Source organism: Xenia sp. Carnegie-2017, unplaced genomic scaffold (genome assembly GCF_021976095.1).
Source record: "Xenia sp. Carnegie-2017 unplaced genomic scaffold, XeniaSp_v1 HiC_scaffold_4, whole genome shotgun sequence".
In the NCBI taxonomy this organism is placed as follows: domain Eukaryota; kingdom Metazoa; phylum Cnidaria; class Anthozoa; order Malacalcyonacea; family Xeniidae; genus Xenia; species Xenia sp. Carnegie-2017.
The window spans coordinates 5,584,137-5,728,315 of record NW_025813504.1 but is presented as its reverse complement, the minus strand read 5'-3'; the positions used below and the strand labels follow the sequence as shown (position 1 = coordinate 5,728,315).

Genomic DNA, 144,179 nt, shown 5'->3' with positions numbered 1-144,179 from the left:
TAACATGACATTACCAAAATGTTTACAAAAAATGTCGCTAAAATTTGAAATTGTAAAATGTCCGATAATTATTCTACGAGTATATTTTAAATCTTGTGGTAGAAACCATTTCTATGAGGCAAGGTCTCGAAGTCCATAGTACAAAAACAAAATAACAATATTTGTATCGTAATAAATATGCTTCATTATCAATTACTACGTTACGACATCATTTATTATAAACAAGCTTTAAAAAGTTTGTAATGTGCAGCAAATGGACAAAAAAGCAATTACAAAAAAAAAAATTGTGATTTGTAAGAGCCATAATTTAAAATACAAAGTCCATTTAATTTTTAATCATTATAGAATTATTCCGCCGAAAACGTTCCTAACTAGCAACGTTTGTATGTTTGATTACAAACTTTTTCGTTGGCTTCCACAGCTATTGCGTTAGATGTTCCTTTAGTTGGTCGCAAGTATTCCATTCCAAGACTTTTGTACAGGACCGCCTACATTGTGATGAAAAGGAATGATTTCATTGTAGAAATTGATAAATAAAAAAAAACTTGAAATAGAATGCGAACAGTAAGATCGTCAAACATAAATGTTTGAAGGACATAAATGACGATCATTTAAATAGATGAAAAGGTCATACGAAAATCATTTTAATTATTGAAATTGATAACTGAAAAATATCTGAAACTTGAATTTTTTGCTGAATCATGCATGGTGACTTTAAAATGTTTAAAAACCTTTTATAAATATTTAATTCAGTAGAAGATGGAATTACAATATAAATACGGTATCATAAATACTTACATTTAGACTTAGTTTTGTCTCGTGGAATTTTTATCATCAATAGAAAAAAACAAGGAATGTTATTCTACTTTTGTGAACTTCCCCCTAAAGGCTAAAGTTGAGTTTTTGTTATGTGCTTTTATTTCATAAAAGATGAACCCCGCAATTCGCTTTTTCCTAACACATCTGAGTGCTGTCTTTTTACGAAGCTTCATTATATCCGGTTAGGTATCAATTTGCTGATTGCAGCATATTTACCAGACATCATTTGGCGACGACAATCTAGCAGCTCAGTTGTCATTTAATAATCGAATGAAAGCTATGTACCAACATCTATATGTATAATGTGATCAACTCAATGTATGGTAAGTCAATTGTATTTGTTTATCAAAGTTTATGTATTACTTATTCGACGCTAAATTCTTTAACTGAAGGAATGCGGATTTTGAGAGCAAGGCGACCTCATTGTGTCACACGACAGTCTGATATTTGAAGAGTCTGACATTTAACCAGCAATAATTGTATAAGTTAAAAATGTTGTCAATAGCTCGTGCATGTTACCACAAAATTTGTGTGATTTTATTTTGACAACGATCTCAGTTAATGCCGACTTACTGCGTGTCATTAAATCTATATAATGTGGCATGATCGTTTATTCATATACAAGTGTCTCGTTTGGCTTTCACACGAATGTACATTAATAAACATACACCGTAAACTAATAAATGCCTTATCGGTAAATTAGTTATATAATTTATATATATATATTGATAGAGTGGTATGCTTCAACATGGAAAACGGGCATTTCTATAGAACAGCACAGCTATTAATGATGTATTTTGATTTGATCTGGTTTGCCCCTGTGTAAGCACTAGTTTTTCCGTTCAAACATATTTACTATAACATCTGTTGCCTAACTAATCATGACATAAAAGCCATTTAATTGAATAAGGAACAACAAACGACCACGTAGTTGATTTTTGTATTTGCTCTGTTATATGAAGAGAGCGTTTACATATGATATCAGATATGTGTGAAGCTAGAAGTTAATTAGTAAAACGGATTTCCTTTTCGACATGAAGCATAAAAACAATCATTTAAGTACTCATTTACATTTTTGCTTCCAAAGCTCTTTTCCTTTTATTTTTATTTGATTTTCTTATTTCAGACACTCTCTTGGAAACTTCATAGCAAGCAAAATTCCATTGAAGCTTCATTATAAAACACCACGTGTAAGTGCATGCTGACTCATCATTGCCTAAAGGGCAATGCTCAATTAATTAGTTTATAAAGTAATTTGTATTTACACTCGCAGATACGTGTCAGCGCTTAAAAATCAAATAAATCAAGATAGTTACATGAAGATGTGTAAAATTTTCAATCTGCAACAAAAAGTTTGCGAATTCAAACGAATGCAGATACGCGCATTTGGATTTAGTCATTATTGATAAGACGATAATTGAAAGTGTCGATGATGTACTTAAGACACATGTTGACTTTAGCATAAAGTATCTTTATGGAATATTACATGCAAAAAACACATCATTTATTCAAGTGGAATCTATTTCTAAATTACTCTTCATAGTTTTGTAGTACATGAAGTCGAAACATTTTTTGATACATGCATTAAAGCAACAAGGTACGAGCGCCAACAAGTGGGGCTTGGCAAATAGCAGTACGTAAGATGAAGTAGATTAACGATTACTATTTAAATATTATTATACGCGCCAAACGTACATGAATAATTTACACATTCGTTTTGTAAGAACGAAATGCGATTCTAATAATAAGAGTAATTATTTGCTATTTCTGAGTATGAATATAGTTGCCCAATATAAAACTTTTAACATGGCCATGGATAAACAATTTTATTAATAATAACGTTTCGTCTTTAACTTTAGACGTCATCAGATTCAGATTGGAATATATACATATGGGAAGTTAGAAAGCATATATATGCTAATTATAGAATACTTACAGAGTGTTAAGTTACAATATATAGTGATAACAGTGATGTGTGATTTTGTGTTAAGGGAGGTTTAAGTTTGGAGATTAGGAGGCTTTCGTTGATGGATAGTTCGCATGCATCAGGAGAGGAGGATATAAGTTCATGTTAAGAGTTTTATGTTTGGCAATTATATTCGTACTTAGATTCGCTTTCCGCCTGGCAAACCGTTGTCACAATTATTCGCTATACTTTGCAAATATTCTGTATTTAGTATTAACTAAAGTCAACATACTAACAGGGACTTTTTTAAAATTGTGTTAAAGTTCAAGGTAGCATTGCAGCTTTGTAGTTATTTTCTAGATTCAAAATTATTTTTTTTATTTTATAGCTAGATATTGTTGAAAATGGCTGGAGAAACATGCTTCACAAAGAATCAACTGCATTTTTTCCGTATTTGTCACCTCGCAACAAACATTTTACCTGCTCAACTTCGCATTATCTTTGTTGACCTGTGGAACAAATATTTCTCAAGCCAAAACGGGACTTGGTCAAATACTTCAATGAATGGAGCTATATTTTTCTCAAAAGAATCTGAACTAAACAAAAAACGAAACAGGAACATGTTGAATGAAATGAAACATGGGGACATAGAAAAATGGGACTGTACTATGCTGTTTTATGGTATTCTTTACTCTTCTTCCATTGGTCAGAACTTGTGTCCCTCCATTCGTGGCTACGTCAATCATTTGCGGGATTTTCGCAACAAATCTTTTGCTCACGTTAGTAAAGGTGAACTGACAGCATGCGACTTCCAAGCTGCTTTTAACCAACTGCTTCAAGCTCTTGTAAGCTTGCAATGTGATGTTTCTGCAGTGAAGGAAGTTCGAAATTTGAATTCTTTTTCAACGGAGGAAATTTACGAATTGAGATCAAAGTTAATGATGGAGAAAGAAGCCCAAGCTAAAATCGATTTACGAATTTCGGATCTGGAGTCACGAGTTGTCGTTCTGGAAAATTGTTGCTGTAAGTTTTCGAATGATGACGATGATGTATACTCAAATCTAATTGTTGACGAACACACTGCTCAGAACAGCAATGTCCGCTTCAAGATTTTACCAGATAAACCAAAGCATAGAGTAGTCAAGCGCAAGCAAGTCGATGATACTGTAAACAGTTTGCATGAACTAAGAACATTGCATGATGGAAAAATAACAGGTGCGTTTATTGTTGGTCATCCTCTGTCTGGTAAAACAGAATGTGCTGCAAGTATTGCAAATATCCTTGTGAATAAAGGACTTGAAAATGTTGCCATAATGAATGCTGAAACAGATGAATGTTTCTTGCACTCACTGAAAGAATTAACTAAAAAACTAAATTGTCGCACAGCCAGTTTTCCATCGCTTGAAAAAGCAACGGTTCGATCGCAAATTGAGCTTCTTTCAATGCTAATTAAAGAGAAACTCCTTGGTTTGTCTTCAACGTGGCTGATCATCTTGGATGGTGTTTCAATGGAGACAAAAGATCTGTTAGACTATCTTCCTCGTCCAGGAGAGCAAGGTAAGGTCTACTACCAAATACTTGAGCATATTTTTACAATTCGAAAAAGAAGTAGAATTTCGAGCTGCCTTTGTGTAATGCCTCCGAGGTTGAGACGGTTCTTGAACTAAAAAAAACGAAACGTAAAATCGTCAAAAAGATTCCCGATAAAGTACACTGCATGACTAGGTCGAATAACCCTTTCTTTTTGTGTTTGTTTTTTTATCAGTTTTCCGTCTTGTTACCAGTTTTTCGGTTTTTTAATACTTGGCTGGATGAAAGTTGACAAACGATTTCTAACGCAGAATTAGATACTTTGCCCTTATGTGCACTGAGCGGGTAGAATGATTAAATCACTAAATTGTCAATATTCTTATTTCACAGGATCTGGCCAGATACTGGTAACAACATACGACCATTTTATTGTGCCCAAATGTCCTTACACTGTTTCAGTTACAATGGATCAACTGACCATTGACGAAACAAATATCCTCATGAATTCACTTGTGGGCGAAACGGTGACAGAATTGGCCGAGGTTATCGGGGAAATATTAGATTTCAATGTGGCTTTTATGGTGTCTGCCGTTAAAAAAGCGAACCAGATATCAAGAAGGCAGAATTCAACGTTAGTTGATGCTCTACATCAAATGATAAAAAATGTGAAAGAGTGTCATAAAGAAGAAGATTGGGCTTATTTTATTGCAGCCTTAGACGAAGTCGCGCAAGCAAGAATTAAAACTGTTTTGAAGACCTTCATTGCACGAAGTGGTCTTATCAAAGAGTTTCTTCAAATATGCACCCTTGCCAGAGGAAAAATCGTTTCCCTTTCTGCAGTGTCAAATTTTCTTACAAGTTCTTTAAACTTTGAAAAAAGCGATGTGGAGTGTGCAATTAAAAACATCTCCTTCGTTCAAATTTTGGATGGAAGAAACATACGCATTAATCGGGTTTTTTATCAGCTATTACTTGATTTGTTTACTCCTGAACTCGGCGATGAAAAAATGGTTTTCCGTTTGATGAAACTTTGTCGGTTTTTTACTGCTAACTTGTGTGATCCCGAAGTTGCTAACATGTTTAAGGAAATGTCCTTCAATATTATGAAATACGTTTCTTTTCTTGATGTATCAAAGTCTGAAGAACTTAAAATATTATATTACGATCTAGGGAAAGCATTTTTGTGTGTTTCAATGGACTATGCCTCGGCTCTGCGATACCTGACAGCGGCGATGTCGATATTTGAGAAATCAAATACAACAGAACATCCAGGATATGCTCGACTTTTGAACATTTTAGGAAATGTGTTACGGCTCACAGGCAAATTGGAAGCAGCCAAAAAATATTTGAGAATGTCGTTAAAGCTTTTACAAAACAATTCTGGTGGAGACGCAAGTGAAGATTTTGCAAATTGCGTAAGCAGTCTTGGCTTGGTATTTTTAGCTCAAGGTGAGGAAATTTTAGAATGAGAGTTTTCGCCAAGCAATTTTCAATTGTAATTGCAACTATGCTAAATGTGTTATGTAAAAAAATGAACAGCAATAATGTACTGGAATTTACATTACGTGACCAAAATTGCAGGCTAGATACTCCACAGTACTGCTCAGAAGTAACTTTGCACTGCGTTCGCGTTCTATTTCCGTCCCATTTGCATTTTGAATGCGGCCGGAACGCGTTCCAAAAATATAAGGAGACGCGTTCTGAACTCGTTCCCGACCATTCAAATAAACTCGGTATGTCATCGGAAATTTCCGAAATTGAACACTTGTATAGCGAGTATAAATGACACATGTTAACGCCGAAATGGTAAAAATCCGTGTTTATTGATCAGTTTTGTAGACAAAAGCTCATCAGCATATTATTAGTTCTAGACATACAATTATTAACAAGCTAATGGAAAATATGCCTAAATTACCGATATAGCTAACGAAGTTCTATGTGAAATGTATTTAGTCGTGTTATGTATCGTCATAATAATTGGTCTTTTGATCGATCCTACCATAAAATTCGTATTATTGCTGCCACAACTGCTTATTTTTGCTTTGCGGAGGCCAATGTCCGTATTCTTAAAACACACTTTCACTGAGAGCGACGAAAAAAATTCCGCTCCTACTAATCCAAGAAAAAGTATTTCTCTCATCGATGACAAAATTATTGCGAATCGATGGAGATAAAATAACGTCTTAAAATAATTTTGAAGCCTCACTAAGTGAATGTAAGCGTGAGTAAGCTGTTACAATTCGGTCATAACAGTTTGAATTATTTCGAAAACAAAGTCAAAAGCATATTCATTATTCAACAAACAATCTGTTGCATATCATTAGCCGTTATCACAGCAAAAAAAACTCAAATTCAAATTCAAGTAACCGTTCTACGGCGTTTTCGGTGATCATTAAGGGAGGTTTTCAAATATGCTCTTCAGAGTGATAACTTTTGAAAACGCTGGTTTTGTGTTTACGTGTGGACGGGCGAAAACGGAGGTTTTTGAAAACGATGACGTCAATAATTGAGTCCAGTCTCATGATTGAAAGGAATAAAAACATCAAGCGCAAAACTTACAACCTTTTTCTTAAGCGTCAAAACTCATTTTAGATGTAATTTTCAAATCATTTGTTTTAATTTTAAAGGTTTTGTGAATTTACTAAGTCAAAGCATAGAGAAATTGCTCAAATAAGTTAATTATTGTGTAAGTATTTAATCATTTTCATTTGCCAAAACGATTTAAAGCTTCGCTGACTCCCAGTTACCCGGGCTCATGTAATCATTTTTTCTGATGTATCTTAGCTGACAACAATTGTCACTGAGAACCGACTTGTAAAATTATCGGATGAATGGGCTTTAGACTGTTAAAATCCCAATAAAAAAGTCTATAAGCTAGCAAGATCTAAAAATAGAAATTACACTGATAAGACAGGAACAATACTTATTTCTAAAATCAATTCAAAGGCCTATTCAATTAACACTCGTGACAGATCATTAGCGTCATCATTAAAAAGCTATCATTTAGGTTTGAAATATTTTTTGGTTTACGACCACCACGCGGAGCATCGCTGATGCTTCCAGTCTTTGAGTAACGCGCAAAGAAACGACATATTGATATTGTAGAAATGTTTATACCCTCTTCCTGGAGCAATTGTTTCATTTCGGTCTGCCTTACGTTCCGTGATTGCAAAGCAATCAACCTTTCTCTCGCATATATTCCGAAAGTTTTCCCATTATAAGTAAAGCACGTGCGGTAAAAAGTGTAAACAATATGAGTTATGACGTTTGTTCTAACTATGAATAGTAATGACCAAGGGCTGCGCAATACTATCCAATGATTACCGATCAATAATCGGATGCGGCCAAGAACGCGTTTCGATGTGCGTTCCATCTAAAGCCGAACGCAATTGGAACGCAAATTGAAAGCAACTGGAACGCATTTTGGAAAAATCCGGATGCGTTCCGAACGCGTTTTCGGTAAACTTACTTCTCAGCAGTACTGTAGAAGCAGTCCCATTTGTATTAAAGTGCCCCTTTCGGCAAAAATTTTTAATAGCGATATTAAATTTAAGTGTGATTTTTAACGAATCAGTGAAAAAAGTTTTTAAGTTTGTCAAATCATTCCATTTTTATTGCTATTTAAAGTTAGCAGAAATGTTCCTTTTAATGGACATTGTCCGTCGTTCGAAAAGTCTTGAGCGGCTTAACTTTTGTGACGTCATGCAAGGGATTCCTCAATACAAGATATATATACCAACTACCTTGGATGACGTCAGAATTTGGCTAGATCCAGATTTCATGCCACGACACGACAGACAAGCTCCATAACAAGAAGAAAATTTGACCAAATTGAACCAATTTTTCCATCAATACGTTTGATATTACACCAAGTTTTGCTATCTCTAATAAAAGTTTTTGCTGATAGGGGCACTTTGAAAACGAGCTTCATTAAATTCCTTTTGCTTAGTTGGTACAACAAGATGGTCGGCATGACGTTATTCTTTATTTATTAAAATTCCATAAAAGTATACTTGGTACATAGATATTCATAATTTGTTTGACAAGCAATTTCTAATTTGGAGGGAATGGGAATAAATGTTGTTGATTGTTTGAAATTTTCTTTATTTTTATGAATCAGGATTCTCGTCTCATGAGAGATCGAATTATAACAATCGATTTGAGATCATACTTTCATGAATCATCCATTTAAGCGTTCGTTGTGAAAGACTTAAAGCATAAAAGACATGCATGTGCTATACTAAGATCTACTGCATTTAACGTTAGGAAACATGAAACAAGCAAGAGAATTTCATCACCGCGCTTTGTATATTCGTGAGCAGCTCCATGGCAACGAACATGTTACAACTGCAGCGAGCCTGAATAACATTGGTGGTGTTTATCATGAGTGTGGTGATCTAGCAAAGGCAAAAAGTTACTACTGGAAAGCTTTGGAAATTAAAGGTCGTAATTACGGCTGGGATTCTCCACACATGGCGAACAGCTTCAACAACATTGCTGAAATATCGCACGAACAAGGAGAATTTCGTGACGCAATTTTAATTCACCAACGAGCGTTGAAGATACGACAACGTCTTCACGGTGATGATCATCCTGATGTCTCCGACAGCATGAATAATATAGGTGTAGTATATCGAAAACTTGGAGAGTTGACGACAGCTAAAAAGTACCACATGAAAGCTCTTGATATACGGAAAAAGGTGTATGGTGAAAAACATTTGGAGGTAGCTTCCTCGTTATGCAGTCTTGGTGAAATCAGCTATAATGAAGGTAGGCAGTCATAGTTCTCTTTATCTTTGTAAGATTCAGCAGCAATTCTCGTGTTATTAAAACTTTCAGATCCTTGCATGTTTTTCTGTGACCAAAAAAATTAATTCATTAAACTTTTCCAAACCATGCAACCCTGGAACGAATGCTGAAGTTATGTTACAAATACCTTACATATACAGTTCCTTCAAACAAAACCTCTTGTGTTGTCGGTCTTTTTATTGTGGGTATGTTACTGTAAAATTCCGTGTGTGGGTTTCATGTGTGCAAAATCCACTCCTGATTGTAGGTACATCAAAATCACACCCTAAATATGGGCAGAATTTATAAGAGATATGGCGTCTAACCCTTATCGAACTCAAATTGTTAGCTGTTATAAGTTCGTCAAAATAAACTGCCACTGAATCTTGTTCAGCGAATTATCACGATGCGTATGGGGTAATATATTTTTAAATTTTGAAGTAATTATAAGTTCAATTTATCGAGCTTGTTGTCTACGACCAAATTACAGATGCTTTCATCAAGTATAAAAATGTTGAAAGGCCTTATTATTATGCTGAATAAACTGAATTCACTGGTATTTTCGTTATTCGGTCAAAGTCGGTTAATGAAAATGTATCTACCATAAGTATTTTAAATGCTTATTTACACTTATTGTCTATCTATTTGGCTTTGCTTTAAAGTGGTACTATGACGAAAACTGAACGTTAAAAAATCATCGATTTTAGCATTCAATAGTTTAAACACATATCAATTATTGCTTTCGTAAAATTTAAGCAAAAATAATAGTATAACGAGGGAGTTATGAACATTTGAAATGTCTAATTTTCATGTCCGCCATTAAAATCGGCCATTTTGAATATTTGCAATCAGCAAAGGTCTGTGACGTCATAGTCTTAACACAGCAAGAAGCGCACATTGGAAAGTATACAAAGTAATACATAAATAGAGCAAAAAAATGTCAAATTCATCGAGATCTAGCTCGCTTTCTGAGTCCTCGATCGAGACAAACGCATTGATTTCTTCATCGGAATTCATGACGGCAAATTCGGACGAATCCAATTCGGAAATTTTGCCATTTGCCGATAATATTGAACCGCTTGCTTCGCCCGATGAAATTGCTGAGTACGAAGCTGCAGTCGCAGAAGAACGGCAGGTTGAGGACATGCTGCAAGATCGTTTTGATGCCCGTGTTGATGTTACTTCATGGTAAGATGTCATTCTTAGTGTGTTACTTTGATCTGAATCGTCTGCCGTTAGCTATGATAACTTTATGGAAACATACAATTTGGCCAATATTAAAGGTGTGAATGTGGCCATTGTTCGTTGGATCTTGTTGTCAACCCTCAAGAGTGCCGATGCTGCATGGAATTAGAGCAATGCCGTGGTAAAATGTATCAGTTCGAAGTCGATGAAAGGAAATGCATTTTGGATCACCCTGGTTTTAACGAAGTTTGCCTGAACGAATTTGTTCTTCAAGCAGCTTCGTTAGGTTTAAAGACCAAAGGTCATCGCAGTTATGCGACCGTTTTTCGAGATGGTCAAAAGACCAGAGAGGAGTAAGCCTTTTTCTTTGTGAAAATTCTAAAAATAATATTTTGTGCGCCTGCATCTATGATTACTTTTTGAAATTTATAGGTTCTTTCGAGCAGTATCGTACAGACAACTCGTGCGTCTTGTATGGGACTTTACAGGCAGCTCCAGACATTTGCCACTGCCTTGTTGTTGTTACAACAAAATACGGACGACATTTCCGAACAATAAGTGTCTTCCTTACAAAGGATTCGAAGAGGATGAGGACATATAGCAATGTAAAAAGGTGATGGAAAAAGCTATCATAGGTGGTATATTTACAAAATTTACAAATATACATTTATATTATTGACAACTGCCCTTCTTGTGACCTTTCATAGGCTGCACATTTCTTGCACAATGGATTTCTTTTTTTAGCTGTATGCTCTTGACCTGTACCAAGCAAATCTTGTAATTCTTCATCTGTGCATGTGGGGGGACAGTCAGTGTTAAGTTTACGTTTTCGAGAACGAAACAAGGTAATTGCATCAACTTTTGCTTGCTTTTCAGAAAGCATCATGTGCATTGGCTCTGGAGTGTGTCTCCTCAATTCATTTTCAACTTCTTCAAGCTTTTTCCTTGGAGTCTTCAGCAAAGTGTCATAAATTTCTTCAACATATGCTTCAACAAAATTGGTAAATAATCCATTAGTGTGTTGTAAATACAACACATGCATTTAATTTCTCATGCTCATCAATTAAACTCACAGAAGTTGCTTCACCTTAACATTTCGTACAGTTCCTTCTCCCTCCTTATACTTTGTATATGTGAACCGAAGACGAGTTTCGCCATCAAGTGTAGTCTTGCTAGCCCTCCGCAAATTAAAGTTGAAATGTAATGCTGCTAAGATGGACCTACAATGAAAATTATTAGTTAACTTTATTTCATTATCACATATTCTTTGTCTTGAATTTTATCAAACTGTGAATAAGAGAAATGAATCATTTTTGGTGCGAAATGATTAACAACTGAATGGTATCCCTCCAAACAGCTGGTCTGGGCAACAGAAGATGCTTGTTTGATAGCTTTAACAAGTTGTAACTTGTGCTAACCTGACGCCGCTCTCTTGACGTTGTTGGTGTTGGCGATTTCTTCCAAATAGTAGGTACGGCACCAGGTTTGAGCCGTCTAGTCATACCACCCAAATGGAAAAAACGCTCAAAACAATCATCCGAGAAGTGATTCGAACAAATCATAAATCGAGTTTCGCGCGAACTCGGATTAAAGTTTGCGCGCTTCGTCTCAACAAATTTAACCCAAATTCTTCTCAAAGACTCGTCGTTTGGGCTTTTATGTAATGAAATGCCTGTACTTCTATCAGACGTATTACTGCAATCTTGCACGACACAGCGTGTTGAAGGCATGTTAAAAAATTGAGTTATACAACCTTTTATATCTCTATTTGTATATAGTGTTTTATTGTAAACAGCCACGAGTTAAGACTATGACGTCACAAGCACCTTCCTTCTTGAAAATTCAAATATGGCGCATTTTAATGGCGGCTCTTAAAGTACAAGTTTTATCGCTACGTAACTCGAGCAGCATTAAATACATTGCGCTAAAATTTCGCCAGAAGAGATTTTTTTACATACACTATTAAACTATGAAAAAAAAACGGGAGGCAAAATTTTCGTCATAGTACCACTTTAATAAAGCTCTGAATGATACATGTCAACAGAAATTAATTAATATTACATAATATTACAAAGCATACACATACACAACATAAAATGATTGGAATTTGGTATTTCAGAACAACACAAAATGTTTGCAACTTGTTTGGTTTAGCAGGCACTATTTTTAAGTGTGGTGAGTGGTGTGGCAGTGTGGCTGCAGGCTGAGAAAATTGTATCAGGGTTATTTTATATCTCAGAGGTTAAGCAAGACAAGACAGTTGCTGAGATCAAACCTTTCGATAACACTCTATGCACTGCCTTTACTATTGTATTTCTTATACACAAATACTTCAATCAATTTTGTAAACCCCCACAAATATTAATTCTGTGACTACTAGCAGAAGTTCAAATCATCAAGATAAAACAAATAGCAATTAATGAATTAAATGTTTCAAAAAATATAAATATATTTTCAAACCGTGTACACATCAATAAGTTTAACACATTTGTGATTGTATACAACCTGATTCAACAATGCATAAAATTTGACGTAAAAGTGTATCTTTCAATGTTTTTAATAATGAATGTTACATTAAACAAAATCTCATTATAACAAAATCTACTCATGAAAATGTTAAATACAATGGGATTTGATATGTGACAAAATTTCCTCATAATAAAAAGGACAATGTTTTCAAACATTTGTTGTTCAGGCTACGCAGATGTACGCAATGCGTACCTATTTTTGAATTTTTGAATCAGTTTAAAACAATGAGGTGTTTGCTAAGCTTCTTTATTAAGTTTTTTATAAGACAAAAATCTATGTATTGCATTTTAATTCTCATTAAAAGCGTGTCATATAACAATGTTATTTATACATATATGTTGCTGCAATATACTTATATATTTATAAAAAAATGATAATATCTTGCAATTATTCACAACACTGTGTTTGAGCACTTTTTTACCTTGAGTACTTTCTATTCAAATTTATATGTTTATATAAATAAATCAACAATATTAAAAACTCCATTGAAGCATATATATTTGCTTACCTTTCATATATAGAATTAAGTGTTTAAAGATTGGTAATCCAAGCATTACATTGTTTAAAAAAAGGTTTCTCCGGATTTTATAAATAATTTTATAAATTCTCCGGATTTTATAAATAATTTTTGAGTCAACAGCTAGCTGTTGACTCAATATTCTGCTAAAACACAAGCCGTTTATACTTTCCACTTGAGAGTTTAATAATTCATCAAGTTTTTCTACATACACTTAATTTTGTTAAAATAAAAAAAATTTCCGGATTTTATAAATAATTTTATTGAGTTTTTGACTCGTTGCTTCCAGCCTTCATCAGAATGAGGAAGTTATCTATTTACAGTTGCTTTTAGCTTGTAGACGCTTAGAGCGTCTAATTGGATTAGCGGGTGAATTAATGTGATTGGATGGGGTGAAATGCGCTGCCATGGGTTTTGGTGTATTGTGCATGTGATTGGTGTTGATATTATTAGAGAACGAAGCAACGAGTCGAAAGCTCAATAAAATTATTTATAAAATCCGGAAATTTTTTTTATTTTAACAAAATTAAGTGTATGTAGAAAAACTTGATGAATTATTAAACTCTCAAATGGAAAGTATAAACGGCTTGTGTTTTAGCAGAATATTGAGTCAACAGCTAGCTCACTTTGTTTTTGGTAAAACTAGAAGCCATATGTAGTGATGTAAGACTAACTTCTAACCTTTTAAAAACAAATCAAAAATAACCCTAAAATATCCTCTTACGTATTTGTGTTCCAGGAGATCTGGCAGCAGCGGAAGAATTTCATATCGAAGCTTTATCTATCCGAGATCATCACTCTGTTACGTCATGGCATCCTGACGTCATCAAAAGTCTGCACAATCTTATGTTGGTATACACTGCTGATGAAAAATTTTCATTAGCAACAGCATATGCTTATGAGATGTTTAAGCTCTGTGAGAAAGTTCACGGATGTCGAGATAGGAAGACAGTCGAGGCTTACCGAAAGCTGACAAACCTATCGCAGCGTTCATGTCAAGGGCGTAGTCATTATTTGTATTCTACAGTTTACGAAAAGATTGAAAGATTGTCTTGTCTATAGAGCCTCAGACATCAACAAATAATAACAGATTAAAGAAAATGCTTTGATCTAACTGTTCAGTTTAGTAATATTCCTTTTGTTGAGTTTATTTGTAAAATTAGTAAAAAAATAATAAATAATTGCTTAAGAGTTGTTTTGATAGATGGCAAGTAAGAAAAGATGCTTATTGTATTATGAGAGTTCAGCCTTGCTCAATAAATCGGAATACTCATTTAAAAAGATCTCTCTTTTATTCTAGTTGTCCCGCCTAAATGAGTTGACACTTTTTGTGAGAGCATGCACACGTGGCTTACCTTGATTCAGTCCGTCCATGTAATCGCTTCAAAAATAAGACCGAGGGTATCTGAAATCCTTGATATGGGTTCCAAGTAGCATCTATTTTTCATTTGTTGCAAGCGGGAATGGCATAATCAAACGTGCAAAGATATCAGCAAGGGTTTACAATATGATTTTCAAAACTATACTCTTTATTTGTACAATTTTGAAAGAAAAGATGCGTGTAACATGTTCTAAAGTCATTTTAAATGTTTTTGACCTTTTACTGCCCCGAATGTGTGTTCTACCTTATTTTGAAATCAGTTTGTTCTTTACGTTGTTATTTTCAAATAAATCAGTAAACTTTTTAGTAGCTCTACAGCATGGAAAGACAAGTAAACAATTAAATCAATTAATTCGTCTTAACAGACACTAAGTACCTTAACGATATTGTTAACGTCCCAAAACCCTGTAATATTTCGTCTTTATGCTGCATAATCATCAAAAAAGCAAGATAAATATCAACTTTGGAAGTTTATTAAACTTTGGAAGTTTACTGATTCAATTTACGTCGTTTAGTCTTTTTATGCCGTTTTCTTTGCCACCGAAATTCGCTTAGAAAAACAATTCCCCTGCCATCGGTCGGGCACTAACTTTAATTTGCATGCCGCTATACATTTTCATACCCTAAATTAGAATTTACTTGTTGTCACGCGTATAAGCCTGCAGTTTATTAGCATTTCGCCATCAAACATCAACAATTTTTGCTGTTATGAAACATGATTGCCACCATTGTTCCCGTGGTTACTTCATTTAATTTACGGTGATATTACTAGTTCCAGTTCCCTATGTGTCTTATTTTTGCTCGGACGTCAACAACTTATGCATATTTGGTAACTTTTATTCAATGTTTTTTGTAGAAAATACGACAAATTACAGTTAAAAATATAAAATATCATACACTTCACAAAATTTTTTTTGATAAATATAATACTTTGCATTTAAAATTCATGAATGTCGTCTAAATTCCCACAAGTGCTTTCGATGTTCTAATCTTTATTGAACTCTCTTCATCGCCTTTATCTGATGTATTTTCGTAGTTAACACAAAAACATAAATCCGTGCAGACTAGGTTAGCTTTTCTACATGAATATCACATTCTTGTACCCCCCATCTTACGTTGGCAGTCCACGCCCAGTCAAGAATGAGCTGAAGCTGGAAGACGATACGTCATCCATACGATCTCAATACCTCTGCTTGAAAGCTGACACTCGTTACAAATTGGGAAAGGAAGAGTTATTTTGGGTAAAAAAGACAGTGTCTAAGAACACTGTCACATGTTGGTGGCAATAGTTCATTTGAACATTTTCCTCCCTAAAACAGTGTGTATCGGCATTCATCTATATTGTCACCATATAATAGGCAAGTGAATATGTTTAGAACATATTAATAGTTGTTTGTGCGAGGGCAGAATCATACACCATTGCGGATGACAAGGCGACACAGTGTCCAAAAGCCGTACAAAATGCTATTGAATCATGCTTGAACAACCAGAAATTTGTCTAACAGCTGTTGTTAAGGCTATAGATTTGGGCGCTTGGATTTTCCCTTTACTGCTAACGTTGATCAGATCTTGACATAATGAAAAAACATTAATCGCGAGCTTTTGACCAACTTTAACATATTCTGACAAATCCGGGTCTCCTGAAAACCAGCATCCACGCCTAAAATTGCACAGAGTTGGCATAACAATTTTCCTTACTCTCATCATTTATGTCTCAAAATTTACACTCAAATTGCACAGAGTTGGCATAACAATTTTCCTTACTCTCATCATTTATGTCAGAAGCAAGGGGAGGCCAGTTTTAGTACCAGGAGTTGGTACTAGTACGTAGATCGCCCCGTAATGTTAGCGCCTTCTTAAATACTTCTTTCATTAAAGGTCTTCATCTTATTGCAGCTGCCTTTTCAAACATCATGTTTGAAAAATTCAGTTTCCGTGTCCATATCATTTTGCAAAGTTTCTGTTTCTTGATTTAAATATTTTTGTTCCACCGTTCCTTGACAAAGAGTTTCAACGTGCACAATTTCGCTTTTGTTCCATTCTTTTCAAATAAAGAAAACAGTTTGAAGGAATCTCTCCCGCAATCTCTCTTTCAAACAAAAATTTCTATGATTGGACGCATTTGTAAGTTTAATTTCTGCGACTGTTTTAACAAACTCAGCTTTTATTCTCTTCATAAAAAGTTTTCTCTGTTTATAAGCAGTCTTTTCTTAACGACTCTTTCGCAAAAAACTTTAACGGATTCTTCGTGTTTGGATGAGTATCTATCTTAGTTTTCAGAACCACCAGCTTTCTTCTGTTACATTGCTGCGTCTAAAAAAGCTAGTGTATCGTTCGTAACACCGTTTATGATTCCTAACCTCTAAAGCTACAAAATATCTATCAGGCGATTGATTATATTTTGGCACGACATTGTTATAGTGATAATTTAACAGTTATCAGTTGACGATATTATCATAGAAGCGAGAAAATATCAATGATAAAATAAACTCGTTACATATTGTTTAATGCAAAATCACAAAGGAAAAACTTACTGTAGCTATTTGGTTTATCTGTTTTTGTGTATTAGGAAAAAGAAAAAGATTTTTTGTTGTCCGTGTGACTTTTTAATACAAAGATGAAAAGAAATCTTGCAAATATTCCTAACAGTGGCGTCGCCAGCTCCATAAAGTGAGGGGATTTTATTCATATAATGGTATGCTGGTACATTTGCCGGTATTTGCTGGTATATTTTTTTACAAAGGAGAGCTGGTGTAATATGTTTTTCAAAACAGCCTTACAAAATGAACTGTCTTTCTCAAGCTGTTAAAATTTTATGTAATTTTTTTATTTCCTTTGCCTATACGCTTGTAAAAGTTTGTAAATGATTTTTTGAGTTAAAATCACAAAAGAAAAGAGATTTCTTCTGGAGAAATTAAAACCATTGACCTTCACATATACTCATGCACTGCTTAATAGTCCAATTTACTAATTGATTTGGCTACAGGATAATGCAAGGCTACCTAAGAAAACTTTTAATTTCAAACATAAGCTGGTACTAAAGTATTTAGTTTACAAATAACGCAGTAAAAACATAAAGGCAATTTTTGTAAAAATGAAAAACAATTCCAATTTGCTCCTGAAGTTAATCAAACCTAGACCTTTTGCTTATAGTTGTGCACATTTTTCAAATGTATTTGTACAATAAAACAAAAAGAAACTTACAATGCTTCAGGAGGGGATCGAACCCTCGACCTTCGCATATACTCATGTACTGCTTATAAGTACGATGCACTAACCGACTGGGCTACAGGAGCGTGTATGCCCTGGCTTAAAATATCTTATTATTTGATAAAAATTAGTACTTTAGTATTTAGTTATAAAAATTACACAACTTAAAGCTTTATTCGCTATTTAGAAATGACGTTTATGTATCGACAAGACATTACGAAGTAACAACCTTTTTAAAAACCTTACAACATCTAAATAGTTGACTGGTTCCCATAAACTTTTAAAAAGAGATAAGCAATAAAAATATTAAGTCCATCAAGACAGCAAGTCCAGCAAGTTAAACTTAAACTTATATTAAAGCAGTAAATTTGATTATAAGAAGTTGATATATTTATTTACGATCATAAATGCTACTACACGCGCGAGAAAATACTCTAGTCGATTTATACTTAATGTAAATTGCAACTGGGATATTAGGATGAAGCGAGGTTTTTTAAGTGTTACAAGCTTTTCTTTGCTATGATACATGCTTATAGTTACTGAAAAAATAAGTATTATTTAACAAACCTAGGCATGTAATTTATGGAGAAAACATTTAGTCAGCAATTGTCCAATGCCATTATGCCATTAATTTTTGGTTGTATTAAGTGCACCTGTTATACATTGTTTACAAAGTACATCATGCAGCAGATGTATACGTCCTTTTACAATACAATCAAGAAACAATTAAAATATGATAGTTGATTTCTATTACAATTTTTCGAAAAAAGAAAAGATTGCATTTCCATAAACACATTACCCTAAAAGAATTCAATTACTGCGCTTGAAAAAGCACCAAAAGAAATAACAGGCCCTGTTGCAAAGTGTTTGCTCGGTACCTAATGACATCATGATTTCAAACATCTGTGGCATCATTATCAATTTATTATAGCATGGAAAAAGTTCTCTAATATAAGACGCAGACAGTACGAGAAAAAACTTTTACCTATTTTCAAAGGCTTTCAAAACTTTGAGCAGCTTGGTCCACATGCTGGCGTACAGAAGACTTTTAAAACTTGGACTTTTTGGCATTTTCGTATTTTTGTGATAAAACTTAGTTCCAAATGCACAAAGCAAAAAATGAATGTTTTAAAAATCTCGCACTGATTTGCACGTATACAAAATTACATGAAATTTTGATAGCTTGGGAAAGACAATCAATTTTTGTAAGCAAGGTCTGTTTTGAATGAAATATTACAGCAGCTCTCTCACTGGTAAAAAATGTATTGGTAAACATTTAACTGCCAATTAAAATTAGTATAAGTGCTATTGCGTCTTGTTATAGAGGTTCAATTTTTTCATATATATGTCTTGTAGACTATACGTAGTTATAAACAATTAGCTCATAACGGAAGCCATGTTTGTCTTCTTAATTTGCATACGTATCTCATATTTACTTACTAATGTGTATTATAGTGGTATATCAAAAATATCAGGTCAAGTTTAAAAGTTGAGAAGATATAATAGTAACCCGTCCTTAATCATGTCACTCATTGACCATTCTACATTTATAGTTCAAATAGTAGCTGCACACATAAGACGAACGAGCACCAAAAAAATCCAAACTGCTTTAGACAGCATAATTAATAAAAAATGTTAGTTGCTATTAAAAACTCATAAAAATCTGATGGAGAGATCTTACAATTTCTCGATTGCAGTCATGGTTTGTTCTATTTTGTTTTCATCATTGCATGGTCCGTTCTGTTTTTTGTTACAGAGTTTTAGATGATTAAAGCATGTTTTATTTTACAGAAATTGCAGTACATTCAATATAATTGACTGATAGGGCAGTAAATGTATTAAAGGTGAACAATTTATGAGAATTAACAGAAACATTTGACGCTATAATTATGACTTGTGAACAAGAAAAAGTAATTCCACGTTAGGAAAAATAAAGAGAAAGATATTTAATTTCTTGACGTTAAATTAGAGCGAGATTGGTGATAGCGCTACAATAAATTTTTGCAGCTTTCAAGTTTTTCAAAAATGATGTTCTTAAATTAATAAAAAATTTTCGAAAGCATTCTACTCATAACTTTTTTTATCTCGCGACGGAGAGCAGGTCTTGTCCAGAAAAAGATAATGGAATTGAGGCAAGGGTTCATTGACGAAATTGCTACACCCAACTTTGATATTGACGTAATAAAGGCAAGCTCTTCTTTTCAAACTCAATAGTTGCAATAATGATACAAACAAGAGGCAAATAACACGAGACGTATGCAACACAAGTAAGAAAACAAGTTTTTGTCAACTTTCTTTGAATCAGAATTCTCGGCTGATTTTGTTTTTGCAGAGAGATTAAGGTTATAATTTACTTGTTGCCTCTTTAGTCTTAGCCTGCCTTTTGTAGTTTGATAGATTGTTACATAGAAGTAGCCAACTGTTGCAAGTAAAAGAAATCTGTGGAATGTGTAGCCAATATAAAATATAGATGACCAAAATGGCGAGGATGCTGTTGTTGTAACATAAATAACTATATTAACCAATAGATATTTTAGAAAGATCTTTTGTGATAGTCTGTTTCGATGGATAATTGGATGCACAATACTCGTATACCTTTCAAAACTTAAAGCAACCATCATTGCGAAAGAAACTCCAGATGGAGCGGGTGCTAAACTAGTTGCATAGTATCTCAATTGACACGAAAGTACTTGAGCAGTCTCGCTGACAATAAAAAATCCATATAATGGTATGCTGATTAAACCTGTAACCAAATCACAGGAGGACTGCAGCATCACAAGATAGTAACAAAGATTTCGTTTCAAACTGTAACAGTTGTTAATAGTAAATATTGCAACTCCATTTAAACATGATGTTAGAAAGGCAAGAAAAACGTAGAAAGTGCATAAAATAATTTGACTGACGACATAAGATTGATTTTCATACTTTAGTATCACGTCTTCAGTGTCTGCCACAAGAATGCATTTTCCCACTTCACTTTCATATGATGAATTTATGTAAATTCCCACTGTTGGAACATCCATTAAAGTTGCTTCTTCACTACATGGATATCTCTTAAAATTGTTTAAATCATTTGCGCATTATAACGGAGATTTGTCTGAGTATGTATCAATTAATACTAAGAATTAGACTTTAAAATTTTAGAGATTTACATAACGATGTTGAACATCCTTATTGAAAAATGGCAGGCGATTGCGTTTATTTTTGCATGACAATGTTATAGTGATAATTTTACAGTTATTATTCGACGATATTATCATAGAAGCGAAAACATGTCAGCGATAAAATAAACTCGTTTCATACTGTTTAATGCACAAATCAAAAAATGAAAAATTTACTGTAGCTATTTCGTTTAATCTGTTTTTGTGTATTAGGAAAAAGAGAACGATTTTTTGTTGTCTGTGTGACTTTTAATAAGCAGAAAAGGAAATCTTGCAAATATTCCTAACAGTGGCGTTGCTAGCTCCATAAAGCGAGGGGATTCTATTCATATATTCATGTTTTTTTTTGCATTAAGTTCTTTGGAAATTAAATATTTCTTGGAGATTGAAATATACATATAGGAATATTGTCTCCCTCACTTATCGAGCTGGCAACACAACTAATTCTCAAGAAAGCATCACTTTCTTTATTTGGTCACAACAGTGTCCCATGTTCTCTCTGACATTATCAAAAGTGTTTGCAGGTGGACGGTGACGTTACTTTTGCCATCTAAAAAAAGAGCTAAGACGCCATCAGATATGGTGTGATTTAAGTATCGTGTGAGCTCATTAAGATAGAGTTGAGTAGACAGCAAAAATAGTGTGATTATGAAGAAAGTAAGAGACTGAAAAAAATCATCATCCTAAAATATTTGCAGAGCTTAATAAAGAAAAAAGTTTGATGAGTTTTGACAAATATATGCAATTAATTTCTTGTTAAATTATTTAAATAAGGCTATACAAATATCAAATTATAAGTTCGATCCTTGTACTAATTGGGCTTACATTTGTACGCCAAGGCCATACTAATATCAAACGATAATGTGTGTCTATATGTTGTGTCAGTTTGTTGACCTTGTTCTGAATAAGTCTTCATATCATGCTCAACCTCATCCAATAATTGTTAATTATAAATTGCAAATAATCCTTGATATCTGTAGGTATGACGTCATATGTACAAATAATAGTTTCTACAATTGTGGACAACATTAAAAGCTGGTTTTGAAAAAACTAACAACAGCTACATTTAAAACAGTTTCTAAAAACGATGCGAAAACTTTTAAACAAGAACAATGCTGACAACAACTAAAAAAGCGGCGATGCTAACTTTGAACATATTTAAAACGAGACAAAATTGAATAGTATTGCAAAAACTATAACTAGCGAAGTTTTGAAAATTTTTTTATTGATATGTTTTAATAAAATTTCAGTTAGGTAAAGGGAATAACAAAACGATTACTGAACTCGGCTTTCCCATGATATCAAGAATCATTCAGACCTTGGTAATGTTATTTGCCGCAAGAAACTGAGTTGTTCAATACGTGGGGTGCAGCAATTTCGTCAATGAATCGTTTACACAATTCTTTTGTCTTTTTCTGGACAAGAGTTACTCTCCGTCGCGAGATGAAAAAAATTATGAGAAAAATATTTTCGAAAAAACATTTTCAAGTAAAAACATCATTTTTGTAAAACTTGAAAGTTGTAGAAGAGAAGTAGTTATAGCACTATTACTTAGTGCACACTAATATAACGTCAACATAGTAAGAGTTTTTCGCTTTATTTATCCTACCGTGGAATTTCTTTTTTCCAGTACACAAGTCCTTATTATAACTTCAAATATTTTAATTGTTTCTCATGGATCAATCGCCTTTTACACATTTACTTCACTATCAGTCAAATAAATTGAAAGTGCTGCAACTTGAGTTCAATAAAATTTAGTCATCTAAGATACTCTTATACTAAATCTCATGAAAATCACTTTCTATATAGGTTGCTAACAAAAATTTAGCTATTTAAGTGAGAATTCAGCACTAAAAAACACGAAACAGGCCGGACCATAGAAAAAAATTGACTGAAATCAAAAAAATTGTAAGAAATCTATATCAGATTTTAATTAATTTTAAATAACAACTAAAATTTTGTATTAATTATGTTTAAACTATAAATGTAGAATGAAGGGTCAATGGGTGACATGATTGAGGACGGATTAATACTATATCTTCTCAACTCTTAAAATTGACTTAACAGTTTTGATATACAATTAAAATCCACGTTTATAAATATGATATACGTATGCAACTTAAAAAGACAAAAATTGCTTCCGTTATGAATTTATACCAACGCAAAGTCGACAGGATGTAAATAAAAAAGTTGACCCTCTAAAACAAGACGTAATCGCACTTTACTAATTTTAATTGCAGTTAAATGTTTGCAGACCTGTTGTAATATGTTTTTCAAAACAGCCCCTGCTTACAAAAATGAACTGTCTTTCTCAAGCTGTCTACATTTTATGTAATTTCGTTATTTCCTTTGCTTATACGCTGGCAATAGTTTTTAATGTATGTTTTGAGTTGAAATTACAAAGTAAAAAATATTTCTTCTTGAGGGACTCAAACCATCGACCTTCAAATATAATCATGCACTGCTTATTAGTTCGATTCACTACTTGATTTGGCTACAGGATCATGCAAGGCTACGTAAGAAAGCTTTTAACTTTAAACATAAGCCGGTACCAAAGTATTTAACACAATAAAAACATAAAGGCAATGCTTAAAATATGGTGCAAAATCCAACAGGGCATCGAATCCTCGAACCTTGCATATACTCATGCGTTGCTTAAAGTCTCATCCACTAGAAGACTGGGTGACAAGATCATGCATGTCTAATACCTAAACAATTTGTTTGTAAAAATGAATAACAATTCCAATTTGCTCCTAAAGTTAATCAAACCTTGACCTTTGCTTATAGTTGTGCACATTTTTCAAATGATTTTGTACAGTAAAAAAATTGAACTTAAATGTTCTAGGAGGGGATCGAACCCTCGACCCTCGCATATACTCATGTACTGCTTATAAGTACGATGCACTAACCGATTGGGCTACAGGAGCAGGATGCCAACCTCAAACTATCATACCTTATAAACAAAAATTAATTCTTATGTATTTAAATAAGAAATTACACAACTTAGTTTAATTTGCTATTTAAAAATAATGTTTATGTATCGACATGGCATTACGAAGTAAAACTTTTTAAAACCCTTACAACATCTAAATAGTTGACTTGTTCCCAAAAACTTTTAGAAAGAGACAAGCAATAAAAATAATAAGTCCAGCAAGATAAAATTAAAATTATATTAAAGCAGTAAATTTGATTATGAGAAGTTGATATACTTATTTACGATCACAAATGCGACTACACGCGCGAGAAAATACTCTAGTCGATTTATATATTTATTGTAAATTGCAACTGGTATATTAGGGTGTAGCGAGGTTTGCAAAGTGTTACAAGCTTTTCTTTGCAAGGATACATGCTTATAGTTACCGAAAGTATAAGTATTATTCAACAAACCTAGGCATGTAAAATATGGAGAATACATTTAGTCAGCAATTGTCCAATGCCAATATGCCATTAGTTTTTGGTTTTATTAAGTGCACCTATTAATCATTGTTTACAACGTAGATCATGTAGCAGATGTACTCGTCCTTTGACAATACGATCAGATAACAATTAAGATATGAATAGTTGATTTCCAATGTAATTTTTTGAAAAGAATGAAAGATTTGCATTTCCATAAACACAGTATCCTAAAAGTATTCAATTACTGTGCTTGAAAAAGCTCCGGGAGAAATTATGGGACCTATGGCAAAGTGTTGGCTCGCTCTCTAGTGATATCATAATTTTAAACATTAATTATGAGCCCTGTGGCAAAGTGTTGGCTCGCTACCTGGTGACATCACGGTTTCAAACATCTACAACATCATTAAAATTTATTATAGCATGGAAAAAGTGATCTAATCTAAGACACACACAGTGCGAGAAAAAACTTTTACCTAATTGCAAATGTTTTCAAAACTTTGAGCAGTTTGGTGCACATGCTGGCCCACAGGAGAGTCTTAAACTTGGACTTTTTGGCATTTTCGCATTTTTGTGATAATACTTAGTTCGAAATGCACAAAGCAAAAAATTATTTTGTTTTGAAAATCTCGCACTCGTTTACACGTATACGAAATTACATGAAATTTTCATAGCTTGAGAAGACAGTCCATATTTGTAAGCAAGGGCTGTTTTGAAGCACATATTACAGCGGCTCTCTCACAGGTAAAAAACGTATCAGCAAACATTCAACTGCCAATTAAAATTAGTATAAGTGAGATTGCGCCTTGTTATAGAGGGTCAATTTTTTTTTCTATAAACATCGTGTTGACTGTACGAAAGAATGCAAAAATTTCTTTCTCTGCTAACAACCGCGTCACATGTTCTCTCTGACATTATCAAAAGTTTTTGCAGATGGATGGTGACGTTACTTTTGCCATCTAAAAAAAGTGCTAAGACGCCATCAGATATGGTGTGATTTAAGTATCGTGTGAGCTCATTAGGACAGAATTGAGTAGACAGAAAAAATAGTGTGATTATGAAAAAGATAAGAGACTGAAAAAATCATCCTAAAATATTTGCAGAGCTTAATAAAGAAAAAAGTTTGATGATTTTTGACAAATATATGCAATTAATTTCTAGTTAAATTATTTAAATAAGGCTATACAAATATCAAATTATAAGTTCGATTCTTGTACTAATTGGGCTTGCATTTGTACGATAAGGCCATACTAATATCAAACGATAATGTGTGTCTATATGTTGTGTCAGTTTATTGACCTTGTTCTGAATAAGTCTTCATATCATGCTCAACCTCATCCAATAATTGATAAGTATTATTCACGATGTAGGTGATGTCACTTTTGATTGGTCAAGTACCTGCAAATAATTCTCGATATCTGTAGGTATGACGTCATATGTACAAATAATATTTTCTACAATTGTGGATGCCATTAAAAGCAGGTTTTGAAAAAAAACTAACAACAGCTACATTTGCAACAGTTTCTAAAAACAATGCTGAAACTTTTTAAAAAAAACAATGCTGAAAACAACCAAAAAACGGCGATTTTAACTGTGAACGTATTTACAACGAGACAAAATTGAATGGTATTGCAAAAACTATAACTAGCGAAGGTTTAAAAAAATTTTCACATTGATATGTTTTAATAAAATTTCAGTTAGGTAAAGGGAATAACATAACGATTACTGAACTCGGCTTTCCCATGATATCAAGAATCATTCAGACCTTGGTAATGTTATCTTCCGAAGGAAACTTAGGTGTTCCATTTGTCTTGTGGGGTGTAGCAGTTTTGTCAATGGACCGTTTACACAATTCCCTCATATTTTCGTGGACAAGACCTCCTCTCCGTCACGAGATTAAAAAATTTATGAGAAGAATATTTTCGAAAAAGAAATTTAAGTAAAGAACATCATTTTTGTAAAACTTTAAAGTTGTAGAAGTAGTTATAGCGCTATCATCTAGTGCACATGAACTTAGCGTCAACATAGCAAGTGTAATTCGCTTTATTTATCCTACCGTGGAATTTCTTTTTTTCCAAGACACAAGTCCTTATTGTAACGTCAAATAATTTAGTTGCTTCTTATGAATCAATTGCCTTTTACACAATTACTTCCCTATCAGTCAAATAAATTAAAAATTCTGAAAGTTGTGTTCAATAAAACATGGTTTAGTCATCCAAAATGCTCTAGTATAAAATCTCATAAAAATCACTTTCTATGTGGGTTGCTAACAAAAACGTAGCTATCTAAGTGAGAAATCTGCACTAGAAAACACAAAACAGGCCGGACCATTCCATAATGCCTACAAAATAGAACAAATCTTGACTGAAATCAAAAAATTGTGAGATATCTCTATCAGATTTTAATTGATTTTAAATAACAACTAAAATTTTGTATTAATTATGTTTAAAATATAAATATAGAATGAATGGTCAATGGGTAACATGATTGAGGACGGATTAATACTTTATGTCCTCAACTCTTAAATTTGACCTAATATTTTTGATATACAATTAAAATACACGTTTATAAATATGATATACGTATGCAACAAATGAAAAGAAACATGGCTTCCCATATGAGCTACTAATTTATAGCTACGTACAGTCGATAGGATGTATATAAAAAAGTTGACCCTTTAAAACAAGACGCAATCGCACTTTATTAATTTTAATTGACAGTTAAATGTTTGCTGGTACATTTTTACTAGGAAGAGAGCTGCTCTAATATGTTTTTTAAAACAGCCCTTGCTTACAAAAATGAACTGTCTTTCCTAAGCTGTCAACACAGTAAAAACATAAAGGCAATGCTTAAAATATGGTGCAAAATCCAACAGGGTATCGAATCCTCGAACTTTTCATATACTCATGTAAGTCCCACTTACCCGAAGACTTTGTGACAAGACCATGCATGTCTATTGCCGAAACAATTTGTTTGTAAAAATGAATAACAATTCCAATTTGCTCCTGAAGTTAATCAAACCTTGACCTTTGCTTACAGTTGGCACATTTTTCAACAAAAATTAAACTTATCATGCTCCAGGAGGGGATCGAACCCTCGACCTTCGCATATACTCATTTACTGCTTATAAGTACGATGCACTAACCGACTGGGCTACAGGAGCATGTATGCAAAGAATTAGTTCTCAAGTATTTAATTAAGAAATTACACAACTTAAAGTTTAATTCGCTATTTAAAAATAACGTTTGTGTATCGACAAGACATTACGAAGTAACAACCTTTTTTAAAACCTTTTATCATCTACATTGTTGACTTGTTCCCAAAAACGTTTAAAAAGAGATAAGCAATAAAAATATTATGTCCAACAAGAGAAACTTAAAATTATATTAAAGCAGTAAATTTGATTATAAGAAGTTTATATGTTTATTTACGATCATAAATGCTAATGCCCGCGCGGGAAAATACTCTCGTTGACTCATACTTAATGCAAATTGCAACTGGGATATTAGAATGAAGCGAGGTTTGCAAAGTGTTACAACCTTTTCTTTGCTATGATACATGCTTATAGTTACTGAAAAAGGAAGTATTACGTCACAAACCTAAGCATGTAATATATGGAGAGATCACTTAGTCAGCAATTGTCCAATGCCATTATGCTGTTAATTTTCGGTTTTATTAAGTGTACCTGCTGTACAAGCTGCTATATAAGTGTATCATGGTTTACAACGTACATCACGTAGCAGATGTACTCGTCTTTTGACAATATGATCAGATAACAATTAAGATATGAATAGTTGATTTCCAATATAATTTTTTGAAAAGAAGGAAAGATTTGCATTTCCATAAACACATTACACTAAAAGTCTTCAATTACTTCCCTTGAAAAAGCGCCAAGAGAAATTATGGGCAAAGTGTTGGCTTGGTACCTAGTGACATCATGATTTGAAACAACTGTGACATCATTATTTATTTATTATAGCATGGAAAAATAATGTTATATAAGACGCACACTGTAAATGAAAAAAGTTACCTATTTGCAAAGGCTTTCAAAACTTGGAGCAATTTGGTGTGCGTGCTGACCCAAAGGAGTCTTTTACAACTTGGACTTTTTGGCATTGTCGCATTTTTTGTGATAAAACTTAGTTGGAAATGCACAAAGCAAAAAATGAATGTTTTGAAAATCTTCTACTAGTTTGCACGTATATGAAATTACATGAAATTTTGATAGCTTGGGAAAGACAATCAATTTTTGTAAGCAATGTCTGTTTTGCGTGAAATATTACAGCAGCTCTCTTACTGGTAAAAAATTTATTAGGAAACATTTAACTGCCAATTAAAATTAGTATAAGTGCTATTGCGTCTTGTTATAGAGGTTTTTATATATACTTCTTGTAGACTGCACGTAGTTATAAATAATTAGCTCATAACGGAAGCCATGTTTGTCTTCTTAATTTGCATACGTATCTCATGGTATAATCGTGTATATAAAAATGTTAGGTCAAGTTTAGAAGTTGAGAAGATATAATATCATCTGGATATAGGATTTAATAGGATTTTCCTAACAACAATTTCAAACGCAGTAGCAATGTCTAAAATCAACAATAGTGCTGGCTTAAAAAGAAATGTCTGTTACTTTTTGGTAATGCTTCAATCCTGGTGCGATCTAAACACAGGTTTAGTCACCATGCCAACATACATACGTTTTATCGCTAGTTAAGTCGCTCAAGTTTCTTCATGTTAAGCACGAATTTTTGCCATGATTGTATCAAGTGTTCCTTCTAAAAGCCGCCGCCGCCATTACTGAGGGACCAACACATTGAAAGATTTATTTGAAAAAGACAAACAAAATAATGGAAAAATAATTTGTTAAGATAATGCAGAAGGTGCAAAACAACCTTTGTCGTTATAGTAAAGTGAGTCAAAAAGGCATATCAACCGTGTAACTCCCGTTTGAATGCACAGTGTTTAACTCGTAAGAAAGGCTTGTAATTTTAAATTTGACCATTTTTAAAATCGGCAATGAAAGTATTTCATTAGTCGATACTTCTTGAAAAACAATTCACGCGACTCTAAGTATTTCCATGCAATTGGGTCTTTTTCCATAGTTTTACTATGACATAGTTAAATTCCCCACCACTTTCGCCCTCCAATACATCTCTGTTGCTGGACACGTGTACTTGTATATTTTACTTCATCAGGTAGTTGTTATGCAATGTGTTGAAACAGTAATTATTAAATTCTCCGGTATAGATACTTGGAATGTGTACATCTCATATTATCTTCCAGGTCTGTTTAGCATAATAGTATGCACAAAATATATAAACAGTGTTGTTCTACATGAACTAGAAATAACATTTGCTGAGGAATTTAAGAAATTATTCTCATCTCTATAACAGTCTACCAGCTTTGAATAAATAATACTCATTAACTACACGTCTTATCTTAGTCTGTTTTAATCGACTTGCTTTCTTTGGTCATTATCAATGATACATCATGTAATGAGATAAAAATAGACATAAAAGCCAAAAAGGTCTTTATGGGGCTTTTGAATCACCATAGAATCGATCATTTAAGGAATACGATGTTTCCAATTATGGTTTCTCTTTTTTCGCTAATCATTCGGTAGAAAGTTAGTTGTTAAAGAGCTTTTTCTGCTCTTATTGCCATAAGGGAAAGATTAAATGTTCAGACAAAGTTTAGGAAAGTGAAATAGCAGAGTAATGTACTTCATTTTTTAGAGTGCAGGTCAACTGCTAGTGATTTAAAGTTTCAAAAACATAAAATCTGTAATTTACCATTTTAGTCTCTATATTTTAAATTAAAAGCAAAGGGATAGTGATAAGAGATTACGTATAGTACCTCCCATGCAGAACAATAGCCTTTGGCAATGTTTCAGATTGAGCATAGTATCAAAGTTTCCAATATAGACACTCGATATGATTATAGCACTCGCCATTGTCATCTATTTAAACGTTTACACGCCAGCTCGCCAAATTCGTAAATTTTTAACCTTGTTTGTGCATGCATTCCTTAAATACATACGTTATTGATTATAACAAGGCTATCAACGAGTAGCTAATAATAAGAGTATTTAGCTCATACATATAACAGGCATTCATACATATACATATAAATAAGTTAAATATAACTCAATATACAGTCGCTCACTTGACGAGCACTTTTATAATCTTCCAAAAAATTGTATGAGACACTGAAAATTAAGTTTTAAATTGTACTCTAATTCATCATTATAATTTTTCTCTGAAAGGCTTTCATAAATGAAACAATATTAATCTTAAAAATTTATCAATATATATGATGCTTAAATTTTACAAAAATCATCTGCGTGCCATTTATCATTCGATCTCATCGCTCTATATCATTGTTTTATATCATATATTCAATATCGATACAGTTTGCGAGATCGCCTCTGCATTGCTGTAATGAACGATTCTAAAGACGATTTTACGAAGAAAGCTTGTATTTTTTGTTGTTTAAGGTAAAATTTACTATGAATTCATCATCAAATGAGAGCGAAGTGGGAAAGTGCGTTCTATTTGGAGGATTATCTGAAGACGTGGTGCTAAAATACAAAAATCGATCTCATATATTGAGTCAAATCATTTTAAGCATTTTCTATGTTTTCCTTATGTTTCTAACAACAATTCTAAATGCAGCTACAGTATTTGCTATCAGAAATAGTCCGAGTTTGAAAAAAAATCTTTGTTACTTTTTGGTGATGCTTCAATCCTGGTGCGATTTTGCCACGGGTTTAGTCAACATGCCAGCAAACGTGCTTTTTATCGCTGCTGAACTTACTCAAGCACTTTCATGTCAAGCAGGGATGTATGGTACGCTTATATCAAGTGTCCCTTCTGGAGTGTCTTTTGAATGATGGTTGCTTTAAGTTTTGAAAGATTTACGAGCATCGTACATCCTACTTTTCATCGCAACAGACTTACGCAAAATCATTTTTGATTTATTTGTCTGTAAATATTGTAATTTTCTCTGCTACAACTTTTCATCGCCGTTTTGGCTTAAATTGTTTTACATGAGCTTTACTTTCTACCGATTACTTTCTCTAACAACAATTGGATATTTCTACGTCTGTATGTACCAGACAACAAAAAATAGGTTTTTACAAGAGAGGCAAAAAGTAGGAACAGTTGATACATTTAATGTAGGAAACGCCATTGCCAAAAACAAGATCATTCGAGATTTAACCATTCAAAAGAAACTAGCGAAAACTTGTTTTCTGACTTGTGTTGCATATGTGTGCTGTTATCTTCCTTTGGTCTTCATTATTTCGGCGAGATTTTGGTTTGAAACAAACAGCTTGCCTTTATTGCGTCAATATCAAGGGTGGGGTCTTGCTATTTCATCAATGAATCCTAGTCTCAATTCAGTTATCTTTTTCTGGACAAGACCAGTTCTTCGACGCGAGATGATAAACCTCACAAAAAAGTTTTTTTCATAAAAATTGTCTTGATTAATGAAAACTGTCGTTGTAAATTTATAGTTTAATTAATATGTTCAATAACTCCTCCTTCTTCATATTATTAACAATAGAAATATTTAGTTCTTCTTTTAAACATGATAAAATATAAAATAAAGATTTAGAAATGTGAAATTTTTCGTGAACAGCCAACATTAACGACTCAGTCATGTATAATCGGTATAGCAATAAACAAGTCTTCAAACTGATTGGAACTCCCACATTTGCTCTCGTTTAATAATTTATAAAATGAACCTGTCATTAATGAGCTGAATCTTTCACTATTTTTTCTTTACTTTATTTCAAATATTGTGAAAATCTTCCAAACTTAAGGGACTAGTCTCCAGTTTGGGGTGTTTTCTATAGTCAATTGAGCTGAAATGAATACGGAGCTTTCTATTGATTTGACCAATTTTTCTCTCGTGATATTGCTCCTTTTACAATGCGCAAAAGTGCGTATCATCGATTTTCTTGATAATTTTTATCGTTGCGTAATTTTGTTATCTATATGTTATTTATATGTAGAAGGATAATTTTAATCGTCCAAAAAGATATTTCTTTTTAATTCTTGCCAAAAAGGATTAAGTGTATCACGAATACTTAATTTGAAGGATGATGATATTTGATCAAGCAATTGTGGTTTTCTTTTGAAAAAGTAGCTACAGAAATATCGCTTTTAACATTAGTGCTTGTCTGTTTGCCGCCTCTCGAATGACGTATACATTAGCTTAAAAGCAAAGCAATTATGACAGATTTGACTTTATCGACATTGTGACAAATCTGTCTTTTTTTCTGGTTATAAAAGTGCGAAACAAAAAGTTATATATTTCTTAACAGTGAAAATGATTATTTCTCGATATTTTTACTTCGAGTGCCAAGTTTGGCGACTTATCCATTATATAAATCAGTCATCTTGTTGAACATTTAAATATGTATGTTCGTAATTCGTATTTAATCCTATGCCTAAGATTCACATGTGTTTTCTGAATCATCATTTTTTATTGCTTAGCCAATATGATTCACTAGTGAATGAAATTAAGTGTAATAGGTACATAAGGTCCTATTAATGTATTCAATAAAATTTTGCTTTTCACCTGCACATGCAGCAAAGTCGCCACCTGGATTTTCAGTCAATAGGGACAGTTAGGAAGAGTGATAATTTGGGGGGTCTCATTATCATATATGCATGTTACAATCCTTTGAAAACAATGGACTTCAAAACTTTACAGCGTATTTTAAATATATGAATACGAGTTTCTTCTTAACTCTCCCATTGTCAATGTTCCTACGCGCACTATGCCCTTTGGCTAACTCCTACACAGCTCATTTTTTAAAACATGTTATCCTTTTACGACAATAGTATTTATTTTTATTTGATCGGAATAAAATATAACTTATTAGTTTCCACTATCCATAGTTTGAAGGAAGACCAAAAATTATTTATATCTTTTCATAGAATCTTAGGAACGCAGCAATTACTAGACGTTTCAGATAATAACATTTTCCTATTGCATACATGTTTCAATCTTTTTTTTGTACGAATAAAATAATCTTTGATGTTTACACTAAAATAAATAATGATACTATTAGTTAAGAAATAAAGATGGTTACTGTGTTCGCACAAGCTTATTCAAATCTAGGAGATCTTTAGGAGTGCTCTAGAGCAAATCAGTCTGAGAGCGAATGGCAGAGAGAAGGGCTCGAGAGCAGATCAGCCTGAGACCGAAGTTTAAGGGTCGCACCTGCTCCAGAGTTCTCACTAATATCTCAGAGGTATGCATAAGCCAGTTCAAACACGGCTATAGACCAATCACTGTATGCGTTTTATTGTTATTATTTTATAATGTGAGATGATACATGGCGATGATGTATTTTTCAGGATTGAGTAAAGAGCCCAAGCATTTTGATGAGCTCATAAAGTATTTGAAATGGAAACGACCACACTTTCTCTTTTGTATTACCTCATCAAATAACAATAAAAAGTCTCTTCTCTCATTTAATGTTCAGTAATGCATTTTTAAATGAAACAATTAAATTTTCCTATTTTTTCTATTAACGGAAAATATTTCACACATTTTAATTTTATGCCATAGCAAATCTCAACACAGTTTCTCAATTGTTGTTATGCCAAAACAAAAACTTACGGTGTAATGGTGTGCAGCCTCATCGGCTCTTGTCAGTCCTTTTGTAGTGGTTATCAAAAGAGGAATCGACCAATGAATTTGGTGATGGGTGATCACATTATTGACATTATGCATTTTAGTTATAAACGTCAGGCACTTCAAGTTAACGACAATTTTTTTAAAGTAAACATGTTTTGGCATGCTTATGCCATCTTCAGTAGAAGAAATGATTATGATATCTATTTGCAGTTATGTTTATATTACTAGAAGTTGCTATCGCAAGGGGGAGTGCTGCCCCGACCCCTTGTCCGGAATGAATTACACGGTTCAGACCGTAGTCACAGACATTGAACCACATCCGTGCACAGCATTCTAGGTGGTTTCATACATACATGATTGGGTGATTAGAATGATAGACTAAGTAATCTTACATGCGTGTCTCTTTAACGTGTCTCGTTGGTAAGTTTATTTGGCCATGTTTAGAGTTTTCTTTCTATCTGAAAGCCGGTTTACACGTTCCGCTTTATCAGATGCGATTGTTTCGGTTCCGTCTTTTGATTGCTTGTTCAGACGGTCAGATAGTTTTGTTGTTATTTAGATACGTTTAGATATTTATAATCTTGAGAGCAGCCATTTGTGTTGTCCTGTAATTTATTGATATATTTGCGTACTTTTCTTCTTGTTTCCAAGTCTTTTTCAAACATATATAATTTGGCTAGTCGGCTTCCTCTGATCTTGTCGGTCAGATGAGAATAGAACAAGTTCTATTTCTATCCTCTGTTTTAGATTGACGGATCCGACTGTCGGAGACTAACTTCATTTGTGCTCGCACGATCCGTTTTTAGGATCCAACAAAATGGATCCGACAAATCGGAACGGGCCTTAATCAAACGTGACATGCCTTCTTTAGTCCAGTAGATTTATGGTTGAACCTTGAACTAATTCCCACAAAAGCTCACTCTTCAAAAATATCTTTCCTTTCATGTACAGAACAACATATTAAAAGTCCCACATGATCTGAGGCCGGCAACTTCGTAAAATAATGTTTTCTGTGAAATTATGACATGAAAACGAGGCTATAAACAAGAATTACAAAATAACACTGCTTTGACCTAACGAATATCATATTTGATTATATAAATCTGCAGCGTGGCTATTAAAAATCATGTTAAGTCTTCAACGACCGAAAAAAAGGAATCCTTTAGGTTACATAGTAATACAAGAGTGTCACTAAATTTACATATGGTTGATATAGTGTACTTTGATTTACAAAGACATTTCTGTCATTTCATACTTTTGTTAATCATCTTCAACATCAACACCACTGTTAGTGCAACCAGTACCTCTACATTGACCACATGCCATTGTGCAGTGAAGTCCATTTTTACGACAGGTACATCTTGCAGTTGAACAATTTGTGGTACAGTTGCATCAAATCATATTAAGCAAGTTTTCAGGAGCTGCTGGAAGATCAGTTGTTCTAGGTACGATAACATAACCACACATTTTCCAACCAAATGCATCAATCAACAATCCTCCGTCTTGACTCTGCCATTGCTTAACTTGAAGAAAGACTGTCAATGAATGATACTTGGCTGCACTAGATGTTGGGGGAAGACTTTTGGGCTCTACCATTCGGCCTTTAGTGCACACCTTCTCGTAGTACTTCCTGTGGCGCAAACTGTCTAGAGTCTCGCCTTTTTTTCCTCCATACATGCAGACCAAGGCATTTTCACCACTCTGGATAACCGTATTCATGCTGACGTTTGAAACTTCAAATGCTGATGCTTGTTCACGGAAATAGTTTGAATCTGTGAATTTCTTAAGAGGTGCCGATTTTCCAAGGCCAAAGGGCCGGGATGTCGTGTCACAACCAGCAATAGCATGAAGAAACAAAATTTTTTCACATAGAGATTCACCCAGCTCTGATCTCACTATTCTCATGTTCCATACTCTTTCCGTTCTACGTTTAGTTGTTTTCTTTGGTTCTGGACGAAAATAAAGACCACATCCCTCATCCACTTTGACGTAATAGCACATTAAAACAAGAAGATCTGTTTCATCTCCAACAAGAACGGTAGGAGATTTCATGGCACTTGAAACAGCTGACTTTACTATGAGAAGATCAGCGTCGCCATCGGCTTGGAGTGTAGTACAGCCATTCAAATCCAGATAATTTCGAAGAGTAGTTATAAGTCGTTTCTTATTGTGTATATTAGCAAGGAATACATCTCTTTTCATTGTTATCTTCATGTCAGCTTCGAATGACACTGTTGCCCCAACCTTTCCGGATGATCTTCGTTGTTGCGCCATGTTCTTAGTAGATGGGTTATCATAACCGTCAAAACAATACAACTTCCTGCCCCATATTTCTGTTTTACATAGTGGCAGTACTTCTGGCACAATTCTTGAAAGGTTGCTTTCTTTGGCCATGGTACGCGATGAAGAAGAGCTCCTCCATCAATGACGAATTTGGTTTCGCCGACCGGGCCGGCCTTAGCATCAGGTGACAGCATTTCCCACAATGTGTCTGCAAGATTAGACTTCTGAGGCTTTCGCAACGTTAGCGGGGAATCGAACAAGGCTGCTGGATAACTACAAAGCTCGTATTGAAATACTTCTTCTAAATCATCAACGATATTACATGCAAAGACTAACCTCTGAAACAGAAGCTGTGGATCGTCATGTACTTTTACTCCGTTTATCTTTACTGATGAGCCTGCAGCAAGAGTAATGGCCTGATCTTTACGTGTAAATGTGTAGTCGCATACTTTTGTACCAGCCATCTTTGACAATATGTTTTCTCCTTTACTTCGAGATTCATCAACATCAACGGAATCATCTGCGTTTACACCTGTCATTATATTCTTGAGAACTGATTCTTGAATAAATGGATTCTTTCCTTCTGATGCAAGCGTTTTAAGTATGAGCATGGTATCATCCATATCTCTTTTCTGTCGACTTTGGGACATATCTTTGTTTTGTTCGCTGTGTTCACAAATGAGGTCTTGCATAGCTGAGCTAAGCTGGGCACATGCTGGAGTAGACAATACCCACACGACACGTTGCCGTTCGGTCATTCCACTTCCGCGGGTCAGGCCACCTGTGGTTTTAACAGTTCTCATAAGAACTTGTTCTATAATTAAATCAGTGGACAGGCCAGCCCAGTAACGTTCACTCCTTCTGACAACATGGAAACCATCTGAAAATGACTTGTAGACTTCAGGAAACTCATATTTAAGATTCATCATAGATTGTAAATAGAGGGTAGAACTTTCTGTGTAAAGGTTGTGGCCAGATGCAGCAAAGTATGGTAACATTCTTGATAGGACTTGGAGGTGCATCTCCCAATTTCCAGTTCGTTCAGCTTTAATAAATCCACGCACAATGTCAATCATCTCTTGATATTGTAGCCAGAGAGTGGCGGTTCGACTTTTGGCTTTCAGCTCTCTTCGCCTGTTGCTAACCTTTCCCTCGATTTCTTTCAGCTTATTTGAAGCAGCCACTTCTTGAGCTGTTTTTCTTTTCTCGATCAAGTCTTCGTAAAGGTCTTGGCATTGATTCAAGAAGTTCTTGTTTTCATCAATTTGATTGTCTTAAGGCACTCCTTGGAAAGCAAAAAAAAATGGCATGTTGGTATTATTTGTTAGTAAGGGTTATTGACCCTTCTTTGGTGCTATAGTATTACCTTCCAAGCGCTGAATTTCATTGGACGTGTCTTGTGTTGAGATGATGTCATCTACGATTTCTGTGTTTGTCGCATCTATAAGATATGTCAACTTCGTATGAATCCATGCCTTATTAATCTAGCTTTGATTCAAGACGATGGTCAACATGTGGACATGGAACATACATGACTGGAATGTACAGAAATACACGCATCAAGTCTGATCCAATTTATCTAATAGAACAAGTAGACTGTTATGATGCTCCTGCATATCTATATTCCTCTTCAAAAGATCGCGATTGTTATCATCATGATTGGGGTGGAATTCGACAGGAAGGGTTGGGTGTATTGTAATAATGGTTACTACATGGCTGGGCTCTACAGATCATCTGGAAATACATTGTCCAATATTGAAAAGCTTTATGCTGTCGGCCTAAAACGCAAGTAAAGCAGTGGGGACACTGCCAGCAAAAGGACGTCGGACGATCATTTGACAGTAGAAGATGGAGTCGTTGTCCATCAAATTATTACATGACTGGCTTGTATAGAAATAAATGTAACAATTTGTTCTGCCTTGAAAACTACTACTGCTGTAAAATGGGAAAATACATTGGCCCAACGCTGGTAGTAAGATTGAAAGATAAAAACGGGAACTTAAAAAAATGCTCCATAAATCCAATGACAAATCAATGACAGCCAGAACTGAACTGAACTTTGTGAGTGAAGGGTTCTTGGTACGGGATGACGCTCTTCCTTCTGACGTAGCGATTTAGAAATATATGATGGATTTGTGTATCGTTTCCCATGCTATGTGAACGCTGTCACCTTCACGGACGTCAACTGTATCGCCTCTTTCTTTACTAGCTCGGTTTATACCATCTATCCCTTTAGATGTTAGAGCCACCCCGTTGTTCACAATTGATTCTTTACATATTGCACAGTACTGACGCAGAATTTGATCCATCCTATAATGAGTCACAAGCAAAATAGTGTTCGACAACACAAAAAAGCCTGGTTTTATTTACTGGTTTATGCGATATTTTACAGCCCTAATGTATCTATGGCTTTGAACGCGGTATTATAATGCAAACATTGTATTTGGTAATTAGGTCGCTAATTATAGCCCCCTCTTGTTAGTTTTAACTTAAATTATTGTGACCCACAATATTGACGTATTCATTCATGGTAAAATGTAATAGCAATTAAATAATACATTCATTAACTCATTGTCTTCAAGTTATCTATTTTGCTTACCTTGAGGAGAACAAACAAACGTCACATTTTGATGCCAATAATGAGCCAAAGCTTCAATTTGAAGTATTGAAAGGAAGTCACATTAAATATAATAAATATCCATCTAAACACGTGCAAAATATACGTAAACAAACGTACTTCAAACACGCGTTTGTCTAAAAAACTACCAAGTCAGCGAAAATTAGTACCCAAAACAGCAAGATCAGCATTTTGACGTAAATAAAGGACAAAATATTAATTAATTTACAAAATATCATTATCCACTTGTTTTTAATCTATAATATTTATATTTGTGCTTTACTAAGTGTTCTAAAAGAATAAAATCTAAAACATTAATTTTTGAGCCTCGTTTCCATGTCGCTCAGATTTTCAATCCAAATGCCTCAAATAAAACGTAATTTACACGATGTTGCCGTGCTAGGATTTTGTGCGACTTTCGATATGTTGTAAAGGGATATCAAATATACCAAAATCCGTTGGAATTTCTTTTGTGGAAATTTGTTCAAGCTTAGAGTGTTTTTGGTCGTAGATTGACTGGACTATTTGGAAACAAGCAAACAAAGGCACGCGTTCTGAAAGTCGACGCTTGATTTCCGGCAATAAATAGATCCCGTGCTTTACCTCTTATTTCATTTCACGTTTCAAATAATTTTAAAGATAAATTCATTACCATTTCGAACGAAAACAATTTTTTGGTAACATGTTTATATCTCCAACAAATTTGTCTTTAAATATAAAATGCTTTTTGAATAAAAGTATGATACTTAGTTTACTCAACCGATTAATCGAACGCATGTTTACAAACATAGAAACGGACAATATTATAAAACTATAGTTTTGCTTCCATTATTTCCTTTATAACATTTTCATAGAACCTTATTTGCGATAATACTGTGCGGCTGCGATAAAATGATGTATAGTTATCGCAAAGAACAAACGTTTCATCGTACTCATAACTAATATTTCATGGTTAAACTCGCACCATGCGTTTAAATTAATTTTGAGGTTTTTTTAAATCCACACCGATATTTCAAGAAATAATAAAAGCTCGAACGAAAATAAATACATGCTTACACAACATTTTTCTCACCGTGTGACCATAGAGCGCAAGATATTTTAATATCTACTGTATTACGTTGTTTATGCCTGATATCTATTCGGATTCCAGACATTTAAAATCAAATAGAAACTTACAGAAGTTCTAAGGTTCTACCTTATTGTGATTGTGGGCTTCCCCTCATTCCGTAAAAATCCCCCCCTGGAATTGTTAAAAGACAGACACAAATCGCGTGGAAGCAATTATACTGGGAGTGTATCGAATTACTATAGATGATGGAGTTATTTACAAGTTGAATATCGTGCTGATGTGATGTATTTTGTTTATTCAGGTTTGGTTTGAGTTTTTTTATGTAGAGCGCTTCCTTGAGTTTCAAAGAGAAAGAAGAGTTAGCGGTGTCTAGGATGCGAAAGCAAGAATTGTTTGTAAATGTGCGAGTTTTTGTCAGAATGTGTGTGCTCTTTGATGCGTGTGGAGAGATGGCGAGTTATCTCACAAATATAAGGCTATCTGTAAAACAAGCAATGGGGAATCGGGGAATTGTGTGGAGGAATGGGAAAACCTGGAATGAGAAAAGACGGAATCTCTAAAACCCTGAATGAGAAAAGCCGGAATCTGTAAAACTCGGAATGAGAGAAACTTTATGGTCATTTATGATAACTGAAGTATATATACAACAACTATAACTCCAAATTATGTTAGCCTTTTGATACACTCTCACTTAAATAATACAAATATAACTGTAAATATATATCATAATCATTCCTTGTTCTGAAGATGGCATAAGCATGCCGAAACATCTTCACTTTAAAAAAAATTGTCGTTAACTTGAAATGCCTTTTGAGAAATTATGATTTTAAATACCATCAAAAACTAAGTTTCTCAACGAAAAAACCAGTAAGTCTTTCATCAGGTATTTGATTTAAGATTTTAACTGTTTTTTAAGTTTCCATTTGCAAAGGATTTATTGTGATAAAGGCAAAATTTAAAGCAATTGATGAAATAAGAAAGAAGATAAGAAAATAATAAGAATTATGTATGTTGCTCATCAGTATTCGTTTCAATAATATAGTATTTTATTTGATGTCTCGACTGGTGCAGCATCTACGTCCACCAATCAGTTTTTGCACTTAAGTGGCAAGTTTACCTTGTTAGTGGCAAATGATCATTGGTTTGAATGAGCATGTCATCTTTTACCAAATCAAACCAATACAAACTACAAATGCAACCAATTAAACTCCTTTAAACAATGTTCACTCTGAAAAATTTACGCAATGGCTCCAAACTCGTAAAGGTCGACTTCATACTGTCAAAATATTAATTTCATATCAACTTTACAAAAAAAGTTTATTTCATTAAATCAATTACAAAAAGTTGCAACAAATAAGGGCTCTCGGGTATATGTAGCCCCTGCTAATTTTGACATGTAATTTTAACAAAATAGCTGAAAATTTTCACTTACTTCCCCCTCTACCCCTCGTCATCAAAATGCATTCACCATGTTGTTAGTCAAACATGTAAGTGATACATGGAGAAACTTAATTATGGGCTTACAATCTTTTTTCTGTGACAGCACAGTTGGCTAGTAATGCGTTAAAACTGTTATTACTAAATTGTTCAGCATGGGTACTTGGTATGTGTACATCTGATATTATCATCCAGGTCAGTTTATCATTCATGGTATACACAAAATGTGTGAACAAGGTGTTGTTTCCACGAACAATGGGCAGTACGTAACAATTTTCCAAGCTGTAGGTCATTTGAGATGCCTGTGAGCTGTATGTATTAAACACACCATAACTGGAAATAACATTGGTAATGGATTTCAAGAAAGCACTTTCCTCAAAATAACTGCTAACGAGCAGATTTGGATCAAGAACACTCATCAACGACATTTCTTTCAAAAATGCTTTTTTATTTACACACTGCTTTAATTGAATCGTGCTTTCTTTAGACATCGTCCAAAAGTCTTCTGGAGAGCAACGGGGATACTTCATGTAATGAGATAAAAATAGACAAAAAGCCAAGATAATCTTCTGGTGCTTTTGGATCACCGTACGATCGATTATTTAAGGGATAAAATGTTTCCAATTGCGGGTTTTCTTTATCTTTACCACTAATTAATTCGTAGAATGCCAGGTGTACAGCAGCTGTTATTGCTCCAGTTACTGTACAACCATTGGCTCTGCATGCTTCAACGATTGACTTAGTTTCTGCTTTGGAAAATGTTTTTAAATTGAGGCGCTGCTGTGATTCCGGAGATATTTCTGCAGATTGAAGATGTGAGTATCTTGTGTAATATGGATTGATCGCCTTCTTCTTAAGTACGAAAGAAATCATTTTTCCCAACAAAAAGTCTAACACTGGACGAAGTCCGAAATTAGTAACAATGAATCGAAATATAGAATGACCAGTTCTTTTTTGTGTAACAATATCGTGACCACTAGGCAATAAAGGGAAACTTGTCACTTCCTTGTCGGCATTGGTGACACCACTCGATATCTGATTTATGCAGCTCATAAACTGCTGAACGAACTTGACAGTAGATACGCCATCCAAACACGCATGTTTTACGGAGAACAATATAATGTTTGAATATTCTTGTAATGTTGCATCAAACTCTTCTTGAAGTATAACAGCTTTCCACGGTAAAGTGCATTTATGAACATTTGAAGTATGCTTGTATATTAATTCTTGCCATTCCGAAATCTTAGCATCACATTTTGAGATATCGAATAGCAAAATAGTTTCTTCTATGCTTTTGATGTCAAAGTACTTTTTGCCGTCAGCTTTGGTGCATATTGCAGCTCGTAGCATTGGCTGACGTTTAACTAACAGAACTAAAGCTTCACGAATGTGCTGAATGGAAAGGTTTTCTTTCGACTTAAGAGATACAATACAAGCCATATTTCCAACGCCATTTAATGAATGTGATAACTTATCATTCAAATCCTCCAAAAAGTCAAGCCGTCTGCTATTACCATTTCCAATTTCAATTTCTTTTGAGGTTAGGTACTTCAGGATCTTCCATGTTACAAAAAGACAGCACATTAGCAAAGAAATTTGCGTGAAACAATTGTTACATTCTGTTAGTATAGCCATTGTCTAAATAATCTTTTTCTATTTACAACGCTGCAGATGTTGAATGTCCCAAGACAGTTTGTGCTTGTGTTTGTGAAAGGTCAGATGTTTGAGTGTTATAAGATACCTCATGTATCATATCACAGGCTGGCACGGAAGTTCAGTTACTTCAGTATAGTCCAATTTCACATTTTCACCGACTGCACAATGCACGATCTGTCATCCATTACAACGCTGTTATAAATATCACGGACAATGAGTTTTTTGGGTGAATTTTTTATTTTTAGTTTAGAACTTATATTTTCAAAATGATATCATTTGTTAAATTAATGAGAAAGATTGCATGACTTCAAAATGATCGAATTATCTTCAAACATAAGTGGGTGAATTTTGTGCGGGAAAATGGATAACCACATGTATATTAATGAGTATTTTTTACTTAAAAAAGTAATTGTGCCAAACTACAGCTATTAACAGAATGAAATATTAAATAAAGGAAATAAAATTGAGCATAATGATTTTACAATACATATTAATATAATCTCAATTAAAATCCATATGCTGTAACTCATCAGTGTACCATGGGTCATTTGCTACGTATTTTATACTATACCACAGTTGAATTTGTAGAACAGTTAGTAAGCAATATTTGAGAACATAAATCAATGAAATATTGAGCATGAGCATCTGGAAGAGTTTTATCACTCACTATATTCCAGGTCAGTTTACCATTAATAGTGTACAGGAAATGTCCAAACACGGAGTTTACTCCAGGAGAAAAAGGAAAAATGTAACAGTTTTTCAACTTATAAGTCATTGAATTAGACACATGAAGATCTTCAAAACTAAACCTGCCAAAACTTGAAACAACATTGCTGCTTGATGTTAAATAAGCACTTTTTGTACAATTAGAGCGAACGAGCAAGATTGGACTAAGAGCACTCAACAAAGATATTTCTTTGACAAATTTTTGATTTTCAACAATGTCTTTTAACTGACTTGTGCTTTCTTTTGCCATCATCCAAAAGTCTTCTCGAATATTTTGTGAATACTTTAAGTAATAATTCGAAAAATAGGCAAAAAGACCTATGTATTCATATGGGGCTTTTGGCTGGCAGTATGGTCGATTATGAAAAGGGATTGCTGTTTCAAGACTGAATTTGCTATATTTATCACCTGTCAATTGGTAAAATGCCAAGTGTATGGCAGCTAATATTGCTCCAGTAACTGTACACCTATTGTCTCTGCATGCCTTTATAATTGACTTGGTCTCCTTTTCTGAAAATGTCATCGTATCTGTACGCTGTAATGAATCATATGGTATTTCATCGAGTTTAAGAGGTGGGTGCCTTTGATAATATGGATTGATTGCTTTCCTCCTTAGAGTATACGAGATCATTTGTCCTAAAATAAATTCCAAGACTGGACGAAGTCCACTATAATGAACTATTATGCGAAACAACAAATGACCAACTCTTCTTTGGGTCACAAGATCATGAGCACTAGGCCACAGATCAAAACTTGTTACGTCTTTTTCAGCATTGTTAACACCACTTGCTATTTCATTTATGTTATTCAAAAATTGTTGAACAAACTTCACAGCAGAAACGCCGCCAAAACACGAATGCTTCATGGCGAACATTATCATATTTAAATACTCTTGTGATGTCGCATCGAATTCTTCTTGTAGCTTAACGGCTTTCCAAGACAAAAGGTTTTTATGTACTGTTGCAGTGTTCTTGAATATTAGTTCTTTCCAATTAGAAATTTTAACTTTGGATGTTGTGATATTAAAGAACTGAAGAGCTTCTTCGATATTTTTGATCTCGAAATACAGTTCCCGTCATTTTTGTTGAAACAACAGCTCTTAGCATTGGCTGGCGTTTCGCCAACATTACCAACGCGTCATAAACATGTTTAATAGAAAGGCTTTGTTTAGACGAGAAAGATATAACACAACATAGATTTCCTTGGCCATCACATTCATCTGCTACTATTTCCGTAAACTTCTCCATGAAATCAAGCCTTCTGCAATTTGAGTTACTGATATCCAATTTTCTTATGGTGAATGATTTTAAAATCTTAAGTGCCAGAAAAAGGCAGGCAGTTATCAAAAATATTTCTCCGACCCAATATTGTGAATCTAATATTAAAGCCATGCTTTTGTACGGCTTTTACATTAGCGGGCAGTCAAATAGTCATAACATACTTTTTTATTCAAAAGAGCGGAGTTTGAAACGGAAGTAAAATGCGTACCAGTACGTACCATTACATGGAATTTGAACAAAGCAGCCCGATCTCTGCATGCGAAACTTGTTGTGGTATAAAGAAAATAGTTTCTATAGATTTCAAAACCGTTGCGTTTGACTGTTTGATCCGTTTTCTATTTTTCTGTTTTTATGCTAGGAATTTCTGAAGATATTGCTCAGATATGAATTTCTTAGAACAAAAACCATGGAATATATCTTGTTTGGGCAAATTATATCAGAGATTTTATGCACCACACCCAATACAATCGTAACAGAATCGCTGGAAATATATTCCTATGAAAATTTATTTAGAAAATGGTAACAAAAAAACAATTCAGCATGTCAGCCAAAACTATTATTGACGTGCAAATTTTAATAATATTGTTTTGAATCATGATGTTCAACTCATCCTTTGAGTGATACACTCTTTGTTAAACATTAGAAGATAATTAAAGTGTACAGTGTTGTTGAAGATTATTTGGTATGGTGGAAACTTAAAGCTAAGTATATGAACATATTTTTTCTATGAATTACTAATCATTTCTAATTCTGCATTGTTACCATGCAATTCAGATTGAACCCGACCTCAACGTATTTTTGATACTAGCTGGTGAATTGTTGTTTTGTATGTTGCATCTTTACCAAGATCTTTTATTTATTTTAAATTTCCCGAAAGAGACTAAAATCTGAAAAATGCTGCTTAAATGAAAGAAGAAACAAAGATCGAATACAATTCCAGAAAATTGTTGAGCTTAATAGACTCACAGATGTAAAAGTTTCTTATAATATTTGGATCAAATATTTCTTATTAACTCAGTTTTTCATAGAAAATGTGCGGGCAGTTCTGGAATCTTTCTCCCAACAGTAAATTCATATAAAATGAAATGTCCAATTTGTATGAAAATTAGAAGAAAATAAATCTAACGATACTCAGAAAACTACCACAAAATAGTTGCATTGTCTTTCACAGGCTTGTGTAAACAGAGGAGACGTTTAGAAGTATCAGAGAACAGATCAAAAGTTTTTCCAAACCAAAAGTCGAAGGCAATTTACATCTGCTTGAGAAATTACATTTGAAAATTCTCTTTAATTGATTTAATTAATTATGATCGAATTGATTTGCATAGGCTAATGAAAATTTAACTGTAAACAATCACCACATGCGTTTTGTTTCCTTTTTTGAAAATCGAAGGTAATTTTGAGTAATGTCCAGCTCTGTAGCGTTGCTACACTGCAGATTTACATTTACGGCATACGTTTTGAAAAGTCCGTGAATTGTTCATTTCTTTTGAAATTTCATGATCTCACGCTCAGTCAACACAAAAATATTTGCATATGAAGTAATTCTCCTGCTTCAGAGTATTAAAAGAATAAAAGACTGTTCAGATGAGCGATAATTGATTTTGGCATTGAATGGGGGCAAAATTTCAAACTTAAAAATTACAACTGTTTGTTAAGCGCCAGAAGTCATCCTTGTTGAAATTTTTAAATTGGCCAAACTAGTTGTTTCAATTTTAAATGTTTTATTAAATTAGTAGTTATTAAATTATAGAATACTGTGAAATTTTTCGAGAAGATTTATCTAATTATAAGTATGAAACCGTTTCCATTTGCCAAAGTCATTTAACACCTCACTGAATCCCGGTTAGCCGGGCTCATATAAACAGCCCCTAAGTAGAATGGTCTTTTTTCAATTCCTTCTGGGTTTCATAAGATTTCTTTCCTAACTTATTACAAAAATAGTATTTGTAACTAAAATTTATGAAAAAATTTAACGTCAGAATAGATAATATAAAAGGCATTTTCACAAGCGAAACGTCTTCAATTGCTGGGTCTGCTTTTGTTTCTGTACTTTAAAAAAATACCTGAACCGGACAGGTTTCAATAATTAATTAACTAAATGTCACTAGTCTAACACGACCAGGATTCTCTCTTTGTGCATATTTCACAGATTCATGAATACGTTGCACATCTGTTCTCGTAATGTTATTGCCAGCTATTCCAAGATTACGAAGTTTACAATTTTTATTAGTCAATGCCGTGCAGAGATGTTGCACACCTTCTCTACCAATTCCGTTGTATGAGATTTGTAAATTTGTAAGTTTGCATTCCTCGTTTTCCAGTGCTTGGCAGATGTAGTGCACACCAGCATCTTGAAGCATACAAGAATTAAGAGATAAAAGTTGAAGCCCACAGTTGTCGACAGTCGTGAGTGCATCTCTTAAGTATTTTGCACCATCTTCTTTTAACTCGTTACCAGAAAGATCAAGATCGGTCAATTTGCAGCTGTTCGTTTTCAGTGCTTCACAAAGAGGCACTATGTCACTCGAATTTAATTTATTTGCTTGAAGATGTAATTTCGTTAATAGATTGTTTTTTGTCTTGAGAACTTTACTGATATTTTCGATATCAACTTTTTCCAATTCATTTCTACCAAGAAATAGGTCATTGACTCGACAGTAACGATTTTGAATGGCCTCGCAGAGAGAATTGACTCCTCCGTGGCCAATTTTATTGCTTTGCAAATTTAGACTTGTGAGCCTGCAACAAGGATGTGTTAATGCATCGTAAAGGTTCTGTACTCCTTGGCATCCGAGTCTGTTGGTCCGTAGACTTAGATTAGTAAGTTTTAATTTCTCCTTAGTCATTGCATTGCACAGAGCTGTTGCACCTTCTTCTGTAATTGAGTTTATATCAAGACACAATTTAGATAAAGATCGATTCCTATCATTAAGTGTATTGCTAATGATTGCAATTCCATCATCACTTATGAAGTTTGCAGTCAAATTTAAAGTTTTCAGATTCATGCATTTATTAAGTAAATTTACTAATGCTGTGCAACCAATATCGGAAATTTCATTTCTGGTAAGATTAAGGTGTGTTAAATTTCTAACATTGATAAGAAATTGGAACAACGACATCGTGTCGACTGGAAGAATACTTAAATGCCCTAAATCACATGATAAGTTTCCTTTTCCATCGACTTTATTAGCACATTGCCTAATATTGTTGAAATCTTGCATTTCGTGGAGACACTTGATGAGAAACAAGGCAAATCTTCTTTGATGTATTTCATTTGTGTTGTTTGAGTTCATCAAAGGTTGTATCAAACGCACAAGGCTATATTTAAAAGAAAGGGAGTTGTTTTCTTAATATCTATTTTACTATTGCATATTACTTCTTAGTGGGAAATGTAAATAGAATAAGCATGAAGAAATGGCAAGAATGTAGGGCAAGAGTTCTGTTAACAAGTAGGAAAGTACTGGGGATTTTTGTTACTTTTCCTGTTATTTTGCACAAAACACTTTGTTTGTTAAGGTAAAAAAAGTTTAAGTTTAATTGCAGCCCTTGAAATGGCAAAAGGATGGTTTACTACAATTTATCATATTCTGTTCACATGCAATTCACAAAAAAATCCCAAATTTTTCTGCAGTTGGATATAACAAGGTGAAAGTTTACGAAACTTCCCCCATCCTACCCTTGGCACTCTCTCCAGTGACTGTGGGTGAAGAATTTCAGTGTTGTTTTTTTGCTAGCGTTTCCATAAGCTACCTTTCCATTGCTATTTAACAATGGATTACTCCCGTTGTCTGTTCTGTTATAGATGTAGGGGTATGAGTCAGATGACGTCATTTTTGATTAGAAAATTTGTGAAGCCAGCTGTTTTTGTTCACCCTTACTCTTGGAAAATTATAATGAGATTGGCTAGCAAAAAACAACCATGCCTTGGCTGATCAATTTTCTTGAAATTGTCTTATCCAAGACGAAGCACAGATCAATGCTTGAAAACCAAGTATTTATTTTTCTTTTTGCTTAAATACGTCATTTGCTTCAACCAGATCTTCATATAATGTTTACATCTGGCTATTCAGAGATAAATAATTCAGGTAAGTGCTCAGATACTTTCAACGTTTGGTGGTAATCTTAAAACAAGCAATTTCAGTCACGTAAATTCAGTGACCTACTGTTTCTTACTTTCAGAATATAATAAACAAGCATGTGTTCTGACACTTTACAATTTTAACGCAAAAAGGGGGAGCGATTAAGAAAATTAAAGTTTTAGTTTTAGTTCATTTTAATTATGTAGCCTGTATACCATATTGAAAATTTAAGGTAAAACAAAATTGACCCTTGCCGTTTGTTGTCTTTGAATATCAATTGGAATTATTCCCTTTAGTAGAGAACCAGGATTAAGTTCACCAGGGTCTGCATTTTCATGAACAGACCAATATGTTTTAAAAAACGACATATAAAAGTTTAAGTGCATAAACACTTAAGCTTAAGTGTAGAATGTTCTTTGTGAAATCAAGATTCATTCGGCAGAATCTAGATAGCATGAACTGCGGTTCTAAATCCAGAAACGTCAATTGTATATTGCATGATCTAGAGTGTTAGAACGTTAATAATAAGAAAACATTGTCAGGAACAGACATGGATAAAACAAACTGTTGTTTAGATCTAAAACGGTGTCTCATCCTTGTGAATGGAATTTAGACTCGACTGTATCATGTATTTTTTCTACTTAAGTAAGAAAATTATACCAAGTTGCCACAGAAGCAAGTTTTGAAAGATCAAACTGTCAGTCAAAAACATAAAAAGTGTTGTAAAATGTTCATATTCGGACTGATACTAATATCGAAGAGGTCAGCTCTATGAATTGTCAATATCAGGTTCTACGAGAGCTACAATAGTCAACATACCTTGGGCGAATGGTTTCAAAAGGCACATCTATTTCATTCTTTCTAATCTTTTCAGCAAGTAAACCAGTAGCAAACTGGAGCACCAAGTGCCACCTTGGTTTGTCCTTGTAACTTGACAAAGAGCTAATAAACAGCCTTACGTCCATTGTATTCTTTATCTCATCAACAATTTGCATGGCTGCAAGAAATTCCTGTATTGTGACATGAAGAAAACGATAATACTGCTCAGGTAGAGACACAAGTAAACCACAGCTTACGATCTTTTGAGAAAAATCACTAAATTCCAGTTGAAAGCTTGCTTCCTCTGACTCCAACTTCAATTTTGCTAATTTTTTTAAAGTCTTCATTAAATTTTCAGGCGATTGTGGTATACTGGAAGTCAGGTAGTCTCTAGAAAACATTCCTCCAAATGATCTTTTGTAATTTAGTTTATCCCATATAATAACTCGTATGGCTCGTTGATACAATTCAGTGATAGTCTTTGGAAAATACTTAGCCCGATATTGAATTGTTTCCTTCTTTCCACATTCAAGGCATTCTTTCAAAGTTGAACAAACAAGCACACAAATTGCAGGCACGTAACATAAACTTAAAAACTCTGGACTATTTTGGATTATTTCCCAAATTTGATCACTAGCAAGGTCTTGTTTGCAGAATCTTTGGATATAGCATCTAATTTCGATCTTGGAAAAACCTAAGACTTCCAAACACGTATCAAACCGTATCTTAAAAGCATAACATATGTTATCAGTTTGATGAGAATATCTCGACGTTGTTAAAATTGTAGCACCAGGAAGAAATTCGTTTTTTAGTAACTTTATGTAAATTGAAAACATTGGCATTGGATCCTCGTAGTCCTTTGTGTCGTTATCTAACTCTTCCGAACATTGAACATTATCTACTTTGATATCATCAATGCCATCAAAAATTATGAGAATTTTTTCGGGGTTTGCTAAGACAAATTTGTACAATTCGTCGAAATTTCTTCCTGGCTCTATTCCATCTCCGTGGCTTAACATTTTCTTAAATGTGGTTGCCTTATTTCTTCGGAACATTCGAAATTTGAGAAAAATTACCACTTTATTTTCTATGAATTTATCTTGCGCCCATCTGTAAAGAACAGATTTAACAAAAATAGTCTTGCCTATTCCAGGACGACCAACGACCATGATCTTGCCGCTTAAGTTAAGCAAGACTGGCTCCTCAGTTTTTTTATTTGCAGAGTTGCTGTTGTCATCAACAACAATCTCAATTTGATCTAATGGGAAAAGGTGAACTAGTGGTGACTTTAGGAAAGGTTGATCTCGATTAAGGTGTACGTTGTAAATTTCATGTCTTTGTGAGTACTTGCTTTTGATTTCATTAACCTGAAGAAACCGGAAATGCAAGTTTTCTAATGTTTGTCCATTTTGATCTAATCCCAAATTAATATTCAAAAACTGTTTGTCAACTTTGAGTGTCTTCCGTAGCTGTTTGATTATTTGACGAATCGTCAAATTTCTTTTTTCAAGCAAATATACAGAGCAGAACTCTAGATCGCTTGCAAAATCACTGCCCATCTTGTAGTAACACCGAAGTAAATATACAACTTCGATCAATGCAGCAAAACCAATAACGCAATCTGCCCAAAGGACTGAAGTCGCAAGTGTTTCAAACTTTTCTCCTAATGGATTTACACAATGAACTGTTGAATTTGATAAAACTTTTTCTTTTTTGGATTCTGCCAAATTTCCCTGATTGGTTTTGTTTTCAGCAATGTTTAGTTCAACTGGATATGAGCACTGAAACTTTATTGGAAAATTTGCGGAGTGCAGAACAAGAAGGAAGAGAAATATTGGAAAAATTCGACCAATAAGTAAATGCAGTATATAGAAAGGAAATACATACAATCGCTTTTCCTTCTTTAACGATTCTTGACCGAAGTCTTCAATGCTTCTGCTAGATTCACTTTCAAATTTTTCCACAATCGAATTTGATAAGCTTACATAAGCGACAGAGAATAAAAACATAAGTCCAAAATTCACAACGACGAATGTGGCAACAGACATTGATCGATGGTATATCTTTTCGTATTTCATATAGCAGTTTGTCGTAACAAAGTTCTTCGCATTCAAATCTGAAGCTATGGTTTTGTTAGGATTACAACGAAAGCTTTCCTTTTCGTTAAGGTTTGTAGCAAATGCTATTACGATGGCGGCAAGCACGGAAATTGATATCAACATAATACGTCCGTATGCGTTGTAGCTTTTAGGTTGCAATGGAATCACGGATTGCCAAATGTCCATTTCTGGCAAATTTTGGTTTTCTGGCAAATTTTGGTTTTCTCAGCAAATAATATTTGAATCATTGATTTAGTCTGATATATGTTATGCTAAGCACAAGCAGAATATTTTATTTGTTGCCACCAAAAATTACCATAAATTACCATCACTATAGTGGTCTCATGCAGTCCATTGAAACTTACACCCAAACATTATAAGCTTTATATGTAAACGCGAATGCCGATGCTTTCGCTTGCATTATTGATTGACGTTGCCAACTAAATTAAGCATCATGTAGCATATGTAATTATGATCTGTTCTTGTTCGTTATGTTCTGTTCTTGTTCGTTTTGTCTTCAATTTGACTCGGTAATAATAGCCTGCAGTAGCTCAGCCAGCACGACTGTTATTTCCGCTATGCAAGTACTTTGATGTTTACAGACAGTAAAAATGATCGGATATTACAAATAATTTGGGAGGCAATGTTATGAAGGCCCGTTCTGGTCAAAAATACCCAAATTATTTAAGGGTTTAGGTAAGTTTTCTTTGTACGGTGAAATTGTTTTTTTCATACAATGTTATTAGTTTTTTAAACTGCCCAATTATTTTTCATAAGGTTATTATTTTTCTGTATAAGTAATTATTTTTTGGTTCCATGATGCATTGCGCGTGTGTACTTAGTATAGTCTGATAACTGATATAGATATATAGATATAGCCATTGCTATTGCCGTGCCATTTCTTAAGTATTCTATAGGTAATATACTTTATGCACAACATGGCTCATGATAGTCGTGTCCACGAAGTAGCTCAAATCACCAGAAACGCTATTGAAGAAATAGAAAGAATTATACGGAGAACTAATACACAAAACGTAAATTTAAGTAATCCATTGCAAGTGTCAAATCAAAGAAGCAGGATTTCTGCCGGGCAAACAGTGGTGTGTAAATTACGACGTAAATTTCCTACAATAAATAGCTCATCGTCTAATACGAGGAACCATGAAAGAAATGTTTCTATTGGGTGCACTAGACGAAACACTGTCGTAAAAGATCTTATTTTTGTTGTCTCTCTTACGGAAAGAGCACCAGTTGCAAGTCACGATCGCTTGGCTTTGGAGCAAGAAGGGCGAGTAGTAGGAGGATTTAGCATTGATAGAGGATGGTCCGAAAATCTCTTTATGATAATGTCAAAGCACAAATGCCCGAAAAATGTAGAAATTTGAATTTTAAACTTGTAAAAAATGTTGGTGGGGTATTGGTAGAGCCACACTTGCAACAAATGTTAAAATGGAAGCAAAAGTTCTTTTGAGATCTGTAGCATGTACGAGTTGTGTGTACGCGTGATTTTTGAGAGACGATGACATCACCAGTGATGATGATACCGTGTTAAATAAAAATCCTTTTGTAGTATATCATGCTGAAATAGGTGAAAGTATAACATCTTCATCTAACGCAACGAGTAATTGAAGAGGCACCATGGAATCAAACAAAATAGTCCCACTGTTGATAAAAAGTATATAAGCAAAATAGTGGTAAAATTGTTGAAGAATTTGATATAAACTATAATCCAACAGATATGCTTCCAGTTGCACAAAACAAAATTTTAGCTAGACGACCTCATGAAATTACTAATGTCAATACAGAGATAAGTGTGAAACAAATTTCTTATTAGTAGGGAGAGAAAGTATTTTTGATACTGGATTAAATGAGATTCTAAGCATAGATAACTTTTGCTTGCCTTTTGAATTAAATTTTATTAGCGAGGCTGCCCAAGATTATCGTGGGCATCGAAAGGAGTTTTTTCGTTTGGCACTAATTTGTATAAAAGAAAAAATGTTTGATGGTGGACTGCGCACAGAATAAGAAGACAAATACATTCCTTGTAGTACAGTAATGGCTTTGAGTGTGTTGCAAAATGGCAAAATACCTCAGTTCATGATTGAAGATATTTTGCAAGAGATTGTAGACATAACTCCTTCACCATGCATTCGGAGTCTACAAAAAGGAATGGAAAAGGTTGGTTTGTTACAACTAATACGCAAGTTGCCTTCACTCCACTCCTTCTTCTATTTCGCCCTTCACTAGCTGCTTAGATGAATTTCAGAAGATTAATGTTTCTGCTACTCCCTAAATTTGCTGAAGAAGGTATAAATGCACTACAGCGCCAAAAAGAGGTATACAATACTTTTGTCAGATATTGTAGTGAAGTTAATGCTGGATGAAGAGAATTAGAAGAAGTTGAAACTTTGAATGTTGGCCATATATTGTTGTTTGTCTGCGCAACTGAGGAAGAACCCGTTCTTGGATTTGCAAAGTCTCCTGAAATCAATTTTCTTGAAGTTTTCAACTCCTTTTTACCAACTTCAAATACTTGTGCAAGCACCCTGAACCTACCACATGCTAGTATCACCAAGAGTTTACCATTGGATGAAGTGCTTTTTGAACTTTATGATTATGAATTTGCTAATGCATATTTGGTAATATATAAATCCCTGTACTATTTCATAAACAGTTTGCAAATTGCCCGCTATTAAATTTTACTGCCCGCAGACTGCCCGCTATTAAATTTTACTTCTAATTAGAAAACTCATTACCAGAGATCACATGATATTTGCAATTTCTAATGACGAAATTCATTGTAAAGATATTTAAAAAGTTCTTTGGCATGCTAAAACATTTGTATTTTATATTTTCTTCATGTACTGCTGCTAGTATGTTGAGTTCCATAGGTAATGTGTTCTAGTGTGTTACTTCAGTTGTTTAGCTTGGTATGATTGAGTAACTTGTCGTCGCCTTTTTACAATCAAGTAGAAGGCTACTTTAAGGTAACCATGGTAACCCCATATTAGGAAAGATGACAGATTAAGGTTAAGTAAAATTAAAGACATCAAAATATTTGAAATACATTGATTTAATTTAAATGAAGTATTATAATGAATCATAATAATCTACCATAGATCTATCATAATCTTTTTCTTGATAATCTATTTTACTTATGAGTTCTTGAATTCTCAATCATTCTTTTTGATCTTTAATCCCATGAGAATTCTTGACATGACTTGAAGTTGTTTCTTTTCAAACGAATCATCTTTTTTCATGAAGAGAAGTGGTACTATATCAATTAATCTTCTAAGAATGGCATCAATGTTGATCTCCAAAATTTAATGCGAATTGATCATGATTATCATTAGATGCAATAATAACTATTTTACTATCAAATATGACAGAACCATAATTAAATTCTACAAAACAATCTTTATTAGATATTACAGTTATTAAGACTTGTATTCCATCTGTAGGATCACGAACAAAGGATGGGTCATCAATGAATACAGCTTCTTGATTATCATACATTTCCCACCATTGTTGCATTCCGGTTAATTTAGTATTATAATCATTAACTATTTTCTCATCACCCAAGACTCTTAAACAATCCATAATTGTTTGAGTTTTTCCTACACCAGGTCGACCATATACAAAGACACATGTTGTAAGACCTTTTCTATGAGGTATAAACTGCATAAGTTGACAAATTCTTTGAAAATATTTAGGGAAATCTTTAACAATTTGACTACGTCTTTCTCCCTTCTTTATTCAATGAAGAATTTCTGATGACGTTGTTGTTTCAGCAGTTTTGTCTCTTTTTGACAGGTAGTTCATTCCCTGTAATGACATTTGGCATACCTCCTTGCTTACGAAATCATTGTCTCCATCGATTTACCGCTTCTTCAAGTGTGTCTTCACAGCTTAGATAAATTTTTTCAAAATATTTTTGATTTTTTCGATAAGAAATAGATTGTAATTTTAAACTACTAGAATACTTTATTGTTCCATGAAAATGTACAATAGGAAATTCTCCATTTGTTAATTCAGGACCACTAATTTCAGCAAATTCAACTCTATCATCATTCTTTACGGATTCGATTAAACTATCTTTCATGAATCCATATATTGTGAATGCGTACCAGACACCTCTTTCTTGTGGTTGTTGTCTTTTTCTTTTACCAACATGTCCCAAGTCTAATTCATTTTCAAATTACATTATCCTGATTGACTTGAAGTAGAGTCTACGTTTTCTTCGTTAATAGGTAAATTGTCATCGAGAGCTATTCCATTCTGTAAGAAGCGTGGATTCCTGAATGAGACTTTTACTTTGTACATGTTAAATATACCCCATCCAGACGCAGGTAATGATGGCGCAGGTATCTTCTCTATTCTTGTGATGTGACTATTTCATTTTAATGTCGTGTTTCCAACCGGTAAAACAGTTGCAACATAGTCGTCTTCTTCCTTGAATGATTGTATTGAGGTAGACGCCATCAAGGAGAAGAGGGCCCGACGGAAGCAACGCTCGGCCCCTCTTGTCTCGTACCCCTGCTGCGTTTGCGGCCGTTCGTGTGCATCACAAATTGGCTTCCATTCACACATGAGGTCCCACTCTCGCAGATAGACCTGCATGCCTACTCATCTGTCGCCCCGACAAGAGAGTCCATCATCATCATCATTGCATATAATATTTTGGTGACATCAAATGAACATTAGGTGCAGTATCAACAACAGCAGAACGACACCAGCTTCAATTTGTTGAGGATTATAACCCATTGAAGGAAACAACATAGGTGTCCATGTACAACCAGGTAAAGCTTTGGCATTTGAATGAGTATGTGATTTAGTAGGATGTCTCCAAGGACACATCAAAACATTATATAAAATAGGACGACCATTGTATGATGATCCAAATGTACTTCCATAAATCCATACTTCGTATGATGATACTACAAATTCAGCAAACATTCTCCATGCTTCTGTACGAGTAGCATTTTGAATCATTTCAGGAGTAATAACATGCTCTTGTTGAAAATGAAATTCTGTAGAATTAAGTTGAGTTTTTTTATTTGAAAATATTATCGCTTCCCATTGTAATTTTCCACCAGCATTCTGTCTCAATTGTACTCCAGATGGATCTTCTTTTTCTCTGTTATTCATAAAGGGTCTTCTTACAGTACCATCTAAACCTGAATCTGAATCACCAGAATGAATACGTTCTCTTGTTCTTTCTGTATGTGTATTTGATAGAGGTTGATGTTGTCTTCACTGTCCAAAGATTAGAGGAAACTAATGAGTCATTTGAATATTTAAACCCTACATACTCTCAATATATGAATTAGATGTATTTGAACATTTAAATGAAATGAAGCACATCAACTGAAGGTTGTGTCTGCTTAATTTTACACAACCCTAGTCTGTCATTTTTCCTAATATGGGGTTACCGTGGATACTTTAAGGTAACATTTACTTGATGGTAAAAAGGCGACGACAAGTTACTTCGACAAGCTTGTCATTCCAGTCAATTTCTTGAGGAGAAAGAAAAAGACTAAAAACCCCCTTCAGATTTTGATAAAAGAGTTGTTAACCACGTTCGTTTCTTTCTCTCGCTATGTTTCAGCGCGAAATATGCAGAAATCTGTTCAAAATATTTAAAGTACGTACATCATGGACGTAGAATGATAGATAATTTGGGGTGGCTGTAATACATATATATTCTTTATGTATAAAAATAAAAGATTCTCCGGATTGTATAAAATGATTTTCATTGATTTTTATTTTTATACATAAAATATGCCCGGATTACCAATCTTTAAACTTTCATATATTCTTATATTTTTGTTATAATCCAGAGAAAGCATTTAATTTCAAGAAATTTAACACGGAACATCATGCATATATCAAAATTTCCTTCTTCCCAGTTATCAACCGTCTTATATCCTAGGCGTGTACCCGCTGTCTAGAGCTGTGCTTTTCTATTTTTTTTTACATGAATTCAGTGTTTGTCCTGGATTTTGAAAAACTTCTGTTTATGTTGCTCTCATGTTACCATCTATGGCACTCACAAATCTGTGATCTCCTCCAAAAACAATGTGGTTTTGTCTCCAACCAGTTTTATAGTAGCTATTGTTAAAAACATTATAAATATTGTTGAACATAAATAAGAATAGGAAATGGCCAAAATTGTTTTTCCACAGTGGTGCTCTCTTGTCTTTAACTAGAGTAATTTAATCACAAGGTTAAATAGTTGTTTGTAGTTGTTGGTTATAGCGCTGTGCTATCATTCTTTTTGTTTAGTAATTTAATTCGTAAAACGTTAGTGGCGCTGAAGACTGAAGGCGTTGGTCATGTACAACTATCATTATGTTCAAAAGTTCAAAATGATAAAAAAAAGTCCTGGCTTAAACGTTCAACAATATTATCCACATTTTTTTAACAAAAATTTTGTTTTTCAAATCCAACGTTCTGTTTCTTTCTTAGAAAAAATATTTCCTCAAAATATGGCATTTTTAGCCTTTCATCCTTAAAGTGCATAGAAACTGTTCAATTGCTTTTAATAAAGGATCCTCAAAAACTGTAATGGACTTTATTTTTAACATCAATAACTGCAGGCTTAGTTTTATCCATATTGAACTTATTGTCTAATGTAAATTAGGGAGCTTTTAATCATTCGTTTCTTAACTGACAAATACGTACAATTTTTGTCAGTAATATGCATCAAAGCCCTGTTTTTGGAGAGTTGAGAAACCAAAAGTAAAAGTGGTTCACAAACTGAAAATCCTGTACGATGTCTAATCTTTATGAATAAAATTTAGACTCAACGGTATCGTGGAGTTTTCTACTTAAGTAAGAAAATTTTTTTAAGTTGCTAAAGAAGCAAGTTTCGATAGATCAAATAATATTATCAATCAAAACTGCAACATTGTTGTAAAAAATTTATATTCGAGAAGCACGTTACTTAAAGTTCAAAAACTCTAAACTTGTTTCCAGATTTGATCTGTCGCTTTTTTCTCTTGTTTAAAAAATCTTTGTATATGACATGGGATTTCGAACTTCAAAAAACCTAACAGTACCAACCACACATTAAACTTTATCTAAAAAGCATAACAGATGTTTTCAGTTCGATGAGAATATTTCGAAATTGTTAAACTTGTAGCGCCTGGAAGAAATTTGTTGTTTGGTAACTTCAATGCTGCAAACATTGAAAATTGAATCTCACCGTAATCATTCTTTGTTTCATCATCTAATTCTTCCAATCAACGAGCAGCGTTGACTTCTACATCTTCCATACCAACAATGATTCTAAGAATTTTATTTTTCATTTTGGGGGTCTGGGGAGGGAGTTGCTAAAACAAATTTGTGCAAATCGTCTAAATTTTTGCCAGACGGCATTATATCTCCAAAGCTCAACATCTTCTTATATGTGGTTTCTATATTCCTTCTCAAGATTTAAAAAATTAGAAAAAGGATGAAAAGGACCACATTATTTTCCAAGAATTTATGTTAAGCCAAAAATAACAGATTTGACATTAATAGTCTTGCTAATACTAGGACGACCAATGCAAATGATCGTTAAAATTAAAAACGGGTTGCAAGATCAAAAAGGAATGTCCACATGATGCAACTGTATGTGTTATACCGATTGCCACATATTTATTTCAAACAGCCTTGCTCTCTAGGCGAAAAAAATTATCTGGATTGGTTAATAATGCCAATTTCGCTATTCAGAAACATTATTGTAACAATAAGTTGACTAAGTTATTACGAATGCTTTTAGTGAAACACTTTAATCATGTTTTTCAATTTCTCCACATTATAAGCACAACATATAAAACAGTATCTGTAAAACTTCCATTCACTGTCCTCCTAACTGTCATGAGAAGCAAACGTCGAAGCGAATAACGGAATCGCGTGTCTTATCTAAGTAGCTCTAGCTGGAAGCCCACGCACTTAGAAAGTAAACTTGAAGAAATAAGACTTCTTTTTGATAATTTCTCCATAATAGCATCTGGCGTGAGAAAATGATTGTTCACGGACTAAGTATTTCAGAAAGCGCATGGATAAAGTTCTTGTTTCTTTAGTATGGTACGTCATAACCGTATCATATTACTTTCTTTGGGTTAACATCTTACCAATATTATTCTATTTCAGTGGTCGCTGGAATTCTCAGGAAGAAACTAATGGACAAAATAAATGGACCTTTCACCTTTTAAGCATGGTAACAAGCCCGGTAATGCGTGATTTGCTTCGACATTTGCTGCTCATGGCGGTTAGGAGGACCGTGAGTGGAACGTTTACAGATACTTTTTATATTAAAATTGAAAAACAAAATTAAGGTCTCTCAATAAAAACAATACTCGCAATAAGCTTAGTCAACTTATTATTACTATTATACATCTGGATTGGTCATATAGTGGAAGATATGTATTCTGAAGGAGAAGCAAAGTTTCTCATTTGTTGGCACTGAAATTGAAATACATGGGTGGGAAAATGAGACTAGAACCAGTTGTATAAAAACATGGAAGCCATGAAGAAATTTTTGCGTAAAAACTTATATTTTAAAATAATTTTCCTATTCACTCCTTCCTGATTTCCTAAGGCTTTTTAATGTGTTTATAAAATACAACCAGTGAAAACAAGCACAATTATAAAATCATAACGGTGTCAATTAAAAGGAATGCTTTAACGTTTTATGGAATACACATGCATATTACATTCATTAGAAGAAAATCTGCGCTAAAGAACATTTGCTATTTTTAAATGACAATTTTATTCAAAAATAACACAGAGACAGCATTCATCCAGAGGACCGTCTGGCCTGTGAATGTTTTCGAGCTTATTACAATTATCTAGAACGATTAAATTGTCGTAATGATATAAGAAAATGTTGGCTTTGTAGTTGGGCCAAACGATTGACTGCTAGTTGTATCTTGGTTAAGTTTGCTGACAATGAATTTTGAGTTAAATTTTTTTAAATATTGGCAGATGTCGTGTGTATGAGATTCTACCAGTTCTACTGAGTAAACTGACAACATCTCGAACTTTCTGAATAAGTACAAGAATAAAGGATATAATGCTGTTGTTGGTTAAGAATTTTCAAATAATTTCAGCCAAGGTCTTCACAAAAGATTGTGAACTTCTCACAACAATTCTGAACTAAATACATTATTATTCTTAGAAAATACAATCAAAGTGAATTGGTTTCTCTGACATATCATTAAACTACATGCATGAAAGCAAAGTTATTTTCATAAAAGTGTGTCAATCAGGTTCTTATAAATAGTATTGTGCATTACATTCAACATATTTGCACTGTTTGATTGTTGGGAACAAATTAAAAGGGGGTAAAAGAACACAAAATCAAAATCAACAAAAAATCTTTGAATGTAGGCGAACAAAAATCAATAAAGAAACTTCGACAAGGCTACCTATTTGCCTTTAGAATTGTTTTATTATGTTGCAAAGTTAAAAAATGTGGATATAAGTTCTTCATTCTTGATAAGAAATTAACGAAATCCTCGTTGGTAGAGACGACGTATTTAGCTACTCTTCAACCAGAAAATATAAAAAAACAACAACCAAAAAACATATATCAATTCTTGATGAATGTAGTGATGTAAGTTTAAGGCTTACCTGCACTTTGTAATGTAAATATGCTTATGACTTCAAATTTATTCAGTTCTTCAAGTTACTTTTTCTCCACTTCATCATACTTAAAACATCCTCTCCATCCATTTTGTATTGTCTGCCTTCAACTTTGTTTGCAAATTGTACATACCGATGTTAATGTTGGTTCACCTTGCATTATAACAAGTGCTGATTGTTGTCATATAAGATAAATCTAAATTAAAGTTTTGGAGCTAAAGTTTAATTTAGATTTACCTGTGTAAATTACCAAATATTTGCAACGTATTATAAAAGAGCTCTTTCGTGTTTGTTCTGATGTTTAACATAATTACTATGAAACAACATACTTAATTTACAGAAACACAAAGCTGCATTTACAAAAACTAGAATCATCAAGTCACTTATTACACATTCACCTATACATGCGTTTTTTTACAATTTTAAAAAGTACATCAGGTATGGTGTCATAATCTTACACATAAAATCTGCTTACTTGACTATAAATTCCCAGTCATTGCACAAATATAAGATGACGTGCTATGAAATATGTGGCAATTGCACGATTATCACAATATAACGAATAAGGATTTTCTCACTTATTATGAGAATGACGTACACCAGTTTACATGAATACTACAGTTTATTGCTAAAATATACTGCTTTATCTACAATAATTAGAGTAAAGCTATTCTCTTTGATCTTTGAAATGCAAAGCAAAAGTTTTATTCTTGCATTAAATATTATTTTACAATGTCCTTTCAAACATCAGAAGAAGTTTCTCTTGTAAAGTGTATCAACTGTGGGCAATGTCTATTGTCGCTATATAGACACAAAATATATAGAATAACAGTTTCAAGCGTGCAGAAAAAAGTGAAAAGTGAAAAAAAGTACACAACTTCCTTGTCTAACTTACGAATTCATGTCGAAACTAAGAATTTCAAATGGTTTTTTGTTCTCACTTTCTTTAGTTGTTGATACTTTAACAAGGAGGTGGAAAACTCTGTAGTCTTTTATGTTGAATAGGACTGATTTTCTTAATGGCAAGTAGCACTACATCGATGAAATCACTATAGCTTCTAATCCTAAGAACATGATCTTGTGGTGGTGGTGAAGCAATATTAAGAATTTCTTCAATATCACGTGGGAAATTTCCAATAACGATAACGAAGATTTCAATTCGAGCGTATTTCAATTCATATGCATTATGCAATGATAGCATTTTGTTTACATTGAATAGTCCATCAGTGACAAGCAACACCTTTTTCCATGATCCGGGACGACTTCCTGTGAAATAGAAAAGAAAAACGATCAATAATCATTCACGGTAAAACCTAATTCCTCAAAATACCATATCTTTATGTTTGCGAATTGTTTTTCAATTAATAAAATCTTTCTACATGAACATTCAAATACTAGCCAGTTTGACTAGTTCATATAATCGCTCAGATTTAACAAATAAACTTTGGGTATATTCAAAGTTAAATTGTTATTGTAAATAAACAACTATAAAATAAAAAATTATAAGAAGTACGATGATTGGTCTAAAGCTGAGTTTGCATTAGCTTGTGAAAATGGGCAAAAATCGATCTGAGCTCAATCTAATAAATCACTAAAGATAATTCGCAAAGTCAGGGTCAAGGTTATTGTTGAATGTCTCATATTTTGAGAAAATTAATGAGATGAATAAAGAAAAAAAAATTTTTAATGAGCACCAAACTAAAGATAAAATTTTTTCGTTTTTTGTTTATAAAGTTACTAAAAAATTCAATTGCAAGTTAACTGCTTATCAAATTGAATGTAAAATATGTGGTGATAAGCTACTGTGATTTGGGTTGACAAATGTCTGATACAGTGTTTCATTAGAAGTGTAGCTGATATGGCACACAAAACTGCAAGCACCAATTGATTGTAATTTTTGTTGATGAGCAATTTTTAACCTTTACTATAAATTTTTAAGGAATTATACAAAATAAGATGAGTAAGTTTTCTTGCTTTTATGTATCAACTACAAAAATAACCACATTTTTTCTATAAGTCCACTTTTACTGTCAAAAGCTGTTTGTTAAATTGTTCTATTTGATTGGTTATAAATAGTTCGGAAATAAAGCCAGGATTAACCGTATGGCTGACGGTGTGTCAGCCACAGGCACAGCGCGTTAGATTGGCCTCTCGCTTAATTAATTTATTGTCATTATAACGTTAAAGTTAATCTCTTTATTCCAAAGCCATCATCTGAGATTATACCTAATATAAATCACGGTTTTTATATGGACATGAAAAACATGTGACTTGGACGAGATTTGAACTTGCACCTTCGGAATACTAGTCCGTTTGATGGGCCCTTCGCTTAATTAATTTATTGTCATTATAACGTTAAATTTAACCGCTGTTCAGCAGTACTTACTGCCAATTTTATGGCTACTACAAATATGTGGCCTCTACTATTGGAATGCCTCTCTCCTATAGGAGCTCCTATCAGTGCGTAAACCCCATAGACTCCCAGCTGTTAAAAGTGCGAGAGCCCTACATGTGGTTGCTGCTAAAACGCAAATTTATACTGTAAACTCAAAAACGCACTGTATGCTGTGCATTGGCGTGAAAAACATACCAGCATGCAAAGAGGCTACAAAAGCTCACATCAAGCGCTATAGTAAAATTATGGATTGGCATAAATCGCTGACAAAGAAGAAAAAACCTAAAACTCGAGAGGAGGCCCATTTACTATTAACTAAAACAAACCAACTAGACGCAGGAATGTAGCTTTGCATGATATAATATTCTGGATCCCTTTGACGTAAACTGTCAAGCTCTACCATTGGCTAATAAAGATCTCAATTAAGCTGTTGCAATCTATTAATCACTCATAGATTTATAAATGGCCAAGACTGCAGCATGAAAAATTTAAAATTAGGAAAGAAGCTCAGTCAAGGCAATTAATTAATACCTCATAGAAGACAAACAAACGCGTTAAAGAGGTTGTTGCTTAATCCATTCAAAATAAGTAATGGGCGTATAGTGCAGAACCAAGTCTATAAAATCGGAAAAAAAATTTTCTTGAACGAGAGAATTGACGCTAATTTGCGAGGACGACTGGTGCACACACCAGAATTGTTGCAAACAGGTTTGAATTTTTTTTTTGAAAACTGCGTGATCTTTCAGTCAAAGAAATGATCGAGAGTAAAAGTGTCTCCAAGAGATATGCTTTACAGATCTACAATTCAATTCTCCTCGTTAATTGTGCAGTTTTAATTCTTAAAAAAAGATTTTGCAATGAAGTCATTAACTGCATTACTGCAACTTCTTTCAAAGCTTTGAATTATACATCCTCTCCTGAATATGACAACGAAAATAATCGAACATGTCGTCTATCATTAAAGACTTAATTTGTTCTTAATAAATGCGTAATCACAACTTTTACAAATACATCACAGAATGGCATCTTAGTAATTTTGTGGAAACACTGTCGCTAATGCGCATTTAATGTAAACGAGTTTTTTGAAATTAGACATGTTTCGAATTCTCACGACGCTATCTTCAGTACTAAAGATAATTACATAATTATTAATCGAGCTCGAGATCTATACAGAGAAATATTGTACCGAGGTCTTTTTTTCCGATCGAGCCTGTAAGATGAGGTTTGTAAAAAAAGACAGAGGTCCGATAGTTCTCAGTAAAGACCGAGAAAGTGAGGTTATTAAAAGGTTTATTATATGGCGTTATTTAATCTGAAACAAATCTTGCTTTCTATCTCGTCTTTGCTGTTTTGCACTGCTTGACTTTCACTTTTCTAATTTTTGTCAGTAAAAAAGAAATCGTTTTAAATTGTATCATCTGGATAGTTAAACTGTCTTCCAAGTGTTTTCTTTCGACAAACATTCGCAAATGGTTTTTTGCTTCGTTTTTTTTTTGGTTATAACGTTTGCTTTACGAAGTTTGCTTACATTTGACAGTAAAATTACGTGTTTTTGGACAGTGGTCCATAACGGGAAAATAATGGACCGGCAAAAATGTTTCTGAGCCAATCAAAGCGCATTTTTTTACAGGAAGTGACGATTGCCATATAATAAATAAAAGTAAGATAGTGAAATAACTATAACATAAATATATAAATATGAATAACTTATAACAATAACGAGGAACTAAGATAAATTAATGGAAAGCGTGTTGGCTACAAACTAAATATAGTGTTCAATCTAAAAACTTGAACATTGAGGTCAGGATTAGTTTTGTTCATGTGGAGTGCTTCTTTGATTTTAAGGGAGAACGAGGTGTCTGCAGTGTGAATGATTTTGAAGCAAGAGGGTAAATACTTAATTTTACATGAATGAGATTTATAATTGATTTCGGTAGACATTAGATTTTTGTCTGTTGTAATATGTTGTGGTGGCAAAATGAAAGATACGTTATATCCCTCAACCGTGCAATTTACATGCTGAGCATCGCGCATCGGAGCATTTTATAATTCTTGGCTACAAATGTTTAACTACTTGTGATTTTAACTTAAATACTTTTATAGCAGTCAAATAATTAATTGTATACCAGCTTGATTAGATAACAACTCAAATTGATGTTCATGCGTTCATTGATAATGACAAAGTAACTTAAGCTTTCAGTTTTATCTATTTAAACAACAAAATCTTAACTCACCTCTTCTTGGGCCATCAAATAGCTGTTTTGCTCCTTTTAAGCCTTCAGCAGTGTTTGTTGCGCGACCCTCATATGTAAATGAGTGAGATTTGTTTGCAGCTTGAGAAGTAGGAACGAAATCAAAAATAATTGTTGCGTCGTAAGAGTACTGAACACCAGCCCAGTAAATGTTGTAACTGTCAGGTAATTCAGCATTAATGAGATATTTTAAAGCGCATTTCCCCTTCTTGAATTCACGAGATCGGATGGATCCAGATGAATCCAGTAAAATGACAATGTCTTCGAAAAATTTCTGTGTCTTATTTCGCACACCATTTTTAAGATGAAGGAAATTCGTGAGTAAATGATTGGCAGAAGCTTCTTTTGAAGGAATTTTCATGAATTCTATAAAAAAGTTATTAAGATCAATGACAAAGTTGTATAATTTGCAAAAATTCGGGGTTAGATAAAAACAACTGCTCTGTTAAATTCTTAGTTAATCCAAAAATTGTCGACGTTTTTTTTCTTCTACCCCACCCTTCACCCCCCAGTAGAAAAGACTTCCCGTTTTATATTCTACAATGCAAACATTTTTGAATTTAATTATTGGAAAAACGATGGATAGAATTAAATTTTCTAAAATAATAAATAATAGTTTTGCAGAAAAATTAGCATATTAACTTAATGCACAATGTTATGAAATTTTTACAACTAGCCTTTATCTCATGCTTTGCACGCTTTTATGTTAACTCTTGCTTAATTCACTCGTGTTTGAATTAATAAAGAAAAACTAGCAGATCCTAATGTAACAGCTTTTGAAGTTTTCATAAAAAATAATCATCGAAAAAAACCAACGTTCTACTCCGTCCGTTTCCTGGCATTCTCTCCATAGCATAGTGTTGTCCAATGGCGAAGCCAGCCCAATGTTTTATTCTTATAATGTAAATTTCTCAGCAAAATTATTATTCACTTCTTTAGAAATTTAATTCCATTCATGTTGTTTTTAGTGATTGAACACAAAAATATTTGAATTGCATGCGCAGGAGTAAAAAACGGGCTGGCTTCGCTACCGGTATCGTTATCTTGAGCTGTCTATATACACAAGCTGACAAACTTACTTTCGTAAAACTTCCCGTCTCCAATCAGTTGGAGGTTCTTTCCTGTTGATGTAAAAGAGAATTCAACATATAAAAAGCAATTATTCGACGAAGTTTAGCATGATAACAGGAATTATTCAGATGGATTTTTTATTTGCTAAATGCTTTAGCTATGCTGTTAAAATAAGAAATCCTAGTCTTCCATGAAAAAAATCACTTTTAGTCTAGCAGATATTTAAGCAGACGTTACATCAATTAATGAGCAAAAACCGCCATCTTGAAAATCTAGCCGTATGCAAATTAAAGCGGAATATATTACATGACGTTAAGTGTAGAGAAACACTTATCATTTCTGTAAAAAATACATCGTAAAAAATGTAATATTATCACAAATTTTGCTTTAAAACGTGAGATTTAGCAGATGGAAAATATATTCAGCATACATAACCTATAAACCAAAACGATTGTGTGAAGGCAGTATAGCAATAGAATCATTGATAATTGTTTTTACTTGATTAAGCTACAGTACAAACGTAAATCGAGTTTTTAATCGATATTGAAATAATCTAATACGTATATCTTCGATTTCAACAAAAAAAGCTGTAATTTATCAAAAGACTGACTATATTATTGCCAAGAACCGTACATATGCTTGTTATCTTAAATAGACGCTTCATACACATGACGTAATTTAATCATGCGACCATTTGGAATTACTAAAAACTAAAAAAATGCCTTAATGTTGACAGGAAATTTTTGTTTAGCATTAACTTTTTAGTCATTTAGTATAAAAAAAATATCCATTGCCAATTTCCTTTAAGATTGTCAATAAGGGCGTTTAAGTTAAAGTAATGGCTAGTCATTGTGTTCTTGAGTTTATGTGTGCACTAGAGTTTTAATCAGTCCTATCTAAAACTTTTTTGAAGTGAAACTAATGAAGTCAGTGGTGTATTATGCAGTAGGCCAATTAAGCTGAAGCCTACAGGCCAATGCTTTTGAGAGAAGAGTACTATCTAGACATAATTAATGTTCCTTTTTGCCATTCAAAGGTAGATTAATGCTCTTCATTTAGAGCAAATATTTTGTTCAAAACTTTTCTATCTACTTTTTAAATGCACAATGCTCAGAACTCAAGAAGTAGTGGGTTTTCTCAGTTTGAGCTTTTAATTCATTCCCCATCATTTGCACTATGAGTTACAAACACAAACCGGAAATGCAATAATGCAAAGCAGCGCGAGCAACGCAAACATTTACGGTTTTCTTAAGAAAAAAGATGTCGTGTGGGAGTTAGTTGTTGTGTTTTTAGTAATGACAAGTCTTAAGAAGGAAACTAGCTGTCATGTATATATTTTCCATACTAAAGTTTATTTTTTTGGGTTGTATGTTCAAGTAATTAAAAACGACAAAGTGTACGTCATCCTCGTAGTCAGAAATAAAAAATATGTCGTCAATGTGACGTCTGAATAATAGTATGTTAGGTCTGTCATAATACTTGATCCAGCTCTTCCTAGAGTGTCTCATAAAAAGGTTGGTCAGTAAATAATTATACATGACTAATCTATACTTCCGTTTTTATAACATAACACCATATATATTACCTTGTATCTATGTAAACTATTAGAATTATAATGTTTAAGTAACCATTTTAATATAACATAGCCAAATACAACGTGCAGTGCAATAGAACAGAATAAGAATACTAATAAGATAGGATGTCAACAAGACAAAGAACCTAATATAAAACATAAGTGTTAGTGCCAAAGTCCATGATCATTTATCCAATCATGTATCATCATTATAGGTATAAAGTTCCCGTATCATATTACTCTAATAATACGTTTACATCCCAATACTCCCACTTAATGATTATACTTGAAACAGTTGAATGTTCATTGTTCTTTAATCTTGATAACGCCTAACATGTTCCTGAATTTCTGAAAAGTATCTTTACTAAGTCCTTTTGTAAATATATCCGCTAGCATATTCTCACTGGAACAATATTTAACAGAAATGATATTCTCGTGAACTTTCTCTCTCACATAGTGATATGCCACATCTATATGTTTTGTCTGAGAGTGGAATTTCGATTTTCTTGATAGCTCAATAGCCCCTTGGTTGTCTTCATAGATGATGGTAGGCTCTCGTTGTGTTATTGAGATACTATCCAGTAGTTTTCTCAACCAGACTCTTTCTTGGCATGCTGTGCTTAAAGATACATACTCGGCTTCTGTTGTTGATCTTGCAACACATCCCTGTCTTTTGCTGCACCAACTCACAGTATTCCCATTAATTTGATATATGTACCCTGTAGTAGATCGACGTGTCACTATATCTCCACCCCAATCTGCATGAATGAATGAATGAATGAAAATGAATGAAAATCTTTATTTTGACACGCTGGCCTTGTTAACTGGGGTTGATTTCCACAAGGGGCGTGCTTTTGTTCAAAAACAATTACAAAATTTACTAAGAAATAAATTATCTACAGAAGAGAAGTTTAAATATTTACAGAGTTTAGTTTATTCCATCAGTTACATGTTAAACTAAATCATAAAATGCAAGCAGCAATTTTCTTTTGAAAAAGTGACACGCTTTTGCTATTTCTGATTTCTGATGGAATTGAATTCCAAACAGAAGCCCCATCATACGCAAAGCTTTTCTTCAAGGAGTTAGTACTAGGCATAGGAACATTTAGACAACTTGTAATATTGCGTAGATTGTAATCAGTGATGTCTTTTTATAGGTAAACAATCTAGTAAGTGAGTTTGGTCCAGCATTTTTTAATAATTTAGACATCAGCTTTGCTTTAGCTTTTTTTCTAAGTATTTCAAGAGGTTCCCACTTCAATTCTTGTAATGCGTTACAATAATCGACATCAATGGCCATGCTTATGATAATATTTGCAGCTCTATTTTGAAGTTTTTGTAGTCTTTTGGACTGAGTTTCCCCCAATACACCCCAAACTTCACAGCAATATGTGAAGTAAGGATGTACCAGGGCATTATAAATAGAGATAAGTGTTTGTTTGTCTGTGTATTGCTTTAATTTTCTAAGGGCGGAGATACCGGCTGCTACTTTTTTGCAAATTTTATCAGTGTTACTCCTCCAAGATAAGTGTTGGTCAATTATTAAACCCAAACTTTCGTACTCATAAATTCTATTTATAACGTAATTGCCAATTGCAATATGCAAATTAGAAGTAAAAACATTCTTGATCATTTGTTTCGAGCCTATGATCAAATATTCAGTCTTGGTTGAATTCAAACTAAGTTTGTTATAGTTTGTTTAAGTTTGTTGCATCTGTATATCCTGACAATATTGGATCATTGCCATCTGTGGTAAAGTGTAAACCATAATCCAATGTACCTTGAATGTAGCGTAGGATCCTTTTCACTCCTCTCCAATGCTCTAGTCTTAGTTTTGCCATAAACTTTGATAAAGTTCCAACTGCAACAGCTAAATCGGGTCGACTTATCAATGTAGCATAGTTTAAGCATCCAATTGCCATTTGATATTGCTTCACATTAACTGGATTCTCACCTTCAATTAACACTTCCTACTTCTTTCCAAATTCAAGTGGTGTTGAGACTGCTTTACAATTTTGCATGTCGAATCTTTTCAGTATTCCTTGTAGATATTTCTCCTGATTAATGGTTAATGTTCGCAATCTTCGATTTAGTTTTATACTCATCCCCAGCACATAATGAATCTCACCAAGATCTTCAACATGGAATCTATTTGCAATTCCTGACTTTCTTTTTCCAACATCTCAATAGAATTGGAGAAATGGAGCATGTCGTCAACATATATTGCGATTATGAAAAAGTTAATCTTGCCATTTTTGAACTTTACGGATTTGACCTATACGCAAGGATCTGCTGAACTTTTCTTGTACCCATTTGAAAGCAAATGTTCATCGATAGAGGCATTCCAGCACCTTGCTTTAACCAATATATACTTTTATTAAGCTTGCAAACATATTCAGGATGATCTTTGTCAACAAAACCATCAGGCTGCTGTAAATAGATTTCTTTCTCTAATTCTCCTTGAAGAAATGCAGTTTTTACATCTGTTTGATGTATTTCCCAATCACACATGGTTGCCACAGCCAATAATGATCTGATGGTATTATATCTTGCCACTGGAGCAAACACATCCTCGTAATCTACTCCATATGATTCATCATAACCTTGAGCAACTAATCTTTCCTTAAATCGTTCAATTGAACCATCAGCTTTTCTTTTTACTTTGTAAATCCATTTACTCCCGATTACGTTTTTGTTTTCTGGTAAAGGTAATAAGTCCCAAGTATGATTATCTTTGAACGAATTGTATTCTGAGATCATCGCGTTCTTCCATTCATTCGCATGTTCTCCAGTCGTTGCTTCTTTTATCTTGTTGGGTTCACTGATGTCTGCAGTTAAGTCGCTGACTGTGTAACATTCTTCGTCAAATCTTTGAGGTGCTCTTCGTATCCTTTCACCTTTGAGTTGTCTAACTTCATTCATGAATCTCTGTTCGTAAGAATTTTCTCCCACTCGATTGCAATCATATACTTCTCTTGCATCAACATTACCGTTTTCATGTTCAGCATTTCGATCTTCTATTGATTGGCTGTCATCATTGCTATTTATATGAACATCATGTACATTACGATTTTCTTCATCTTCAATGAGTTTTTGCTCACGCTGTTTGTTTTCAAAGTTATAAAATTGCTGCTCTAGAAACATAACGTCACCACTTTTATAAAACTTCTTCGACATTGGATCAAACACCTTAAACCCTTTTGTCCCATCAGGATAACCCATGAAAATCGTCTTGAGAGATTTTGCATCCAACTTTTCCTTTGCTCTTTAGGAATGTGCATATATTTTATGCAGCCAAACACTTTCAGATTACTTACATCAGGTTTTATCCCAAATAGACACTGATAAGGAGTTATACCGTCCAAAGCAATTGTCGGACTTCTATTTTGAAGGTAAGTTGCTGTATTTACAGCTTCAGCCCAGAATTTATTTGGTAGACGTGAGTGCATCAACATACTTCTTGCTGATTCATTATCGTACGATTCATGCGTTCTGCAACTCCGTTTTGCTCTGGGTTTATACGGAACAGTTGTTTGATGTGTTATACCATTGTCCTTTAAAAACGACTCAAATTCTTTTGATTGATACTCACCACCGTTTTCTGTGCGTATAATCTTAACTTGCTTACCAGAGATATTCTTTGCATAGTTGAAAAACTCTTTGAATTTTTCCAAAACTTCGTTCTTGTTCTTCAAAAAGTATACTTGTACATATCTGGTGTAGTCATCGATAAAGGAGACATAATATCGAGATCCACCAATGGAATTCTCTTGTATCGGTCCACATACATCACTATGTATAATTTCAAACGGTTTCTTAGCTCGTTGTGAAACGCCTTTTGGAAAAGAGCAACGATGCTGTTTTCCCAACACACAAGCTTCACAAAACTGATTTTCACCAGTTACATTGCCTATTCCATCGACCATATCATTCTCGACGAGTTTCACTACATTGTTTATTCCAAGATGTCCCAATCTGCAATGCCATAAATTCAAATCTGAATCAAAGCTTTGGTCTTTTGCAACATTCATATAATGCTCCACAATTTTCAAAATTTACAGTTTTCCTTGTAGTTCTCCAACTGCTAACAGTTTTGAACTTCGTCGAATGTTACAAACATCGTTTTCGAAAGTAACAATAGCTCCAAGTCTTAACATCGCTCGAACAGATAATAAATTTCTATTTATGTCAGGTAAATACAATACATCCTGCAAAGAGATGTTTTTGTTTCCGTCGCCAAGAATAGCTTTTACCTTATAAGTTCCTTTGCCATACGCTAAAATAGAGCGGTTATCTCCAAGGTTTACTACACACGGTTGCTTAAATTCTACGTAATTGCATAAGCCTTCCAAATCGTAAGTCATGTGCTGCGTTGCACCGGAGTCGATAATCCAATCTGAATTCCTTGTAATGTTTGATGAATTTGAAATCAACGCATCACCATTATCGATCTCGCTATTTTCTTCGTTTTCTGCAAGCTGAGCAGACTTGCTTCCCTTATTGATTGAAGAGTTGCCACTGTTTGGAAACTGCTTCGTCTTCTTCTGCGGACAGTCTTTTGCTAGATGCCTTTTCTCGTCACAAATGAAACACTTGCCACGAAAGCCTTTCTTTCGATCAAAAATATTCTCATTCTGACCACCACGTTGTTTCCCACCTCGAAACTTGTTACGTCGCACGGAAAATGCATCCTCTTTTCTGGTCTCGGAATCTTTGGCTCTGTCTTCATCATTTAGTATCATGTTTATCACTTTCTCATAAGAAAGTTCATTCTCACCAACAGCATCCAATGCCGTTATTAATGGCTTATATTTATCTGGCAAACTAGCCAACAGGGTCATTGCCAGTTCCTTATCATCGATACTTGCCCCCATTTCTTTTAGTTGATCGTGTAATGATTTTAAGTTGTTTATATGCTCCAACATATTCCCTCCAACGTGAAATTTTGACGAATAATATTGCTGGCGAAGATGAACCTTCTGAAGTAACGATTCCCTGGCAAATCGACTTTTCAAAGCGTCCGATGCTTCCTTTGCCGTTATCGTTTCTCTCACGTGCACTTGCTGATCCGGGTTGATAGCCAAGCAAATATACTTCCATGCTTTTTTCGCGGAGGAATTGAATCTCCTTCGAACATCAGCACCGGCATCGTCGTTAGGAGCAATCGCACTACCTTGGACGAATTCAAACAAGTCCATGCTTTCCAAATATAACCGCATATTGAAAGCCCATGACCGGTAGTTCGTGCCACTCAATTTTGCGAACTTAAGAGCGCCATCCGAAAAAGACATTGTTTAAGTTTTAAATTACTTATCTTAAGTAGGACAGTTTGCGTCCTGGGCCCATAACCTATTAGAATTATAATGTTAAAGTAACCATTTTAATATAACATAACCAAATACAACGTGCAGTGCAATAGAACAGAATAAGAATACTAATAAGATAGGATGTCAACAAGACAAAGAACCTAATATAAAACATAAGTGTTAGTGCCAAAGTCCATGATCAAATATCCAATCATGTATCATCATTATAGGTATAAAGCTCCCGTATCATATTACTCTAATAATACGTTTATATCCCAATATAAACTTCTTATTCATTTCGGACAGAAGAAGTTGCTAAGTATGCCGAAATATATTTACTACTATTATATTACTAATACGAATATTTCAGTATGTATTATATGTGTAATTATAAATATAACTTTTTCATTGGCCTAATAATTAAACGTATTATATTTAAAATGTTACTTACGAATACACTGTTTACCATCTCCAGTGTAGCCAACAATACACTTGCACGTATACTTCCCAGGAGATGTGTCTGTACATTTGGCAAAAGAAGGATGACAGTCGTCTTTTTGGGAAGCACATATGAAAGAAACTACAATCAAAAGAATCACGGGAATCGTTTGAAACATACTTTAATTTGGACAATATAAATTAGGTTTCAAAATTATTATAGGTTTTGTTAGTTCTCTCAAGACTATGCTGTGAGTTTTATTCAGCATTGCATGAACATTTCAACGAATCAACTAAAAGTAACAAAATTTTTGTTGATTGCAGTGGTGTGTGAATTATTGTATTCTCGAAAACTGTAAATGTTAAAGGTAAAAATTTAAGTAGAGGAGATTTTAGCCAAAGAGAAATAATTGAAGGACATATTTTTTGATATGGACGTAAACAAGTACAGTGTATGATGCATTTACCATTAAACAGTTTGTAGATCAATTCCATGGTTATTTTATCAGTCTTCATTAAGTCTTCAAAATCTCTCAGAAAGAAAGCGCTCTCTTCATCTTTCACCATATCTTTAACTTCTTCATAATCAACAAATGGGCCGATGCCCACAGCAAAGATATTTAAATTTCTACGTTTAAAGAATGGCTGCATTGCTTCTCGGACGTATATGTATCCTCTACTTCTTGTCTGTCTTCCATCGGTAAGAACCATAAAAAATTTTGTAACGTCTGGATCATCCTCCCGATACCCAGCAGATTTCACAACTACCTTAGAGTCAGCTACAGCCAATCCAAGATCGGTCCTGGTTCGTCCTCCTATTAGTGGTCCAGGCATACTGTTCACAATATATCTAAACCATCCTGGACTCTGACTGCTGTTCAATGTTAGCTCCACCATGCCATGTTCACTAAATGTAACGATAGCCGCTTGACCAATTATTTTCCCTGAAGAATCGCGCTCACCAACCCTCAATCTTTCTCCAATAGAAATAAGAAACTGTCGCACCAACTGAAAATCAGCATAGCGAATACTACTAGATCTATCAATCATGAAGATTATATCCACTTTTGGGGCTAAAAAATAAAAAATTCTATACTTCACACTTTACTTAAGTATACATGTACAATAAATACACTTAAATGTCGTGTTGTTTTAAGCTTATGGAAAAAAATCAACAAATGCTATTATGCTAAGGCGATAAGTGTATTTAGTCAAAATTGGATTATGTCAACTTTGCGTCAGGTTGAACTAAAAACAACCTGCGTAAACAAACGATTCAGAAACTACATGCTTTCCAAAAAAATGGACGTTGCATAATTTAGGAATTCACTGAAATGACTATGCACAATAATGTTACTGCCTTTTAAAACAGTTTAATGAATTAACAGTTTTGCATTCCTTGGATTTTATTGGGTTTTTTAAATATTTAAAGCAAAACAAGTTATAAAAGTACTTTATACCACGATTTTCAACTCAAATTAATTACGCTAAAGCTTTGTAACGTTGCTCGTTGCTGTAGCTGGATTGCATTGAAAATTTTATTTCAAATTATAAATTTGCAAATTACTCGCCATAATTTGCATAGTTATATCTCAACAAACTTCGTTGGAAAAAATGTCTTCATTGTTATCTTTTAAAAGAAAAATAAATTTGACTAAAATATGCAAAATATATTTTACTGGATTTTCGTCAAAATGTTAAAAGCATTACAAAAATAACGTGAGTAATATTTATCGGTGTCTATTGCCTGTTTCAATGGGTTTTGTCTGCGAGCATTCAATCAATTAATAAGCCCTTTATAACCGAGCACGAAAGGCGAGGTTTGTACAAAAAGACAGAGGTCTGATATTTAACAGTAAAGACCGACAAAGTGAGGTCATTAAAAGCTATAAAAGGGCAGAAAATATTAGACACATCCAAAAGGAGTGAAAAATTATTAGATTCTCCCAAAATTCGTTTTATTTTAAAGGTGTCTAATAATGAAATTCCTTCGTTCGTGCGTTGTATTCTAATAATAAGGATATTCCATTTTATAGGTGTCTAATAATAAGGATATTCCATTTTATAGGTGTCTAATAATAAGGATATTCCATTTTATAGGTGTCTAATAATAAGGAAATTCCTTCGTTCGTGCATCGATTTATGTAACATATATGACGGATTAATTAATTTATCTTTTAAAACTAAATCTCATGAAAGTTTGCGCCAAAAATTTTGTTTTCCTGTTAAGTTTTTCGTCCACGGAAGCGCACTAATGTGTTTTGGGTAAAAATGCACTTCCAAAACTGATGTTTGTTTAACATTTTATTTGCTTTTTCATGTTTTACGAAGCTTGTATGCATCTTGCTAATTAATAAATATTTGCTACTTTGGAGCATTATTTCGAGAATGAAACGAGATGTGCACAAACTGTTTTAGAAAATATACTATTATTTTCAAAGTTCTGTTAAATGAAACTACAGTTCAAGTAGTAAAATTTTTAAGTCATATGCCATTTAAAGACATACGAAAACAAACAACTGGAGCAAAATACCTTCTAGTTATGATTAGCTATGGCTCCCTTCACAAAATTCATTAATCGAAAATTTCTGTATACATGATGTAAAGTTTTATTTGAAAAGTTTTGTTTGCAAAATAAAAACAAAAAGGATTTTTGATTTGTGTTGGGAGGTTCATAGTTAGTACAAGTTATGTTTTTGTTTCTTTCTACTGGCCGTGTGTTTACATTTTGTGGAAAGACAAGGTGCTGCTGACATCAAAATATCGACTAAGGTAGCCTTCATCTCATGCTTTCATCTATTTAGTTCAATGCTCTAGCCAGAAAAATCATGCAATTAAGTTGTGTACGTGATTTAAGGTTTAAAATATTAATAATATACATCAAATATTTCTCAATTCTGATTGCTTAGGAGCAGTGCAATTTATTGTAAATAATAGTGTAAAAATGTGGAACACAGAGCAAAAAAAGAAATACAGTGCAATTTCTTTTTGGAAAATGCGCTTCTGATTGGTTAGTCAAACAAAAAAATGATGTAAAAGAGCCAATCAAATTAAAACATTTCAAAAGCGGGAAAATTAAATTATTGTAAACTAGGCAATTACAACGGCTGGCGTAAGTTTTAATTAATTTTCTCAAGCAAAGCAGTTTACAGCTCACCGTTTGCAAGATGTTTCTGGATGAAAATAACAACACTGCTAAAAGTAGATACCTTGTTCTGGCTGTGTCCGCGGAAGCTATGGTATTGGAAACAGTAATATCCGACGGAATTGAAAAATACCAGCCGGTCAACTGATGGTTCAACTCGCCGGCTGAATTAATGTACGTACACTGAAGTTAAAAATTGCAGAAGTGAGAAATTTTTTCATGTATATTAATAATAAGTAATAGCATGGTTTCTCGTGCAATTTGGAAAAGATCTACTCGTGAGTTTTTCAAAGACTTCAAATTACACTCGTCCACCATCTTGTACAAATATTTCATACCTAAACATAAATTGCATTTTCCTTTGTATCCTTTCGCGCATGTGCATTCCAAAGCTCCATTCATTTTAAAGTAGTATGAATTGGGACCATATTTGGGAAAGTCAAACGTCTTTATTGCTATACAATTGAAATTAAAACATTTATTGGATAAATTTTCAGCCAGATTCTGTTATGATCTCAGAAGCACCAGGCTAATTGTGCATTTAAAATCAACGAAAAAACTTTTCATCATAAAAATGTTTCCATATATATTAAGTCATTTTCAGTATAAACATGATTTAAATATTAACAATATTAAATTCATAATAGGATACATTGAACGTCTCAATTAATAAACAGTAAAAGAATAAGGTGTACATGTGATAATTGAAAACGGATAATGATATATGATACAAGTTGAAACATGATTATTATAAGAAATTTTGATGTTTACTTTAAGTGTAGTCTCCATTACCATAAAGTAATTTATGGAAAGGGCCGTCCCTGAAACGTATATTGAGTGGAGGAGGTGGGATGCTTATTGATATATTCAAATGTGCCCCATTGATTTCTTTTGAATGTATCATTTCTTAATAGTTTAAGTGAATTCCTTCCAAAAGAATCCGTAGGGCAAAACTGAATATATAAAAAAAACACCTCCTCCTTAAATTGATGTTCTAGGAACGGTCCTTATTATGCCTTAACTGGAAATTTTTTTTGCATATTGTCCATGAGACAGAGGGAATTTTCATGAACTTTTTAAAGACTAATTTTTATGTTGATATTATTGTATTGTTGTAGTAGTTGATATACTTTAACACGAATTCGAATGTTGTTTTTACTTTTCTTGTATGACAATGTACACAGGCATTTCATTCAACTTTTACCATCAGTTGAATTTATAGGGGAAATGGTGGCACAAGAGAAAGGGTAACAATTTGTTGTTCTGAGTATAATTGATTTCTATGGATGATATTTCGTGAACTTTGTAGTCGCTTAATGTTCCACACATAATAAGCGAAGAAACTTTAAGCAAATTGTTCCAAAAACAGAAAATTTAAAACACACCAAGAGATTTTTTGCTAGCCGATCAGTTACCGACAAACAACGTTGTTCGAGTAATGCAGGTATGCTTGTTGCCACATGCTTATGCTCAAACATTTGTGTACATAACATGCATGCTCTAAGTATTCCATTTTGCCTAAATATTAGAAGTAAAGTGCTAGTCTGCATAAGGATAAAGTATGAATTTTTTTTAAAGCATACCAAGAAATCAATCAAGCTTGCTCTAGCAAAACCATATCACCACAATAAGCAGCAGAATTGTTTGTTTTATCAAACACTTCTTAATATTCAAAGAAAAACAATAATATTACAATATGCTAAGAGATCCAAAGAAGAGATAATTTAGGTTAATAGTTTCTAGTTTATCTCCCACCTGCTTCAATTCAACTCACATTATCATAAGTTTTGTCGTGATAACTGGTCAAGGACTGTTCCCTATGGAGCACTTGATAATAGTGTGGTCTGACTTGAGTTATTACTTTAATGCAAGTAAATATGTTGATAAGTCTTAATAAAAAGTAGTTGAAAAAAATATTAGTAGATCACGTACACCGAAAAGCACAAGAAATTCAACAATAAGCATTTCTGTGCAACACAATAACAGATTTTTGATTGTAAATCTTTGACTTTCTCTTATCAGCCCTGCACTGATATGAACTAGTAAATAAGCAAATAGCTGTTAAAAACAGAATTTTGCCTTTGATAAAGGGTGGATCAAGGAAGGAACTATGTGAACCTGTCTCAACAAGGATTACTGCAACAGAAAAGGAAGAATAGCTTAAAAACAAAAACTTCTCTTCGCATCACCATTGAGAAACAAAGCTTTTTTTCATTGATACATCGAGATACCTTTTAACTTGTTATAATGGGGACAAGTAGCAAGGCGTCACGTGACGTCCCTGATTTCGACTGATTGTTACAACACGCGCAACACTTCCAAACTTCCAGCCCGAGTTTGATCGCCCCTTTGCACGACAAGATATGATGATGATGATGACCTGTTATAATTTCTAAGAATGTTATTGAGTCAACAATATTTTTTCACAAAAGGGATGCCTGTTCAAGAACTTAACAGTTTTTATCCGTTTTCTGCTTTAGCCCATACGATATCTAAAAATGATCATTGAACGAGCAGCTCTTCCGTTAACTTGGTACAGTGAATTTGTGTCGTATAACCTCTAGCGCTTCGAGATGTGCTATAAATCAAGTCTAGAGATCTAATTTACTGAAGTAACATAGACTAAATAAAGTATACATTTTCCCCTTGTCTCTAAATGTTATTTTACTTAGTAGTGTTCAAGCAAAGTCGAATTGTACTTGGAATTTGTTAAGTACTGTAAGGGTAATAGTCATCATTGTATAAGTACAACAATGTTCTATGTTGATATCTTTTCGACTCCCAATTGTTTGATTGAACTAAAGATACATATTAATATGACAGGAGTCCTCTATTTCCCTAGAAAACTGATTGGACCGATTTGCTTTGTTTAGTATGTGTCAAACATTTACTAACAATTGCATAGTACACAAACTGTCCATAGAAATGAATCATATTCAGGTCGTAATAAAGGGTAAATAAAAGGCATGTTTACACAGTCATACAAGAAAAAAATGACAAAATAGCATTAGAATTCGCGTTAAGGGTTATGTAAACTACAATATTATCAAGATAAGAATTATTCACTTGAAATGTTGAGTAAATACACACTTTTGACCCTCTGCCTGCAAGAAAATTAAACTCTGTATTTAATATCGTTTATAATTGAGGAAGCCGCAGCACCTGTAGTAGGAAAAACTCGTCTTTGGTTTTTCTATACCTGCTTTTCATTGGGAACAAGAAGAGGCATAGAAGCTCTCATTACAACGCCTGTTTACATGAGATATTCTTGTTTCCCATAGAAATGATCTTGAAAAGCCACATGAGAATTTTTCCACTTTATTATAATCCAGGCTATCACCATATTTAAGAAGATTTTTACTAAATTTTTCAAAATGACTTTGTGTTGCGTCACATGCAATAAGAATTAAAGCATTTTTTAGACACGTGTAGCTTCAAAAAAGAAAAGAGTTTTGTTTTCGAATTTTTTTGCAATGTGTTGTGTTAACTAGCTCTAACATGTATCTAGCAATTTAAGTAGAATGAAGAGTAATAATTTTGCAGCTTACCTTTTGATTCTTGAATAGAATGGCTAACAAGAGCAAAACCATGATAACTTATGTTTGGAGGAACTTCAAATTTACGAATCAGTCGTAGATCAGTGATGTTACGTATACTTATTACGTCTTTTCTCTCCATCATGTAGATAAAACTTCCAAAATACTTTTGTGAGATTCTAGATGTCGTAAGGATCATGTTTTTTGCGTGGTAATCGCAAGAAAACACTTCTCCATTGGTAACTCTCCAATACAACTTCCTCTTGGTTGTGTCAAGTGATAAATCATGTGGTAGTAAATCAAGACGAATTGATGAAATCAAATGCTTATTTGAAGCTGTGCTACATATCCAAATGGAACGTTCTTTACTCTCTGCCAAGAAGAGAAACCTTAAAAAATAGATTAAAAAAACGTTTTATTTATTTGCCAATTAGTACACGTATATATATAAATTACAGACTTTATTGGAAGCCTAAGTCACTGCTCTATTGTAAGGGAAGTATCAAAATATTTTTTCAATCTCAGATTGAATTAAAGTAATATTTTTAATCAACTTAGCCTTAATTTTTTCGAACATACAAATAAACTTATTTCCTACTTTCTTTTAATGCTTAAAAGTAGAATACGAAAAATGTGTTTTGAGAGACTTTGTCGCGTTGACAACTTTAAAAATTGCTTAAAAGAGAGCTAACACCATAGTGAATGGTCAAAATAATACTGTAATATTTCTTAAAAGAAATGTTCGAAACCAGAACGCTAACCAACATTTATAAAGAGAATTTTAAAATAATTGTTTTTAAAGCTGAATGGCCCTATGCATTTCAGCAAACTACTTAGCTGTCAGGTCTCAAAGTCTCCTGAATGAGAGCTTTAAGCTCATGCAATATTTATAATGTTAAGAAAAAGTGAACGTCATCTCTAAATTGAGACATGACCCTCAAAACAGAGATGAATTAAACACGTAATCATTTTGTCGAAAAAGAACGGGATTACTCCATGACGCTTCACTGAAATAACGAGGGAAATTTTTTAGTAATGCTAAAATTATGGTCAGAATATGAATTGGCACCGTGAGTGTTACTGAAAAAATGCTCAGTCCCATTTGAGCTCATAGAATAACGTAGTCTAATAATTTTAAAGGTGAGTTTGATGCTCGCTGTGAAAATTTGATTTCATGTGACTCAGGGATTGGAAACATCTTTTAAGTAACACCCAGTGAGCCAGTTAATATTCTAAAGTATTAAAAATGTCGCTCATTATTTCAGTTACACATTATGTATATATTGAGTTTACTAATCCAATCCTTTGCCAGGATTAGTAAACTTGATTATTATATGGTAAGTGTCACTTCCGGCAAAATGTTGCGCTTTGATTGGCTCAGAAACGTTTTTGCCTGTCCATTATTTCCCCGTTATTCACCACGGCGCAAAACGTGTATTTTTACGGCCAAATGTAAACAAACTTCCTAAAAGCAAACAATAAAACGCAAAAAACAACAACAAAAAACGATTTGCAAATGTGTGTCGAAAATTCGGAAAACTATACAGACATTACAATTTGAAACAATTTTTTTTACTTAGTCAAAACTGGAAAAGTGAATGTCAACCCGTACAAAACAACAAATACGAGAAATGCAATATTATAAACCTGTTAATAACCTCGATTTCTAGGTCTTCACTGGGAAATATCAGACCGAGGTCTGTTTGTAAAAGGGTTATCAATAATGGTATTTGCTCTTTCAGTGATTTACTTAAATTTTTGATGAAAAAAAAATTAGAATGCACAAATTGCAAAAATTTTAAGAAAAAGGAGTATTGGAACTCCACTTCAAAATCAACATTGGCTCATATAAAAGATCTAACCATTTGCTGTTATTCGGTACAATATTTCTGCACAATTTAAAAAATAAAGGAAGAATAGCTTAGTGGTAGATCTAAAGTACGTCAAAATAAATTAGTGCAGTACATTTTGGCGTATATTTACATTTCTAAGCACCTTTGACGAAAATCTACTGATAAAAATATATTCTTTAGAAATAAAATGCAATAGTGTTTTTTCAATTTAATTAAAATTTGAAATTGACAAGCTATATGTTATTTTCACATACACTAGATCCGCCACTGGAATAGCTGACAAAAGTTTGAATTTTGGTGTAATTTGACGCTATATTGATGCAGAGGCAGCTCATTTAGCGGCTTCAATTTGTGACGTCATTCCGTCATTCCAATGGCAAATTCGAATGTTTTTATTAGTACATTATAAGAATTCAAAGTAAAGATAAGCAAATTATTTACAACAAAATTCCCTTTATGTGTAAATTTGCTGTTACATATCGCCTAAATCGACGGATTTCTCAAAATGCTTTGTATGAGCTACTACTATGTATTAGCAATGTGTACGACAGTCATAAACCTAAATTACTACGACACATAGCTTATACAATAATTTTGGGGAGCGAATCGTCATTTCCCAGACAAATAGCAGGCACATCATTCGTATCTCAATTCATTTTTTGGCTCTCTTTTGTTGCTTTCAAGACCAAACGATTCAAAACTGTATAGCTACTCAACTTCTTATAGCTTAAATTAATGGCCAAGAATTTCACCTTCTGGCCGGCTATCAACGATAAACCTATCAAGACGCTCACCCGAAGAGCTTCGTGAACTTTATTCTTTAAAATTGTACATATTTTGCTCATCTTCGCTTTTGATTTTTATAATGTATTAATAAAAACAATCGAACTTGCCTTTCGAATAACACATGACGTCACAAGTTATAACCGCTAAAAGAACTGCGTCTGCATCAATAAAACGTCACATCAAATAAAATGCGAACATTTGTGATCTACTTCTATTTTATTTTTAACTATTAAGCAGAAATCTTTTACTAAATAACCACAGATAGAAATATCTTTTATATGAGCCAAATTTGATTTTTGAGTGGAGATCCCCCTTCACTTTTGAATATTATAACTTTAAAACTAACAGATTCGTGTAAAGCAACCGTTCTTTTTTGAATATTTGGATGTTTTTTATTTGAATTTCAATATATTAGTTTTACACTGGAAATAGCATAATAAAAAATTGTAAATTATGCTCTGACTGCCATTGCGTATGTTTGCAGAAGGCCATCGACACTCAAAAATTTCAATTGCGTAGCTAGCATTTTTTATGTTTCAGAAAAAAAGACGAATAGGAACGTGAATGACTTAGGAATGTATATCGAGCTAAAAAACACATAAATAGCTACAGCTTATTCCCACGTGTTCAGATCCTGCATTCGGCTCATGTGTCGTGCATGTAGATGCAGGCCATCCAAACACAAAAAACAAATTAATTGAATTAATTGTTTAATATTAATTTATATTCCAGTTTTGAAAATGCTTCAAGTGCTAATGAAGTGAAATTTTTATATATCGTTTTTTTTGACACAAGCGCTTTCTCTGCATTTTAGCTACTGATCATTTTCGTCAACGGGAACGCATTGAAATTTGTGTTCAAACATGGCATTCTCACTTCAGTAGCACTTTAATAATGATGTTTTGATGACGCTCAAACAACGTAATTTTTTATCACTGAAGTCTTTGTTTTTGGAACTAAAGTAAAGAAAAAATGCTTACCCTTTTAACGGATCTGTTGTTATTTCGTAAAATTTTATACCAGGTGTAAGCTTCATAATGCTTGTCTTCTTATCGTGGAAAGTAATTTGGTGAATTAGATTGTTTGACTGTACGTAGAAAATACGACGACCAATCCAGTCAACAGCTATATCATGAGCACTGGCATTTTTGGCAAAAATCTCAAGATCAGTAAAATCAAAGCTCATTCGTTTAATGTCTTTCTGATGAATGAAGTAAATTTTATTCTCAGTCACGTCAATCTCGATGTTATCATGGTTAGAGTTTGTTGCAGAAGCCTCTTTTCTGGAGTCATCAATGACCCTAACAAGACTATCTCCCGTTAGAATATCAACAGCGTAGATTTTGTTAAGAGTTGAAAGAATCATGAACTGCTCGGGATAAGCACCTGGATAAAAATAACCATAAGAAGCAAGACTTATTTTCTTAAAATAGCACAAGGATAATCGTGAATTAATTAAACTTCCCACTAAAAACATAGCTTATGTTAATATAGGAGAACATATTAGGAAATAAGTATAATTTAGAAAAGGTCACATATGTATTATCTTAAACATTTTACAAAGCAAAATACTTTCTTAGCAACTTTGTATACACTTGCTTTAAAAGTAACGCCATACTCATTAATTGTTAACTTTAGAAAGCATTTTTGATGAATGCAACGTCATGTGTACGTTACTTAGCAGAACTACATGAACAATTACGGTAAATACCGTTAGTTCCATATTAAAATCGTGTCCATGTTTAAGAAAATTTTATTGTTTAACGATACCTACTGAAGGCCTTCCGTGAATTACGTCACGAAGTCACCTGTTTTAGTTAGGCGAGAACTATATTCACGCAAAAAATCAGATAAAGAACAATATATTAAACGTCGTATATATTGATTTCTAATAAACTAACTGGATATACATAAGGGCCTGGAACCGTTTTTAAAAAACATTGATGCTACAAGGAAATTATTTATTTAAAAAATTCCATTAAAAAATTATTTTCTCGTTTACTCCCTCCTTATTCTAATACAATAATTGTTGTTGGCAAATACAGTAAGTGTAAAAAAAGTCATTTCGTGTTCGATTGAAAGATATTCTAGATAATTTATAAATTTCACAATCATTATTAAGAAGGAAATGAAAATCTACGGTAGAGAAACTTCTGTAACATTAAATTAAAATTTAATCTAAAAATACTAGGACACGGAATTTCTTTTAAATTAGTTTAATAGTGCAGCACGTTATGTCTTCAAGTTTGTTCACACCATTGGTCCACACTCGCATTGTCGTACATTATATATAACAGCTTGACAGAACTATTTCTATCGATCACTTTGGAAAAAATATATCTAATTTTGTACGAAATTTTTTCCCAGTGCCACGTACGTCTAGTTAACTGCTAGTTAAATCTTGCATTGACACTTTGATTGATGAACAACGTTATCTTGCTTATCGATGTTAAGAAATGTTTCCTTTCCTGTAAAACTTCGGCAAATGCATACCACAATAGTTTGCCGCATGTTTTATTGATGAAATTTTAAAAGTAGTTTATATTTAGAATACAAGACTTGATATATTGGTAATCATATCAAATGGTGGATGGAAAAGTGAAAATCCGTGTGGGCAGAAAAATTTAAATTTTGCGAGCGTGCCTCCTTCCACTGACACTTTCATTCAAAACTTGCCATCCATATATGCATGGTATTACGGCATCCATGTTTTTCATCCCCCACTAGACGTGCGTTAGTAACATATTATTTAGTAATTTTGATGAGATTGTACGTCCAAGTAATTATTATACATGACAATGGTCGTATACTGAATTTCATATTGAGTAAGATGATCTTGTGTTAAGTGTTGCGTTGAAACATATAAACAGCATTTATTTTATTCCATACCTCATTTCTAGTTCAAAATGATCACCATTGTAGCAATATTTATAATACCCTGTGCAATTATTAAGAATTAAAAGATCTCTGCCAAGCTTTTTATCTGTGCATTCAAATTACTTACGTAGCTATTTTTTATTTTATTAAGCATTCTCAAGTTTTTTAAGTTGTTTTATGCATCATTTTTAGTTTTGTGTTTTGTGATGTTCTTTGTGATGTTCAAGTAGTAGCTAAAAGTCAGTATATTATCAGAATTTTTCAACTTTTTTATAGACACCTTGTCTAATCGTGTCTTCTCATTTTATAATTCTGCCAAAAGATTAGGTATGTCATTTAATTCTCATACCTCTTACTCCATTTGCACGAACATAAAGAAAAATCTGATTATACTTTGAGTTTTGCAATAGGTAGAAACAAGAAAACATTTCAAACAATACTTTAAAATGTGCTTTTGTAGCTTTATTACTGTCATGTGCTATGTCAAGCGACACATTACCTTTGTAAAAACACATTTCTATTTGCACTTGCATCATCTCTTTGTTGTATCTCTTTTTTTCATTGCAGACAGCTGTGCTAATGTCATTGCCATTTTTGTCAACGCAGTTATCTTTCCAATTTTTCACTTCATTTTTTAGTGCTTTCAATCTTTCCTTGCATACGGAAATGTGGTCATTACCAACCACCATTTGTCCGTCAAATAAGAAGAAGACAAGGACACTGAAGACCATTGACATTGATTTTCTTTCCTGTTGGATGACAATGGTTATTCATAAAATTCTATCGGATTAACAGTTTTTGATATTTTTTACAGGTCTTTTCACTCACACAAGCTCAAAGAAGACCAAGTTAGAATTTTGTTTTTTTGTTTTGTGGTCGATAAATTTTTCGTTACATTTTCGGCAATATAAATACTAAATTACAATCCAACTAGTGAAGGGAGTTTTTCAAAAAAGAAGAATTGCATATTTTTTGAAATGTGGCGTATTTTCTACACTATTTTCATAATGCTTTTTTAATATTTACTCTATTTTTAATATTAGCAATATAAACAAATGGAAAACTCAATTTTCACTATTGAAAATGCAATCAAATACCTGTTCCGTAATAAAAAAAAATTGAATTTAAGTTAAAAGAGACATGTTAGATACGTTTTTTCTGTCCATAGAAAACTACCCTTTATATATACTCGACTAAAGTGTTGTGTTTTGCCTTCGTAATCATAACCAGATAACTCATACAAATGCAAGTTTTGCAAGCCATTGGAAAAGTCATTTCGACTAAAAATTCAAGAAATAGACATTATACGTATTGTTTATCTCACACTCTGGTCACAGTACTGTGGAGCCCAAACTGTAGCTATTTTTTTAAGTATTATAATTACAAACAACAATGAATTTGAACACATATGATATGAGTCAAGATAGGATGAAAGAGGAAATTAAAATAATGTGTAAGTGATGCAGATGGCATAACACAACCTAAATATTAGAACGAAAGATATGTGCAATATTTATAGCGATTATAGCATCTACAATGACTTCCTATTTTTATCTCATTTTTGCTTTATATATACTTAAATCAAAGCAATAACGTATGAACGCATCTATAACTAAAAGATTGTTCATTTTTTATTGTTTTTATACGGATCGTTTTTCCGTTTCAAATTGTTATCAAATATTTAAAGATTTAAATATTTATAGAGGAGCAATATTCCCGCTAGTCATTGCTTGACAGAAGAACATTAAAAAAAACTTGATGAAAACAGTTTAACGATTTTTATTCTCTTAAACGAATTGACAATAATATGTAAGAAATTCTGTCCCATCAACATAATCTTAGCTCAGCGATGCACAAATGGCGTTGTAATGATCAGAAACGAATATCGACGCTCTCACTATTTATTAATATTAGGTCTTTAATTGTTATGCAATATGTATATACACTCTCGTTGCTTTAAGAAAATGTTAAAACTAAACAGCTCTAGATATTAATCAGTTGTAACCATATCATGTGCCTATAAAATAAAAATTAAGTGTATGATACATCTTGTTTTGGCAAATAATGAGCAAGAAACTTAATGGTACACAGCTCTGGTGCCCAAATTATAATATACGAATGATGTATTTTTCTTTTAAAAATAAAATCATACTTTAAAATCTTTTCTGTGTGTGAGCATTGATATATGTATAACATGGGTTGAGCATTAATATAATGAGAGCAAAACTTGAAGCTGGAAATAGACAGCAATAACTAGATGCGCTGCCATATTGAACAGTCCCAATGATAACAATAATCCGTAGTGAAGAACCACGATAACAATGAATTTAATAAACCCTAAAAAAGCTTTTACCGTGAAGATAGAAACATTCTCTAGCTACAGTATGTGTCAATTAAATCGTGTCACGCAATTTGTTAAAAACTGCTTAATTCTTACACTTAATTTAGTGATGCGTGATCGATGTAATATATAATATCAATGAGTGCAATGAATGCTCGGAATGCAATAACACAGTTCTATGATATTGTCTAGTCAATATTCTTGACTACAATTCAGCCATGTTGGTGGTCTGATACAAAAGAATATTTATCAGAGTTATTCTGGGCCCCAGCCGGCGTGGGCGAGCAACATTGTTTGTCAAATTACAAGAAAATGGTTGGAAGTCAAGAATTGTGTGCATTCTGTTTATTCAGGAGTATAAAGACGGAACATATCAGCTGATTCAACGACGTAACATATACTTCACAAAATGTTTGAAAGTTAAATTGTTAAAGAATTGTTAAAGTTAAATTTGGCAAAAAATTATGAACTGACTGAATTTTTCTATAAAACTGTGAGGAAAAAGCACATTTTGCGGGAAAGAAGAGAGTCAATTAGCTTAGTAGAGAAGCTTAAGTCAGTGGCATTATTTTAAAACTTATCTTTTGCAATTTTCTCAAAATCGCAATTCATTTAGCTACGTTTTGTTTGCTATGCTTTATAAAGATTTTTATACTGAATATCTCGTATTTATAAATGCATATTATTTTAACCACATGTAAGCTTACCCACATGTACGCACTGCACAGCCGTTTTTCTCATTGCAAATATTATGAGCATGAATTAAAATTGCATAAATAACTTAAGTTATTTTTGACGACAGTTTGTATCGGAACCATACTTATTCTAAAAGTGCATGTGAAGAGTATAAACAGACGTAAACGCAAATGAAACCTAAAAATGAATAACTTAAAAATGAATAACCTAGAAATGAATAACCTAGAAATGAATAACCTAGAAATGAATAACCTAGAAATGAATAACCTAGAAATGAATAACTTAGGAATGAATAACCTAGGAATGAATAACCTAGAAATGAATAACCTAGAAATGAATAACCTAGAAATTAATAACCTAGAAATGAATAACCTAGAAATGAATAACCTAGAAATGAATAACTTAGGAATGAATAACCTAGGAATGAATAACCTAGAAATGAATAACCTAGAAATGAATAACCTAGAAATGAATAACCTAGAAATGAATAACCTAGAAATGAATAATCTAGAAATGAATAACCTAGAAATGAATAACCTAGAAATGAATAACCTAGAAATGAATAACCTAAAAATGAAATCAGAAGATCCAGCATCAGACATGAGTTGTAAAGTTTCGTGTCGTTTAGCCATCAAATACAAATTTGCAATGCTATTTGTAATGACTTTCTACAGCAAAATGATTTACTAATCGAACTACACTTTTACTGCGAGTTATCCAAAAATAGGAAGTTTGTAATTTTGTATTTGTATTTGGTTCAAACGTAAAACGTTGTTTATTTTATGAAAGACACACTATATCAGTTGACAAGATGGTTTTTAATCTGAACCCTTTCAGATCTTACGATTTTTGGAAAGAAATAAATTCAAACAATGATAGCTTTTCTTACCATTATACGAGGCATATGTTTAAAGTCTGTTGACATGAATCTTCTCAAATTGTTTTCTCAAAGTTTAGGCTAACTCTGTGAATCACTTTACTACTTTAAGCTGAATTAATGAATGAATTAGGCTGAAAGCTGAATTATATTTAACTGAAAGTAAAAGCTGCTTTCTTATTGTCTTCTTTTCAACAATGGAATGACAGTCAAGAGGAAAAAATGTAAAAAATGCGCTTTGGGAGAGATATTTAAAAACAGTAAGTTGCTCGTGTATTGTTGTCAGTTATATTTTGTTCGTATAGGGAAAATTGTCAAAAAAATATTTCATATTTTTATTTACTAATTTTAAAATATAGCAACGTATTTAACATCAGATATTCTTTATGAACTATAAGTTCTCTTTTCAATGAATTAAGTCGAAAGAAAGTGAATTCGAAAGTAGCCTGGACAAATTGTTCTTTTTTGTGTGTAAACATCAATACGGAACATCAGGCGAGTTTCGAAAAATATTTACTCTAAAATTATTCATAAATTTCAAAATTTTCAAGTGTGCTCAAACTGCAAATGTTAATACATCCCAGATGTCATCTTCAAAACACTGCAAAAGCATAAAATTTGTGCTGAAAGCACTTTTACCATCAACGCTCAGAGGGAAAACTTAGCAACGATTGACTTCAATATCAACCTTAAATTTTTTACAGTTTCTCTAAAACAGGAGGCAAATCATATACAATAATGTTATAATCCTTGTTTTGAATCAAATTCTAGGTATAATATTTCCTAACAGTTGCATTAAAAGCTACTTGTAGCTTTTAAGTTTGAAGAAGTTACCTATTTGAAAATTTATGTAAAACTAAAGCCTGCAGTAGCAACATGAGTGCTATCAGCTGAGCTAAAAGTTACTCATTCCCGATAGCTCAGGCGATAGCTCACTGTGCGTGGAACAATTTAACCGAGTTTTAAGGCTCGTGCCACCTTAACTCGCATGTCAAGCATGTTTGAAATTTTGGCCACGCGAGGCAAAAAGCTCACCGTTTGTGCTGAATGTGAGCTGGATGCTCACTTATAACCAATTAAAGAGCCAGAAACGCGTTCGTTTAATTCATGACCAAGCATCAAAATTTAGGCTACTGCTACAAATGAATTGATGAATGAGTTCATATGTTAGTCAAATTTAAGTCATTCCCAAACTCGTTGATTTATGGCCAATCTATTCCTGTATGCTTGATGTAAGTTCACCAGACTTTAGCATACAAAATGCTAAATTTCGTAAGATGAAATCGCAAAGGAATTAAAGCAGACAAGTGAAGAAATCATTGGAATAAAATCATCTGCATGTTGACCGTTAAAACATACTTTATTCTCGACTTTATTCTCACGACATTTTGAAATTTTTGAAAACGTGTAGTTGAGCGAATAAAAACATGTTGATAATCAATATTTTGCTGTTTGTTCACGATATAAAAAGACGCATGACTATTGGTTCTTTAATTAGTTATATGTAAGAATGACGTCAAGATACTTAAATTGCCTATATTTATCTCTAGTGTTTTCAAGGATTTAAATTGAGCACTAAAAAAGTTTTCTACAAACTTTGTTCGTCACATCAAGGAGAGTGGGACGCAAGAATCAGTCTTCTACAGTTTGGTTCAAAGTTTGACACAATTTGGCAAGTACACAGGGCTTTGCACTTTTTTTTTGTAATTGCAACTGATGAGCAATTAAGCATTGTTGAGCCATTATCGTATAACAACAACATATTCATTTACATGGCATTTCAAACTTATTCTCAGTTCAGCGGATACATTTTTTAGAATGCCGAACTTTACCTCCTCTGAATGCTGTAAAGTCTAAAGCTATAAAAGTTCATTGTGTGTTATTTAAAATGATATGTACGCAAAATATTATACCACGAGCTACATGTCCTTCTTTTAATAAAAAAATAGTCATCTGCCTTTTTCTTTGAGAATTTCTTTTCATGCAAAGATATGCTTTACGATTTAGTTAAATATTATTATTGTGCACCGTGCTTAAATCGTGGAAAAGGGGGCCTGCGTGCATGCCAATGTTGTAGTAAAAGTTCAAGAAATCTCTCCCGTTTAAGATAAATTTACTTCAATTTCGACTGATTTTTGACAATTTTGATTTGTCTTCAAAAATTTGTCTTAAAAACGTTTTTTGAAAAGTATAAAAAGAAGTTTCTTTCATATGAACAAACCATATTGTAAGACAGTATTAGTTAACGTACAGACAATTTTAAAAATAAATTCGTGCAAACATGTGTAGCAAACATTTTCCAACTTTGTTGGGCGATCTTTGTTGTCATGAACTGGTCGAACAGAGCCAACTTTTGCTATTTTGAGTGGCTCGACCGCTTCGATACAAAGAAGCGCCCAGGAGGAGTTGTATTCAAATGCTGCGCGAATAATGTTGATTCAACACACAACTACACATGTCTAAAACTAACAAATGTTATTGAATTTTGGTCATACGACTACAGCATCAAAAATTAGCAGAAACTATTGATTGAAAATTTTACTTTTGTCAAATTCAACCAACTTTGGCCAACATCATCCAACATTAGTTTTAACAATGATTGAACGGTGACAACATCATATCGGAAAAAGGTTGCATGCGCGATGTTGGATGAAAATGTTGCGCTCGTTTGACTAAGGCTTTATATTGTTTTTAACAATGTGAAACTTGCTGTTTTGACGTCCTCGTCAAAATTGCGTTTTCTACTTTTTTCATAAAATATGTTTTATGTGTATTGACAGTTTAGTTGTGAAGCTTTTTCAAGCAATTCAGCTAAACTCTGTGTGTTTTTGCATTCAAATTAACCAAAATAGTAAGATGCCTCATGTATGCTTGTTTTTTGGTTTGTTTATGTCAACAATCGAAAAGATGAGGAATTTTGTTTCATTTTGTGGTCAATAAATTTGGCCTACCGGCCCCTGTACTTCGCTATCAATCTAAGAGCTCGTTTACTGTCTCAGAGGTCTGTAAACCTTCTTTCACAGTTTGAGCCATCCGTGTGGAGATTTTTGGACATGGTTTTATCATTGATGCTATTCACAGATAAAGATGACATTGAGGACTCGAGCAACGACTCATCTTCTGCTGAACGTTTTTTTGAACCAGTGCGAGTCGTTAAGTTTTATAAGACCTGGAAGGAACATGTCATCGAAATTACTATGAATTATTAACGCGCGGCCCGTGGTCAAAAACATGGCGGATTTTGGTGGTCAAAGTCATTGGAAAGACGCAGGCTCATGAAATAAAATTTTTGTCGCGCACCCGGATTTGACCACCACTATTGCGAGAACAGAAAATAACAAAACTATTTATCATCCAAACACAAAACACTTTTTTTAATTTTATTTATTAAACAGTCTGCACATTTCCGTGGTACGAGGATGCCAAAATAGCGATAGAAAAGGAAACAGTTCATGACTCCGGTGAGTAGCTTAGTATTGCTTATTTTTCTGATGTGTTCAGTACTTTGATTATTTTGTTTTTAACACGATACTTAAAGAGTAATTCTACTAGTAAGTTGTAATTTAAGTTACATTGGTCAAGTCTTGCTTGTTTTTATTTATTGCTTGCCAGACGAGGCTAAGCAGTAAATTCTTATCTAGTTTTGCATCCATCTTGTATCATGATCAAGCTGAACTCTCCTTATTTGAATTGGGTTTACCTCCCAAAATGGGGCATAATTTGTTCAAATTTATTTTTTGAAAATATGAAGGAAAAGTGTAAAACCAAGTTGTGCTGAAATAGAATGTAGTGCCTTGCAAAATTAATGAAAACTGTGGCATATGCCTTATAATAATAATAACAGTATTAAACTGTTTTGCTCAATTTGACTGACTGTAGATAATCATAATGGGATTGCAAAGTTGGATTTATGCAAACAGTTTTATAAATACCACTTAGTGTTTCTGTAAATGAAGTACTTATTGTTACTGTAAACAGGTTAATACTTCAAAACCAAGATAAAAGAAGTGTGTTAAACAATAAGGTAAGATTTGTTCTTACATTGAAATTTTTATTCATTAATAGCTTATGATTATATCATCTATATGCATGAAAAGTTAAGCACATTGCCTCTTCTGACAAAATCCATACTTGGTGTAATTCTAGGGATCCAAAATTTGCATGGGATGCATTGGTTGCAATGAAGTTAAATGTAGAAGAAGCAAAAATAAATGGCAAAGAATTTCTTTGTGTCTTATGAAGAGTTAGTAAAAATTTATAAAAACAATGCTGTAAACAAATTTAAATTGCTCATGGTCAAGCAACCTAGTCAAAGAAGCAAACTCTGTCTTCAACATTTGACCTTTCCAATTATGTTTAGTTATACTAAATTTGTTTCTTTGTACAAAATACTGTTTTAGAGAAACTTGATTTGTTAGTCTTTCATTAATATTTTACCAAGAGATAAAAGGAAAAATTCAAGGCATGAAGTAAAATACAAAGATTCGTTAAGTTTTTTATCATTTAATTCCCAATTGTTGGTTTATACATACAAATAATTAGTGTTAGTAGCTGTAATTGTTCGGGCATAAGAGAATAGTATTAGTGCTTTAATGGATTAGCGCTTTTGAAAAAATACATCTTGTTCTTGACATACATTGCGCATTCCCAAAAGATTGAATAATGCACAATAATACCTTCAGAACTATTTTTGGTAAGGCTAAACCTAATCGGCGTGACTTCTAGATACCACTGATTCTGTGTCTGGCCCGAACAGTTTGTGGCATACGGATGACCATCACAGTTTAATCAAATGGGGTTTTGTTTTACATAGTTGCATTGATGGATATTCACGAGCTCGCGAGTTCGGATTGATGATGGAGGGGAAAATATCTTAGTTTGGGAACATATACTTAAAAGAAGAGGTGAAAATAGAGGTTCGGTTTCAGTTGGCTTTTGATGTTAGTGTCTTTGCTCGATATTACTAACGTTTTGCAAATGTTCATGTTCTACTACGTCTACTTATACCGAGAATTAATGTGGCTATTGGCAGTTTTGTTAATACTTGGAACATACATCAAATTTGAACAAAAAAAAATGAACACCTGAAAAAATATGGTCCAATGGAATGATGGACAGAGTTAATAAAAGACTCGCTGTTGTCTAAGTTGTAAGAGAGGAAGAAGTAGCTAAGGATAATTTTTTGTACGGTATTCACCATAAAGGTCTCGATGAATTGCAATGGTATGGTATTGATTCTGATGGTTTCGATGATTTGTGATGGTTCGAGTTTGTTGAATAAATTTTAAGTTTGTGTCCGCGATACGAAATTCTCGGACATACTTTTCGTATATATATATTCAACAAGTATTGATTTTTCATTGAAGAAATGTTGAAGTTTGACAGATATTCGCTTGTACATCACTAAACATAATTATTGATGAATGCAAATGTTTTTTTTTTAATTTTGCAACAAAATGCCAACCATACTGTGACTCTGGTAACAGTGCTTCACTGCTTTTAGTGAGTAAACGTAAAGGAAGAAGCAAATAAATGTGTTTTTCTTACAAGTCTTAAGTGCATTAACTAATCATAAAATGGTGGTTTAACATGAAGTCAATATCAAGTTAAAGTGCGACGCATTTTTTTAATTGTTTATCTATTGCTGTTCTCTTTGTTTTTGTGGTCAATTAAAGTGAAAAAGCTATTTTATCTTTGTTTCGTTTGATACATAATAACAAGTAATATCTGACATTATCTATGTGGATTTAAAACATATCAAAACTACGAGCATAATGTCAAACTACGGGCAGGAAAAACAATTAAACCCCAAATGTATGCTCTAGTCGCTTTGAATGTTATAAGAATTAGCTTGTCAGAATCTTCAACATTATTTGCAATCGGTACAGAATAATTTTAATAATACTATGGGAAAAGTCAAAATATACAAGTGTCGAATAAATGCAAATAAATGCAAGTCATCGCGATGATTGTGAAAGTTGTTTATCAGTAGAGTGAGCGATATGTTACATATCATAGACACCAGAAAATCGTTTTGAGAAACGTACTATTGAGTATTTAGTATTTAGACCAAAAACATGGTTTTCAGTAAACATTTCAAATCATATATTTATGATTTCGTTGGAAGACATTTTATTGCAATTTAAAATAAACAATATAGCAGGAGGCAGGTGAGCTAAGTCGTATCTGCATGAGCATTCGACAAATGGATTTGGTAAAGTGACATTCCCTATCGTTTGTGAAACTTGCGAATAAGTCAGTCAATAAACTAATGCTTCTTGTAATTTTTAACATGGTTGAAAATGTCAGTTTCTCTAAGATTGAAGCCATTTCCCATGAAAGATAGGCTCAAATAAATTGGTACCAGGTCTTGAAATTTGGAACACGTCCCATTATTTAGTTTGTGCACCCCTGATTCAAAAAGGTTAGGTACGTAGTCATTTGACTAAAGTAAGCTCAAGCCACATTTTTGCAATCTCAGTCGTTTTGTAAATTTTCATATTTATGTTATATATATTGAACTACACTCGTTGATCTATTTCATTTTTCTGGCCGTATATAAGTTTTCCATACATTTGTGTGGGGGCTAGTCACATGTACGCCTACTCGTCGCGCATAACAAATATCCACATTAGCTTTTTAGTATTGCTAAATTGTTATATTATTATAGTTATCAAAATTTTGGCAACAATTCACCAAGTTAAGCAAGTTTTTCAAAGTTTTGATTACAAACTACAATAATACCTCCAGAAAAAGTACATTCTGCAATGCAGGCTGCACCACACTACACTACCAATAAACTCGCCAGCTAGAGGCAAAAGCAAGTGTTATATTTAATCCTAAATAAGCTTATATTCAATACTTGACTTTCGAGTAGTCTAATTAAGCAAAATACCGTCCAAGTTACAATTTGCCTCACCTTTTGAAGTTAGTGAAGATTCTTTAATTAAATATCTAGTGTTAAAATAATACAGGAAACTGACCAAATAAGCTTTGAAGGTTCGGAATGATGTAAATAAACGTTTCATTAAACTGCGGTCAAATTTATAAATATAATTTTACCAAACAAAATGTACCTAAATGAAGCTCAATAAAACCTTTCACTGTTTTGTATCATATTAAAACACGAAGTATATGAAATGACGAAGCAAAGTAGTTGATATATGGGACAGAGTAGCTATATAGGCTTCATTATACTTCATTCGATTAATTCGTCGTTTGTTTGTTTCAATTGTAAATGGCATCAGAGCAAAGATGAATGAAAATATGAATATCAAGAATGAGTCATACTGAGGCTCTATAATGAGTATCCCGCAAAGGATTTAATCTCAAGATAACCACTTGGCACGATATAGTATTTTGCGTCTACTTGTCTTCGTGGATTGCTTGTGGATGACTCAATATGTTTATATTTTACAGATTCAATTTTGAAGTGTCCTGTGTAGATAAAGGTAAATAGATATAGCGACGGACAAAACAAATGAAATGGTTCCTTTCAAAAAAACTTGTTTTTAAAAACATTTACAAAAATTAACGTTGTATACTATTTGATATCACATCGCTATTAGTGGAAACTAAATCATTCATCATTTATTTTCTACTTTTGTAAAATTTAACAATAGATAACAGGTAGTATTAATAAGATTATATCCCATAGCTATATTGCGGTAATGCTCACATTTGACGTGTATTTATGCTCATAAGAAGCACTGGCACAGTTGATAAGGATTTATTAAGGTACGCAATTTACGTACTACAAACAAATTCTCGATATTTTAAAGTAAATTAATCTCATATGAGATTTCAACAAAGTTTTGTGTTATGGTCAGATTATATCTGATAGAGAAATAACAAAGTGCTGGATAACTAGTATTATCTGTTGGTGACTAATACTACTTACAATAAAAGGTGAGCTGTAATAACGAAGTGATATTACGTTGCATCTATTAGAAAAGTTAAACATGCAATGACAGAGATCATTGCACCTACAAGAATAATCGTCTCATAGAGACAAAGAGACATTTTCCCTTCATATTTTCCAATGCAGAGTTAGGGTTAAGATTACGGTTATGGTTATGGTAAGGGTTAGGGTTAGAGTTAGGTTTAGGGTAAAGGTTGGATTTGTTAAAAAATTACTTGAAATATATTTTGATAAATATTTTTTTCGAAAGTTGAAATTTTAGAATTGTGTTTGATAATTTATTATACTTGAAACATTATTTGCTATTTGTTACATGTCAAATTTTCATGAACACTTGCCAAATGAAACTATATAACCAGGCAGTTTTCCCATAATTTGGACAACAATTTTCTATTCCATTCAGCTTTCCGTATTAAACGATATTTGGATTTATGTATAACTATTTGTGTACTTCATAAAAAGATCTTCAATTTATTCCACACAGTTTTGAAAATGTTTTTTACATTTAAAATATCTTTAGTTTATTAAGACTGTGCAAAATCCTTATACAATATTGAGCTTTGTTTCTTCTTCGCTTTTTGAATCTTATCATAGAACACAATAAAATGAAACTTTATGAGTTTAATTGATCTTCAAGCAAACGTACCGAAATTTATCTGAAATTAAAGTAATCAGTTATAGCTTATGTTTCCTTAATTTTCAAAAAGTTGTTTCGTAAGGAACGTTTTGTTTTGATACAACAATTATTCGGTTTTGCAAATTTCAAAATCTATTCACAATCTGCGCATGCTCAATTATACCTTATGGATGAAAGAAATAATTTGGTCTTATATATCGCCTCATATGAAGGCATTTTTCATTTATGCATCTTATGGTTAAAATCCATTGACTTCATTGCAAGTAAAAACATTTTTATAAACCCACCACAAGTGATAGTATAATTTACCTCTTGTTACGTGTTGTTCTTGGTTTACATGTAACCGATTTATTCGATCACATTGTAATGTGATTGTTTCTGTATTTTTTACTTTGCTTTTTGCATGCTGCGGTCGCGCTAGGTATGACGGTAATAGAATTAATAAATTTGGAACAAATTAAAAAAACAGAAAACATGCCAATAATGCAATCTGAGAACTCGCACACTCTACTCAACCATAGCTTGCTCCGTGAATGATAATGTATTAGAAAAATCATCAGAGTATGTGCAGTCCACTTGACTAACTGTTAAAGTTTATAGTTCTGGCATCAACAAACCGAATCTACTTAGAACGAAGTTCGAATAACTATCTCGATAAAACACGCTGCAACTTTGAGTGGTGTATGGATGCCGAAATAATGCAATGAAAGGAAACATTTCACGAAACTGGTAAGCAAGATAATTTACATTTATTGACTGACACCAAGAGAAACACAATGCTTTGCAATGTTTCTTGAAATTTCAGTTGATAGGTGTTTTAATATATGCCAATTATCAAAGTGATACTGACAACAACGTAAATAAACAAAATATTTACTTTTGCAAAGAATAAAACCAAAAATATATAAAAAATCAAATGTTTTTATGATCGAGGTCAGACACTGGTATTTTTTTTATTACATGCAGGAAAAAAGATGTATTAAGTATTGTATTTCACCTTTAAGCTACTTGCAAGAAAACAGATATATTTCTTACGTGACACACTCGACAAATGAAACAAAAGGAAAAATGAACTATGACAATTTCATTGTGTACACTATTTTTGTTTACCATTCAAAGATTACGTTTTTTTTTGTTTTATTGCAGACTAACTCAGAAAAACTGCAACTATCCATATCATTTAAAAATTCATCTTCTATTATCATGTTTAGACCATCATCATCATCATCATCATCATCAGCCTGTCACGCTGGCGGATGGCCTCCACATCTTTCTCCACTCTTCACGGTCTTTGAATGGACCCCGTGGGACAAGAAAAGAGGCAAGGGAAGACCAAAAAGGAGATGGCTTAGACCATAAATGAAATTATTTGCAACAGCCAGATAAGATTCCAGTTAACAGTCCATAATTATCATATTATCAATACAAACAATGCAACTAGATTTTTGTATAGTGAAACCATTCAAAATTTCAAGAAATTTACAAAAATTGCCTTTATGAAAACTGTCATAAGACTCATCATACACTTTGTACGCAAACTCTTGTCCAGACAATAAATTTCAATCAGCATTTTTTATAATTTCACCATACATTATAAGCTTGAATATGCAACATGCCTGCCTAATTTGTAATTGGAATGCACATAAGGGGCAATACCATAAATATTGCATGTCCAACGTCTTTAACAATGTCGTTTCAGACATATATTATGCGATGTTGCAATGTCGCATTTTCCCACCTGGGACTGTCTGCGTCGGCAAGAGAATTTCATACGAGCCATTAAGAATAAGAGGGGACTGGGAGCTGTTGTCAAAAACATGGTTCCAAAATTGCATATTTTATTGTCACGCATTCATACAATGCAAAAGTTAATGACCTTGAGTTTTGATGATTTTTTACTTGTTTTTGTTGAATCGCGATTGCTTATCATACTTGTGACAGTCGTGTCGTCTACTTTCTTGTTGATCCATCTGGATTCTATGCACAACTTTCTAATTAATATGTAGCTGTCAAATGTAGAAAATACAAACTGTGAAATGTTTTTTTAAGAATAAAGCAATAGACATATGGCTGTGGTGATGCTCTACTTCTGTAAAAAGTAAAATATCAAATTTTGTACTATGTTTAGAAATTTTTATTGAATAAATAACTTTAGACATGACAAAAAAGCTCAAGAATGTTTTTCGCAAATTTAAATTAAATCTAATAGCACTCTGATATTTAATATGATTGAACATTCCAAAAATTACTGAATCAATTATGAACTATATTTGGCGTAATACAAAATAACTCCCCAAGTACCAATCTAATACCATTCAAACCTAAATTGAACAGCAATATAGGATTATACCTTTGAAAAACAACAAGAAACAAAATATTCAAATTTCAATAGCTTTCAATGAAATTACAGTTTTTGAAATTAAAAACGTTTTTGCCGTTTGTGCATGATGGTGCACATACTTTGAGTGGACCGGTCTGTTAAACTTGCAAGATCACATTCCCAAAAGGAAATGCATGATAATGATGGACAAAATTAATTGATAAAAGTATGCGTGGTATTTTTTTCAATATGTAATGTGACATACTTGCCACACATACAGAGCTTTCTGGCCACGCAGGCTACACATGACATTTTTCTTCAATAAATGATTAAAATGAGTAGTGATAGCAGATGTAACAACGAGTAATAAGTATTTGGGAAAATATGATACATAATACATGTATATATATGTATGTTAAGCAAATATCTTTTATCTTTAAATGTTCTTTTTGATTTGCCATGTATTTTTGAATAAAGAAGAGTGGAAGTGAAATAAAGAAAACAAATGGAAAACAAAAGTTTGAAATATAGAAAAAATTTAGAAAAAATATAGAGACATAGAAAATACAGAAAATATAGAAATATAGAAAAAATATAGAAAACAAAATTTAAAATCAAACCAACTTTATACAATTCATGTTGCCGATACCTACTTGTCTTAATCTTGCAAGAGCGAGTATTTTTCATGGCCTTTCCCGAGGTGTCTGTAGTGGTACTTGCCAGAGGAAATGCTTACCATGATACACTCACTTACCAATTTCACCATTAGTACTTTCAATCCACTTCTGCAAATTTGTTAAATAAATGAGCAATTTACACTTCAAATTCAACTTAATTGTAAAACATACCCGTTGTTTCCTTATTATTGCTGCTCTGTAACACCATAAAATAAGACTAAAATACATCACAGATCTTTTGTGTCATGAATGTAGCAATATTGTTTTATGATTGCAATATCTTGAACAAATGGTATTTAAATTCACATACACATGTACAGCAAAACAAAACATTTACAACAAGGCTTACTTCTCTGTTTAGAAAATGTTTTTCATTTTCTAAATGAGAAAAAAAAGTATTTAAACAAAAACACACGTTTATTGTGCTTAGTAGTGGACCTGATTTTTGTTAAAATAACTAAAATACAGGAAACAGTAAGGATGAAAAAGGCAGAGATAAAAAATTTGCTCACCAAACTTCCGGCGGTCAAGTCAAATATGATGTGTATGGTCTCCTTGAGTTTGCGTCAAAACAGACATAATGTAGATAAACTAGAAATATTAAGCCAAACACATAGAGATATACAATAATCATCTTTCAAATGCATTCAAACTATCTGCATCTAATATCCAAATAAATCAGTCTGACCTTTCTTTGGAGCGTATTTCCGAAAGTAATATATCTTCTACAATTAGCAGAATACCTCTTTTCCCTTGGAGTGATCAAAGACAATATCAAAAATTAAACAGAGCCAACATAATGCAGAATGCCAGGCCAGTTTCGGAAACAAAACGTAGAAAGAAGAAAAGTAGACTTTACTGCAGTAACAAATCCCCTTTTTACCGCAGACCAACAAACCATGCCCCTCCCAAGTATCAACGTCACCAAAATAGTGTACCACCGTATCAGATACATCAGCTGATGAAACTACCGTCGTAAAAGTCGCATCATTTGAACACTTTTCCTTACCACCATAAGTTATCTGGTCTAAATCGTCTCCCACCATATCGCCTACCATCGCCCCAGCGCTAATGGGAATGGTTAGAATACTACGACACAGTCTACCACATAACCAGATCCTATTAACACCAACACAACATCATAATACAAGCATGTATAAAGAAACCACTACCACATAACCAGATCCTATTAACACCAACACAACATTATAATACAAGCATGTATAATGAAACCACTACCATATAACCAGATCCTACTAACACCAACACAACATCATAATACAAGCATATATAAAGAAACCCCTACTAGATTCCAATTCTTCCCTAGTAGCTCTAACAACTTAAATCTTAAACGAACCTTAGAAATCCGCCATAACCAGCATAATTTGCTGAAAATTAAACTAATTAAAACCAAAGCACAGAGGAGCAAACTTCCAATTATTTTCCTCTCTAATGTAAGATCACTCCTTCCTAAGATTGAGGATTCATCCATTGTTCAGCAATCTAATCAGATTTCATGTGCTTTAATTACGAAAACTTGGTTATCTGACCAAATTAATGATTCTGTTTGGGAAATCGATGGATTTTCATTCATTTGACGAGACAGACAATACAGAAATGGAGGAGGAGTTTGTGCATTTATAAAGTCCGATATACCATTTTATACACTTGATAACTTTCAGAATAACTACCATGAGTTCTTGTGGTTGCATGTAAAACCTATTTAACTCCCCCTTAACATTTTTGCCTTTTTGCGTGTGTGATTTACCATTCACTGACAAACGAGAATAATATCATGATAGAGAATTTATCTTCTAAATTGGACTTGGCCCTTGCTAGATACCCAAATGCTGGAATTTTAATTGTTGAAGACTTTAATAGATATTCCTTTTCTCATCTGTACCGACATTTCAATCTTAACCAGCTTGTAAAGGAATCTACAAGAGGTGATGCCATTCGTTACTTAGTTATTTCAAATTTAAAAAGTCATATCACCTATTGGACTTAGCGACCATAAATAAATCTATACTTTTTACACCGGTGGAACTTTGCATTAGAAATGAAACGTATAATGTAAGGATCAGAAAATATAAAATATCATCTAAAAATGAACTTGGAAACTGGTTATCGAAGATTAATAGGAGTAGCTTATACCACATTTCATTTTGTGACGAAAAACTTAAAGTTCTACATACAACGTTAGAATATGGCCTTAATACTTACATGCCTTGTAAAACGGTCAAACGCCATAAGAATGATAAACTATGGATCACTGACGATTTTAAGGAACCATTCAAGAAACACAAAATGCTTTCCGTCTGAAAATTACACCATTGTATAACCGATCACGCAATCAAGTTAACAAGCAAAGTAAAACGTTAAAATCGTTATTCCTTTGACGTAAACTGCAACATCTTAAGTCGAATCCAAAACCCTAAAAGTGGCGGGATTTTATTACAGCCTTAACTGGACACACACAAAATCCCAGATTTCTACCTGCCTTATCAACAATGAAATTTTCTTTCTGGGTCATATCAACAGCTATACTTTCAAAACTTGAATGAACACCAGACTATATAATTTTTGCAATGGAAACTTCCTCAGTTAAATTTAGTAATACAAAAATATAATTTGAAAACGTTCTTTGTTAGATAGAAAATCTTTTTTTGACAAGCTTTCAGTCACTCAATCACTTCAACTTTTTAATCCTTGCCAACGTGTTTTGGATGTAAACAAAAAAAATTACTTCACAATTTTAAACCTACTTTTTATTTCAACCAATTGATCTAGCCATATACTATAGAAGTTTATGTAATTAAGTCGAAACTTCCATTTAAAAAAAGTACACTAAGTGAAGCATATACTGAGTTGCATTGCAAGATTTCAAAAAAATACATAAAACGTCTCTCAAATCTTATTCGGTTCTATATCAGGATTTTCATTGACTTTGGCGTCAGTAAGAGCAATGGGTTCATCAGCACCAGGCAAAGGTTGAAATACTTTCAAATGAGCATATTGACGAGGGCCAACTAAAACCTATAAATAAAGAAACAAAAGTGTGAAATGTCTTCTTTAGGTTGAATATTATTACATTGATTACGATTTGTTTTTTAATACACGCGTGAACATTCTATATGGAATATTAATCAAAGAAAAAATATTTATTTATACAGGATTATGTAAAACAAGCAAAAACAAATTGTCTTTTCATGTGTGTACTTATTGGCCTTTTTCGATAAGTATAAACATGTCTCTTTGAGGATGCCTATCCAGTAACAAATTCAGCCAAGAAGTTTTGATTCCTGCATGTAAATCTTACAATATTATTATCAACAAAATTATATGTTATTTCTTAGGAATTTTGTAAACTTTTTTAGGCATCTACAACAAAAAATGTGAGGTGCACCGCGAACAAAACACCAACCACATGTTTTCACACAGCAGCTACTGTTTTAAATATGCGAATAAAAAGTAAACATATCAGTAACGCAAGAATTTGGGCAAAAAGCGATGTTACAGTAAACTTTTTACGACAACTGCCATTCTTAGAAAAGCAAAACAATACTTACGTTTACAGCAAAGTTAGTTCCTGCAACCACCTGGGTTCTAAAGGTTTTTGCTTCAAATGCAGTAAATGTTTTATCAACTTTTAGTTCAGCTTGATATTTAACCTGCCAAAAAATATAGAAGCATTTCACTAAGAATTGGAAATTGTATACGGTTGTGATATTTATGCATTGTTCAAATTTTACACAATTCTCATTAGGATGTCTATAAAAAAAATCGATTCTAGGCAAATTATAAAGCCTATTGATAACAGATAGTTGTTATTGCTGTAATTTCATCTGTGACACTTGCCAACTGAAATACAACACAATACGTTCACAAATAGTTGTAATTGACTAATTGCTGCATAAATTCATCGACAATACTTGCCAACTCACATACAGTTGTAATTTTTTTGATTCATGAGATATTAAATTCATTATAAGTATCCCTCATATTAGCCAGCAGCTTCTTATTGCTGATGTTTGACGAATGTAATTCGAAGGAAAAACACTTGGAAAATAGTTTAACTATCTATACGATACAATTTAAAACGATTTGTTATCTTTGGACAAAAACAAGCAAATTTATAGCCAACACGTAAAAAACAGAAAGGACGAGAAATAAAGAAATCTTTGTTTCAGGTCAAGCAATGCCATATAATAATCCTTTTATTAGCCTCGCTTTCGCTGACTTTACCGAGAAATATCGGACCTCTGTCTTTTTGTATAAACCTCGCCCTACGGGCTCGGTCAGTACAAAAATGTCTTCGGTCCGATATTTCTCTTTTAAGACGTCGTGCTCGATTATTAAGGGCTTATTCATTCAGACAAACACCTTAATTCTCTAGACTTTTGCTCGTTTTTTTTAAGACAGCCGAACTATGATGACCCATGCAAGAGTTTTTAATACATTTAAGTACTTTAGTCAGATTAAAAGCACGTAAAAGAAAACGAGAAGCCACAGACTTACTATAAATAGTATAGCCAAATTGTAATGTGAATATTTGCATGACTGCTAAGACCACAATGCACTGCGTGCATCACTCTTTTGACGTCATTACGCATAAAGTTTATATTGAGTGTGTAACCTTAATTATTAACTCTTGTAAAATAAATGGCTTAAAAAAGTTTCGTTGCGTTATTATGAAGAAAGCATTAGCTAAACTTTCCAAAAGATAACAAAATTTAAGCACGAATTCTCACCAGACCAACTAAACCCTGTGTTTCAGGAGTTGCATATTTGATCTCGCTCCATCCACCAGGCATGTTTAACGTTGACTTAGATATCGAAAACGCTAAAGAAAAGTTGAGTTCATTAAGACTGTTAGAAACCATGTCAATATATATAACCACATTATACGCGTATTCCATGCATATGTCATAGGAACACATTCACACGCAGATAACGAAATCTCTTAAACAGTTATGAAATCACAATTTAAAAATAATATCAATACTCCATCTACTGGAGGTTTATTAAATCTTTTGTGGCTATTAATTCGTAAACTTTTAAAACACATTCTTAGAACTGGAATAGTTGGGAACAAAGTAATTCAGTCTGAAAAACGTACCTCTCAATTGACCGCATCTCACAAACTTTTGTGTGATACGACCCAACATACTTCTCTATCACAATCTATGTAAAAATATTTTTTTGAGAGAATTATAGAAAGGAAAGCGAAATATTGATAAGTTAAATTGTATACGCGCATTAAAACCCAAGATTTCAATTGCCATGAAATAGAAGCCACTGAATTAAGCTTTGTATAAATGATCTTTCAGCTAATACTTTTTCCGACAACATAGCTATACAGTATATATCTAATACATAGTTTGTTTTATACAAAGCTCTATGAAGCATTCGTTTATGTTGAAGAATATCGTCGATTGTCCATTTATTATAGTCATTACCGAAGCAAAGCAAAAAGGCGATTGCTTGACGGTTTCGTACGTGGAAATTAATGTTCTGATAAAAAGTATCAAATTTTCTAGCACTTACCAATGTAATCCTCTAAACGTCTTTAAAAAGAAAGTGTACGTACGAGCTATTTATATAAAGCTCTTCTATCACAGACTGAAGCAGAATGAGAAATATTTGAAAACTATCTTGGTGACGCCAGCAGTCCAAGCCCCTTGAGGGTTACAAATAAAGACTTTCTGTTTTGATGAGAATTTTTTTCATGCAAAACATCAGGCTGAGTTTATGAAGTGCTAGAATAAAGAGCAGGAACTGTATAACTCAGCTTGATGTTTTGTGGTTAATTAAATTGATGGTGCAGATTCAAGAGAGTCATGTCGGCACTCTTATTTTTCATAAATGTCTTATGACCAGCTTCCTGACACAAATGCGTATCAATATTACTGATGAAACAATAAAATGTTGTTTTTTACTTGACCACCAACATAATGATCGTGACGTACAGGCAAACCGTGCTTTAACTAAGGATCTAGGGACAGTATAGTCTCACTAAAACACTGCCTTTAGCGCGTAACTTGAATCAAACATCTAATGCTTGCATCATTATCATTTCTCCATTAACTTCCAAGTAAAGTTTTTCATTTATGTATTATGAAATCCTCCAAATTTCTTTATAAAGAAAGTATACGTACGAGCTATTTTTATAAAGCTCTTCTATCACAGACTGAAGCTGAATGAGAAATATTTGAAACTTTCTTTGTGACGCCAACAGTCTAAGCACCTTGAGGGTTACAAATAAAGACTTCCTGTTTTGATGAGAATTTTTTCATAAAAACATCAGGCTGAGTTTATCAAGTGCTAGAATAAAGAGCATGAACTGTATGACTAATTAAATTGCTGGATGCAGATTGAAGAGAGTCATGTCGGTGTTGGGAATAAGTTATGTTAATTGAATGTCCTACTGACAGAGAGACAAATTCTCCTTAGTTGTTTTAATTTCGTTAACCAATAGGCTTAGAAAAAATTTGATTGATGTTTTGTTGTAAATGAGTTGAAGAGAGAGTCTGAGTGAGTGAGCAATATATGTATGAGATAAAAATTGCCAGGGAATAAAATTTCGTTATTCAAAAGCTTGAGTTGTTGCATCTATTCGACATAGTCAAAGGGAATATTGCCTGGGCGACGGGCAAGATTTACAAAATCGGCACTCTTATTTTTCATTAATGTCTTATGACCAGCTTCCTGACACAAATGCGTATCAATATTACTGATAAACAAATGTTTTGTAATTGACCACCACATAATGATCGTGACGTACAGGCAAAGCGTGCTTTAACTAAGGTTCTAGGGACAGTATAGTCTCACTAAAACACTGCCTTTAGCTCGTAATTTGAATGAAACATGTAATGCATGCATCATTGTCATTTCTCCATTAACTTCCATGTAAAGTTTTTCATTTATGTATCACGAGGCAAGCATTCACTGATATCATAGCAAAAAATAGATACACAGGGTGAGGATGTAGGTACCCTTCACCAGAGTTACAGTATACACAGAACAAACAGCAGTCAGCAGTCAAACTTTTTACTGAAGACTGAAGCTGAACGAGAAGTATTTGAAAACTTTCTTTGCGACGCGCAACAGTCTAAGCCCCTTGAGGGTTACAAATAAAGACTTCCTGTTTTGTTGAGAATTTTTTTCATTCAAAATATCAGGGTGAGTTGCAGAGATTCCTGCTCTTTATCAAGTGCTAGGATAAAGAGCAAGAAGTGTATAACTCAGCTTGATATTTTGTGGTTAATTAAATTGCTGTATGCAGTATACACAGAACAAACAGCAGTCAGCATTCATACTTTACTGTACAACTTGGTCCAGTATTTTTCATTAAATAGATTACAGGCTGCAGCTAGCCATTTAAACATTCCTATTGGTGAGATAACACATTTTACTTCACCGACATTTGCCGCTTTAAAATTTCGATTAGAGTGGAACTGTTGTTTCTTTCTTTACTCTGGCCTTGAGATGAACAGAATTTAAATTATACGGTACAAAAAACTTTTTAAAAGCCTGTATAGTGAAGTCCTTTTGTAATAATAACATATGAAAAATAACAACAATAATTTAATGTCAAAATGCCCCAAAATGAAATCATTCCCTCTTTTGGCATTTCTCTTTGGTACAAAACGTTCTCTGTGCTCAATGTATAATCAAAATGCCCAGTAATTGTCTTTCCTTTTAGTGCAAATTAATATATATATATATATATATATATATATATATATATATATATATTCACAAAACTACAATTTCATCCCGACAAGCCTGTTTCGTGATTGCTCACTCTTCAGGGATTTAATATATAATATATAGAGTGAGCAATCACGAAACAGGCTTCTAATATTTACGCTCTGCTCTCGGCATCGAGCACTGTTTTATACGGAAAATCATAAATTATAAACTTCCTATATATATATATATATATATATATATATGTATATATATATATATAAATTCAATTTGATGCGCTATAACAATGTATCTCAACCCGTTTTGCTCCCAGCAGCTCTATTTCTTTGAAGAATTGTCTTAATGCGCATGCGCCATTATGGTGCAAACTGTATAATGAATTTTGTAGCAAGAGTGAAGTAAGGGGAAATAGAATATTCTGAAATCCAAAAAAGTTGCTTTAACAACAACGCTTTTCGTTAATGCTGGCACTGTTGACAAACATATTGAAGATTTTGTAAGATCGAGTTTATATAGAATGTGAAGAATATTGGTATTTAATTCGCCGTATTGCCGTATTTGCCAATTACTTGGCTAGCGCTGTTTATTTAGCAACCTGTTCTGAACTTCCGGTCTAACTACACTCATACACTACGTGTTGGTGAATTCGTCCTAAACATACGACAGAAAAATTGAAAATTTCGCACACATCTGCCTCTGTAAGAAATATTTTACAAGAAATGAAGTGCACTATTTTTGTCCTTGAAGAAAGCATTAGGTGTGGATTGCTTTAGAACAATATAAGAAAGTCATGTATACGACTGTATGACTTTGTCGAGTTTCATGTTATCGCTATGAAAGTGCAAATACGAAATGGATGTTAAAGTCACGCAAACATCGCGAAAACTGGACTTGTTCATCAATTGATGCAAATTGTACTACGTAAATATTAATCGAACATCGTTGCATTTTACTGCTCGGTGCCTTATACTTATTTAGGTGGAAATTAGCGCTAAAAAATTTCGCAAACAAAGCATCTTGTTCTTCTGAACACATTAACTTTGCATATGTGTCAGAAGAATAAAAAAAACACAACATAATCGAAAGAAGATTGTAAATCATGAGTGATTTCGTAATTTATATGTTGTATACTGCATTGTAATAATAAAAGAATGTAATTCATGAATGACGAAGGTAATATTATGGCGTGCCAATGTCCTTATCATGTATCCGCTACGTAAGTGCGCATAAAATTAACGTTTTTTACGCAATCTTCAGTTGTAGCTATTCGTCAAAAAACAAACTGCTTAGCCTTTGATAAGCACTTCTCGAAATGAATTTCAGTTTAGCATTTTTTGAAATGCCAAAGTTCGATACTAAGCTTTCTTGAAACTAACTTTATTGCAAATTCTACATACCATGTTAATGCTGGTTCATTTTGCATTATAACAAGTGAAGATTTTGTCATATAAATAAATCTAAATTAAAGTTTTTGAGCCAAATTTTAATTTAGATTTACCTTTGCAAATTACAAAATCTTTGCAACGTATTATAAAAGAGCTCTTTTGTGTTGGTTATGATGTTTAACATAATTACTATGAAACAACATAATTCCATTACAGAAACACAAACTTGCATTTACAAAAATTGGAATCATCAAGTCACTTATTACCCATCCACCTACATATGCGATTTTGTACAATTTTAAAAAGTACATCAGGTAGGGCGTCATAATCTTACTCATAAAATCTGCTTACTAGGCTATAAATTCCCAGTTATTGCACATTTATAAGATGAAGTGCCATGAAATATGTAGCAATTGCACGATTATCACAATATAATGAATAAAGATTTTCCCACTTATTATGAGAATGACGTACACCAGTTTACATGAATACTACAGTTTACTGCTAAAATATACTGCTTTAACTACAATAATTAGAGCAAAGCTATTCTCTTTAAACTTTGAAATGCCAGGCAAAAGTTCTATTTTTGCATTAAATATTATTTAACGATGTCCTTTCAAACATCAAACAAAGTTTCTCTTGTAAAGTGTATCAATTCTGGACAATGATTATTATCGCTAAATACACACAAAAGGTATAGAATAATAGGTTTAAGCATGCAGAAAAAAAGGTCTAAAAAAGTATACAACTTCCTTGTCTAACTTACTAAATCATGTCGAAACTAAGAATTGCAAATGGTTTTTTGTTCTCACTTTCTTTAGTTGTTTATACTTTAACAAGGAGGTGGAAAACTCTGTAGTATTTTATGTTGAATAGGACTGATTTTCTTAATGGCAAGTAGCACTACATCGATGAAATCACTATAGCTTCTAATGCTAAGAACATGATCTTGTGGTGGGGTGAAGCAATATTATAAATTTCTTCAATATCACGTGGGAACTTTCCAATAACGATAACGAAGATTTCAACTCGAGCGTGTTTCAGTTCATATGCATTATGCATTGATAGCATTTTGTTTACATTGTATTGTCCATCAGTGACAAGCAATACCTTTTTCCATGATCCGGGACGACTTCCTGTGAAATAGAAAAGAAAAACGTTCAATAATTTTACACGGTAAAACCTAATTCCTCAAAATACCATATTTTCATGTTTGCAAATTGTTTTTCAATTAATAAAATCTTTCTACATGAACATTCAAATACTAGCCAGTTTGACCAGTTCTTATAATCGCTCGGATTTAACAAATAAACTTTGGGTATATTCAAGGTTAAAGTGTTATTTTGAATAAACAACTATAAAATTAAAAATTATAAGAAGTACGATTATTGGTCTACAGCTGAGTTTGCATTAGCTTGTGAAAATGAGCAAAAATCGATCTAAGCTCAATCTAATAAATCACTAAAGATAATTCTCAAAGTCAAGGTCAAGGTGATTGTTGAATGTCTCATATTTTGAGAAAATTAATGAGATGAATAAAGAAAAAAAAATTTTTAATGAGCACCAAACTAAAGATAAAATTTTTTCGTTTTTTGTTTATAAAGTTACTAAAAAATTCAATTGCAAGTTAACTGCTTATCAAATTGAGTGTAAAATATGTTGTAAGAAGCTACTGTGATTTGGGTTGACAAATGTCTGATACAGTGTCTCATTAGAAGTGTAGCTGATATGGCAAACAAAACTGCAAGCAATAATTGATTGTAATTTCATTGGATGAACAATTTTTAACCTTTACTATAAAATTTTAAGGAATTATGCAAAATAAGTTGAGTAAATTTTCTTGTTTTTATGAATCAACTACAAAAATAACCACACTTTTTCTATAAGTCCTTTTTTATTGACAAAAGCTGTTTGCTTAAATTTTTCCATTTGATTGGTTATAAATATTTCTGAGATAAGGCCAGGATTAACCGCATGGCTAAAGGTGTGTGAGCCACGGGCCCAGCGCGTTTGGGGACCCCTCGCTTAATTAATTTATGTCATTATAACGTTAAATTTAACCTCGGTTTAGCAATAATTATTGCCAAGTTTATGGCTACTACAAATATAGGCCTCTAAAATTAGAAGGTCCCTCTCGTCAAGGGGCTCCTATAAGTGCGTAAACCCCATAAAATCCAACCTGTTAAAAGTGCGAGAGCCCTACATGTGGTAGCTGCTAAAATGCAATTTTATACTGTAAACTCAAAAACACACTGTATGCTGTGCATTAGCATGAAAAACTGATCAGCATGCAAAGAGGCCATAAAAGCCACATAAAGGGCTACAGTAAAATCAATGATTGGCATAAATCGCCGACAAAGAAGAAAAAAAACATAAAACTCTAGATGAGGCCTATTCAATATCAACTAGAACAAACCAACTAGACGCAGGAATGCAGTTATGCATGATATAATATTCTGGATCCTTGTGACGTAAACTGTCAAGCTCTACCATTGGCTAACAAAGATCTCAACTAAGCTGTTGCAATCTATGAATCACTCATATATTTCTAAATGGCCAGCACTGCAGCATGAAAAATTTGAAATTTAGAAAGAAGCTCAGTCAAGGCAATTAATTAATACCTCAAAGAGGTCAAACAAACGCGTTAAAGATGTTGTTGCTAAAACCATTTAAAATAAGTGATGGCGTATAGTGCAGAACAAAGTCTATAAAATCTGAAAAAACAATTTTCTTCAACGAGAGAATTGACGCTAATTTGAGAGGATGACTGGTGCACACACCAGAATTACTGCAAGCAGGTTTGATTTTTTTTAAAAACTGGGTGATATTTCAGTAAAAGAAATGATCGAGAGTAAAAGTGTCTTCAAGAGATATGCTCTACAGATTTACAATTCAATTTTCCTCGTGAGTGAATTTGTGCAGTTTAAATTCTTTGAAAAAGATTTTGCTATGAAGTCATTAACTGCATTACTGCAACTTCTTTTAAAGTTTTGAATGATACATACTCTCTTGAATATGACAACGAAAATGATCGAACAACAGACGACTTTTACAAAGTCTCTTGCTTGATATATTAAACGTGCATTTATAAACAGGCCTTTTCTGAAGAACATCTTAAAGCAGTTATGCATTGCAAATCTGTATCTTAATGTCATCATCTAAATTATATTCTGGCGAGCAGCCATTTTTCAGATTCAAGCCAATTAAGAACCAGATTCGAGCATGCATGCATTTATTACACAGATGCAATTAAAGAGCTTTACTATACACAGAGTCTAATTTGTAGGATTGACATGTCGTCTATAATTAAAGACTTAATTTGTTCTTAATAAATGCGTAATCACAACATTTACAGATACACCACAGAATGACATCTTAGTAATTTTTGTGGAAGCACTGTCCAAAATGCGCGTTTAATGTAAACGACGAGTTTTTTGAAAATAGACATGTTTCAAATTCTCATGACGCTATCTTCAGTACTAAAGATAATTACATAATTAATAATCGAGCTCGAGGTCTACACAGAGATATATTGGACAGAGGTCTTTTTGTACCGACCGAGCCTGTAGGATGAGGCGTGTACAAAAAGACAGAGGTCTGATATTTCTCAGTAAAGGCCGAGAAAGTGAGGGTATAAAAAGGCTAATTATATGGCATTATTTGACCTGAAACAAAGCTTGCTTTCCTTCTCGTCTTTAATGTTTTGCACTGCTTGACTTTCACTTTTCTAGTTTTTGTCAGTAAAAAAGAAATCGTTTTAAATTTTATCGTATGGATAGTTAACCTGTCTTCCGAGTGTTTTTCTTTCGACAAACATTCGTAGATGGTTTTTTGTTTCGTTTTTTTTTGCATTTTAATGTATGCTTTACGAGGTTTGTTCACATTTGACAGTAAAATTGCGTGTTTTTGGACCGTGGTCCATAACGGGACAATAATGGACCGGCAAAAATGTTTCTGAGACAATCAAAGCGCGTTTTTTCACAGGAAGTGACGATTGCCATATCATGAATAAAAGTAAGATGGCGTAATAACTATAACATAAATATATAAATATGAATAAATTATAACAATAACGTGGAATTAAGATAAATTGATGGAAAGCGTGTTGGCTACAAACTAAATATAGTGTTCAATCTAAAAACTTGAACATTGAGGTCAGGGTTAGTTTTGTAAATGTGGAGTGCTTCTTTGATTTTAAGGGAGAACGAGGTGTCCGCAGTGTGAATGATTTTGAAGCAAGAGGGTAAATACTTAATTTTACATGAATGAGATTTATAATTGATTTCGGTAGACATTAGATTTTTGTCTGTTGTAATATGTTGTGGTGGCAAAATGAAAGATACGTTATATCTCTCAACCGTGCAATTTACATGCTGAGAATCGTCGCATCGGAGCATTTTATAATTCTTGGCTACAAATGTTTAACTACTTGTGATTTTAACTTAAATACTTTTATAGCAGTCAAATAATTAATTGTATACCAGCTTGATTAGATAACAACTCAAATTGATGTTCATGCGTTCATTGATAATGACAAAGTAACTTAAGCTTTCAGTTTTATCTATTTAAACAACAAAATCTTAACTCACCTCTTCTTGGGCGATCAAATAGCTGTTTTGCTCCTTTTAAGCCTTCAGCAGTGTTTGTTGCGCGACCCTCATATGTAAATGAGTGAGATTTGTTTGCAGCTTGAGAAGTAGGAACGAAATCAAAAATAATTGTTGCGTCGTAAGAGTACTGAACACCAGCCCAGTAAATGTTGTAACTGTCAGGTAATTCAGCATTAATGAGATATTTTAAAGCGCATTTCCCCTTCTTGAATTCACGAGATCGGATGGATCCAGATGAATCCAATAAAATGACAATGTCTTCGAAAAATTTCCGTGTCTTATTTCGCACACCATTTTTAACATGAAGGAAATTCGTGAGTAAATGATTGGCAGAAGCTTCTTTTGAAGGAATTTGCATGAATTCTATAAAAAACATATTAAGATCAATCACAAAGTTGTATCTTTTGCAAAAATTCGGGGTTAGATAAAAACAACTGCTCGGTTAAATTCTTAGTTAATTCAAAAATGTCGACGTTTTTTTTCTTCCACCCCACCCTTCACGCCCCAGTAGCAAAGACATGCCGTATATTCCTTCAATGCAAACATTTTTCAATTCAATTATTGGAAAAACAATGAATAGATTTAAATTTACTAAAATAATAAATAATAGTTTTGCGGAAAAATTAGCATATTAACTGAATGCACAATGTTATGAAATTTTTACAAATAGCCTTTGTCTCATGCTTTGCACGCTTTTATTTTAACTCTTGCTTAATTCACGCGTGTTTGAATTAATAAAGAAAAACTAGCAGAATCCTAATGAAACAGTTTTTGAAGTTTTCATAAAAAATAATCATCGAAAAACGTTCTACTCCGTTATTGACTGACGTTTCGACAATCTTAGCGGTAGTCATCTTCAGAGTTAAATGTTTGAACCCGTATCGTTACATATTTATAAATGTAGATCGTCAAATGACTCTGAAGATGACTATCGCTAAGGTTGTCGAAACGTCAGTCAATAACAATAGAAACCGTCCTACTCAGGACTATACCAACCTGGACGATCTACATTTACAAACATTTATGTTAACTCTTGCTTAATTCACGCGTGTTTAAATTTAATAAAGAAAAACTAGCAGAATCCTAATGAAACAGTTTTTAAAGTTTTCATAAAAATAATCATCGAAAAAACCCAACGTTCTACTCCGTCCATTTCCTGGCATTTTCTCCATAGTATAGTGTAGTCCAATGACGAAGCCAGCCCGAAGTTTTATTCTTATAATGTAAATTTCTCAGCAAAATTATTATTCACTTCTCTAGAAATTTAATTCCATTCATGTTTTTTTTAGTGATTGAACACAAATATATTTGAATTACATGCGCAGGAGTAAAACGGGCTGGCTTCGCTACTGGTATCGTTATCTTGAGCTGTCTATATACACGAGCTGACAAACTTACCTTCGTAAAACTTCCCGTCTCCCATCGGTTGGAGGTTCTTTCCTGTTGATGTAAAAGAGAATTCAGCAAATAAATAGCAATTATTCGACGAAGTTTAGCATGACAACAAGAAATATTCAGACGAGGTCAATCTTATCTTCCGAAGCGAAGCTGAGGGAGATAATGTTGCCCCGAACTCTTAATATTATTCGAAAACTGAATTAAATATTTGTTTTATTATACAATTACAAATGCAGAAGCTTATAAACTATTTTGTGCTAAAGCCATAAAGTTTTCTGTTCATCGTTATATAATAATCTTTGCGGTTTAGGGTTATTTTCACGTAAATATTTAAGGAAAACCTTCCGAGCTCACAGTGTAACCCTTTCGCGTTTTTTGCGTCTTGTTTTTAGCAAATCAAACGAAAACTGTTCGTAAAACGGTTGCAAATATAAAGCAAGCTGTCAACTTTATACATATCGTTAACAATTGTCACATCAAACTTTACGTCATCTACAAATAAATCTCCATGTTTTGTAGATGGCAAAATAGGAGAATTTTGTAGAATCTGGTAACTCATTATCGAGACTGAGTAAACATTTCATAATAACTGCAACTATACTTCATTGTCTTTTTGCTAACCAAACTTTATTTTACGGTATATTTCAAAATTTCGTACTTTGAAAATTTTCAATGCAATTCATGTAAACAACCTCAAGTCTGAGTTCATTTTTGGATCACTATAATAAATGTTCACTGGCTATCTACAAATTATACGAGGAGGTAGGACCCGATTTGATGTAAACACAACGTGCATGTAAATAGACCTGTTATAATATTTGTTTTTATTATTAAGATAATTTTTATTTGTTAAAGAAAGTAAGATCACTCGTTTTCATTTTGATATTGTTTTGCAAAAGCTTCACTTGCATGTTTTAATTAATTTTACTTTATATGTATATAGGATGTAGCTAATACTAAAGTTTGTCAACTTTATAACTTAATATTTTTATTATAGTTAAATGATTTTTAGTAGCATAAAAAATATAAGATACTTCAAATAAACGACGATTTTTTTAAAAGCAAACATGTTTTGGCATTTTTTATTCCATCTTCAGTGCAAAGCGAATAGGAATTTTACACAGTTCAAATTTCAAAAAGGTTGGAATGCCATCTTTAAAGCTAAAGAGACTTTTGATTTTGAAGTGGAGTTTAGCAAAGTTGAGTAAATTCTATTCTGTGATTTTTGAAAGGGTGCCAATGAAAGGTACTTTAAGAAGTCAGCCTGGAGTTGGGTAGATATGTTCGTCTTTGTTATTTGCATCGCTTGTGTTTTTGTTATTTTGACTAATATTTGTCTATGAAAAGTGAGGGAGAAGAGTTTTGTTTAAAGGTCATTGAGAATGGAATTTTATTTGATAATGCCTTAGCTATGCTGTTAAAATAAGAAATCCGAGTCTTCCATGAAAAAAAACTTTTAGTCCAGCAGATATTGAAGCAGACGCTACCTCAATTAACGAGCCAATACTGCCATCTTGAAAATTTAGTCGTATGCAAATTTAAGCGGAATATATTACATAACGTCTAGTGTAGAGAAACATTTATCATTTCTGTAAGTAGGCAGTAGGCTAAGTAAGCTGAAGCCTTCAGGCCCATGCTATTGAGAGACCAGTAGTATCTACACATAATTAATGTATACTTTTTGCCATTCAAAAAGGCAGATTAATGCTCTTCATTTAGAACAAATATGTTATTCAAAACTTTTCTATCTACTTTTTAAATCCACAATGCTCAGAACTCAATAAGTAGTGGGTTTTCTCAGTTTGAGCTTTTAAATCATTCCCCATCATTTACACTTTGAATTACAAACACAAACCGGAAATGCAATAATGCAAAGCAGCGCGAGGAACACAAACATATACGGTTTTCTTAAGAAAAATAGATGTCGTGTGGGAGTTAGTTGTTGTGGTCTTAGTCATGAGAAGTCTTAAAAAGGTAACTAGCTGTCATGTATATATTATCCATTGTAAAGTTTATTTTTTTGGGTTGTATTTTCAAGTAATTGAAAAAGACAAAATGTACGTCATCTTCGTAGTCAGAAATACAAAATATGTCGTCAATGTGACGTCTGAAAAATAGTATGTTAGGTCTGTTATAATACTTCATTCAGTTCTTTCTAGAGTGTCTCATAAAATGATTGGTAAGTAAATAATTATGCATGACTAATCTATACTTCCGTTTTTAACACATAACAAACTATATATTGTCTTGTATCTATGTAAACCTCTTATTCACTTCGCACAAAAGAAGTTAAGTGTGCCGAAATATATTTACTACTGTTATATTACTAATACGAATATTTTAATGTGTATTATATGTGTAATTATAAATATATCTTTTTCATTGGCCTAATAATTAAATGTATTATATTTATAGTATAACTTACGAATACACTGTTTACCATCTCCAGTGTAGCCAACAATACATTTACAGGTATATTTCCCAGGAGATGTGTCTGTGCATTTGGCAAAAGAAGGATGGCAGTCGTCTTTTTGAGAAGCACATATGAAAGAAACTACAATCAAAAGAATCACGAGAATTGTTTGAAATATACATTAATTTGGACAATATAAATTAGGTTTCAAACTCATTATAGGTTTTGTTAGTTCTCGCAAGATTATTGTGTTAGTTTCATTCAGCATTGCATGAACATTTCAACGAATCAACTAAAAGTAACAAAATTTTTGTTGATTGCAGTGGTGTGGGAATTACTGTATTCTCAAAAACTGAAAATGTTAAAGGTAAAAATTTAAGTAGAGGAGATTTTAGCTAAAGAGAAATAATTGAAGGACATATTTTTTAATATAGGCGTAAATAAAAACAGTGTATGATGCATTTACCATTAAACAGCTTGTTGATCAATTCCATGGTTATTTTATTTAAGTCTTTAAAATTTTTTGGAAAGAAGGCGTTCTCTTCATCTTTCACCATATCTTTAACTTGTCTATAACCTCGAGAATTCTCTTCTAAGCCGATGCCCACAGCAAAGATATTTAAATTTCTACGTTTAAAGAATGGCTGCATTGCTTCTCTGACGTATTTGTATCCACTACGACGCGAATGTATTGTCTGTTCACCATCGGTAACGACCATAAAAAATTTTGTAACGTCTGGATCATCTTCCCGATACCCAGCAGATTTCACAACTACCTGAGTGTCAGCTACAGCCAAGCCATGATGGGTCTTTGTTCGTCCTCTTATTAGTGGTCCAGGCATATTTTTTACAACACTTCTAAACCTCCCCGGCCTCTGACTGCTCTTTAATGTTAGCTCTACTTTGCCATATTCACTAAATGTGACGATAGCCGCTTGACCAATTATTTTCCCTGAACTATCGTGCTCACCAACCCTCAATCTTTCTCCAATAGAAACAAGAAACTGTCGCACCAACTCAAAGTCCCATGGGCGAATACTACCAGATCTATCGAGCACGAATATTATATCACTCTTGGCACTAAAAAGTGAAAAAACTAATTTACTAAGTACCTAACTATACATGTATAATAAATATAAATCTACAAGAGAAATTCTTAATATATTTTCACGGTATGCATTATTCATAGTACATTATGTATAGTTTAAGCGAGTGTTCCACCACATGTACAAGAGTTGCAATTGCAGTTTGGTGATAATACGGATAAATAATTGAAGATTTTGCTCGTTACTGTAACTGGATTGCATTGAAAATTTAATTTAAAAAAAATAATAAATTTGCAAATTGCTCGCCATAATTTGCAAAGTTATATTTCAACAAACCTCTTTCAAAAAGATATCTTCATTGTTATCTTTTAAAAGAAAAATAAATTTGACTAAAATATACAAAATATATTTGTCTGGATTTTCGTCAAAATGTCAAATGTATTACAAAAATAACTTCAACAATATTTATCGGTGTCTATAGCCTGTTTCAATGGGCTTTGTCTGCGTTCATTTAATCAATTAATAAGCCCTTAATAACCGAGCCCGTAGTGCAAGGTTTATACAAAAAGCCCGAGGTCTGACATTTCTCATTAAATACCGAGAAAGTGTGGTCATTAAAAGCTATGAAAGGCAAAAAAATAATAGACACTTCCAATAGGAGTGAAAATTATTAGATCCTCCCCAAATACGTTTTATTTTAAATGTTCCTCATGAGGAAATTCTTTCGTTCGTGCGTCGATTTTTAGTAACATGTGACAGTATTATTTAATTTATCATTTAAAACCAAATCTCATGAAAGTTTGCACTAAATATTTTGTTTTCCTGTTACGTTTTTCGTCCACGGAAGCGCACTAATGTGTTTTGGGTAAAAATGCATTTCCAAAACTGATCTTTGTTTAACATTTTATTTGCTTTTTCATGTCATACAAAGCTTGTACGTATCTTGCGAACTAATAAATATTTGCTACTTTGGAGCAAAAACGCTTTAATTTTTGTCATGTTTAAAAGGTATGACTTAAAAAATTTAGTACTTAAATTATTGTTTTATTTAATAGAACTTTGAAAATGACAGTCTATTTTATAAAACAGTTCGTGCATATCTCTTTTCATTCTCAAACATTGAAGTTCTTGCAATGTCCAATCTACACAACTTTCTTCGTCACTTTGCATAATGAGTCGCTGCTAAGTTTCGAACATCTTTTATATTCAAGTCTACTTTTGGCTAAATTGATCATGTAACTGTTTATACCATTAACTCTTCACAGAGAAGGAACTCTGCTCGGTTGAGGTAACATATCGGAAAATATCCTTGCTATTTCTAATTCTCGTCATGCAAATTGACGTAGAAAGTTGTGTAGATAGGATATTAGAAAAACTTCAATATTTCGAGAATGAAAATAGATGTGCACAAACTGTTTAAGAAAATACATTGCCATTTTCAAAGTTCTGTTAAATGAAACTACAATTTAAGCAGTAAATTTTTTTAGTTATATGCCATTTAAAGACATACGAGAACAAACTACTATAGCAAAATACCTTCTAGTTATAATTAGATATTGCTTCCTTTACAAAATTTATTTGTCGAAAAATTGTGTATACTTGATGTAAAGTTTCATTAAAAAAAATTTTTGTTCGCAAAATAAAAACAAAAAAGGATTTTTGATTTGTGTTCAGAGGTTCATAGTTAGTACAAGTTATTTTTTATTTCCTTTCTACTGGCCGTGTGTTTACATCTTGTGGAAAGACTGGGTGCTGCTGACATCAAAATATCGATTAAGGTAGCCTTCATCTCTTGCTTTAATCGATTTAGTTCAATGCTCTAGCCAGAAAAATCGTGCAATTAAGTTGTCTACGTGATTTAGGATTTCAAATATTAATAATAAACATGAAAAATTTCTAAATTCTGATTGATTATGAGCAGTGCAATTTATCGTAAAAACCAGTGTAAAAAAGTAAAACAAAGTGCAAAAAAAGAAATACAGTGCAATTTATTTCTAAAAAATTCCCTACTGATTGGTTAGTCAAACAAAGAAATAACCAATCAAATTAAAACATTTCCAAAGCGGGAAAGTTAAATTATTGTATACAAAGCAATAACAACGAATGGCGTAAGTTTTAAGTAAATTTTCTTTAGCGAAGCAGTTTACAGTTCACAGTTTTCAAGATGTTTCTGGATGAAAATAACAACACTGCTAAAAGTAGATACCTTGTTCTAGCTGCGTGTGCGGAAGCCTGGTCTTGGAAACAGTAATACCAACGGAATTGAAAATACGAGCCGGTCGATCGATGGTTAAACTCGCCGGCTGAATTAGTTTACGCACGCTGAATTTAAACACCAACAAAAGTGAGAAATCTTTTTATGTATATTATCTATAAGCAATAGCATGGTTTCTCGTGCAATTTGGGAAAAGATCCACTCCTGAATTTTTCAAAGACTTCAAATTACACTCGTCCACCATGCAATTACCTATACAAATATTTTATACCTGAACAGAAATTGCATTTTCCTTTGTATCCTTTCGCGCATGTGCATTCCAAAGCTCCATTTATTTTAAAATAGTATGAATTGGGACCATATTTGGGAAAGTCAAACGTCTTTATTGCTATACAATTGAAATTAAAACATTTATTAAGCAAAACTTTCAGCCAGATTCTGTTATGATCTCAGAAGCACCAGGTTGATTGTGCATTTAAAATAAACGACAAAACTTTTTATCATAAAAATGTTTCCATATATATTAAGTCATTTTTAGTACAGAAATGATTTGAATATTTACCATGCTAAATTTATAATAGGATACATTGTACGTCGCAATTAATAAACAGGAAAAGAATAAGGTGTACATGTCATAATTGATAATGGATAGTGGTATATGATACAAAATGAAACATGTTTATGATAAAAAAATTTGTTGTTTATTTTAAATGCAGTCTTTATTACCATAAAGTACTTTATGGAAAGAACCGTCCCTGAATCGTATATTGAGTCGTGGAGGTGGGATGCTTATTCATATATTCAAATATTCCCCACTGATTTCTTTTGAATGTTTGATTTATTAATAGTTTAAGTGAATTCCTTTCAAAAAAATCAGTAGGGCAAAACTGAATATATGAAAAAAATACCTCTTTCTGTTGATGTTCTAGGAACGCCCTGATTACGCCTTAACTGGAAAAATATCTTTTGGATGTTTTATGCTTATAGTCCATGAGACAGAGAATTTTTATGAATTTTTTAGAGACTAATTTCCATGTTGATATTATTGTATTATTGTTGTAGATGATATACTTTAACACGAATTCAAACGTTGTTTTTCAATTTTTTGTATGACAATGTAAACAGACATTTCATTTAAATTTAGCATCAGTTAAATTTATAGAGGAAATGGTGGCAAAAGAGAAAGGGCGCAATTTTTTGTTCTGAGTATAACTGATTTCTATGGATGATATTTCGTGAACTTTGTAGTTGCTTAATATTCAACAAATAATAAACGAAGCAAATTTAAGCGAATTGTTCCAAACACAGAAAATTTAAAACACACCAAGACATTTTTTGATAGCCTAGTCACCGACAAACAACGTCGTTCGAGTAATGCAGGTATGCTTGTTACTACATGCCTATGCTCAAACATTTGTGTACATAACATGCATGCTCTTAGTATTCCATTTGGCCTGAATATTACAAAGTAAAGTCCTTGTCTGCATAAGGGTAAAGTGTGAATTTTTTCTAAGCATACTAAGAAATTAATCAAGCGTGCTCTAGCATAACCATATCACCACACTAAGCAGCAGAATTGTTTGTTTTATCAAACACTTCATAATATTCAGACAAAAACAATAACATTATAATATGGAAAGAGATCCAAAAAAAGAGATAATTAAGGTTATTAGTTTCTAGTTCATCTCCCACCTGCTTCAATTCAACTCACTGTATTTTAGGTTTTGTCGTGATAACAGGTCAAGGACTGTTCCCTATGGAGCAACTGATAATACTGTGGTATGATTTGAGTTATTACTTTACTGCCAGTAATTATGTTGATAAGTCTTAATAAAAAGTAGTTGAAAAAAATAATCAGTAGATCACGTCTACCAAAAAGAACATGAAATTCAACAATAGGCCTTCGTGTGCAACATAATAAAAAATTTTTGATTGTGAATCTTTGATTTCTCTTATCAGCCCTGCACTGATGTGAACTAGTAATTAAACAAATAACTTTTATAAACAGACGTTTGCCTTTGGTAAACTTGGGCGGATCAAGAAAGTAACTATATGAACATGTCTCAACAAGGATTACTGCAATATAAAAGGAAGAATAGTTTAAAAACAAAAACTTCTCTTCGCATCACCATAGAGAAACAAAGCTTTTGTTCGTTTATACATCGAGATGTCTTTTAACCTGTTATAATTTCTAAAAATGTTAATGAGTCAGCAATATGTTTTCACAACAGGGATGCCTGTTCAAGATCTTAACAGTTTTTATACGTTTTCTGCTTTACCCCATAGGATATCTAAAAATGATCATTGAACGAGAAGCTCTTCGCTCTAATGCTTTGAGATGTGCTATAAGTCCAGTTCATAGATCTAATTTACTGAAGTAATATAAACTAAATGAAGTTAACATTTCCCCCTTGTTTCTAAATGTTATTTTAGTTAGTACTGCTCGAGCAAAGTGGAATTGTACTTGGATTTTGTTAAGTACTATAAGGGTAATAGCCATCGTTGAATGAGTACAACAATGTTCTATGTTGATAACATTCGACTCCCAATTGTTTGATTGAACTAAAGATACATATTAATATAAGACAGGAGTCCTATATATCCCTAGAAATGGTTTGTTGTATTTTAAACTGATTGGATCAATTTGCTTCGTTTAATATGTGTCATATATTTGATAACAATTGCATAGTACACAAACCGTCCATATTAATGAATTATATTCAGGTCAAAAAAAACGACAAAGAAAAGGCATGTTTATATAGTCATGCAAGAAAAAAATGACAAAATAGCATTCGAATTTTTCAGACACGTGTAGCTTCAAACAAGAAAAGAGTTTTGTTTTTGAATTTTTTGGAATTCACTGTGTTAACTAGCTCTAACATGTATCTAGCAATTTAAGAAGAATGAAGAGTAATGATTTTGCAGCTTACCTTTTGATTCTTGAATAGAATGGCTAACAAGAGCAAAACCATGATAACTTATGTTTGGAGGAACTGCAAATTTACGAATCAGTCGTAGATCAGTGACGTTACGTATACTTATAACGTCTTTTCTCTCCATCATGTAGATAAAACTTCCAAAATACTTTGGTGAGTTTCTAGATGTCGTAAGGATCATATTTTGTGCGTGATAATCGCAAGAAAACACTTCTCCATTGGTAACTCTCCAATACAACTTCTTTTTGGTTGTGTCAAGTGATAAATCATGTGGTAGTAAATCAAGACGAATTGATGAAATCAAACGCTTATTTGAAGCTGTGCTACATATCCAAATGGAACGTTCTTTACTCTCTGCCATGAAGAGAAACCTTAAAAAATAGATTATAAAAAACGTTTTATTTATTTACCAATAAGTACACGTAAATATACTAGTTACAGACTTTATTGGAAGCCCAAGTCGCTGCTCTATTGTAAGGGAAGTATCAAAATATTTTTTCAATCTCAGATTGAATGAAAGTAATATTTTTAATCAACTTATCCTTAATATTTTCGAAAATGCAAATCAACTTATTTCATACTTTCTCTTAATGCTTAAAAGTAGAATATGAAAAATGAGTTTTTAAAGACTTTGTCGTGTTGACAACTTTAAAAATTGTTTAAGAAAGAGCTAATACCACAGTGAATGGTCAAAACAATACCATAATAGTTCTTAAAAGAAGTGTTCGAAAGAAGAACACTAACCCAACATTTATAAAGAGAATTTTAAAATAATTGTATTTAATGCTGAATGGCCCTATGTATTTTCGCACACTACTTAGCTATCAGGTATCAAAGTCTCCTGAATGAGAGCTTTAAGCTCATGCAATATTTATAATGTTAAGAAAAAGTGAACGTCATCTCTAAATTGAGAGATGACCCTTAAAACAGGGATGAATTAAACACGTAATCATTTTGTCGAAGAAGAACGGGATTATTCTATGACGCTAAACTGAATTAACGAGGGGCATTCTTCATTAACGCTAAAATTATGGTAAAAATACGAATTGACACAGTGAGTGTCACTGAAAAAATGCTTCCTAGTCCCTGAATTACATCAAATCAAATTTTCTCTCCTACGATTAAGTTTTGGTTGTAGTCGTAAAGAAACACTTTTTATTCCTGATAGAAGTTGGTACAATTTATTTAATATTATCACTCAACCTTTGAAAAGTTCTACCTACATAGGAATTATCGCAGTCCCATTTGAACTCATAGAGTAACGTAATCCAATAAGTTCAAAGGTGAGTTTGATGGTCCTCATTAAAATTTGATTTCATGTGAATCAAGTATTGGAAACATCTTTTAAGTAAACACTCAGTGAGCCAATTAATATTCTAAAGTATTAAAAATGTCGCTCATTATTTCAGTTACGCATTGTGGAGTTTGTATATATTGAGTTTACTAATCCCATCTTCTGTCAGGATTAGTAAACTTAATTATTATATGGCAATCGTCACTTCCGGAAAAATGTTGCGCTTTAATTGGCTCAGAAATATTTTCGCCTGTTCATTATTTTCCCGTTATCTACCACGGTCCAAAATGTGTATTTTAAAGGCCAAATGTAAACAAACTTCCTAAAAGCAAACAGCAAAACAAAAAAAAACTATTTGCAAATGTGTGTCGAAAATTTGAGAGACTATATGGACATTACAATTTGAAAGAATTTCTTTTTCACTGACAAAAAACTGCAATATTATAAACCTGTTAATAACTTCGATTTCTACGTCTTTACTGAGAAATATCAGACCGAGGTCTGTTTATACAAGGTTATCAGTAATGCTATTTGCTTTTTCAGTGATTTGCTTACATTTTTGATGGAAAAAAATTAGAATGCACTAATTGCTAAAATTTTAAGAAAAAGGAGTATTGGAACTCCACTCAGAAATCAACATTGGCGCATATAAAAGATTTAACCATTTGCTGTTATTCGGTACAATATTTCTGCACAATTTAAAAAATGAAGGAAGAATAGCTCGCAGATCGAAATAAATACGTCGAAATAAATTAGTGCAGTACATTTTGGCGTATATTTTCATTTCTAAGCACCTTTGAGGCAAATCTATTTGTAAAATTATATTCTTTAGAAATAAAATCCAATAGTGTTTTTTAATTTAATTAAAATGCGAAATTGAGGAGCTATAATTTATATTGGTATTTCCTGCTCCGCCACTGGAATAGCTGACAAAAGTTTGAATTTTGGTGTAATTTGACGCCATATTGATGCAGAGGCTGCTCATTTAGTGGCTTGAATTTGTGACGTCATTGCGTTATTCCAATGGCAAATTCGATTGTTTTTATTAGTACATTATAAGAATTCAAAAGCGAAGATGAGCAAAATATTTAAAAATTTTTCGAAGAAAGTTCCTTGAGCTGTTTGGCTGAGTTTTGATGAGGTTATTGATGATAGTCGGCAGAAAAATGAAATTCTTGCCTACTATTATGAACTAATACGAGTTACTACAATTCAAGTCGTCTGGTCTGAGTGGTCTTTTAAGCCAGAACACGACAATCACTATATTGATCGTTGCCGGAAGTTATTGATAAGTGATGATTGAAAATTCACTTTATGTGTAAATTTGCTGCTACATACGGTGGCCCATAAGGGACACGACCAGTTTCTCCGTAGAAATCGAGCTTCTCCGTAGAAATCGAGCTTCTCCGTAGAAATCGACCTTCTCCGTAGAAATCGACTTTCTCCGTAGAAATCGACCTTCTCCGTAGAAATCGACCTTCTCCGTAGAAATAGACCTTCTCCGTAGAAATAGACCTTCTCCGTAGAAATAGACCTTCTCCGTAGAAATAGACCTTCTCCGTAGAAATAGACCTTCTCCGTAGAAATAACTACCGTGAAATTGGCACCACATTTGCACCACATTCAACACAACATTCATCACAACATTCATCACCACATTCAACTAAAATTTATCATTCAAATGATAAATCGAAAAATCGTCTTTAAAACACGTTTTCCATCAAATACAACAGTAAAAAACAATTCTTAACTGTTTATTACTATTTTACTGTTCTTAACCATCACAAAAAATGTATAAAAGTCAAGAAATTGAAGAAAACACTAAACTTTAGGTTACAGTGTACTTTTCATTTCCCTTAATTAGCGTATAATTTAAAAACTACAAGGTAGAATTTTTTTAAACTTGGCCATATTGTAGATATTTTTATTGCCTAAAATATATCCAAAATCTGGAGAGTGCACAAAAAAATAAGTTGTAGAAAATCATCGACATAGTTAGGTCACACGAATGCGCGTAATATGATCTTATATAATTAAGTTAAGAATTTCAAGTCATTGCTAAACAAAGGCCTGTAAATAAAAAACTACACGGTAGAATTGTTTTAAACTTGGCCATATTGTAAATATTCTTATTGTCTATAACATATCCAAAATCTGGAGAGTGCACAAAAATATAAAAGGAATAATATTCCTTGAGAATGTACTCTGGTATAAACTGTGAAGTTGGCACCACATTCGACAAACTGCTCTATAGCTAAAAACTACACGGTAGAATTTTTTAAACTCAATTATATTATAGAATTTTATATTGTCTAAAATATACCCAAAATTTGGAAAGTGCACAAAAATATAAATGATAGAAAAACATCGACAAATTTGGATGACTCAAATGCGCGTAGTATAATATAATTCTCGATTTAATTATATAAGATCATATTACGCGCATTCTTGTCACCTAACTATGTCGATGATTATGTACAACTTATTTTTTTGTGCACTCTCCAGATTTTCGATATATTTTAGACAATATAAATATCTACAATATGGCCAAGTTTAAAAAAATTCTACCTTGTAGTTTTTAAATTATACGCTAATTAAGGGAAATGAAAAGTACACTGTAACCTAAAGCTTAGTGTTTTCTTCAATTTTTTTAACTTTTATACTTTCTTTGTGATGGTTAAGAACAGTAAAATAGTAATAAACAGTTAAGAATTGTTTTTTACTGTTGTATTTGATGGAAAACGTGTTTTAAAGACGATTTTTCGATTTATCATTTTGAATGATAAATTTTAGTTGAATGTGGTGATGAATGTTGTGATGAATGTTGTGTTGAATGTGGTCCAATTGTGGTGCCAATTTCACGGTAGTTATTTCTACGGAGAAGGTCTATTTCTACGGAGAAGGTCTATTTCTACGGAGAAGGTCGATTTCTACGGAGAAGGTCTATTTCCACGGAGAAGGTCGATTTCCACGGAGAAGGTCTATTTCCACGGAGAAGGTCTATTTCCACGGAGAAGGTCTATTTCTACAGAGAAAGTCGATTTCTACGGAGAAGGTCGATTTCTACGGAGAAACTGGACGTAAGTTTTTTATAAAGAAGTCGTGTCCCTTATGGGCCACCGTAGCTACATATCAGCCTAAATCGATATATTTCTCAGAATGCTTTGTATGAGCTAGCAATGCGTACGATAGTCATAAACATAAATTACTACGACACATAGCTTATTTGAAAGAATGTTATATGCAGTGCGGTGTTTGAAATTAAATGAAGATATGAACTTCGCACTTTGCTGGAAAATATAAGCAATTGTCTCATGAACCTGAAAAGTTCAGGTGACTCAACGGGATTCGAACCCATGACCTCTGCGGTGCCGGTGCAGTGCTCTGACCAACTGAGCTATGAAGTCACACAGTGGAGAGCAGGTCAATTTTGGAGAGTTGAGCTCATGTTTTCTCGTGAAAGGAATGTCATATGAAAGAATGTTATATGCAGTGCAGTGTTTGAAATTAACTGCACCGGCACCGCAGAGGTCATGGGTTCGAATCCCGTTGAGTCACCTGAATTTTTCAGGTTCATGAGACAATTGGTTAAATTGTCCAGCCAAGTGCGAAGATCATAGCTTATTGTTAGCTTATACAATGGTAATGGGAAGCGAGTCGTCATTTCCCAGTCAAATAGTAGGCACATCATTCGTATCTCAATTCATTTTGGTGCTCTTTTTTGTTCTTTTTAAGACCAAACGATTCAAAACTGTATAGCAACTCAACTTCTTATAGCTTAAATATTTAGGCAAGAATTTCACTTGCTGGCCGACTATCAGCGATAAATCTATCAAGACGCTCACCGAAAGAGCTTTATGAACTTTCTTCTTTAACATTGTAAATATTTTGCCCATCTTCGCTTTTAATTCATATAATGTATTAAAAAACAATTGAGTTTGCCTTTCGAATAACACATGACATCACCTAAACGCTGAAAGAACTGCGTCTGCATCAATATGGCGTCAAATTGAATAAAATGCAAACATTTGTGAGCTACTTCTTCTTTATTTTCAACAATTAAGCAGAAATCTCTTACTGAATAACCACAGATAGAATAATCTTTTATATGACCCAATTTTTATTTTTGAGTGGAGATCCACCTTCACTTTGGAGTATTATAGCTTTAAAACTAACAGATTCGTGTAAAGCAACCGTTCTATTTTGAATATTTGGATGGTTTTTTTTTGAATTTCAATCTATTATTTATGAATTTCAATCTATCTACAGTGGAAATAGCACCATAAAAATTGTAAATTATGCTCTGACTGCCATTGCGTGTGTTTGCAGAAGGCCATCGACACTCAAAAATTTCAATTGCGTAGCAAGCCTTTTTATTGTCTCAGAAGAAAGACAAATAGGAACGTGTATGACTTATGAATGTATCTCGAGCTAAAAAGCGCATAAATAGCTACAGCTTAGATGTATGCATGTAGATGCAGGCCATCCAAACACAAAAAAACAAATTAATTGAATTAATTGCTTAATATTAATTTATATTCCAGTTTTGAAAATACTTCAAGTGCTAATGAAGAGAAATTTTTATATTTCGTTTTTTTGACACAAGCGCTTTCTCTGCATTTTAGCTACTGATCATTTTCGTCAACGGGAACGCATTGAAATTTGTGTTCAAACATGGCATTCTCACTTCAGTAGCACTTTAATAATAATGATTTTATGACGTTCAAACGACGTAATTTTTTATCACTAAAGTCTTTGTTTTTGGAATTAAAGTAAAGAAAAAATCCTTACCCTTTTAATGGATCTGTTGTTATTTCGTAAAATTTTATACCATGTGTAAGCTTCATAATGCTTGTCTTCTTATCGTGGAAAGTAATTTGGTGAATAAGATTGTTTGACTGTACGTAGAAAATACGACGGCCAATCCAGTCAACAGCTATATCATGAGCACTAGCATTTTTGGCAAAAATCTCAAGATCAGTAATATCAAAGTTCATTCGTTTAATGTCGTTCTCATGAATGAAGTAAATTTTATTCTCAGTCACGTCAATCTCGATGTTATCATGGCTAGAGTTTGTTGCAGAAGAATCGTTTTTGGAGTCATCGATGACCCTAACAAGACTATCGCCCGTTAGAATATCAACAGCGTAGATTTTGTTAAAAGATGAGAGAATCATGAACTTCTCCGGATAAGCACCTGCATAAAAATAACACACCATAATAAGCAAGACTTATATTCCTAAAATAGCAAAAAGAGCATCTTGAATTAGTTAAATTTTCTCATAAAGCATAGTTTGATATGAGTGCACATATTAGCCTAGGTAATAAGTATTAATTAGAAAAGGTCACATATGTCTAATCAAAAATATTTTACAATACGCAAATCCTTTGTAAGCAACGTTGTCAACACTCGCTACAAAATTAACGCCATATACTCATTAGTAATTAACTTTTGAGAAAATTTTTGACCAATACAACGTCACGTATACGTATACGTTACTTCTTAAAAACACGTGATATTTAACATACGATGAATATCGTAAGTTCTGAATACAAATTGAATTCATGTTTAAGAAAAATTTTTTGTTCAACCATACTCACAGAAAACCTTTCATGAACTAATGACTTTACTTATCTATTTTTGTTTGACGAGAACTATCTTCATGTAAATATTGAGTAAGACGCACTTAAGTTTCGTTAAGCAGCAATTATTTTATCTAATATTTTATTCTTAGTTCAAGATGGAACCATTAAATAATTTATAAGTTTTCCAATGCTGATACACTTCACCTATAGCCTAGAATAAAAAGCTGTGACAAAGCATGTTAGCAAATTTGATGTTCTATTTAAAGGAAAGAGTTTCATAAGTTTTGTGTGATAATGCAGTAAAAATAATAATTATCAAGAATTAAGGTTTCTACCATGCTTTTTATCTGTGCGTTTAAATCACCAAATATTTCTTATTCTGTTAAGCATTTTTAAGTTATCTTTTATTTTCTATGCATCATTGTCATTTTTTTATGTGTCTTATGATGTTCTTTCTAACCATGTAGTAAAAGTCAGTTTTTGATCAGAATTTTACATTTTTTTATAGGCACCTGGTCTAAATTTGAAAAAGTATTTCATGCTCATTTTATATTTTCCACAAAAGATCAGGCAAGTCGTTTGATTGTCAACTTCTTTACTTCATTCGCACCAACACATTAAGAAAATTTTGATTATACTCTTCTGTTTATGTAGTATGTAGAAAAAGGTTGTTTTAAGTAGTACGAAGAAATAAACATTTCAAACAATATTTTAGAATATGCTTTTGTACTTTACTTATTGTTATGTGCTATTTCAAGAGACACATCACCTTCGTAAAAACACATTTCTATTTGTATTTGCATCACTTCTTTGTTATATTGTTTTTCTTCGTTGCAGACAGCTCTGCTAATTTCATTGCCGTTTTTTTCAACGCAGTTATCTTTCCAGTTTTTCACGTCTTTTTTTAGTGCATTTAATCTTTCCTTGCATGAAGAAATCTGACTATTACCAGCCACCATTTTTCCATCAAGTAAGAGGAAGACAAGGATACTGAAGGCCATTGATATTAATTTTCTTTCCTGTTGGATGACAATGGTTATTTACTAAATTTGATTGTTTTTCTGGTGCGCTGATTATCAACTTTTGATATTTCTTACAAGTATGTTCACTTACACAAGCTCAATGAAGACCAAATAAGATTATTTTATTATATTTTTTCTATAGATGTTAAAGTTATCCTGCTTTACCAAGGCTACTTACTACTGTAAAAAAAGTAGACGTACGAAGAACAACAAGAGTCTATCAGTATCATCAGCCCTCTTAATACTGGAGACAACAATACTGTCTAATTGAAAATGTTGTCTTGGACGATAAAAAATAGATTTAGATTTAAGGGTGTGAAGTCGAAGACGACCTAAATATGGCGTAATCATTAAGTTATATAAGACTTGGGGGGATCAAGGGACCTTCACACAGTTGTCAAAAACATGGCGGTAAAGCGGATTTTGGTTGTCAAACCTTCCAGTTTTAGAAATATTTTAATATTTGCTCCCTTGAAAATTTCTAATTTGAGCAAGATATTAGAAATTTGATTGTTTTTGAACTATTTGGTACAACCATGGATCTAATACTGAACAGAACTATATATTAAGTTTTTATTGAAAATACAATTTCTGAAATTAAAGTACATTGGTTTCTCTGACATAACTCTTTTGTTTATCGCTATAAGAGGACAAACCTGTTTAAATATATATAATGTAGGCGAAGATATTTAACATGTTATATAATTTTTATTGTACAGTTTTTACTTATAATATTATTGCCTTGTGAAATGCATGTCAAGAAGAATATATAAACTCTTAAAATGCTAACCTTCTTGCCCTATTTTTCCCTGTACTTGCCCTTACAAATTACAGTTAACAATACCAATTTTTTCTAAGTTCAAACAGCTTGGCAAATCTTTGAATTTTACATCACGTCTGTGAATATTTCCTTTTGTCACTTGGTAAAACTATTAGTGAAGAACTTACAAATAAAGTTTATCTAAAATAGTATTTTGTTCAGAAAAACTAAACATAATTGGAAAAGTTTTATGTTGAAGACAGACGTTGCTTCTTTTACTGCATTGCTTATTCACATGTACGTAGGCGACACTTAGCAAAATATGTTTGTAAATGATGATCGTCCAGGTTAATAAAGTGCTGAGAAGGACTGTTTTTGTTGTTGTTGACAGACGTTTCGACAACCATAGCGGTAGTCATCTTCAGAGTCAAATGAGGAGTAAACGTCAGGTTAGCCGTATTTGTTGTCTGGTTCTTACGTCATTGTATTGTGTGTACAGGAAATGTGTATTGTCATTGTGGATTAGTGTGAAGTGAAATATTTTAGTTGTGATGTGTGATTTAGGTGTGACGTTTTTAGTTGTAATGTGTGGGTGTCAATTGTGTATTGTCATTGTGAATTAGTTTGAAGTGTAATGTTTTAGTTGATCGTTTGTTTGTATTGTGAATAAGTCGTTTGTAAGGTGCCGGTAATTGCTGTGATCTGTTCAGGGGGGTTTGTTCCAAGTTGGTATACCAACTTTCTAATGTAAGCCGTTGTCTATAGTCAGTACTGTAAGTGATGCATTTTGCCGAGTCCCAGTCAATGTTGTGCTTTGTGATTCGGTGATGTTCGGCAATGTGATTAGTTTTGTCTTGTTTCTTAGTAGCTCGTTTGTGCTCAGTAAGTCTTATGTTTAAGTTCCTGCTAGTTTCCCCGATATAGGAGGCGTGGCAGTCGGAGCAGTATATTTTGTAAACTGCACCTTGTCGTTCGTTGGGTTGTTCTTTGTCCTTTATTTTCGTTAGTACTTGTCGTAACGTTGTGATTGGTTTATGTGCGACACGTATGTTGTATGGTCGTAAGATACGCGAGATAGTCTCTGACGTACCTTTGATGTAAGGTATCGTTGCTGTTGTCACTGAGTTGTTCGTTTTGTTGGGTTCGTTGGGTTTGTAAGTGTTGCGTTTGATAAAGTCAGAGTTATAGTTGTTTTTGTCAAAAACACGTTTGAGATAGTTGTTTTCGTTTTATAGTGCGTACGGTGAATCACATATGATTTGTGCACGTCTTGTTAATGTTCTGATTGTGGTGGCTTTGTGTGCTGTAGGGTTGTAAGATGATTGGTCTAGTAGTCGGTCAGTATGTGTTGGCTTGCGATAAACTGTTGTTCGCAGTTTTTGATTGTCATGTTTTACTAAACAGTCGAGAAAAGGAAGAGTTCCGTTTTCTTCAACATCTTTGGTAAATTGTATGTGGCTGTTCTGTTTGTTGATGTGAGTATGAAAGTCATTAATGTCGTCTGCATGTAGTGCCGTGATTGTGTCATCTACGTAGCGAAACCAAAAAGGTAGTGCATGTTTGTAAGTCGTGAGCGCCCGTTCCTCTATAGATTGCATTACAATTTCAGCAACAACAACAGAAACGGGCGAGCCCATTGCTGTCCCATGTAATTGTTTGTAGTGTGTTCCTTTGTATTGGAAGTAAGTCGAGCTGAGGCAGAGCTCCAGTAACTCCATAATGTCTTCTGTCGGTAATGGCAGTTCGTCCGTGGTGTTTGTAAGGACGGTTTTTGTACACGTAAGTGCCAGATTAAGTGGAATACTGGTGAACAGTGATTTCACATCAAAAGACACTAGTATATAGTTGTCCGGTATTTGTATAGTGCACAGTTTTTTAATGAAAGTTTCAGTGGATTGTAGCTTGTGTTTTGATTTGTTTGTAAGTGGTTGCAGTATGTTAGTCAAGTACTTTGAAAGTTCTTAAGTAGGCGAACTACAGAATGATACAATTGGTCGCATGGGTATTTGTGGTTTGTGAAGTTTTGGTAGTCCGTATAGTCTGGGTGGTCGTGGTACTGAACATCTGAGTCGATAGTAAATACGTTCAGATATAATGTTAGATTTTCTCATATAGAAGATCTTGCTGTTAAGTTTGCGTACTAGTGATGGTGTTGGGTCTCGTTTGAGTTGTTCGTACGTTTGTCTGTCGTTAACAAGGGTGTCCATTTTGTTAAAGTAATCATTCCTTCCATGACCACAGTCACGCGTCCTTTGTCTGCTGGTAAAATGACGATGTTGTTGTCGTGTTTTAGTCGTTTGAGTCCTTGTTGTTCGTCTTTTGTCAAGTTGTTGTCACGTATAGAGGACGATTGTAAAGTGGAGGCTATCCTGCTTCTGATCCCGTCCTTGGTTGTCTCTTACAAGTCTCTTTGATACGCTAGGACAGCCTCGACACTTGATACTATCGTCTCAGTCGGGATTTGTCTAGGTGTTATGAAATGTTTTAGTCCGCAAGATAGTAGTCGCGTTTCAGTTTTCAACTATAACTCTGACTTTATCAAACGCAACACTTACAAACCCAACGAACCCAACGAAACGAACAACTCAGTGACAACAGCAACGATACCTTACATCAAAGGTACGTCTTAGAATATCTCGCGTATCTTACGACCATACAACATACGTGTGCTTAAACCAATAACAACGTTACGACAGTACTAACGAACATGGGACAAGAACAACAACAACAACAGGTGCAGTTATAAAATATACTGCTCCACTGCATGCCTCTATAACGGAAACTGAACAAACATAAGACACCACACAAAACTACTAAAAACAAGACAAAACTAATCACATGCCGGTGTCACCGAATCACAAAGCTGGGACTCGACAGCATCACTTCGCTACATGACACGACTTACATTAGAAAGTTGGTATACCAACTTGGAACAAACCCCTGAACAATCACAGCAATACCACCTTAACGACTTATTCGACATTCAAACAAACGATCAACTAAAACATCACTTCAAACAATTCATGACACACCATTGACACCCCCAACTAAAAACATCACACAAATCACATCTAATATTTTCTTCACACAATCCACAATGACAATACACATTTCCTGTTACACAATACAATGACGTAAGACCGAACAACACGGCTAACCTGACGTTTACTCCTCATTTGATCTGAAGATGACTACCGCTAAGGTTGTCTGTCAACTTCACAACAAACAGTCTTCTCAGCACTTTATTAACCGGACGATCATCATTTACAAACATATAATTCTCCGGGTTCAGCCATTTTGCTTAGCACAATATTAACATTAGCTCGATCATGGGCGCGTTGCAAACTCGCAAACATTTCTTCTTTGTTAGAAATTATTACATGGAACTATCTTTGATCGTCGCCGTGCTAATCTCTTTGAAATTCAAGGCATTGCCCTCTTTTTTTTTATTCTCTTCTGTAAATATAGTACTTTTCCCAGATCTCCTTCTTAATTAAGTAAATCTCATACTCCCGCGTTTTCCAATGCTAAAAGCTCATACATGCTAATATAAACAAGCAGATTGAGTCGAATTCACCAAATTCAGCATTCTACTTGGTTGCACAAGAAACATTAAAAAATTGTGAAATTGGGCAACACTTATAAATAGAATTCGCTAATCTTAATACTCAATTATTCTACTTCCAATAGGAAATAGTTTGTCGCTCGCACAAGAAATGTTTTTGAGTGTGCCGTTAGTGTCACGTACGTACATGTGACCCTTTCTTTGACAAGTTATTGTCCCTTTCTTTGACAATTTTGTTAATGCTAAAGTTTACTTTGACGATTTAGATTAGTATTATTATTGTGTGCTGTACTTAAATCATAGAAAAGTGGGCTTGCTTGCAAATTTGTAGCAAAAGTGTTCAAGAAATCGCTCAAGTTTATAAATAAATTCATTGCTATTTTAACTGAAAACGATTTTTGAGATGAGCTCTGTATCTTCAACAACTTGTCGTGAAAACGTTTTGTAAAAATCAAGTTTTCTCACCACAATTCGAACAGAAGTTTACTTTCATGTGAACAAACCATATTGACAAGAAAATATTCGTTAACATATAGATAATTTTAAAGATAAATTCTTTGCCATTTTTATAAGAGAACATTTTTTGAGAGAAATACTAATAATTTATAAATTGAAAGTGTTTTAACTTCCGAATGAACAGACAAAACTGACATTTGAAAAGACAATATCTCACAGCTGTAGCTGTGTATACTATTTTTGTGCCTATAACTGGTTGTGCTGGTTTGTTGCTTTGATACAGTTCTATCAATTTCGTCTAGACGAGAAGTATAATTGAAGTCATGACGGCATCATCTGCAAAGTCATGTTGAGATCCTCTGCAAAGTTTATACCAGTGTAATATCTTCAGAAGTTATATCTAATTATCATAAGTAAAGTAGAAAGAAATGCTTCAATATTTACACAACGCTTTTCATATTTATTAAACATACCTTGTTTAGGTAACTTTGCCCACATTTTAGGTGGTTATTCATCCTTACACACACACCCAGTCTTATTTGTGTCATTATTTGCTTTAAAGCTGTTAAATTTTTGTTAAACATACTCATGCAAACATTCTTATGAATTCATTAATTACGATGCAATATTGCATTGTTTATGTCTTCAACATACTTGAAAATGCGCGTATCCGTCTCTGGTCTTGACATATGTACCCATTATTATAATGATGGGTAGGGATAAAGTGCGGAACCGGAATAAAGAATGTGGAACGGAAGGCAGGAAGAAGACTCCGAAATTGTTGGGGATAAAACACTGATTCCACAGTTGGGGAAAACAAAAGGAATTAGGTAAAAAGTTGACAAAAGGCATTGGTCGGATGTCGATGCAGTTCTGTCGACGGTTACAGAGCTGTGTGAAGTGCTGTGCAGCAATACGATTTTGTTTTGTTTGTGCTAACTACAGCTCTAGCCATGACATACATCTAGAGAAAGTCAAAATAAATTACTGCAGCACATTTTTGGCATAAATTTATCTTTCTAATTAGAGCCATATCCATTGGTGTGATTATGTTCTCTGGGAATTCAAAGCTAATAGTGTTTTTCTTAAAGTAATTTAAATTTAAAATTAACGACCTATAATTTATTTTGATAACGCTAGACCGCTATCATCTACATAAACAAACGTGATGATAAATTAACCTAGACTGTGCCTTAAATATTGACCCAAGTGGCATTAAATTTCACTGATGTTTGTGATACGGTCGCATCAGGTTTATTCTGATTTGCCGATAATGGGATATATGATCTAAAAGGTTTGTTGGTGTTGTTTTGTCCGATCTTCCACCATTACATCATGCTGTTGATCATTCCCAACCTTCTTTTCAACACCTTTTCCACATTCACATGCAATAAGATTTGTTAAATTTATTTTATTGGGACCGTTTCTCTTGAAACTGTCAAGATACTTTGACGTTGTTTTTTTCTCACTGACAGCCAACAAGTAAGCACACAACTTGTATGTTTTCCACTTTCCAGTTAGGGCAATTGCTATATGTTATATTACCGCATTTTTTCGTTGTAACATAATGTGGACTGACCATCGTGGTACTTTCCACCATGAATGCCGTACCATCAGGTGATCCAGGTGCGTGTGCGATTGAGTTAGTTTTAATCAAGATATTTTGCGCTTTCTGCGATATCTTGCGGCGTTGTTGAACTTATGAAAGTGACTCCTCCAAGTTAACTCCATTCAAACTCGTCTTTCTATTTGGGGTGATATCTCATTCTGACATTTTTTAAGGAAATCACCACACATGTTAGAGTTATGATATTTTGGAGAGCAAGAACCCATTTGTTGGATATTTTTTGAAAACTACTTTTGTTTTTGGAACTCCAAGTAAGCGAACTTTAGTGCCAGTCAAAATGGCCAGAGCTCAATTTTATAGATTCAACATAAAATTTCTGGCAGGATAAAATAGTGCTTATCTCCTGGAAAATTTTGTGATCCCATTCTCACTAACTTTGGCACACACAGGAATGTTATTGTAAAATAGATGAGAGTAGAGTGAAGATTGCAGATGCGGAGTGAAGAAATTTAACATGAAAAATATTTATGTTAGAAAGCAGGATCTCCTTTTTAATGGGCTCACATGATTACATTAAGCGGCCAGCAGGTGAAGCATGTGGGATGTGTTTATACTGCGCATGCTCTTTGTGTCACATCTTTACCTGAATATAACGACTAATTGAAAACAATATTTAAATTTCATGTGCATTGAAAAAATAAGCTCTAAAGTTCTAAATAAAAATACTTGTTGTCAAAACCATAAAATTTTATAATGTATCAGTCGAAACACATTTTCAATTGCCCTGAAATACAACATTTGTCCACAAAAGCAATATAATGTTGCAGACTGTCATCTGCTTGTATGAATGAAAATATAAATTAGTCGTGCTAAGTACCGTAGTTTATTGTTCAGCGCCTAGCGTCTAATCCGTCCCCCTTCCTTCTAATAATAGGATTATTAAATTGAAATATACTGGTGCAAAATGAATATTTGCTTTTTCCTCTTCATTGGATCTCACCAGATTTTCTTGTTCTCAGCAGTTTATTCAATTTGAAGCACGTATGTTGCATTATTCTTTACCAATTTTTTAGTTGTACGAACGGTATTGAGAGCTGCGGCATCAACAACGTGTCTATTATTCAGAAATAAAAAGATTCTTGCATTCTTCTGTGAAGGGGTTTCCTATTTCATCAATATTAGACGCCATTTCTCTTTTATTTTTATGAAACATTTAAATGTATGTTTGAGCTTTAGAAATGGCTTGTGACATTCTAAGATGTACACGATTTCCAAACTCATTATATTATGATACACTAATGTCAGCATTAAGCTTCTTTATTGTAAAATTTTGAGTTGAAACAAAGGGAAATTATCGAGCTTGAGTATTTGGCTCGGTGTATAATATTTCTAGCAATCTCTTAAATAGTGGAATAAACCATAGACACTTTTGATTGACAGACTGATCACGTGCTTTAACTCTCAGCGTCGAATAGTTCTGCTCTTTCCTAGCGAGTGTAAAACAATTCAGAAAACGATGGCAGGCCGTCTTGTCAATTTCATGAGATTTTCGTGCTTAGACAAGAAAGTTGCCAAAATGGCAAGCGTGCTAGTTGTAAGTAGACGTATGCATTTCGATTCTGGCAGATAATGAATAAGTTTGTAATTTAAATGTCTCCAAGTGGATAGACTGGCAATGCATTGTGGTAAAAGGAGCATTTTACTAAACAGCTCTTCAATTAGGAAGAATAAACTTCGGCTAGGCAACAAGAACTGGCAGACACACATCATCATATGACTTATTATGTTAAACACTTGGAGGTTCATAAAAGAACGTAGTCAAATGAAAAAGGTTTTAAAATGGCTTTTCTAAACATTGCTAGTCTTTCCAAAAAGATCTATGAATTTAGGTATTCTATGTCTAACAAAAATATTGACACAATTTCAAGATTGGCAAGACTGAAATGAGACATTTAACGTACGACAATTTTTTAAAAATTTTTCAATGCATATCAGTACTATCTTTACTTTTTAAATAACCCAATCACAACAATATTGTAAATAACTTTCGCATCCATCTCTTTTGTCCATACACTTGTTATGTATCATATTTTTTTATATATTAACTCTATGTAACAATTTATTCATTATACTGCACTGAAGATGGCATTAGTTTTCTGAAACATGTATGCATTATAAAATTGAAAAAAAAAGCGATGTACGGTAAATGTCTCAAAAATATTGATCTTTTATAACAGAACACAAACCACCGAAAGCAACATCTGAATAGGCGAGTTCGGAAATGATAAACAATTTAAGAAGTCTGGTAACGAATTGAACGCGCGCTTTGCGTTGTGGTACATTTGACGGGACGCCATTTTGAAGCTAAATAGAACATTGATATTGAAGTTGTATATTTAGAATGGTTTTGATAAAAAAACATATCTACATGGAAAATAATACATTAAAGGAAGAGCTGGTTACAATATTAGTTTGACAGAAGATGACGTTCCTGCTGCTAAGCTTTGTAAACCAGTTGAGCAGTGCTCTGTAGCACTGCTAAAACGACGGCTTTCTTGTCATTAAGGTATTAAAACATATGGAAATATCTTGTTGATGATGTTGAGCTTAGGAGGCAGTTAGCAACTTAAAAAACCAATTATGAAAGGTTATAACGTCTATAAGTCTGGAAACGTTAAGGAAGCAATTGGCAAAAGAGATTAAAATGTGTTTTACATGAAAAGCAAAGTTCTTCCTTAAAGGGAAAAGGGTCTATATTCAATACTAATTTTAATGGATGAAAGCTCTTGTGTGCAACAGGCATCATGCAATTGTCCAACTGGAGTTGATGGTAGATGCAACCATGCCATATTGTTTATGCTTCAATATCTTGATTGTAATGAAAACAAAAAAAACTACGACGCCAATGAAAATTCAACAATGATTCTATGCATATGAAACCTTGTACCTGGAATGTTCCTAAGAGAACTAAAAAAGCTTCACCAATACAAGAAATAAAGTTTGTCAAGAACTGTTGGGGAAAAGAAGTTCATCAGTGTAAGAGCAAGTCATTTCAGCATAAACTAATTAAAAAAGATTCAAGTTCCTTTTTGGATAAAGTGAAGAAGTTAGAAGCTCAGACTGGTATGAAGACAGGATTAAGTTCCATTCTATCTCAATGTGATTTATCAATTGAGCCAGGTTCTTGTTCTTCAAGTGAAATTGATTCCAGTACTTTACAGTTTCCTTTTTCTCGACTTTCTGTGGTTTCCCCTATCAAATATCTTCCTCTATCATTACAGGAGAAAAAATGAGAAGTGAAAGGAAAAAAACGATTGCTGGATTCATTTAATGATTGCAAATAAATAATGGAAAAGACAATTAAGACTGTGACACACGACAAGTTTCTGAGACATTTGTTTTTGAGTGTAGATTTCGTAAATTTTGTGTTTCAGAGATTTTTTGAGACTTAGTCTCCGAAATAGAAACGTGTTCTATTTTTCCGAGAAAAAAATACTTTCGGCAAATTAAAATCACATGAAACCGGACGAACTACAACATGGTGGTCAAGGACTCAAGGGGAGTTCACTGGTGAAGGGATAAAGTTGAACGTTTGGCAGAGTTGTGTGAAACTAAACCAGTATTGTATAACACAACGCTTTCTGAATATCATGATAGAGTGACAAGAAGGAATGCAATTGCGACAATAGCGAATACGTTAGAAATGAGCGGTGAGTAAATATTTTTTAATGAATT

The 144,179-nt window shown here is 33.2% G+C and overlaps 8 protein-coding genes, 1 long non-coding RNA gene and 2 other non-coding genes across 12 annotated transcripts; 3 read left to right on the top strand and 8 right to left on the bottom strand.

The window, feature by feature from the left end:
- Positions 1 to 1,010: 1,010 nt before the first annotated feature.
- Positions 1,011 to 14,555, top strand: LOC124455672. 2 transcript variants are annotated; one of them, XM_047006311.1, is made up of 6 exons: positions 1,011 to 1,142; positions 1,946 to 2,009; positions 3,114 to 4,282; positions 4,646 to 5,704; positions 8,522 to 9,025; positions 14,014 to 14,555. In XM_047006311.1, exons 3-6 carry the CDS (start codon positions 3,130 to 3,132, stop codon positions 14,334 to 14,336), a joined length of 3,039 nt encoding a protein of 1,012 aa, XP_046862267.1. In that variant the 5' UTR covers positions 1,011 to 1,142; positions 1,946 to 2,009; positions 3,114 to 3,129; the 3' UTR covers positions 14,337 to 14,555. The 2 variants fall into 2 exon arrangements, with proteins under 2 accessions (XP_046862267.1, XP_046862268.1); XM_047006312.1 differs by lacking the exon at positions 1,946 to 2,009.
- Positions 10,047 to 10,832, top strand: LOC124455673. Its single transcript, XM_047006314.1, has 3 exons — positions 10,047 to 10,231; positions 10,327 to 10,581; positions 10,661 to 10,832. Exons 1-3 carry the CDS (start codon positions 10,059 to 10,061, stop codon positions 10,827 to 10,829), a joined length of 597 nt encoding a protein of 198 aa, XP_046862270.1. The 5' UTR covers positions 10,047 to 10,058; the 3' UTR covers positions 10,830 to 10,832.
- Positions 14,556 to 17,861: 3,306 nt separating the features above from the next.
- Trnai-uau lies at positions 17,862 to 17,951 on the bottom strand. The gene is given in 2 exon segments: positions 17,862 to 17,897; positions 17,914 to 17,951. It is a non-coding gene; the product is annotated as a tRNA-Ile (tRNA).
- Positions 17,952 to 27,492: 9,541 nt separating this feature from the next.
- Positions 27,493 to 27,582, bottom strand: Trnai-uau. The gene is given in 2 exon segments: positions 27,493 to 27,528; positions 27,545 to 27,582. It is a non-coding gene; the product is annotated as a tRNA-Ile (tRNA).
- A 15,836-nt stretch (positions 27,583 to 43,418) lies between these two features.
- LOC124455732 lies at positions 43,419 to 45,304 on the bottom strand. Its single transcript, XM_047006365.1, has one exon. The coding sequence runs from the start codon at positions 44,742 to 44,744 to the stop codon at positions 43,704 to 43,706; it is 1,041 nt and encodes a 346-aa protein (XP_046862321.1). The 5' UTR covers positions 44,745 to 45,304; the 3' UTR covers positions 43,419 to 43,703.
- Positions 45,305 to 46,019: 715 nt separating this feature from the next.
- On the top strand, positions 46,020 to 46,495 carry LOC124455733. Its single transcript, XR_006952006.1, has 2 exons — positions 46,020 to 46,114; positions 46,316 to 46,495. It is a non-coding gene; the product is annotated as an uncharacterized LOC124455733 (long non-coding RNA).
- A 356-nt stretch (positions 46,496 to 46,851) lies between these two features.
- LOC124455731 (NACHT, LRR and PYD domains-containing protein 3-like) lies at positions 46,852 to 52,431 on the bottom strand. Its single transcript, XM_047006364.1, has 2 exons — positions 50,046 to 52,431; positions 46,852 to 48,465 (listed from the first exon to the last, which is right to left on the bottom strand). The coding sequence occupies exons 1-2, from the start codon at positions 52,328 to 52,330 to the stop codon at positions 47,238 to 47,240; spliced, it is 3,513 nt and encodes a 1,170-aa protein (XP_046862320.1). The 5' UTR covers positions 52,331 to 52,431; the 3' UTR covers positions 46,852 to 47,237.
- Positions 52,432 to 62,738: 10,307 nt separating this feature from the next.
- On the bottom strand, positions 62,739 to 85,609 carry LOC124455455. Its single transcript, XM_047006087.1, has 8 exons — positions 85,113 to 85,609; positions 81,506 to 81,882; positions 78,296 to 78,412; positions 75,280 to 75,885; positions 74,826 to 74,954; positions 67,504 to 67,545; positions 66,407 to 66,790; positions 62,739 to 63,043 (listed from the first exon to the last, which is right to left on the bottom strand). Exons 1-8 carry the CDS (start codon positions 85,607 to 85,609, stop codon positions 62,739 to 62,741), a joined length of 2,457 nt encoding a protein of 818 aa, XP_046862043.1.
- A 19,622-nt stretch (positions 85,610 to 105,231) lies between these two features.
- Positions 105,232 to 108,115, bottom strand: LOC124455745 (cystatin-A-like). Its single transcript, XM_047006373.1, has 5 exons — positions 108,026 to 108,115; positions 107,598 to 107,662; positions 107,230 to 107,321; positions 106,048 to 106,149; positions 105,232 to 105,514 (listed from the first exon to the last, which is right to left on the bottom strand). Exons 2-5 carry the CDS (start codon positions 107,644 to 107,646, stop codon positions 105,386 to 105,388), a joined length of 372 nt encoding a protein of 123 aa, XP_046862329.1. The 5' UTR covers positions 107,647 to 107,662; positions 108,026 to 108,115; the 3' UTR covers positions 105,232 to 105,385.
- A 3,940-nt stretch (positions 108,116 to 112,055) lies between these two features.
- Positions 112,056 to 120,839, bottom strand: LOC124455454 (cartilage matrix protein-like). The gene is made up of 5 exons (XM_047006086.1): positions 120,464 to 120,839; positions 120,010 to 120,138; positions 117,585 to 117,626; positions 116,166 to 116,549; positions 112,056 to 112,712 (listed from the first exon to the last, which is right to left on the bottom strand). Exons 1-5 carry the CDS (start codon positions 120,837 to 120,839, stop codon positions 112,480 to 112,482), a joined length of 1,164 nt encoding a protein of 387 aa, XP_046862042.1. The 3' UTR covers positions 112,056 to 112,479.
- Positions 120,470 to 139,516, bottom strand: LOC124455551. Its single transcript, XM_047006188.1, has 6 exons — positions 139,351 to 139,516; positions 133,844 to 134,093; positions 132,280 to 132,685; positions 126,189 to 126,565; positions 123,530 to 123,646; positions 120,470 to 121,077 (listed from the first exon to the last, which is right to left on the bottom strand). The coding sequence occupies exons 1-6, from the start codon at positions 139,465 to 139,467 to the stop codon at positions 121,061 to 121,063; spliced, it is 1,284 nt and encodes a 427-aa protein (XP_046862144.1). The 5' UTR covers positions 139,468 to 139,516; the 3' UTR covers positions 120,470 to 121,060.
- Positions 139,517 to 144,179: the final 4,663 nt, after the last annotated feature.

Excerpts from the sequence above, each read along its gene's own strand:
- LOC124455731 (XM_047006364.1), bottom strand. The coding sequence starts at position 52,330 with ATGGACATTTGGCAATCCGTGATTCCATTGCAACCTAAAAGCTACAAC. Across the intron at positions 48,466-50,045 it reads TTTGAAACCATTCGCCCAAG|CCTTGTGCGTTTGATACAAC; the intron begins GTATGTTGACTA and ends TTTTAAATATAG.
- LOC124455455 (XM_047006087.1), bottom strand. The coding sequence starts at position 85,609 with ATGTTTTTAGTGGGAAGTTTAATTAATTCACGATTATCCTTGTGCTAT. Across the intron at positions 81,883-85,112 it reads ACAACAGATCCGTTAAAAGG|GTTTCTCTTCTTGGCAGAGA; the intron begins GTAAGCATTTTT and ends CTATTTTTTAAG. Across the intron at positions 63,044-66,406 it reads ATTTGATGGCCCAAGAAGAG|GAAGTCGTCCCGGATCATGG; the intron begins GTGAGTTAAGAT and ends TCTATTTCACAG.
- LOC124455745 (XM_047006373.1), bottom strand. The coding sequence starts at position 107,646 with ATGTTGGGTCGTATCACACAAAAGTTTGTGAGATGCGGTCAATTGAGA. Across the intron at positions 106,150-107,229 it reads CACAGGGTTTAGTTGGTCTG|GTTAAATATCAAGCTGAACT; the intron begins GTGAGAATTCGT and ends ATTTTTTGGCAG. Across the intron at positions 105,515-106,047 it reads GAACTAACTTTGCTGTAAAC|GTTTTAGTTGGCCCTCGTCA; the intron begins GTAAGTATTGTT and ends CTTTATTTATAG.
- LOC124455732 (XM_047006365.1), bottom strand. The coding sequence starts at position 44,744 with ATGATAATGTTCGCCATGAAGCATTCGTGTTTTGGCGGCGTTTCTGCT.
- LOC124455673 (XM_047006314.1), top strand. The coding sequence starts at position 10,059 with ATGACGGCAAATTCGGACGAATCCAATTCGGAAATTTTGCCATTTGCC. Across the intron at positions 10,232-10,326 it reads CGTGTTGATGTTACTTCATG|GTGTGAATGTGGCCATTGTT; the intron begins GTAAGATGTCAT and ends CCAATATTAAAG. Across the intron at positions 10,582-10,660 it reads GGTCAAAAGACCAGAGAGGA|GTTCTTTCGAGCAGTATCGT; the intron begins GTAAGCCTTTTT and ends TGAAATTTATAG.
- LOC124455454 (XM_047006086.1), bottom strand. The coding sequence starts at position 120,839 with ATGCCTGGACCACTAATAAGAGGACGAACAAAGACCCATCATGGCTTG. Across the intron at positions 120,139-120,463 it reads GATCAACAAGCTGTTTAATG|TTTCTTTCATATGTGCTTCT; the intron begins GTAAATGCATCA and ends TTTTGATTGTAG. Across the intron at positions 112,713-116,165 it reads ATTTGATCGCCCAAGAAGAG|GAAGTCGTCCCGGATCATGG; the intron begins GTGAGTTAAGAT and ends TCTATTTCACAG.
- LOC124455551 (XM_047006188.1), bottom strand. The coding sequence starts at position 139,467 with ATGAGTATGTTTAACAAAAATTTAACAGCTTTAAAGCAAATAATGACA. Across the intron at positions 134,094-139,350 it reads GGCAAAGTTACCTAAACAAG|GAAAGAAAATTAATATCAAT; the intron begins GTATGTTTAATA and ends GTCATCCAACAG. Across the intron at positions 132,686-133,843 it reads AGAAATGTGTTTTTACGAAG|GTGCTTATCCGGAGAAGTTC; the intron begins GTGATGTGTCTC and ends ATTTTTATGCAG.
- LOC124455672 (XM_047006312.1), top strand. The coding sequence starts at position 3,130 with ATGGCTGGAGAAACATGCTTCACAAAGAATCAACTGCATTTTTTCCGT. Across the intron at positions 4,283-4,645 it reads TCCTCGTCCAGGAGAGCAAG|GATCTGGCCAGATACTGGTA; the intron begins GTAAGGTCTACT and ends CTTATTTCACAG. Across the intron at positions 9,026-14,013 it reads TGAAATCAGCTATAATGAAG|GAGATCTGGCAGCAGCGGAA; the intron begins GTAGGCAGTCAT and ends TTTGTGTTCCAG.